Source organism: Schistocerca serialis, chromosome 9 (assembly GCF_023864345.2).
Source record: "Schistocerca serialis cubense isolate TAMUIC-IGC-003099 chromosome 9, iqSchSeri2.2, whole genome shotgun sequence".
NCBI lineage: Eukaryota > Metazoa > Arthropoda > Insecta > Orthoptera > Acrididae > Schistocerca > Schistocerca serialis.
In genome coordinates this window covers 223,358,169-223,502,347 of record NC_064646.1, presented here as the reverse complement: position 1 = coordinate 223,502,347, position 144,179 = coordinate 223,358,169, and the positions used below count along the sequence as shown (strand labels likewise).

General features: G+C 40.1%; 1 protein-coding gene across 1 annotated transcript; it reads right to left on the bottom strand.

The window, feature by feature from the left end:
- Positions 1 to 36,231: 36,231 nt before the first annotated feature.
- On the bottom strand, positions 36,232 to 113,540 carry LOC126418983 (DNA-directed RNA polymerases I, II, and III subunit RPABC2). The gene is made up of 4 exons (XM_050086031.1): positions 113,413 to 113,540; positions 94,940 to 95,003; positions 69,290 to 69,381; positions 36,232 to 36,512 (listed from the first exon to the last, which is right to left on the bottom strand). Exons 1-4 carry the CDS (start codon positions 113,439 to 113,441, stop codon positions 36,302 to 36,304), a joined length of 396 nt encoding a protein of 131 aa, XP_049941988.1. The 5' UTR covers positions 113,442 to 113,540; the 3' UTR covers positions 36,232 to 36,301.
- Between the last annotated feature and the right edge of the window lie 30,639 nt (positions 113,541 to 144,179).

Below are 144,179 nucleotides of genomic sequence, written 5' to 3'. Positions count from 1 at the left end.
CCCTTAGTTAGTTAATTTTCTTTCCTTCCAAATAAATATTCCTTATCTTAGTTCTCTTGTATTATATTAATTTTATTCTAATAGTGTAGACCTCAGTAATTATTTTAGCACTCAATTTATACTCACAGTTCTTTGGCTGCATTCTATTTGGTATACAAATACCCATGTCAGCTGAGCATCTGGCACATTAAGCAGCTTGTTGAGCTTGTTTTACTCTTGTGCATGTGGCGTGATCAATGTCCTGCAATGCAAATTTCTACTGTGTTTGCATGTTGTCTCTCGTCACATTGCTACATCATTTATTTCTTCCCACCATATTTATCTGCTTGTGGTTGGTAGGTGTTTGTATTTTAGTAGTGAATTCGCATAGTGGTGAATAAATTCAGATTATTGCTTATAATTTATTGCACAACATCCTTTGGTTAGTGAACAAAATCTTAAATAACTGATGACTTACTTTATTTCTGTTTACACACATATAAATAACAAGAAAAATAAGTGACCATCTTTCATAATTTATAGAGAAATATTTTCACTATACAGAAGCACAATAACTTCATTAGTTGATTTAGCCTTCTGTCAAACCCTTTTAGCAAACAAATTGCTTTACATCTTGTGCAGATAAAGGCCTTTGTCCTTTCCATTAATAGCATAAGCTAGTCGATATGACACTGGATGAGGGACTTGTGTAATTACAAATGGGCCGGTGTATAAGAGTTGCCATTTGCAGTTGAGTTTTCCATGTCTGGTGGGCTCTGAGTGCATTCACAACAAAACTTCTTGTCCTATATGGAATTGTACTGCACACCATAATCTTTTGTCATAAGACTTTTTCCTTTGCTTGGTCTGTTTTCCTAGATTAATCAAGGCTTGGCCTATTTTTTTTCTCCACATCACATAGCTCCCTTGGGTACTTTAGGCAGTGGTTTTTCCCACTCATCCATTTCTCATTTCTTAAACATTAATTCAGTTGGTGTAAATCCTGTTGAAGAATATGGCAAGTTATTAATAATTTGTTGAAATGGCGAGATGAATTCATCCCACTGTGTATAACAGTGTATAAATCTATTAAATTTTTTAAAACCCCTTCCTATGGGGCTTGCTTTGGGGTGGAATCATGATACCAGTACATTTCATTTTAATTGTGGTTGTGAATTCGTTCCATTTGTTACCTGTGAAGTATGATGCATTATCAGTTAACAGTATCTGTAGCTTCCCTATTTTCAGGAGATAGTTGTCTGTAATTCTTCTAATAATAGAACTGGCTGTCATTGATCTCACTGCATACAACTTAAAATACTTGGAAAAAACATCATATAAGGCAATTACGTACTTAACACTCCTTTTCCTTTTGGATAAGGACCAGCAGCATCCAATGATATTAATTCTAAGGGGTTTGTGGGAACTATTGGATGCAGTTCAATTAATTTTGATTTGTTGGAGTGTTTGGTCTTCTGATAAGTAATACATTTTCGAATTACTTGAAGAATCCGGCACCACATGCTGGGGAAGTAGCAATGCATGTTTATTGGTGCATTTAGAAACACCATAATGATCCCATATATTGTGAGTGTAAAGAATGGATTTATCTGCAAACCTTTCCGGTAAAAATACATGCCACCATTCTTGATTAGGTGTACATTGGTGAAACAGTACTCCTTTACAAATAACATAAAAATTTTGTAGTAAGTTATTGTCATCGTCTTCTTCACATAGTTTGAGTCTTACCTTTTTCCAGCATGGATCTTCTTGCAATTGCCTCAGGCTATTGCACATTTTTACATAATAAGGTTGGTGTGTTTTATCATTGTGTAAGTAGGATGCAGATTTCAGAATTCTGTTGGATGACTTCTAAAACATTCCTTAACTCTTGGGTTAGCCTCAATGAGATTTCAGCAATTATGTTTTGTTCACCTTTGATGTACACTACCTTGAAACTGAATCCCTGCAAGTAAAGACACCATCTGGCTGTTCTTCTGTGGAACAATTTGTGTGTCAAGAGAAAAGAAATCACTTGATGGTCTCAGTAGACTTTGGTGCGTTTCCTGGCAAATAATATTCAAATTTCTTACAAGTCCAAACTATAGAGAGAGCTTTGAGCTCCATTATTATTATGTTCGCTCGCATTCAGTAAGAGTTCTGCTTGCAAAACTAATTATCTTGTGTGTGTATTGCCCATCTACCTTGGTGATTTGGAATAGTCATGCCCTCAGACCCCACGAAGACACATCAGTACTAAAACAAAACTCTTGATTAGTCCGTATCTATGGAATATTCTTCCACAAGAAGTTTAACAGTGCATTGCCATTCAGCAAGTGGTCAGGAATAAATTTTTTGTAGAAAGACACTATGCTGTTTTTTGTTCTGTTGTGGAGGAAAATGTCTGTTTCATCTACTTTCCCCAGACTTGTTAGAACACCTTGTCATGATATGATGTGTCTTAGGAATTCCCAAATTCATACTTCCTTAAAGTTGTTGTAACACCGTATTCTGAGAATCGGTATAGAACTTCTCCCAAAAGTCACAAATGGTTTTGACAGGTAGGCACTACTATTAGTAAATCATCTGCATAGACAGTGTAATTCTGAACTTAAAACTTTGTCTAATGCAGAAACGAAGACACCTACACTCACATTTTAGCCAAAAGGTGAGACATAAAATTCATAGCTTCTGTCCCGACACATAATGGCGGTGTACTTTCTAGTGTCTTAATGGAGAGCTATCTGCCAGTATGACGTCTTTCAGTCAATTATGATATGTTATTTGACTTTATTGAACTTTAGTAACTGTTGTTCTAAGTTTTCAGGATGTGTCCTAAGAGGAACAATGATCTTGTTTATATTCCATGCATCAAGTACAAGCATGATGCTACCATCGGATTTGATGATAGCTAAAATAGGATGAAAATACTATGAATCTGAGCACTGTATGACACCCCAATTTATCATCCTCTCAATTTCCTTCCTCACTGCCTCCTTCTTGGACAGATGATGTGACTTACCAAATGAAAGTGCTGGCAGGTCCACAGACACACAAACAAACACAAACATACACACAAAATTCAAGCTTTCGCAACAAACTGTTGCCTCATCAGGAAAGAGGGAAGGAGAGGGAAAGACGAAAGGATGTGGGTTTTAAGGGAGAGGGTAAGGAGTCATTCCAATCCCGGGAGAGGAAAGACTTACCTTAGGGGGGAAAAGGGACGGGTATACACTCGCACACACACACATATCCATCCACACATATACAGACACAACCTGTCTGTGTGTGTGGATGGATATGTGTGTGTGTGTGTGCGCGAGTGTATACCCAATTGTGACCCAATATCTGATAAGATGGCTTCAGGTTAACCTACTGTAGGGATATTACTGCAATTGCATGGCTAGTGGCTTTCTTAAGAGGGTAGAGTTTAATAAATTTTGAGAAAATGTCTACCATCACCATAATGTAATTTTATCCTCCTTTTGATGTGGGAAGGGGTCCATAAAGATCAACAGGCATGAGACTTAATGGTTTTTCAGGTAAAATATTCTGCATTAAACCTTGACTAGTTTGGTTACTCACCTTTACTCTTTGGCATTTATCACAACTAGCAATAATTTCCTTAACATGTTTTGTCATACTACAAAAATAACCATAAAAACAAAGATGAGGTGACTTACCGAACGAAAGCGCTGGCAGGTAGATAGACACACAAACAAACACAAACATACACACAAAATTCAAGCTTTCGCAACAAACTGTTGCCTCATCAGGAAAGAGGGAAGGAGAGGGGAAGACGAAAGGAAGTGGGTTTTAAGGGAGAGGGTAAGGAGTCATTCCAATCCCGGGAGCGGAAAGACTTACCTTAGGGGGAAAAAAGGACAGGTATACACTCGCACACACGCACATATCCATCCACACATACAGACACAAGCAGACATATATATAATTTTTCCCACGTGGAATGTTTCCTTCTATTATACAAAAATAAACATTTTCATGTAATTTTTGTGGACATTTTTGTGCACCAAAATGTCCACAGCTCTCATGAGTATAAGTAACCAATTTTTCAATAAATTGTTCTGGCCAGGATAATTTCCAAACATCTGAGTCTTCTTGGGTTCTACAGAACAGTATACCTTTGTGTACTTTGTAAAATTTTGCAACTTTATCTTCACCTGGCTTTCCTAATAGGCTCTAATTATATTCCATTTATCATTATTTTGGTTCCTTCTGATGTCATCACAAATAGCTTTAATAGTTTTCTCACCTTTTACTCCTTTCATGTACATAAGTGTAAACTCTTTCTCTTCCTCTTGGTCATGAATTATTTGGTCATTACTTCAGGTAATCAGATAATGCATCTGCAATTTTGTTATCTGAACCTTTGATGTGGCTTATTTCATAATCAAATTGTTGGAGAAACATAGCCCATTTGGTTAACCACCTGTGGTACAACCTACATTCTTGCAAGTAACGCAGTGACTTATGATCAGAAAACACTATTACTTTGTGGCCTAGAAGGTAAGTCAGTTACTGTGTATTTACGCACATGTTTTAATAGGATTCTACTTGCAAATGCTATTGCAAAACACTTTCTTATTTCATTTTCTTCATGCATTTGAAATAAATGAGCTACTAAGCCATAGTCACTTGAGTCAGAATATAAACAAAATGGTAGAGAAGTCTGATCTAAATAGGATTCTATCGTTGCATTGGGTTGGTTTGATCTTTTCAAAAGCTACCTGACAATTTTGATCCCATTTCCAAATTACATTTTCTTAAGTAGGCTACTGAGACAGAGTGTGTTTAATACTTGGTTGTCTAACAATTTTCAGTAAAATCCTACTAAACCAAAAAAAGATTTCAACTGCTTCCTATTCCTTGGGGCTGGTAACTTAGCAATGGCTTCTATCTTTTCAGGATCAGCAGAATACCTTCTTCAGAAATGTAATGACCTAAAAATTTTATTCCTTTCATTCTAAAATTACATTTTTCTAGTATTAAAGCGATACACCCTTCCCTTAATTTTGAAAAAAAATTCTTTCAACAATCAGTAATGATCATTCCAATTTGAGTTACATACCAAAATGTTCTAGCGTTCTACGGATCAGAGGTAGGTTAGAAAATTTAAAAAGGGAAATGGATAGGTTAAAGTGAGATATAGTGGGAATTAGTGAAGTTCGGCGGCAGGAGGAACAAGACTTTTGGTCAGGTGAATACAGGGTTATAAACACAAAATAAAATAGGGGTAATGCAGGAGTAGGTTTAATAATGAATAAAATAATAGGAGTGCGGGTAAGCTACTACAAACAGCATAGTGAACGCATTATTGTGGCCAAGATAGACACGAAGCCCACACCTACTACAGTAGTACAAGTTTATATGCCAACTAGCTCTGCAGATGATGAATAAATTGAAGAAATGTATGATGAAATAAAAGAAATTATTCAGATAGTGAAGGGAGATGAAAATTTAATAGTCATGGGTGACTGGAATTCGGTAGTAGGAAAAGGGAGAGAAGGAAACGTAGTAGGTGAATATGGATTGGGGCTAAGAAATGAAAGAGAAAGCTGCCTGGTAGAATTTTGCAAAGAGCATAACTTAATCAAAGCTAAAACTTGGTTCAAGAATCATGAAAGACCGTTGTATACATGGAAGAATTCTGGAGATTCTAGAAGGTTTCAAATAGATTATATAATGGTAAGACGGAGATTTAGGAACCAGGTTTTAAATTATAAGACATTTCCAGGGGCAGATGTGGACTCTGACCACAATCTATTGGTTATAAACTGTAGATTAAAATTGAAGAAACTGCACAAAGGTGGGAATTTAAGGAGATGGGACCTGGATAAACTGAAAGAACCAGAGGTTGTACACAGTTTCAGGGAGAGCATAAGGGAACAATTGACAAGAATGAGGGAAAGAAATACAGTAGAAGAAGAATGGGTAGCTTTGAGGGATGAAATAGTGAAGGCAGCAGAGGATCAAATAGGTGAAGAGATGAGGGCTAGTGGAAATCCTTGGGTAACAGAAGAGATTCTCAATTTAATTGATTAAAGGAGAAAACATAAAAACGCAGAAAATGAAGCAGGTAAAAAGGAATACAAATGTCTCAACAATGAGATCGACAGAAAGTGCAAAATGGCTAAGCAGGGATGGCTAGAGGACATATGTAAGGATGTAGAGGCTTCTCTCACAGGGGGTAAGATAGATACTGCCTACAGGAAAATTAAAGAGACCTTTGGAGAAGAGAGAACCACTTGCATGAATATCAAGAGCTCAGATGGAAACACAGTTCTAAGCAAAAAGGGAAAGCAGAAAGGTGGAAGGAGTATACAGAAGGTCTATACAGGGGTGATGTACTTGAAGACAATATTATGGAAATGGAAGAGGATGTAGATGAAGATGAAATTGGAGATATGATACTGCGTGAAGAGATTGACAGAGCACTGAAAGACCTAAGTCGAAAGAAGGCCCCGGGAGTAGACAACATTCCATTAGAACTACAGATAGCCTTAGGAGAACCAGCCCTGACAAAACTCTACCATCCAGTGAGCAAGATGTATGAGACAGGCAAAATTCCCTCAGACTTCAAGAAGAATATAATAATTCCAATCTCAAAGAAAGCAGGTGTTGACAGATGTGAAAATTACTGAACAATCAGTTTAATAAGTCATGGATGCAAAATACTAATGCGAAATCTTTACAGACAAATGGAAAAACTTGCAGAAGCCGACCTCGGGAAAGATCAGTTTGAATTCCGTAGAATTGTTGGAACACGTGGGGCAATACTGACCATACAACTTATCTTAGAAGAAAGATTAAGGAAAGGCAAAACTACGTTTCTAGCATTTGTAGACTTAGAGAAAGCTTTTGACAATGTTGTCAGGTATACTTTCTTTCAAATTCTGAAAGTGGCAGGGGTAAAATACAGGGAGCGAAAGGCTATTTACAATTTGTACAGAAATCAGATTGCAGTTATAAGAGTCAAGGGACATGAAAGAGAAGCAGTGGTTGGGAAGGGAGTGAGACAGGGTTGTAGCCTCTCCCTGATGCTATTCAATCTGTATATTGAGCAAGCAGTAAAGGAAACAAAAGAAAAGTTCGGAGTAGGCATTAAAATCTATGGAGACGAAATAAAAACTTTGAGGTTCGCTGATGACATTGTAATTCTGTCAGAGACAGCAAAGGACTTGCAAGAGCAGTTGAACTGAATGGACAGTGTCTTGAAAGGAGGGTATAAGATGAACATCAACAAAAGCAAAAATGAGGATAATGGAATGTAGTCGAATTAAGTCAGGTGATGCTGAGGGAATTGGATTAGGAAATGAGACACTTAAAGTAGTAAAGTAGTTTTGCTATTTGGGGAGCAAAATAACTGATGATGGTTGAAGTACAGAGGATATGAAATGTAGACTGGCAATGGCAAGAAAAGCGTTTCTGAAGAAGAGAAATTTGTTAACATCAAGTATTGATTTAAGTGTCAGGGGGTCGTTTCTGAAAGTATTTGTAAGGAGTGTAGCCATGTATGGAAGTGAAACATGGACAATAAATAGTTTAGACAAGAAGAGAATAGAAGCTTTTGAAATGTGGTGCTACAGAAGAATGCTGAAGATTAGATGGGTAGATCACATAACTAATGAGGTGGTATTGAATAGAATTGGGGAGAAGAGGAGTTTGTGGCACAACTTGACTAGAAGAATGGATCAGTTGGTAGGACATGTTCTGAGGCATCAAGGGATCACCAATTTAGTACTGGAGGGCAGCGTGGAGGGTAAAAATCATAGAGGGAGACCAAGAGATGAATACACTAAGCAGATTCAGAAGGATGTAGGCTGCAGTAGGTACTGGGAGATGAAGAAGCTTGCACAGGATAGAGTAGCATGGAGAGCTGCATCAAACCAGTCTCAGGACTGAAGACCACCGCAGCAGCAACAACAACAACAACCAAAATGTCATCTCCATAGATTTAGATCTCAGTTCTTCATCCTGTACACTGTCCAATGCCCTAATGAATTCAGCCAATGACACAGTTAAACCAAATGGTACAACCTTTTACTGATAACACTTACCATTGTACAAGAAGGCAGTATATTTTCTAGATTCTGGTGACAGAGGTATTTGATGAAAACCTGATGTTAAATCTAGGGTACTCATCAGCTTTGCACACTTGAATTTATATAAGAGTTCATTCCTATTTTCACGGTGGCCATTTTCTCTTTGTATGTACTTATTCAACAGCCAAGAGTCCAGAACAATTCTAACACCCCCACTTCTTTTAGAAATAGTGACTATCAGGTTGCTGTATTCAGTTTTACTTGTTTCTATAATCCCAAATCTTTCAAGTTTTTGTAACCCTTTTTCTACTGCTTTTCTCTTAGAAATTGGATCATCATATGGTTTTTGAAAAAATGGGGTATGAGGTTTCATCGTAAGTTCACATTCAAAATTCTTAACTGTGCCTGGTACATCACTAAAACATCATAATACTCGTAAAGTAAGGATTTAGTTTCACTTTTCTGTCTGTCATCTAAATTGTTTGCATTTGTGACTTTTTCATTAATAGTCTGTCTGAAGTCATCACATATACCTCCTTCCTCCACATACACTGTTGTAAAAACTCTCTTTTCAATGCCAGTTAATCTATTTGCCTTACATTTTAATGTCGAGTCCCCTTCCTGCAAGAAAAGTACTTGTATAATTTTATCATTATGGCCTAAAATAAACAAAGATTTCTCCTTCCAGTTAATTACTGCATTTGTTTTATGTAACTAATCAACTCCTAAAATTCCATGCTCATTCAAATCCCGTATGAATAGAAACTCATGAATAAATGTAGTGTCTCTAATTTGGAAAGATAAGTAAGCCTGGACTTTAATTTGTTTACAGCGTCTGCCAATTGCTCCTCTAACCTTGACTCCCACAACAGGCGCTTCTAAACAGTTAGGATTTTGGCTGAGTTCTTTACTCAAAGTTACTATCCAAAAGGCACCTCCCTTCCCAGTTCCAAATTTTTAGATTAATGTAAGGAGTTTTGATCTGATGATGGGTATTATGCTCAACAGGTTCAGTAAGTAAGTCTTGTTCTGTTTCATCAAAGCTATTCATGTCAACCTCGTTATTTATTAGCTGTGTAGCTGTCCAATTGCTAAGTTTACTTACTTTTTTTACTGTTACTATCTACTTCACATAAATCTAGGATTCATGCTCTAGATTCCTTATCATAACAGTGTGTTTTGTTCTGTACTTTTGTTGCATTTTCCCTCAGCATCATTTAAGTCTTGAACATGGCTGAGCAATTCTAATACTTTAGTTTTTAAACAACTTAAATGTTCTAGAAAAACCCCTTTTTTACCATTAAGTTCAATTGATTCTGAAAATTCTCCATCATTATCATCACAACACAACTTCACTTCTTCCTTTAAACCAACAAAATATTTCACATCTCCAGCACTATCATCGTTAGCTTTTAACTCATTATAATCACTAAGATCACAATCAGCATCATCAACATCTGCATCGTTCAGAACATTATTGTCAATAACACCATCATTTTCAGAACTATAAGTTACACCATTACCCTTGGTAATTGTACCAATACTGGTATTTTATTTACCTGAAAAATATTCCTATTTTGAACCTGTCTTATTTTCACATTGGTTATATTTGGTCCTTAACTTGTCTTATTGGGTATCTCTCGGATTGTGCACTGCCAATTGAGAGGATTTCAGTTTAACCTGTCACCCCTACTATCATTAAATCTTACATGTGGGAAGGGAGGGGGGGGGGGGGGAGGAGACTGGTTATTATTTGTCTGCTGTCCACCTCTATTTTCAAAATTCCTATCACCATTTCTGTTTCCATAAACCTGTTGGTCCCCATGGTTTGGTCTTACATCCTGATAATTTCTAAAGTTATTTGGTTTCCTGTCATTCCTCCCCACGGTGTTGTTGTTATGTCATTGATTAAAATTGTCATTATTGTTTGTATTTCTATTATGATTGAGATTACTCCAGTTTGGCTTCCTGAAATCAGTACTATGTTGGCCAAACCTGTTATCACCCTGTCCAACTTTTCTACATATTTCAGGAACTGGTCTATGGAATCATCAGCCCAATAAACTAACCCCATTTGAATTCTTTCTACTAGCCTTCTCTTAAGTGCATCTATTTGAGTCAATTCATCAAAAGGTTGGTCTAAGTGAGCAAGTTTCATGATCTGGTCTTTGCAAACTTCTTTCATACCCCCTCTCTGTTCCCTGTACATCAGACCATTTAAAAACTTACTCTTTATCCTTGCCTGTTCAGTGTCAGACTAACACTTTTTCAAGAAGCACTTTTCAAATTCATTTATGGATAAATTGCTTCAGTCAAGTTGGTTGGCCCATGGCAAGGCTTCCCTTTCTAATAATCTTTTAATAAACTTAATTTTTAATTCATCACTCATACCAGGGAGAAAACTATCAAGGCAATGTTGTATAAAATCAACTTGATGAAAATGTTTGTCACCAGGGAAATGCTTCAGTGGCATAGTAGGATATCTTGGGTGTCCTACATTACAAAATGTTTTTAGATAAGCCCCTTCTTGTAAATGTTGTACTTTTTTTTTGATAATGGTGACATCAATATGTAAGTCTGACACATTTGAGTCTGTTATCTCAGCTATTTTCTGAACCTTTTCATCTACATCTGAGGCAACACTGTCTATTTTTTCATTTAGCTTATTTATAAAGGTTACAGCTTGTTTACTAGTGTTTCCAACAGCATCTTTACGTCTAACTTCAGCAGCACCTATATCAAATCTGAGATCCTTGTCCACTTCCCCTATTTTTGTCTCTAATGATTGTATTTTGGATTCGGTAGCCTCTACCTCCCCCCCTAGTTTTTTCACATGTTCATCTGTAGCTTCCACTTGAGAAAATGCACTAAGTAAGCCTTTTTTAATATCTAAAATTTTCGCATTAAGCTCTGCTCTAATGAGATTAGATTCTGAGACTACTGATTTTTCAAGTTTTTCACTATTTTTTTCTATTGATGACAGTTTTTCACTATTTTTTCCATTGATAACATTAATGCAGTAAACATGTCGCTCAGCATTGTTTCACTTATGTGCAACTGTACTCGTTTCTCATGGTCTGGACTTGAATTTAACGTGCTACTGTCTAAAAATCCTGAGTTTGCACTGATTTCATTTAACTATTTAGCTTGACTATTGTCTAATACGTCCTGAAATGTCTTTATCTGCTATGTCCTGTTTAAAGTAACTAGTTGAAGCTGGTAGGTTCGGCATATTTATTTCATTGTTCTGATCACGATACATTTTTTGTAAATTTGTTCATAAATTATCAGTGCAAGAAAAAACTGGTCGAAATGTTCACACAACACTGCACTGCACTGAACCTCCAGAAAACTTTACATTTCTCCTTCCTTCCTTCCCACCACACACACATGCAAACCAACCGCACCCAGTTAACACTGTTCCAAAGTTATCAGTAAAGATATAGTCAAACTAAGATCAAAATGTAGAACATAATTTACAAAAAATGAAATTCACTCAACAGTACAGCACAACAATTATGATAATATATATCGCATAAACAAAAAATACATATCTTTCTATAGTACAGTAATTTTATGAAATTTGTTTTTTTTATCACTGGGGTTGTGTTAGCATGAAATATACTACTATATAGTCAGAGTTTAAAACATTTCAGATAAGATTGAAAAAAGGATAAGATCATAAATTTGAGAATATATAAGGTCCGAACGGCTTATTGCACGTTACGATGAGCATACAGAAGTTTTAAATGCTGTAGCTCCTCTTTCTGGTCTTCTGACAAACACTCTGATTCACTTAACTTTGCTTGTACTAGTGGCAGCTCCATATTTCTTTCATGGAACTGTTCGTCTTTTTGTACATTGCAGAACAACATACCTGAATAAGGCAATTGTACTCTAATATCTGTACTTGGCAGAGGTCTGTTTTCTATTGTACTGGTTCTGATTAAATCTACTGATAACCTTGCTCATTAACTACAGAGAAACACTTTCCCTATCCTATGTCAATCTGAACCTCATACTGTCGGAAGATATCCATAACAATCAGACAATTAACTAAAAGTTTTTCCACCACTAGTAAAATGCATTTTAAAGAAAAATTTTTGATAATAAAAGCTTGATGTTTCAACCCTTTAGATTTGCCCCCTAGTGCAATCAAGATTCAACAGCTTTGCACAGGGAACATTTGTGTGTGTGTTCACTTTTGTAACTCCTTAAATAAATCTTGTGAGATAACGTTTGTCACTGCACCTGTGTCATCCTCGGTCTGTGAACGGGGCCCTATTGCAACCTGTTTTGGGTTTCCTGTTTAGTCAGAAGTTGGGGGGTGAAGGTGGGGAGTAATCTCTTCATTCTGGGTAACCTCTGTTATATGCACAGTCTGGTCTTGACTTCACCAATTTGTCTCTTTTGATGCCTGTGAACTGAATTCTCTTTGACCTTGACCTCCAACCTGCGCATAATTGTCATTCCACCAGTTGTAGCTACCAGGAGGGGACAGCCTGGCTGTCTACCACCAGTCAGACCTTTCCAGTTATTATATTGGTTACTACTGCCTCCCAGGGTTACATTTTGAATCTTTTGTCCAAAACACCTATGTTCGGTATATGCTACTCCATTGTAATTAGGGTTTTGCTTTCCTTTAAAACCTCGTTTGTGTCCTTGGCTTCCCCTATTACCATAGTTACCTCTTGTGTGATAATTATTACACAGGTGCTATGTGCGCCCACCATATTGGTTGCTTCCACTCTTATTACTTTGCAGATCACTATTTCACAGATGTTCACTTTGTACATTTTTGTTCTGGAGTTGTGATTGCCCTCTTTATATATCAGGCCAATCAAATCAAGAATGGATAAATCCTCATTCTCGGGTACTGTGTTTAATTTTTCCTTGATATGCACTGGTAAGCAAATTCTGAGTATTTTTAATACATCCTTGTGAGAGACTGGATCTGTCTAAGACCTTGTTTTGTTCAGTAATTTTTCCAAATACTTCTGTAGTCTCCCATAGTTACTACTGAATGGTGCTGGGCTACCTCTCACTATTGCCTCTCTTGGATTGCTATGGACCAGAATTTGTACAAGAAGGCATGCTCCAACTGTTCGTAAGTATGGCACCACTCAGCCATATCAGTTGCCCATAATAAAGCATCGTCTTGAGAGTACCTCACAATGAACTTGATCCTCTGTACCTCAGACCACTTGGTTAGTAATACATTACAGAAGGCTGTGATGAATACCACAGGAGTTCATTATTATTGATTTAATGTGAAAGGGGCTTCTGACATTTAGGGACTCTAGGTGGTGGGGTCCAAGACTCTACCATAGCACAAAAATTGGAACTATCTTTTACCTCAAGATCAGAGATCCCAGCCGAATCTGAGTCTTTTAGTACTTCATTAAGCCACAAGCTTCCAGTCTTGTAGCTTTTAACCAATGAGAAGATCTTCGTAAGCCTATTGTTGCTCATTCTTTGTAGGTGCCCATAGAACTTGAGCCGCCCATGTCACATACTGGTGTTGGCTGGTTCTAACTGTTGATACAGTTCAGAATTAGACTTCAATTGATGAGTTCCACCTGGGAGCAATCTCGGGCCATGAATTTTTCTGAGAATATGTCTTTCGGCTTTCTCCAGGTCATCTGTCGTGCCTTTTCTGTTCATCAAATGGGTCTCTGTGGCATACGGAAACTGTGGTTTGACAGTAGTTCTGTAATGACAGACCTTAGCATTCTTCGAAATGTATTTTTTGTTGTACAGATTGTGGGTCAGATGGTATGCTACACTGAGTTTGTTACACCTTTCTAAGACGGAGGCACCATCTCTACCATGGGGGTGGACCCATTCACCAAGGTAATGAAAGTGACTGACCCTCCCAATCGTTCCATGTATAGTCGTCAAAGGTGTGTTACTGGAGTGCCAGTTATCAAAGTATTTGGTCTTGTCATAAGATATTTGTAACCATGACTTCACCACTATCTCATGAAGGGCTTGGACAGCAAGCCTTCATGCCTAGTAAATCCCTTTACTAGTTCACACACAATGATAAACAATGATGCAGATGTCACAGGAGTTCGTTCTTTTACCCTCTGTAGTAAAAATCAGAAACTGACTATTCCGGAGTAACCCTACACCAACTAAAAGAGTAGACAGGCATGAGGTACTGTCTGCTACTGCCGTTGCATTGTTCAGCTGCATATCGGTATACTACATGTATGCTGGTGCAACTGGTATTGACATTGGCAGCGCCTGTTGTGTTTTATACTCCCCTTCCTCTCTGCCTAAAGGACTAGTGGTAAATAGCAGATAGGTATTGTAGCTCTCTACTCTGTCTTACTGCACCTGATTGCTAGCGATTTGTGGCTCCTTTGTGATATCAGTACCCCTAGTTAAACTGTTCCACAACTTTTCTTCAACTGCCTTTAAACCCGATTCAATCCTGGCAGTTAGTTCATTTCCCTTCTCCTTAATTAGCTCTTCGACCTCTTTTACATAGGTCTTATGCTCTTTTGCTACCTTCTGTGCTGGTGTTGTACCCTTATCTTTGAATTATTCAACTCTACGGGTAGTTTCTGTCCTTCCTCAGGCAGATCTTTACATATAGTTGGCTACACAGTAGTAGAATCTTGCATCTCCTTTACACTTATATTAAATTCTGAATTAGTTCTCTGCATTTTAATGTGTGTGTGTTGCTCGCATTTTTCATCTTATCTGCCATTTCCTCCTGTGCCTTGTCAACATCTAACACCTTTTTGTCTAGCTTATCTATTTTCAGAGACAGATCTTTGAATAACTGCACCTTTAATTTTTTTTTTCTCTTTTTGGACAACTTACATGTTAAATCATTTGACAAGTCGGTACGCAACTTTTTACTTAGCTCATCAAATTTTTGCATTCACTCATTTGTAATTCCTGAAAATTTTGTCACATGATTCCTAATATTAAATGTTTATGTTTGCTGTTTTGAAGACTCTTCAACTTTTTGTGTTAAACTATTAAATTTTTGTGTTAGATCATTAAAGTTTTGTGTCTGTTAACCCTTCAAGCCGGTAGTTTCCGGGCACTTGCCTAGCCTACTGGCAGTAGTTTATATGGCTGGCTGGCCCCAGAATGCAGTGTTTCAGTGAAATTGCTCTAGGATGGGAATTACTTGTTCAAATGTTACGAAAATTTTAGGAATTGGTATCAATACATATTTATTACGATAAAAACATACATTGTCACTTAAAATGAATTCTGAGTGTGGTATATTTTGAAACAATCTTCGAAACAAAGTCCTACACCACAGTCCTTGCACCTGAACGATGTTTCCTTACATTTCCCCGTCTTCTTGCAGCAGACTGCACAACTCTTTGTAGGCTTACTTTTCTTCTCTGTGGGTGGGATCTTCTCAATAAAATGCCTTGCTGTGAGCCATTCAGGCACAGGAATTTTTGAAGGTCGCCCACATCGAGGTGAAGTTACGTTCTTCCCGTGAATTTCCAGAAACTGTATTATGAGCAGAAGACTGAAATTTGTATGCGTTTCTTCCGTTGTTTTTTCGCTAGCATTGTAAACAATACAAGCATTGTGCACTGCAACATTCATCATCCTTCTAAACATTTTCTTATACCACTTTACACCTTTCTTCCTCTCCATGAGAAAAGGTTGTAGTTACTGATCCTTCAAATCTACACCACCCATAAAACTATTGTACTCTTTTATGCACAGAGGCTTTCTTACCTTGTTACCCCTTTTGGTTGCTGTAACAACTGCATCATTATGAAATGTAGAAATTAAGGCAACTAGCTTTTTATTCATCCATTTCAGTACCATTACACTGTGTGAATGATATGCTATGAGGTCTCAAGGCATTAGATACATTCTTCCTGTTCAGTCAAAGTGTGCCAGCTACATTCATACCTCTTTCCTTCAAAAAGTGGCACAAAAGGATGCTGTTATAATAACTGTCCATCCAGAGCATATGGCCTAAGTTGAAAAGAGGCTCAACAAGCTTCACTACAATCTGACTGGTTTTCAGGGTATCTGCAGAAATAAATTTAGTTTCTATTTCTGTGGAACTTCCTGCATAAATAATAAATTGCCATAAATAACCTGTAGAAGATTCACAGATCTCACAGGACTTTAAACCAAACTTTGCTGATTTTAGAGGTAGACAGGTTTTTATTGCCAGCCTTCCTTTCCATAACGTAAGAGATTCATCAACAGAAATGTTTTCTCCCATGTTGTATGTATTTCTAAATGTATCATTCAAGTGCTGAATGATGGAACCCAACTTGAACAAGCTCTTATTGCCTTCAAATGTATTCAGTTCTTCATTGTTTACAAAATGAAGGAATCTGCAAAGTAGCTCAAACCTGTCTTGTTGCATACTCTAGTAAAAAATCGGCGTGTTCAAAAGCGGATGCTTACTGAAATATGACTTTATGGATGGCTTCTGAATAATTCCCATCACCATCTGCAGTGCTTACGTAGCCTGGAATGAGGTTGTAGAACAGTCTGTTTTTGTGTGCAGTCTGCAGCATAACTGTTAGTTTCACACACGATTGTTTCTGCGATGGTTTCACCGAAATACAGCTTGAAAGCTTCAGCTGCAGAATTTACCTGTATCACAGGTCCATATTTCCCAATGAATGGTGTTTTCAAAGAGACATAAGAGCTGTCAACTTCTTGCCGTTTCCAGTCTTCTTCATTCCGTGCACGTTTCACTACTGCACCTTGTTTGATGTCATCATCACTGTTCGCCATTTCTTCTTCACTTCTTTAGGGTGTTTCTTCCAAACAGTCAAAATCATTTTCATCGTCAACATCTAGATCACTCCCACTGTCATTTATACAGTCTAAACCATTTGTCGGTTCATTGAGAATTGCGAGAATTTGCTCTGAAGTAAGACTGCGCGAAGTGTTTGGCTGCATCGTTTTGCGTTCAAGAGTGTCGCTAGTGACAAAGATCTTCGAAGCAGAGCAGCCCAGATATGTCTGTAGTTAGCTGATGAAGTAGTATCAGCTGTCATCAACAGATTGCAGAGCAATACAGTTTTACCTCTGAGACTGCAACTGGCGAGTACGTGGTCGGGATACCGCCAGTGCGGACATTCGCAGCACGCAAGTATGTACTCGGGCTCCCGGCTTGAGGGGTTAATTAAATTTTTGTGTTGGTTCATTCCTAAAACAATTAAGAGTTTTCATCATCCCTTGCAAATGCAATGTTGGGATATCATTTTGAACACATACTGAGTTGCATCGGATTACATTTGGGTCCATTTCACCTAATGCGATACTGCACCTTTCACTAGCCTCATGTGAAAAAATGCTTCCCAGTGATATTGATGAAAGTAGTCATATCATTCATCACAACATTGCTTTCTTCAGTTATAGTTGAGCTTAAGTAATACTCGCGGTTGCTGTCTGACTCACCATCATGTTGACACTCACTATCATTTGTCGTTGCGTTAGTTGTGATAACATTTTGTGCTTATACAATATTTACTGAATTGTCAACAATGGTTTTATCTGCTGTATCCATTTCTGTCCTTGTGATTTACTAATTGCAAAATTTTAAAATCAATGTCCTTTTCTAAAACACTCTGAGAAAATCTTCTAAATTATCTTGTGACATGTTGCGAACATATACTGCAACTCATTGTAGTTGCACTTACACTCACTCAAGATTCATAGCCAAAAAATTATTTTTAATAAATACACTATTTTACAACAATTTAAAATGCTCCAATTTTTACTACTACAACTACTACTAGTACAACTACAACTAAAACTACTACTACTATTAGATACGAGTGAGATGCTACCACGCACAGCCATGCAAGCTATAAGTTAGAATTTTCCTAACTTCTTGATGGGTTTCACAATTTTTTTTCTGGTAGTTTCCATACATTTTATTCTGTGTCCATGCATATCCTTCTTTTGTGATCCTTCCTCTCTTTCTCTTTGCAATATTATTTGTTCATGTAACAAAGAAAAAAGATAATTAATACAATGGAAAATTTTTTACAACAGGTATTATTAATTACTTCAGTTATCTATACCTGGCACCGTCCTGTCACAATCGCCAGTTATACTGGTATTTAAGTACTGGTTCCATAAGGAGGTGGGAATAACATGGATTATTTCGAGGTGTATGCCTGGTGGATACTTTCACTAGCAGGAATTAACATGTCCAAGTTCACACCTCCATTCTCCCCCTGCAATTACCATTGAAATATTCTAAATTGATTGCTATATTCACTCTTCTTTGAACAGAGTGATAGTTACCTCTTCTTTCCTGAAGAAAGGGAAGCACTGACCATCACTGTGACCACCAAGAATGCAATCTTGATATCAGCTTAAGGAAACATGAGAATATAGATATATGTTTGTCTTTCTTTTTGCACATATCTCTTTTGGCACAGGCATGTTTATATAATATCCACTCATTAATTCTCCCATGGTCAGTCTCTACTCCTTCAAAAGTTGTATGGTTTTCACTAGTGCTGGATCCCTCTGTTCAGTAGCTGTGTGACAAAGGCTGAAATTTTATCCGTGCTGTTGTGTTCTGCCAAAGGATTCCTTGAAAGACAGTTAGCATCCTTGGGTTGTGTGTCCACTTCTATATACCACTGTGATGATATACTCCTGAAACCTCAATCCCCATCTTGCCAGTTAACCCAGTGGACCCTTCAGCCAGCACAGAGAATGGTGATCCATCACAACAGTGAATTGTTTGCCAAATATGTACGACTGGAACTTGCTGATGGCAGAAATAACTGCAAGACACTCTTTCTCAGTTGTAGAGTAGTTCATCTTGAACTTGGACAGTATACTGTAAACATAAGTTACCACATTTACAGCACCATACTGAGTTTGCACTAGAACTGTAACTATCCCATAACCACTAGCATCGGTGTGAAGTTCTGTGTTGGCATGAGTTTTATTTCATAACAGTGTTAATTTCTAATAAATTTCTTGAATGTACATAATTTCCATAAAACAGAGTTTAAAAAATGCTGCTATAGAGCATTTTTACATGGTACATGTTTCTGCTTACAGTCACTCTCTTCAGGCACTTGCTATGCCAACTGCAGCTTGGCATGAAGAATGTCATTCACTGCCTAGGGAACTCAGAGCTGGCATTTGGCTGCTGGCAATATCTCTTCATGTAAAAGTTACTTGTGTGACAGTGAACTGACACCCACTCTTTGTGTGCTCTCCATTTGAATAAATGTCCTGTCTGTCTGCAACTGGTCTTCATATTATGTTTATGATATACTGCATGTTATAAACTAATGTCAAATTCAATGTTACAATTATTTTTGTGACTCTTTCTTAATTTACAGAAACCAGTGTGTTACAGCCATTTTATTGAAGGGTTACACATAAATTGTGATGACTGCAGGATTTTAGAAAACATTATTATATGAAAAACTACAAAGGTTAATTTTCCTAGGTATCTGATACCAGACACACACATCAATATGTTGTGCAGTGTTTAGCACTGTATGTCATGCAGACAGTCACACAATAATAAAAAATTCATTCAGTGTTGCATTACACAAAATCATCAAATAGATGCATTTGACGCTTTTTATAAAAAGTGCTTTCAATCACCTACTATTGACTCATCTGTTAAAAGATAAGCACAGAAGCTTTCAGTGTTGGTTATTCTACTCAATACACCTGCAGATTTTCTTGGAGCAAATGACCGAATGCACTGTCTCAAGACTGACATCCTCTTCTTACAAAGTACTTGCAGAACTGCTCTAGTTCTGCCACTATAAGACACTTATCTTCATAATTAATTAGATAAATCTACTATTTGAACATATGTTTTATTTATGTGCATGTATCATGAAATGGATAGATGCAGCATATCTGCAAGCTAAGATGACAATAAACATCATAACATGTTCACAGTACCTGCTGGTTGAGCGGTTTATTCCATGATGTCAGTTCCTGTCTCGTAGACATAGTGCTTGGCATCGAGGAATAGTGGCTGTATCAGTGCCTACGATGTCACGGGGACAAGGGAAAACTTTGTTATATACTCACAAAGATGGAATCTGTTAATAAGACAGACCATTTCTGAACTGGTAATTCATATCAACGTATTGTGATGTTCCGCATGACAAAGCAGTTTTGTATCACACACTCATTTAAACAAGAGTACAACATATGATACGATGTTCGTCAGAAGCATCACATTTATTTTTAGAATTTGATGTTTGATTTGTATACTTCACTTCTAACAGTAGTGTGCAAACAGAATATGGTGGCCAGTGGGTGTGCATTCAATGGGGCACACTTAGGGAGAGTGGTAGTGATGGGGAATGCGGGCAGGTACTGTAGGAGAAATGCCAAGTGCTGGAGGGAAAGTGCTGTTCAAAATTGAAGCCTACAAACATATTTTTTGTAAATATTAAGTGGAGCCCCTCCAGGTCCACATTTGGATCGTGACCATTCAAAAAGATCTACTGTCACCTCTGCTTTGGTTAGTATCTAAAAAGAACTCCATTGAAAATGTAACACAAGCAGCAATTGATTTTTGCCTGGATTGTTAACCATTTGTAACTTTCAGACAAACATCATGAAAGCTGAATTTTCAGTGAAAGCTACATTTCTCTTGATGCTATGTTAAAATTTTTGTTTCTTTTGCCAAAACACAGTGGAGTTTACACAATGTCGCCTCACTATCACATTGTGCAGATGCAATTGCGAGAGAATTCTGAAACAGCAGTTTATTACACAAGGAACTGAGGAAAAGTAAGATCAATAGCTTATAAAGAGGTAGATCCATTTCTTCACTTACACTGTTCCAAAATCCACAGCACTTCTTGTTTCACCAGCTATCGGTAGCCTTTAAAAATTAAATAATTTCATCAAAAAAGTTTGTAGTTAGTGAATAACACAGTAAATAATGAAGCTGTGCCTAATAACCATACATCAAAATACTCTCCTCGTTGTTTGCTATCATTTGTCAAAGTCTCATTTCAAATCTGAAACTGTTCATGAAATATGAGGAGTGTTGTGGATATTTTATCCTTGCTTTATAGTTGGTGCATGCAATTGCATTTGAGTATGTTCCATTTTCTCGAGACTGGTGACAGGCAGAGACCTCCAACCAAGTCTAAAGAAAAATTTAATATGTTAGCTAAATTTCATAAGCAGCAACATAATAAATATAATATCCATCAGACTCAAAATTATAGCGACCCATATTTTTCATTGCAAACGTTTTTTAATTTTGCGTTGTTGTTGTTGTTGTTGTGGTCTTCAGTCCTGAGACTGGTTTGATGCAGCTCTCCATGCTACTCTATCCTGTGCAAGGTTCTTCATCTCCCAGTACCTACTGCAACTTACATCCTTCTGTATCCGTTTAGTGTATTTATCTTTTGGTCTCCCTCTCCGATTTTTACCCTCCACGCTGCCCTCCAATGCTAAATTTGGGATCCCTTGATGCCTCAGAACATGTCCTACCAACCGGTCCCTTCTTTATGCCAAGTTGTGCCACAAACTCCTCTTCTCCCCAATTCTATTCAATACTTCTTCATTAATTATGTGATCTACCCATCTAATCTTCAGCATTCTTCTGTAGCATCATATTTTGAAAGGTTCTATTCTCTTCTTGTCCAAACTATTTATCGCCCATGTTTCACTTCCATACATGGCTACACTCCTTACAAATACTTCCAGAAACAACTTCCTGAGACTTAAATCTATACTCGATGATAACAAATTTCTGTTCTTCAAAACCGCTTTCCTTGCCATTGCCAGTCTACATTTTATACATTCTCTACTTCGACCATCATCAGTATTTTGCTCCCCAAATAGCAAAACTCCTTTACTACTTTAAGTATCTCATTTCCTAATCTAATTCCCTCAGCATCACCCAACTTCATTCGCCTACATTCCATTATCCTCGTTTTGCCTTTGTTGATGTTTATCTTATATCCTCCTTTCAAGACTCTGTTCTTTCCGTTCAACTGCTCTTCAGAGTCCTTTGCTGTCTCTGACAGAATTACAATGTCATCGGCAAACCTCAAAGTTTTTCTTTCTTCTCCATGGATTTTAATACCAATTCCAAATTTTTCTTTTGTTTCCTTTACTGCTTGCTCAATATAGAGATTGAATAACATTGGGGAGAGGCTACAACCCTGTCTCACTCCCTTCTCAACCGCTGCTTCCCTTTCATGCCCCTCGACTCTTATAACTGCCATCTGGTTGCTATACAAATTGTAAATAGCCTTTCGCTCCCTGTATTTTACCCCTGCCACCTTTAGAATTTGAAAGAGAGTATTCCAGTCAACATTGTCAAAAGCTTTCTCTAAGTCTACAAATGCTAGAAATATAGGTTTGCCTTCCCTTAATCTTTCTTCTAAGGTGAGTCGTAAGGTCAGTATTGCCTCACGTGTTCCAATATTTCTACGGAATCCAAACTGATCTTCCCCGAGGTCGGCTTCTACCAGTTTTTCCATTCGTCTGTAAAGAATTCGTGTTAGTATTTTGCAGCTGTGACTTATTAAACTGATAGTTCGATAATTTTCACATCTGTCAACACCTGCTTTCTTTGGGATTTGAATTATTATATTCTTCTTGAAGTCTGAAGGTATTTCGCCTGTCTAATACATTTTGCTCACAAGATGGTAGAGTTTTGTCAGGACTGGCTCTCCCAAGGCCGTCAGTAGTTCTAATGGAATGTTGTCTACTCCCGGGGCGTTGTTTCGGCTCATTTCTTTCAGCGCTCTGTCAAACTCTTCACGCAGTATCATATCTCCCATTTCATCTTCATCTACATCCTCTTCCATTTCCATAATATTGTCCTCAAATACATCGCCCTTGTATAGACCCTCTATATACTTCTTCCACCTTTCTGCTTTCCCTTCTATGCTTAGAACTGGGTTTCCATCTGAGCTCTTGATATTCATACAAGTGGTTCTCTTTTCTCCAAAGATCTCTTTAATTTTCCTGTAGGCAGTATCTATCTTACCCCTAGTGAGATAAGCCTCTACATCCTTACATTTGTCCTCTAGTGATGCCTGCTTAGCCATTTTGCACTTCCTGTTGGACTCATTTTGGAGACCTTTGTATTCCTTTTTGCCTGCTTCATTTACTGCACTTTTATATTTTCTCCTTTCATCAATTAAATTCAATATCTCTTCTGTTACCTAAGGATTTCTACTAGCCCTCGTCTTTTTACCTACTTGATCCTCTGCTGCCTTCACTACTTCATTCCTCACAGCTACCCATTCTTCTTCTACTGTACTTCTTTCCCCCATTCCTGTCAATTGTTCCCTTATGCTCTCCCTGAAATTCTGTACAACCTCTGGTTTAGTCAGTTTATCCAGATCCCATTTCCTTAAATTCTCACCTTTGTGCAGTTTCTTCAGTTTTAATCTGCAGTTCATAACCAATAGATTGTGGTCAGAGTCCACATCTGCCCCTGGAAATGTCTTACAATTTAAAACCTGGTTCCTAAATCTCTGTCTTACCATTATAATCTATCTTGTACCTTCTAGAATCTCCAGGCTTCTTCCATGTATACCGTCTTTCATGATTCTTGAACCAAGTGTTAGTTATGATTAAGTTATGCTCCGAGCAAATCTCTACCAGGCGGCTTCCTCTTTCATTTCTTAGCCCCAATCCATATTCACCTACTATGTTTCCTTCTCTTTCTTTTCCTACTCTCGAATTCCAGTCATCCATGGCTATTAAATTTTCGTCTCCCTTCAGTACCTGAATAATTTCTTTTATCTCATCATCAAACATTTCATCAATTTCATCATCATCTGCAGAGCTAGTTGACATATAAACTTGTACTACTGTAATAGGTGTGGGCTTCGTGTCTATCTTGGCCACAATAATGCGTTCACTATGCTGTTTGTAGTAGCTTACCCGCATTCCTATTTTTTTATTCATTATTAAACCTACTCCTGCATTACCCCTATTTGGTTTTGTATTTATAACCCTGTATTCACCTGACCAAAAGTCTTGTTCCTCCTGCCACTGAACTTCACTAATCCCCACTATATCTAACTTTAACCTACCCATTTCCCTTTTCAAATTTTCTAACCTACCTGCCCGATTAAGGGATCTGACATTCCACGCTCCAATCTGTAGAACACCAGTTTTCTTTCTCTTGATAATGATGTCCTGTTGAGTAGTCCCCGCCCGGAGATCCGAATGGGGGACTATTTTGCCTCCGGAATATTTTACCCAAGAGGACGCCATCATCATTTAACCATACAGTAAAGCTGCATGCCCTCGGGAAAAATTACATCTGTAGTTTCCTCTTGCTTTCAGCCGTTCGCAGTACCAGCACAGCAAGGCCGTTTTGGTTAGTGTTACAAGGCCAGATCAGTCAATCATCCAGACTGTTGTCCCTGCAACTACTGAAAAGGCTGCTGACCCTCTTCAGGAATTTTGCGTAGTGCTCTTAAATACATATATCACAATAACTAAGACCGTTAATGAAAATGAATTTTTTTTACAGAACAGTTTTTGTAGAATTGTTTTAGGAAGATTGCAGGGTATGGACCTCAATTCTGTCATCGCAGTACATAACCAACCTACCGAAAGTGGGCAAACATTGTCGGCCTCCCCCTCTAAAAAAATGAACGAACCCGCCCAGCGCTTTAGACGAAAACTGGTCACAGAGTGTTGGCCACTGTATCCTGCACAGACTCTAACTGCAAAACTTTGAGAAAAGAAGTTTGCTCAGGACCAAGATTAAATAACAGGAAGTCCTAGTTGCCAGTCAGATTTTATTTCACCAACTGGTAGCATGGTAAAAAAACACTGAAAATCACAGCCTCAAGCCAATCTGATATTTACAAAATACACCACATGGCTAATCTTGCTCAGTGGACAATGTGATGAGTGTCAAACAACTTCTGTAAATCTCAAAAGACAGGATCTGACTTGTCACCTTCATTCATTATTTGCAAAATGTTGTGAATGAATAAAGCAGCCTGTATCTCACATGATTACTATTCCCGAATCTGTGGCAGTTCTTTGAGAGAAGCTTTGTTTCCTCACGAGAAATCAAAATGTTTTTAGCTTAGAACATTCTCTAGGATTCAACAATTGACCAACATCAATATATTGGGCTGAAATTCTGCGTGTGCACTCTTTTAACCATTTTGTAGATAATAGAGACCTACAGTCTTTTCTAGTCAAGCAGGACTATTTGGTGCACAGGAGTTTCTCGATACATATGAGCTAAAAGGGGAGTTATTTCTGCACTGTATTCAGTCACAATTTTAACTTTTTCATCGACAATATCAATGTGGAAGTATGAGGATGGGGGAAGAAACTATCCATATTATTTTCAAAGAAATCATTCCAGCATTTACCACAAAAAATTTAGAGAAACTATGGAAAACCAAAACTTAGATGACCAAACACAGATTAAACCTCGATCCTCTCGACAGAGTCCAGTTGTTTATCCAGTATGCTACCTGACCTCACTCGATATATTGTTAGACCAACATGGGCATCTCCAGTTGAATGATATGGACATCACTACGTGCTTCAAAACAACAAACTTTACACTTTTATGAAAAGGAAAGTTGCTACTCACCAAATAGCGGAGATGCTGAGTTGCAGATAATCACAATAAAAAGACTGTCACAAATAAAGCTTTCGGCCAGTAAGGCCTTCGTCAACAATAGATGACAGACGCACGCGCACACACGCGCACACACACACACACACACACACACACACACACACACGACTGCAGGCTCAGGCAACTGAAACCACACTGCGAGCAACAGCACCAGTGCAGTGAATGACGGGAGTGGCGACTGAGTGGGGGATGCCACAAGCAAACTGTGGCTGAGAAACAGGTGGACCACTCAGTTACTAAGCACACTGCGAAACATGATATCCTTCATTCCAATGACTGCTTCACAGTCTGTGCTATATTAATCCTTCCCACCAACACCAGCTTTTCTGAACTGTGCAGGTGGGAACTTTCCCTGCAATACATCCTATGTTCCCGTAACCCCCTGGCCTCAACCTTTGTTAGTCACTGTCCTCACCCATCCAGCCCCTTCCCTGTTCCCACTCCAGCACTACAGCACTACACAGCCATCATTCCACCATCACACCCAGTCTTTTTACTTCTCTCCTTTTCCATTACATCTCCCCCCCCCCCCCCCCCCCCCCCCCAGCCCCCTGCAAGCTAGCCTATAGTGGCGGTAGTTCTTCATCAATCAAATGACTAAAGAGTCGTAACCACCATACCCAAGAGGTACCACAGGTTACATAAACAGTGTGAGAGAGATTCTGAGACAATATTTTCCAGTGCAAAGTATTTCCACAGGCAGATACGGTAAAGAACTAAATCTAAGCAATGCCACTGGAGTAGACAGCATTGTCCCAAAATTGAGACTCATAGGAGAGCTAGCCACAACAAAACTATTCTGATTGGTGTGTATGACATATGAGGAAGGCAAAATGTCATCAGCCTCCAAGAAGAATGTAGTAACCCCAGCACCCAATAAGGTAGGTTCTGATAGGTGTGAATATTAGCAAGCCACCAAATTGAGAGGCGTTCGATAAGAAATGCAACACAGCTTCTTTTTCAGCCAGTTTCAGTCAAAAAAATGTGGAATTTGTTGTGGGACATTGTGGAATATTCTCACTCCAGTCCCTTTAGTTTCATGAAGTTGCAATAGGTGGCAGCCCTATATGTCACCTTCAAATCGGCAACTGTAATGGAGGTGCCTTCCAAGCAAAGATCTGTCACTGAATTTCTTTCAGCATAAAACCAAAGCATCATAGATATCCATAGGCACTTGCAGAATGTCTATGGAGAGTTGGCAGTGAACAAAGCAGTGCGAGTCGCTGGGTGAGGTGTCTGTCTTTGCAAAGAAGCCGCATAAACCTGTCTGACCTCCTGCACGCAGCTGTGAATCCTGTGATGTTGGAATGTGTGGACATTCTCATTCAAGATGGTTGATGGATCACAATGAGACACTTCACTGCCCAACTGGACATCTCTGTTGGTAGTGTCAACACACACGTCCACCAATTTGGGTACTCAAAGGTGCATTCCAAGCGGAGAACTATCACCGTCTTTCTTTTATCATAAACTCAGAGCATCATAGATATGCATAGGCACGGAGACCTGGCAATGAACAAAAGCACACTGAATCATTGGGCGAGGCATCTGCATTATCACAGCACTGTCGTGCAAACATCCCCGATCTCCCACATGGCAGTAGGCCACACACAGCTGTAACTATTGCAGTGCTGGAACACGCTGACACTCTCATTTGAGGCTATCGACAAATCACAATCAAACACCTCGTTGCACAACTGAATATCTGTTTTGGTAGTGCTTACACACTCATCCACCGGTTGGGGTTCTCAAAGATGTGTGCCCACTGGGTTACTTGCCGCCCAACAGAAAATCATAAGAACAACAAAGGACCATCTGTGCACAGTTGCTTGCGCCTTACAAGGTTGACTGTGACTTTTTTTGTAGGACACTGTCACAGGTGATGAAACATGGGTTCATCACTTCAAAATGGAAACAAATTTGCAATCTATGGAGTGGCTCCACACCACCTCTCCTCTGAAGAAGAAGTTCAAGGCCACACCCTCAGCTGGTAAAGTCATGGCAATGGTCTCCTGGGACTCTGAAAGGGGTTATTCTGTTTGATGCCCTCCCTCATGGTGCAACCATCACCTCTTTAGCGTATTGTGCTACACTCAGGAGAAGCAACTTGACCACATTCATCACCACAATAATACAAACAAACTTCTCCCTCTCCATCATTCTCCCTCTCCATGACAATGCAAGGCCTCACACAATTCTGTGGACCTGAGAGCAGCTCACAAAACTTCATTGCGCTGTTCTTTCTACAGCCCGGATCTCGCAACTTCCCACTTCCTCCTGTTTGGCCCAATGAAGGATGTACTCTGTGGGAAGCAGTATATGGATGATGGGGAAGTTTTTAATGCAGCAAGACATTGGCTCTGATGTCATCCAGTAGACTGGTACTCCATAGGTATAAAGGCCCTCCAAATAAGCTGACGTAAGGCCCTCACACTGAATTGAGATTGTGCTGAAAAACAGGGTTTTGTAGCCAAAAGATTGGGGATAATATGGTATATTGGAATCCTAAATAAAACCAAACTGCTTTCAAAAAAAGGATGTGTTGTATTACTTGTTGCAAAATATCCTGGTTGCAAAATACTAACACACATTATTTATAGATGAACAGAAAGACAGGTACAAACCAACTTCGAGGAAGAACAGTTTGGATTCTGAAGAACTACAGGAATCAGTGCAGCACTACTGACGCTATAAATCTCAGAAGACAGGATGAAAGAAGGCAAACCAATATTTATAGATTTGTGCATTTAAAGAAAACTTTTAATACTGTTGACTGTAATAACTGCTTGAAATTCGGAAGGTAGCAGTGATAAAATACTGGGAGCTAAAGGTTATCCATAACTTTTACAGAGAACAGACTGCAGTTATGACGTGAAGGACACAAGTAAAGAAGGAAAATGAAATTATAAGTAGTCTGAGAACTTTCAGGCCATGTCAAAAGTATTACTTTTGATCAGTTGAATAGTGAACCAAATGATAGCACTAATCTGTGGATGGATAGCAAGAGAAACTTATAAAATACATTGCATTAAATAAGTTACAAATTTTTTATGTGAATAAAATTAACTATGTATTGTATTTCCTACTTGATTCAATTTGTGAAAGATGATAAATGTTACAGCAAATATTTCCTGAGTGCACTTTTTCTGTATATCTTCTTTAGTCAGTTTTTGAATTCTTTGACACTATTCTGCAACTGTTTCCATCTCATGCCTTTTTTTTCTCATACCTACTCCATTCAGTATCCCCAATAGATGGTTTACTAAATGTACTACAAACCTGCTCCTTCATCTGATAAGAATCTTGTAGAGACTTTTCCCTCCTTAGTTCTCTTCAATTCATTCTTTAGCTTTGAACTTAATATTTAACACAATTCTGCAGCAATGCATTTAAAATTATTCCACTTGTTCTTCCTCCAGTTTTTTAGAATGTACATATTTCTGAACTAGCTATCCAGAGGGCAACATTCTTGTCAAGCTACTGATACCAGTAGATTTCATCTCCTCCTATCTGCTTCGTGTCTCATTGTTCCATCTTTCTTGTATAGATTAGTTTCTTAGACAGCAAAAGTCTTCTGCCTTTTTACTGTTGTCTCTCACCCAACTTTGCCACAGTAAAGCTTGTGTTCTATTATAGATAATAATTTTAACCTTTATTTTGCAACAATAATGGAAAATCTAGGCTCTATTAAGAAAACCTGTAGCCTACTGATGTTTGAAACATTTAAACACAACAGGATAACAACATAATAAGCTATTTAACTGCCACATATTTTTGTGTGTAATTCACTTTCTCACTCACACAGCCAACGAAATGCATCCACCCGCAGCAATACTGATTGGGTAAAAGTTCGGAGATAATGAAAGGCACAACAAAGGGAGAAAGTTGATTCTCAAAGGAAATATTAATATGAGGACTGCTGGTTAGTTGTCACTTCCATACAGAATGCTAAATATAAATTGCAGTATAGCTAAAACATAATGTTGTTGCTTACACAAGTGACCCCACTTTTAATATGACAGGAAATTTCTGTAAATGGACTGTTCTAGGTGGGGTGGGTGGGAGTCTAGTACAGGTCTCACATCTGTGTCATCCACCTGTATGGTGCAGGGGAGGGAGTAAGGTTGGCATTAGAATGGAAGTGGAATATTCTATGGGTTTGGTAGGAGATGGAATACTATATTGGGTGAAGAGTGTTCTGGCTTTGATGAAATACTCCCCTTCTCAGGGCACAAGGAGAATTAATCACAGCCTTGGCAAAGACTGACCATTTTCTTCACGTCCTGGGTGATGATGGGTGCAATGATCAATGTTTGGTTCATAGTGGCTCCTTTGGCAGCATAAAAGCTACTCCTAATTATCCAGTACAAGTGTGTTGTTACACATGACTGTGTCCACACCAGTTAGCTCTATGTGTGATTTCCCTTCCCTAAGTTTTGCTTATACTTAAGCTTTCTTCTATTTTCCTTGACTCAAATTCTACCTTCTTACTGTTGAAGAGCAGGTCCATGTTCTGGGGGATTCTAACGTTGATATCCGTTTCCACTGCATTTTCATTCCTCGTACAAAAGTTTCCTTCACTTCTGTCATTCCTTCTTCAGCAGCCAGAAACACCCTCTTTAACACAAATTTGTCTCCATTTCCAAATTTTCTCTCTCCCACTTTCTTGCTGTAGATTTTTGGTAGCTGCACCATCTCTATACCAATTCATCACAGAATTCAAACATCTTAAGACATACTGTAAGTCCACCCATGCTGTGAAAGTGGGTTTTCTTTTTATTACTTCCTAATTGCATTATCAGATCTGTTTCTCTGGTACCTTTCATTTTTGTGGAACAAAATTGATCAACAGCAGTCTCTCTTTATATTCTCTAACCCCTATCATGCTGCAGTATATCATTCCCATCAAAGATTATCAATGTGCTCCTATGATACACCTGTCTTTTCTCAAGTATATAACAAAGGCTTCCTATTTGCAATTTGAACAGATAAAGTAACAGGATGGTACATGAAAAGCAAATTCACATTTGAAATCCTGTATTACATTGTGTATAGTGAAACTTTGGCATTTCTCTTCCAACACATCACTTCCTGCAGTATTCAACCTCCTCGAGTCCTGACCTTAGACTTTGTAAAGGGAGGGTCTACATTGATGGCCAATTAATTTTTGTAGGGCAAAATAAATCTAAAATTTAAAAACATTTTAAAAATTGTTGTAATTCACCAAACTATTAGGCCATGTAGCATGTATACTCAAATATATTTTTATCCTAATAATTTTCAGGTGTTGTTCTGATTAGTCTCATATAAAAAGGAAATGTTCTCACTGACTCATTGACTGACTCATCATTGCCAAGCCCAAACCACTACGGAGAGAGACTTGGAATTTGCAGAGGGTGTTGATCTTATACTGTAGGTATCGTTTGGGAAGAGATTTTTCAAAATTGCACCCCTAAGGGGATGAAACATTTTTTGAAAATATGTTGCTGTTTATGTAAGGACTATGGTATGAAGATTAGCATCTCCAAAACGAAAGTAATGTCAGTGGGAAAGAAATATAAACAGATTGAGTGCCAAATAGGAGGAACAAAGTTAGAACAGGTGGACGGTTTCAAGTACTTAGGATGCATATTCTCACAGGATGGCAACATAGTGAAAGAACTGGAAGCGAGGTGTAGCAAGGCTAATGCAGTGAGTGCTCAGCTACGATCTACTCTCTTCTGCAAGAAGGAAGTCAGTACCAAGACTAAGTTATCTGCGCACCGTTCAATCTTTCGACCAACTTTGTTGTATGGGAGCGAAAGCTGGGTGGATTCAGGTTACCTTATCAATAAGGTTGAGGTTACGGATAGGAAAGTAGCTAGGATGATTGCAGGTACTAGTAGATGGGAACAATGGCAGGAGGGTGTCCACAATGAGGAAATCAAAGAAAAACTGGGAATGAACTCTATAGATGTAGCAGTCAGGGCGAACAGGCTTAGATGGTGGGGTCATGTTACACGCATGGGAGAAGCAAGGTTACCCAAGAGACTCATGGGTTCAGCAGTAGAGGGTAGGAGGAGTCGGGGCAGACCAAGGAGAAGGTACCTGGATTCGGTTAAGAATGATTTTGAAGTAATAGGTTTAACATCAGAAGAGGCACCAATGTTAGCACTGAATAGGGGATCATGGAGGAATTTTATCTACATCTACATCTACATTGATACTCCGCAAGCCACTCAACGGTGTGTGGCGGAGGGCACTTTACGTGCCACTGTCATTACCTCCCTTTCCTGTTCCAGTCGCGTATGGTTCGCGGGAAGAACGACTGTCTGAAAGCCTCCGTGCGCGCTCTAATCTCTCTAATTTTACATTCGTGATCTCCTCGGGAAGTATAAGTAGGGGGAAGCAATATATTCGATACCTCATCCAGAAACGCACCCTCTCGAAACCTGGCGAGCAAGCTACACCGCGATGCAGAGCGCCTCTCTTGCAGAGTCTGCCACTTGAGTTTATTAAACATCTCCGTAACGCTATCACGGTTACCAAATAACCCAGTGACGAAACGCGCCGCTCTTCTTTGGATCTTCTCTATCTCCTCCGTCAACCCGACCTGGTACGGATCCCACACTGATGAGCAATACTCAAGTATAGGTCGAACGAGTGTTTTGTAAGCCACCTCCTTTGTTGATGGACTACATTTTCTAAGCACTCTCCCAATGAATCTCAACCTGGTACCCGCCTTACCAACAATTAGTTTTATATGATCATTCCACTTCAAATCGTTCCGTACGCATACTCCCAGATATTTTACAGAAGTAACTGCTACCAGTGTTTGTTCCGCTATCATATAATCATACAATAAAGGATCCTTCTTTCTATGTATTCGCAATACATTACATTTGTCTATGTTAAGGGTCAGTTGCCACTCCCTGCACCAAGTGCCTATCCGCTGCAGATCTTCCTGTATTTCGCTACAATTTTCTAATGCAGCAACTTCTCTGTATACTACAGCATCATCCGCGAAAAGCCGCATGGAACTTCCGACACTATCTACTAAGTCATTTATATATATTGTGAAAAGCAATGGTCCCATAACACTCCCCTGTGGCACGCCAGAGGTTACTTTAACGTCTGTAGACGTCTCTCCATTGATAACAACATGCTGTGTTCTGTTTGCTAAAAACTCTTCAATCCAGCCACACAGCTGGTCTGATATTCCGTAGGCTCTTACTTTGTTTATCAGGCGACAGTGCGGAACTGTATCGAACGCCTTCCGGAAGTCAAGAAAAATAGCATCTACCTGGGAGCCTGTATCTAATATTTTCTGGGTCTCATGAACAAATAAATTGAGTTGGGTCTCACACGATCGCTGTTTCCGGAATCCATGTTGATTCCTACATAGTAGATTCTGGGTTTCCAGAAATGACATGATACGCGAGCAAAAAACATGTTCTAAAATTCTACAAGAGATCGACGTCAGAGATATAGGTCTATAGTTTTGCGCATCTGCTCGACGACCCTTCTTGAAGACTGGGACTATCTGTGCTCTTTTCCAATCATTTGGAACCCTCCGTTCCTCTAGAGACTTGCGGTACACGGCTGTTAGGGGGGCTATGCTCCAGACTGAATGCTGAAAGGCATAATCAGTCTTAAATGATGATGATGATGATGATGATGATGATGATGATGATGATGATGTTGCTGTTAAGGCAATTTTGGAGCTGGACCTAAGGAAACTGGCATTTGGTTTCTCAACCTGAAATAAAGTCTCAGCATTTTTAGAAATATAGCCCCTATGGGGGTGAAACTTTTTTGAAAATAAATTATTATTAAAGAACTACTAAAGCATTTTTAAGACCACATCTATGAAAATTGGTATGCGACTTTTCAGTTAGAAATTACAAAATATGTGTTTCAGTGGTTTTTTAAATTCATCCCCCAAGAGGGTTTTAAGCGCCTTCTTGCTTTCCACTGTTGAAGAGTAATTCAGGGATGGCGATTGCATCTTTCAACATGATGAAGCACCTGTTCATAATGCCTGTGGTGGAGTGGATACACAACAATAACATCCCTGTAATGGACTGGTCTGCATAGAGTCCTGACCTGAATCCTACAAAACACCTTTGGGATGTTTTGGAATGCCGACTTCATGCCAGGCCTCGCCGACTAACATCGATACCTCCCCTCAGTGCAGCACTCCATGAAGAATGGGCTCCCACTCCCCAAGAAACCTTCCAGCAGCTGATGGAATGTATGCCTCTGAGAATGGAAGCTACGGGTGGGCCAACACCATACTGAATTCCAGCATTACCGAGGAGAGGGCCACGAACTTGAGACACTTTAAATTTGGAGAGGGTGTGAATTTTATACTGTGGGCACTGTATACGAAGGGATTATTCAAAATTCCACTCCTAAGGGGGTGAAATAGGGGATGACACGACTTTTGAAAATATGTCGCTATAAAGGCAAGTTTGAAGCTGGACCCCTACAAAAATTGGTATTTGGTTTCTCAGTCAGATAAAAAAACTTATTTCAGCATTTTTGGAAATTCAACCACTAAGGGGGTAAAATCTGGGTGAAAGCTTTTTTGAAAATAAATTGTTATTAAAGAACTACTAAAGCCTTTTTAAAGATATGTATATGAAAACTGACATTTCACTTCCTGGTTAGAAATAAAAAATGTGTTTCACTGTTTTTGGCAATTCAACCACAGGAGCGTGAAATTAGCAATGAAAATTTTTAAGAAAATATTTCATAATTTTAAGAAAGTTTTAAACCTAATCCATGAAAATTGGTATTTCACTTCTCGGGTAGCTAAAAAGAAAGGGGATGGAAGTTTCAATGGAATATCACCACAAGAATGCAAAAGACATGATTAACAAAACCTTGGACTCCAGCTACCACAACTGCTTTTTGGTCAGTAGTTCACTCAAAAAAAGACCATGCTTATGTGGCTTTAATTAGCATAAAAAGTTTAGAAGCTTGTGCAGTTTTTACATAAAAATTTGTTAAAAGAAAAAAAATAATCTGTGCAGACCATACAGACCATGTAAGCGATGCAGCAGGCAATAAGCTAGTTTCATTTAAAAACTAACAACTGAAACACACAAATATATTTATCTAAGTACCACAAAAGTTATTTCCTTACTATTGCTGAAAATGGTATCAGAAATTTCATCATTCTACTATTTTTTGTAATTGTAAACATGTTCTTTTTCTCTGAAACCAATCTATTTTGCATTTTGCGCAATTCACAAATGTGAAGCCCTTAGATCAACGCAAACTGTCTTTGAAACAACTTTTATAAATTTCATTCAATGTCTCAGGAAGCTGTGCGGCACGGAACATCCTTGCTGTTGGTGACAGCATGAGCTTTGGTGTTAAAGTTCATTTCCTCATTGGAACTGCATCGTTTTCGTCTTCATTCCTTTTCTTCTTCACTCTCTTCTTTCTCTTGCATTCTCTCTTGTGAATGTGAAACTATAGGTCATTGTAGAATGTAGACCCAGTGCCACAATGAAAAAGAACGCATTGCCATATTGTTGAGAGGAAATAATCATTTATTTGATAATATAGGGTATATTAGCATATTTCAGTATATGCTAAACCTGTTCTAGTTCAATATCATTAAAAACACACAGAAATTGCTTTTATTTCTTGAAGAATTCCTGACACTGCAGTAAACAGATTTATTCAATCAGCTGCTGAAACCTACTGAGATCTTTCGGAAACAAAGTGCCGTAAAGTACTCACTATTATCAGGAACAAGTTTATTCAATTGCCTCAGCAAGGAAAAAAAAATGGATGTAGCATATATAATACTAGGACAGAGGAGATTAATGTGTTTTCCAACTTTACATACTTTTACAATACACTTGCATTACTAATGCAAATTGTAAAACATCAAAAGTGTATCAAATTTGTGAATCCCTAAGAGTACTGAATGCAATCAATTTCAAGTGTAATTCCTCACCAATGAAATGTGAAGAAGGAAATAACAATGGAATATCTGAATTTATGGGGGTCGTGACACTGGTTTTAGGAGAGACTCAATTTATTTTGACGAAGATATTACTATGGTTTAAAAATATAGCAAAGATGTTCCTGTGTTTAATGAGGAAATTTAGTATGAAGGAGGGAGCTGGGTGTTCACGGCAAAATACATGTTTGAACTACAGTTTCCTTAAATTTCTGTTCTTTTTCAGCATCGTTAGTGATTCCAATGCAGCAATACCCACAGAAACACATTTGGTATGTCAGAATCCTTGGCTGTTGTCGTATAAAAGTAACTACCTGCAGCAAGATATTGAAGGAATGGTCCCCTTTTTTTCAAAATTTTTACGTAGTATTTTTCTCTTTTCTGATAATTTAAGTTAATTAAGCTTAATTTTTTGGTTTTGCTGATTTTTTTCTGTAATAACTTTTATCATTTACCAATTATATCATTAAACACTTCTGAAAGGCAATTTGATAGCCAAAGCCACAAACAAAATTGTACTAGTTAAAAAATTACAATGGATTCAAGCAGTATTACTTTAAACAGGTTTTCATGTGTATAAATTATAATAAAAACAGACTAAAAACCACTTCTATTAAAAACTTTTAATTAAACATTTTATACAATAAAAGTAAAGGAATGAATACAAAGAATTATGTACTAGTGGTCAATTATAATCAGTTCATCTATTCCCCAATCTTCATAACTGTTATCTGGAAGATAGCGTCTAATAATAATAGGTATTTTCCGCTGCTTCAATTCTTTCATTGCAATTTGCAATGGATCTGTTTCACCATCCAACTCCACCATCACGGGAGCACACATGGCTATTTGTAGTGCTCGCGTCCCCAATACTCTTGCTCTCTCATACCTGTTGAAAGAAAGGAACAATACATAGAGGTTACTGCTAATGAACATAATTATTTCATGTAACTGTGCTGAGAGACTGGTGAAATATGAAATTACATCCTTTATTATTATTAATAATAATAATAATAATAATAACTAGTTTGGACAAGAAGGGAATAGAAGCTTTCGAAATGTGGTGCTACAGAAGAATGCTGAAGATAAGGTGGGTAGATCACGTAACTAATGAGGAGGTCTGAATAGGATTGGGGAGAAGAGAAGTTTGTGGCACAACTTGACTAGAAGAAGGGATCGGTTGGTAGGACATGTTCTGAGGCATCAAGGGATCACCAATTTAGTATTGGAGGGCAGCGTGGAGGGTAAAAATCGTAGAGGGAGACCAAGAGATGAATACACTAAGCAGATTCAGAAGGATGTAGGTTGCAGTAGGTACTGGGAGATGAAGAAGCTTGCACATGACAGAGTAGCATGGAGAGCAGCATCAAACCAGTCTCAGGACTGAAGACCACTGTCATGGTCGGGGATGACGCTTGAACCCTATGCCCATCCACAATGGTAATGACACTGCTAAGCAAACGGAAAATGATTTAAAGCCAAATAGAGGTGTTTTGCAGGATATGCTTCCTGTAACCACTCTAGAAGGAAAACAAGGGCAGAGGATGAGATGGTCAGATGAAGTTAACCGACACCTCATGTTCTGTTATTGCCAAGCAACAAACTTAGGAACAAACACAACTGAATACAGATCACAAGTATACACAACATTCATTACCAGATACCCAGAATTAAAATTTTTAACAGAACAACAACTAGCGGATCAGATCCGTGTAATAATAAAAAATAACAGGATACCCCAGTCAGAATTAGAAAACATCAAACAACAAGTACAACAAATACTAGAACAAAATAATGTGCAATCAGAAGAAGAAGAAAATACAGTAATGGACTCAAACATCCCAGAGCAAACAAACCAAGAACAACACGCATCAATTAAACAATCAGAGGAAAACGAAATCTTAAGACAGCCACCAGAACAAGCACAAATAGAACACGAAGTGACACACATGTTAGATACAGAAGAAAAATTTCAGCTGACATATATAGAATACAAAGACACAAATACAGACATTAGACCATTCTTGCATAGACCACCAAATAACCCACAAGTCGAAACAACAATAACAACTATCAACACAATCATACACAACAAAATAAATGAAAATACAACTATGGAAGAGTTACAACTACTGATTTATATAGGAGCACTCGCTACACTAAATATACACACTAAGCAGAGATCAGAACCAACCAACACACAGAAGAAACCCACAAAACCAGCATGGCAACACAGGCTACAGATCAGAATAGAAAAACTGAGAAAAGACATCGGACAGCTAACACAATTTATAAGAAATGAAATATCAGACAAAAAACGAAAAAGGTTAGGTAAAATATCACAACAAGAAGCGATAGAGCAATTAGATGAAAAGAAGCCGAAATTACAAGCACTGGCCAAACGACTTAGAAGGTACTAAAAAAGTGAAAATAGAAGGAAGCAAAACCAAACATTCAACACAAACCAAAAAAAATTTTACCAGACAATAGATAACACAGACATTAAAATAGACAATCCACCAAACATAACAGACATGGAACACCTCTGGAGCAACATATGGTCAAACCTGGTACAACATAACAGGCATGCACGGTGGATAAAAGCAGAAACAGACACATACAAGATGATACCACAAATGCCTGAAGTGATAATTTTGCAACATGAAGTCACCCAAGCAATTAATTCTACTCACAATTCGAAAGCCCCTGGAAAAGATAAAATAGCAAATTTCTGGCTAAAGAAGTTCACCTCAACACATTCACATCTAACTAAATTATTTAACATATATCCAAAAACAAAGATGATGTGACTTACCAAACGAAAGTGCTGGCAGGTCAATAGACACACAAACACAAACATACACACAAAATTCAAGCTTTCGCAGCAAACGGTTGCTTCATCAGGAAAGAGGGAAGGAGAGGGAAAGACGAAAGGATGTGGGTTTTAAGGGAGAGGGTAAGGAGTCATTCCAATCCCGGGAGTGGAAAGACTTACCTTAGGGGGGAAAAAGGACAGGTATACACACACACACACACACACACACACACACACACACACACACACACATCCATCCGTACATACACAGACACAAGCAGACATTTTTAACAGTTACATTGCAGTTATTTAACAGTTACATTGCAGACCCATACACATTCCCTGATACACTTACACATGGAATATCTTATCTGAAACCTAAAGATCAAGCAGACACTGCAAACCCAGCTAAATATCACCCCATAACATGCCTACCAACAATATACAAAATATTAACTTCAGTCATTACACAGAAATTAATGACACATACAACACAGAACAAAATTATAAATGAAGAACACAAACGCTTGTGCAAAGGAGCACGAGGATGTAAAGAGCAACTGATAATAGATGCAGAGGTGACATACCAAGCTAAAACTAAACAAAGGTCGCTACACTATGCATACATTGATTACCGAAAAGCTTTTGATAGTGTACCCCACTCATGGTTACTACAAATATTGGAAATATACCAAGTAGATTCTAAATTGATACAGTTCCTAAACATAGAAATGAAAAATTGGAAAACCACACTTAATATCCAAACAAGTTCAAATACTATCACATCACAGCCAATAAAGATTAAATGTGGAATATACCAAGGAGACTCATTAAGTCCTTTCTGGTTCTGCCTTGCCCTGAACCCACTAACCAACATGCTAAATAATACAAATTATGGATATAATATTACTGGAACATACCCACACAAAACAACACATTTGCTATACATGGATGATCTAAAACTACTGGCAGCAACAAATCAACAACTCAACCAATTACTAAAGATAACAGAAGTATTCAGCAATGATATAAATATGGCTTTTGGAACAGACAAATTTAAGAAAAATAGCATAGTCAAGGGAAAACACACTAAACAAGAAGATTACATATTGGATAACCACAGCGACTGCATAGAAGCGATGGAAAAAACAGATGCCTATAAATATCTAGGATAGAGACAAAAATATGAATAGATAATACAAATATTAAAGAAGAACTAAAAGAAAAATATAGACAAAGACTAACAAAAATACTGAAAAGCAAGAAACAAGACAAAAGCTATAAATACTTATGCTATACCAATATTGACCTACTCATTTGGAGTAGTGAAATGGAGTAACACAGACCTAGAAGCACTCAATACACTTACACAATCACAATGCCACAAATATCGAATACATCACATACATTCAGCAACAGAAAGATTCACATTAAGCAGAAAGGAAGGAGGTAGGGGATTTATCGACATAAAAAACCTACATTATGGACAGGTAGACAATTTAAGAAAATTCTTTCTAGAACGAGCAGAAACTAGCAAAATACACAAATCAATCACTCATATAAATACATCGGCTACACCACTACAATTTCATAACCACCTCTACAACCCTTTAGATCACATAACATCAACAGATACGAAGAAAGTAAATTGGAAAAAGAAAACACTACATGGCAAGCACCCATATCATCTAACACAGCCACACATCGATCAAGACGCATCCAACACATGGCTAAGAAAAGGCAATATATACAGTGAGACAGAAGGATTCATGATTGCAATACAGGATCAAACAATAAATGCCAGATATTACAGCAAGCATATTATTAAAGATCCCAATACCACAACAGATAAATGCAGACTTTGCAAACAACAAATAGAAACAGTAGATCACATCACATATGGATGTACAATACTAGCAAATACAGAATACCCCAGAAGACATGACACTGTAGCAAAAATAATACATCAACAACTTGCCATACAACATAAACTAATAAAACAACACCTTCCCACATACAAGTATGCACCACAAAATGTACTGGAGAATGATGAATACAAATTACACTGGAACAGAACCATTATAACAGATAAAACAACACCACATAACAAACCTGACATCATACTCACCAATAAAAAGAAGAAATTAACACAACTAATCGAAATATACATACCCAATACAACAAATACACAGAAGAAAACAGGTGAAAAAATTGAAAAATTCATCCAACTGGCTGAGGAAGTCAAGGACATGTGGCATCAGGATAAAGTTGACATCATACCAATTATACTATCAACTACAGGAGTCATACCACACAATATCCACCAGTACATCAACGCAATACAGCTACATCCAAACGTATATATACAATTACAGAAATCTGTAATTATTGATACATGTTCAATTACACGAAAGTCCTAAATGCAATGTAACATATACCATACAGTTAAAAGGAAGTCACGCTTGATCAAGGTCCGCGTCACTTTCCATTTCTAAACAGACATAACGTCTGAGAAAGGGTAAAAATAATAATAATATACTATTGTCATCGTACCTCTTCTGCAAACCACATCTCTGAAGTCATTCATTAATTCATTCATTCACGACCAGACATTAAAAAAAATGTTCAGAGATAAGAAAAAGATTGTACAGAGTTTCAGGGAGTGCATTAGGGAACGACTGACAAGAATGGGGGGAAAGAAATACAGTAGAAGAAGAATGGGTAGCTTTGAGAGATAAAATAGTGAAGGCAGCAGAGGATCAAGTAGGTAAAAAGACGAGAGGTAATAGGAATCCTTGGGTAACAGAAGAGATACTGAATTTAATTGATGAAAGGAGAAAATACAAAAATGCAGTAAATGAAGCAGGCAAAAAGGAATACAAACGCCTCAAAAATGAGATCAACAGGAAGTGCAAAATGGCTAAGCAGGGATGGCTAGAGGACAAATGTAAGGATGTAGAGGCGTATATCACTAGGGGTAAGATAGATACTGCCTACAGGTAAATTAAAAAGAGACCTTTGGAGAAAAGAGAACTACTTGCACGAATATCAAGAGCTCAGATGGAAATTCAGTCCTAAGCAAAGAAGGGAAAGCAGAAAGGTGGAAGGAGTATAAAGAGGGTTTATACAAGGGCGATGTTCTTGAGGAAAATATTATGGAAATGGAAGGGGATGTAGATGAAGATGAAATTGGAGATATGATACTGCGTGAAGAGACTGACAGAGCACTGAAAGACCTAAGTCGAAAGAAGGCCCCGGGAGTAGACAACATTCCATTAGAACTACAGATGGCCTTAGGAGAACCAGCCCTGACAAACCTCTACCATCTTGTGAGCAAGATGTATGAGACAGGTGACATACCCTCAGACTTCAAGAAGAATATCATAATTCCAATCCCAAAGAAATCAGGTGTTGACAGATGTGAAAATTACCGAACTATCAGTTTAATAAGCCATGGCTGCAAAATACTAACACGAATTCTTTACAGACGAATGGAAAAACTGGTAGAAGTCAATCTTGGGGAAGATCAGTTTGGATTTCGTAGAAATGTTGGAACACATGAGGCAATACTGACCTTACGACTTATCTTAGAAGAGAGATTAAAGAAAGGCAAACCTACGTTTCTAGCATTTGTAGACTTGGAGAAAGCTTTTGACATTGTTGACAGGAACACTCTCCTTCAAATTCTAAAGGTGGCAGGGGTAAAATACAGGGAGCGAAAGGCTATTTACTATTTATACAGAAACCAGACGGCAGTTGTAAGAGTCGAGGGACATGAAAGGGAAGCAGTGGTTGGGAAGGGAGTGAGACAGGATTGTAGCCTCTCCCCGATGTTATTCAATCTGTATATTGAGCAAGCAGTAAAGGAAACAAAAGAAAAATTTGGAATTGGTATTAAAATCCATGGAGAAGAAAGAAAAACTTTGAGGTTTGCCGATGACATTGTAATTCTGTCAGAGACAGCAAAGGACTCTGAAGAGCAGTTGAACGGAAAGAACAGAGTCTTGAAAGGAGGATATAAGATAAACATCAACAAAGGCAAAACGAGGATAATGGAATGTAGGCGAATTACGTTGGGTGATGCTGAGGGAATTAGGTTAGGAAATGAGGCACTTAAAGTAGTAAAGGAGTTTTGCTATTTGGGGAGCAAAATAACTGATGATGGTTGAAGTAGAGAGGATATAAAATGTAGACTGGCAATGGCAAGGAAAGAGTTTCTGAAGAAGAGAAATTTGTTAACATCGAGTATGCATTTAAGTGTAAGGAAGTCGTTTCTGGAAGTATTTGTAAGGAGTGTAGCCATGTATGGAAGTGAAACATTGATGATAAATAGTTTAGACAAGAAGAGAACAGAAGCTTTCGAAATGTGGTGCTACAGAAGAATGCTGAAGATTAGATGGGTAGATCACATAACTAATGAGGAGATATTGAATAGAATTGGGGAGAAGAGGAGTTTGTGGCACTACTTGACTAGAAGAAGGGATCGGTTGGCAGGGCATATTCTGAGGCATCAAGGGGTCACCAATTTAGTATTGGAGGGTAAAAATCGTAGAGGGAGGCCAAGAGATGAATACACTAAGCAGATTCAGAAGGATGTAGGTTGCAGTAGGTACTGGGAGATGAAGAAGCTTGCACAAGATAGAGTAGCATGGAGAGCTGCATCAAACCAGTTTCTGGACTAAAGATCACAACAACAACAACAACAAGAAAAAGGAGCTGGGAACAGCAGTAGTATTCAACACAATTACTTAAGCGAAGTTATTCTGTCAAAAACTGACATTCTGAACGTGTGGCTGGGTACAAAATATGGGTTAATGCTTATGTAGTAGATAACATATAACGCTATTTATTTATTTATTTGAATAGTGCCGTTACCAGTTTTGAACCGAAAGGTTCATCTTCAGATGGCTAATTCATGTTAAGATACATTTTACATTAGCTTTCACTTTTTGTTTTCTCAACTGACAAAATTGCCTTGGGGCTGGTAGTGCCCTATAACCAAAACAAAATGTGATACAATATTATTTTAACTGTAAACTGTGCCTCACAAGGATTTTAAGTGATGTAAACACATTATTAAAGGGACGAAATTTCACTTACGATGAGAAGCCCATGCCATTACGTTCCAGTGCAGACTGCTCATGATCTTGCAGCAGCAAAAACTGTGAAACTGTGTGATGCACTTTTTTATGTATATGTATGCACATAATCTATAGCACCATTCACACACTAAGAAGTTTCACCATGTGGAAGTATGTATACAAAGGTGGTGATATTACAAACGTAACAACGTCAAAGACTTCCACTCTCACAGGTATTTCGTCACATACATATATGTGACAGTAGGGATTTACAAATTACTAAGGTTACATTACTTGCTATTTACATTAAAAAAGAACTGATTAAAATTAAGATAAACAAGTAGAGCAGTTAGTCTGCTATGAAGTGTCAATGCAGTGATATTATGTAAATATTATGGTATACACTGTAACCAAAGTAAATCATAAGGGACAGACATACTTAAATAACTATTACAACTATGGACACTGCATTGATATTTTTTTCTTGTATAGAAACAGCTAGTTGAATGTGTATTGTTGTATATCTTTAAAAAAAATCAATGAAATAATCGCTGTTGTAATATTTATTTATGTACATCCATCCCAAATCATTTACTGTGCTTCCAATGTATACTATAATATTTACATAATATGCTCAAAGTTGTAATATTTACTTATGTACATCTGGACCTTATCATTTAGCTTGGTTACAATGTCTACCATAATATTTACAATATATCACTGCAGTAACACTTTATAACAACTGACTGCTCTATTTGTGTATCTTAATCAGTTCTCTTACAGTGTAAATAATAAGTAATGTAACATTTGTAATCTGTTAATTCCTACTGTCACATACATGTATATAATAAAATATATCTGAGAGTGGAAGTCTTTGACGTGCTTTGGATTATGTGCATACATATACATATAATGCTTTAGATTATGTACATACATATACATAAAAAAAGTGCATCATACAGTTTTCACTGCTGCAAGATCATCAGCAGTCAGCACTGGAATGTAATGGCGTGGATTTTTCATTGTAAGTAACTGAAACTTCTTCCCTTTAATAATTTACTTACATCAGTTAAAATCATTGTGAGGCACAATTTACAGTTAAAATGACATTGTTTTGGTTGTAGGGCACCACCATCCAAAGGAAATTTCATCAGTTGGGATGCAGACAGAAGAGAGGAATGGCACTCTGCTGCAAACCAACCTCAAGGGTTGAACACTAAAATAAGAAGAAGAAGAAGAAGAAGAAGAAGAAGACAATCTGCAGTTCTTTAAGATGTTTTGCTTTTTCTGAACATGAGTGTATTTTACAAGACACAATGGCACCGACATATGTGGACAGATGAATGAAGCTCCAAATAACATCACCAGCATGACCGGAAATGGTCTGATTTAACCTGAGTGTTCTCTTAATGACTTGAGATAATTGAGTAATGCGGCAGACATAAACACAACCATCTCAACAGCTTCGGCAGCATGTGTAAGACTGTTTACATCCAATTCGTTCAGTACTTTTGTAAAGCATGCCCAGAGAAGATAACCGAAAATTTATAACCAAATAATAACACTATTCATATAAAACTAACTTTTTGGTGGTATTATTAGTATCAGTCATTGTTATCTGGGCGAGAAACCTGCACCTTTCCTATTGTAATAGAACAAAGTGCTGTTGATGAACATCTAATCTGTCAAAGAAACATACTTCAAAATTATGCCAGTTTACTTTTGATGGAGCACGACCTAATTTTTTTCAGTAATAACTTCCTAGTCGGCCAGTTTGTTCTGTATAACAGAGTGAAAAATCATTTAAAATTTGAATTAAAGTGCTATTAAAGTAATAGTACAATAATTTAAATGCAAGAACAATGGCAACTTTTCCAAACTTTTCATTTCATGGTCGATTTTGTGTACGTGTTCCACTGCATGCTTAGTGTCATTTTAGTGTTGCTATCCCACTAGTGGACCTGGATAAACTGAAAGAACCAGAGGTTGTACAGATTTTCGGGGAGAGCATAAGGGAACAATTGACAGGAATGGGGGAAAGAAATACAGTAGAAGAAGAATGGGTAGCTCTGAGGGATGAAGTAGTGAAGGCAGCAGAGGATCATATAGGTAAAAAGACGAGGGTTAATAGAAATCCTTGGGTAACAGAAGAAATACTGAATTTAATTGACGAAAGGAGAAAATATAAAAATGCAGTAAATGAAGCAGGCAAAAAGGAATACAAACGTCTCAAAAATGAGATCGACAGGAAGTGCAAAATGGCTAAGCAGGGATGGCTAGAGGACAAATGTAAGGATGTAGAGGCTTGTCTCATTAGGGGTAAGATAGATACTGCCTACAGAAAAATTAAAGAGACCTTTGGAGAGAAGAGAACCACTTGTATGAATATCAAGAGCTCAGATGGCAACCCAGTTCTAAGCAAAGAAGGGAAGGCAGAAAGGTGGAAGGAGTATATAGAGGGTTCATACAAGGGCGATGTACTTGAGGACAATATTATCGAAATGGAAGAGGATGTAGATGAAGATGAAATGGGAGATAACATACTGCGTGAAGAGTTTGACAGAGCACTGAAAGACCTGAGTCGAAACAAGTCCCCGGGAGTAGACAACATTCCATTAGAACTACTGATGGCCTTCGGAGAGCCAGTCATGACAAAACTCTTCAAACTGGTGAGCAAGATGTATGAGACAGGCGAAATACCCACAGACTTCAAGAAGAATATAATAATTCCAATCCCAAAGAAAGCAGGTGTTGACAGATGTGAAAATTACCGAACTATCAGTTTAATAAGTCACAGCTGTAAGATACTAACGTGAATTCTTTACAGACGAATGGAAAAACTGGTAGAAGCGAACCTCGGGGAAGATCAGTTTGGGTTCCGTAGAAATGTTGGAACACGTGAGGCAATACTAACCTTACGACTTATCTTAGAAGAAAGATTAAGAAAAGGCAAACCTACGTTTCTAGCATTTGTAGACTTAGAGAAAGCTTTTGACAACGTTAACTGGAATACTCTATTTCAAATTCTGAAGGTGGCAGGGGTGAAATACAGGGAGCGAAAGGCTATTTACAATTTGTACAGAAACCAGATGGCAGTTATAAGAGTCGAGGGGCATGAAAGGGAAGCAGTGGTTAGGAAAGGAGTGAGACAGGGTTGTAGCCTCTCCCCGATGTTATTCAATCTGTATATTCAGCAAGCAGTAAAGGAAACAAAAGAAAAATTCGGAGTAGGTATTAAAATCCATGGAGAAGAAATAAAAACTTTGAGGTTCGCCGATGACATTGTAATTCTATCAGAGACAGCAAAGTCCTTGGAAGAGCAGTTGAACGGAATGGACAGTGTCTTGAAAGGAGGATATAAGATGAACATCAACAAAAGCAAAACGAGGATAATGGAATGTAGTCAAATTAAATCGGGTGATGCTGAGGGGATTAGATTAGGAAATGAGACACTTAAAGTAGTAAAGGAGTTTTGCTATTTGGGGAGCAAAATAACTGATTATGGTCGAAGTAGAGAGGACATAAAATGTGGACTGGCAATGGCAAGGAAAGCGTTTCTAAAGAAGAGAAATTTGTTAACATTGAGTATAGATTTAAGTGTCAGGAAGTCGTTTCTGAAAGTATTTGTATGGAGTGTAGCCATGTATGGAAGTGAAACATGGACGATAACCAGTTTGGACATGAAGAGAATAGAAGCTTTCGAAATGTGGTGCTACAGAAGAATGCTGAAGATAAGGTGGGTAGATCACGTAACTAATGAGGAGGTATTGAATAGGATTGGGGAGAAGAGAAGTTTGTGGCACAACTTGACTAGAAGAAGGGATCGGTTGGTAGGACATGTTTTGAGGCATGAAGGGATCACAAATTTAGCATTGGAGGGCAGCGTGGAGGGTAAAAATCGTAGAGGGAGACCAAGAGATGAATACACTAAGCAGATTCAGAAGGATGTAGGTTGCAATAGGTACTGGGAGATGAAGAAGCTTGCACAGGATAGAGTAGCATGGAGAGCTGCATCAAACCAGTCTCAGGACTGAAGACCACAACAAACAACAACAACATCCCACTAGCTGGAAGTGTACACCAGAATCTGTGTTGTTTTATGCTGTAGGATGAATTGTACCACGACAATGTTCTGAATAGCAGATTTGCTTGGTTGTTGTAAGCTAGTGTTTGCCTCTACCCTGTACAATGGTCCTCCACTGTCTGAAGAATGTATGGCTAGGGAAACAGAAGACACTCATTTTTATTTTTTAAAAGAGTAAACTTCTATCTGACTGTGTATTATATATCTAAAAACAAAGATGATGTGACTTACCAAACGAAAGTGCTGGCAGGTCGATAGACACACATACATACACACAAAATTCAAGCTTTCGCAACAAACGGTTGCTTCATCAGGAAAGAGGGAAGGAGAGGGAAAGACGAAAGGATGTGGGTTTTAAGGGAGAGGGTAAGGAGTCATTCCAATCCCAGAACCGAAAAGACATACCTTAGGGGGAAAAAAAGGACAGGTATACACTTGCACACGCACATATATCCAACCGCACATACACAGACAAAAGCAGACATTTGTCAAGGCAAAGAGTTTGGGCAGAGATGTCAGTCGAGGCGGAAGTACAGAGGCAAAGATGTTGTTGAAAGACAGGTGAGGTATGAGCGGCGGCAAATTGAAATTAGCGGAGATTGAGGCCTGGCGGATAACGAGAAGAGAGGATATACTGAAGGGCAAGTTCCCATCTCCGGAGTTCTGACAGGTTGGTGTTAGTGGGAAGTATCCAGATAACCCGGACAGTGTAACACTGTGCCAAGATGTGCTGGCCGTGTACCAAGGCATGTTCAGCCACAGGGTGATCCTCATTACCAACAAACACTGTCTGCCTGTGTCCACTATTTCGAATGGACAGTTTTTTGCTGGTCATTCCCACATAGAAAGCTTCACAGTGTAGGCAGGTCAGTTGGTAAATCACGCGGGTGCTTTCACACGTGGTTCTGCCTTTGATCGTGTACACCTTCCGGGTTACAGGACTGGAGTAGGTGGTGGTGGGAGGGTGCATGGGACAGGTTTTACACCGGGGGCGTTACAAGGGTAGGAGCCAGAGGGTAGGGAAGGTGGTTTGGGGATTTCATAGGGATGAACTAGGAGGTTACGAAGGTTAGGTGGATGGTGGAAAGACACTCTTGGTGGAGTGGGGAGGATTTCATGAAGGATGGATCTCATTTCAGGGCAGGATTTGAGGAAGTCGTATCCCTGCTGGAGAGCCACATTCAGAGTCTGATCCAGTCCCGGAAAGTATCCTGTCACAAGTGGGGCACTTTTGGGGTGGTTCTGTGGGAGGTTCTGGGTTTGAGGAGTTGAGGAAGTGGCTCTGGTTATTTGCTTCTGTACCAGGTCGGGAGGGTAGTTGCATGATGCGAAAGCTGTTGTCAGGTTGTTGGTGTAATGGTTCAGGGATTCCGGACTGGAGCAGATTCGTTTGCCACGAAGACCTAGGATGTAGGGAAGGGACCGTTTGATGTGGAATGGGTGGCAGCTGTCATAATGGAGGTACTGTTGCTTGTTGGTGGGTTTGATGTGGATGGACGTGTGAAGCTGGCCATTGGACAGGTGGAGGTCAACGTCAAGGAAAGTGGCATGGGATTTGGAGTAGGACCAGGTGAATCTGATGGAACCAAAGGAGTTGAGGTTGGAGAGGAAATTCTGGAGTTCTTCTTCACTGTGAGTCCAGATCATGAAGATGTCATCAATAAATCTGTACCAAACTTTGGGTTGGCAGGCCTAGGTAACCAAGAAGGCTTCCTCTACGTGACCCATGAATAGGTTGGTGTACGAGGGGGCCATCCTGGTATCCATGGCTGTTCCCTTTAATTGTTGGTATGTCTGGCCTTCGAAAGTGAAGAAGTTGTGGGTCAGGATGAAGCTGGCTAAGGTAATGAGGAAAGAGGTTTTAGGTAGGGTGGCAGGTGATCGGCATGAAAGGAAGTGCTCCATCGCAGCGAGGCCCTGGACGTGCGGAATTTTTGTGTATAAGGAAGTGGCATCAATGGTTACAAGGATGGTTTCCGGGGGTAACAGACTGGGTAAGGATTCCAGGCGTTCCAGAAAGTGGCTGGTGTCTTTGATGAAGGATGGGAGACTGCATGTAATGGGTTGAAGGTGTTGATCTACGTAGGCAGAGATACGTTCTGTGGGGGCTTGGTAACCAGCTACAATGAGATGGCCGGGATGATTGGGTTTGTGAATTTTAGGTAGAAGGTAGGGGTGCAGGTTGTTGGTGGGGTCAGGAGGTTGATGGAGTCAGGTGAAAGGTTTTGTAGGGAGCCTAAGGTTCTGAGGATTCCTTGAAGCTCCGCCTGGACATCAGGAATGGGATTACCTTGGCAAACTTTGTATGTAGTGTTGTCTGAAAGCTGACGCAGTCCCTTAGCCACATACTCCCGACAATCAAGCACCACGGTCGTGGAACCCTTGTCCACCGGAAGAATGACGATGGATCGGTCAGCCTTCAGATCACGGATAGCCCGGGCTTCAGCAGTGATGTTGGGAGTAGGATTACGGTTTTTTAAGAAGGATTGAGAGGCAAGGCTGGAAGTCAGAAATTCCTGGAAGGTTTGGAGAGGGTGATTTTGAGGAAGAGGAGGTGGGTCCCACTGTGACGGAGGACGGAGCTGTTCCAGGCAGGGTTCAATTTGGATAGTGTCTTGGGGAGTTGGATCATTAGGAGTAGGATTAGGATCATTTTTCTTCATGGCAAAGTGATATTTCCGGCAGAGAGTACAGGTGTAAAGGTTAACTACTGAATAAGGGTGTTGTGGTTCCAGATTGTGTTGATAGGAATTTTGAGGTTTTGGAGGGAGTGGAGCTGGAAGTGGGAGATTGAGTAGATCGGAGAGACTGGGTCTGTGTGCAATGAGAGGAGGTTGAGGTTTGCTGGAAAGGTTGTGAAGGGTGAGTGAGTTGCCTTTCCAGAGGTGGGAAACCAGGAGATTGGATAGTTTTTTGAGGTGGAGGGTGGCATGCTGTTCTAATTTGCAGTTGGCCTGTAGGAGGATGCTCTGAACAGCCGGTGTGGATGTGGGAGAGGAAAGATTAAGGACTTTTATTAAGGATAGGAGTTGACGGGTGTGTTCATTGGCTGGGTTGATGTGTAGGTAAAGGATTAGGTGGGTGAGGGCAATGGATTGCTCAGTTTGGAACTGGTATAGGGACTGATGGAAAGAAGGGTTGCAGCCAGAGATGGGAACTTTAAGTGTGAGGCCTTTGGGGGTAATGCCAAATGTCAGACAAGCCTGAGAAAATAAAATATGGGAGTGTAATCTGGCTAGGGCGAAGGCATGTTTGCGGAGGGAATGTAAATAAAACTTAATGGGGTCGCTGTGGGGATGTTGTGAGGGTGACATGGTATTAGAAGGTGGAAAGTGTAACATGAGGCTGAAATGAAAATGAAAATAAAAATATATGGGGAGAGATAAAGGTGAACTAGAAAGCAACTGGAGGTCTGGTGTGAAAAAAGGCGAAAAAGTGTTGGTTATAGCTGGGCTATGTTGATCCTGTGGTGAACTTGGGTTGGTAGACAACGATGTGCACAAAGGTTAGGTGGTTGTGTTGCTGCCAAAACACGTTAAAGGGTGGAGCAATTCGGGAAAATTTCGAAAAAACTGCGTGTAAATATATTAAAAGGAGTGGTTTTGTGGTAGCAGATTGTGAAAATGAGGCTAACAATTGTCTGATGAAGAAATAATGACGTAAAAACCTGTGGGAAGCGGCTAAAAAAGATCAGTGATGTGGGAAAAACGGAAATGGAAAAAAAGCGAAAGTTATTAGAACTAGCCGAAATGGCTGTTTAATAGCTGAAAGGAACTGTTTGTGAACTGGAAACGGTGGATTTTATAGCAGTGGTAGTGCTGAAAGCGGAAAAAAAATTTTTTGGTTATGATTTGGAAGTGGGTTACATATTATTGAGTATATATAGGTGGGATAAAATTGTATGGTAGATTCGGTAAAGAGGAGAAGGTGAATATACAAAGTGAAACTACTTGCAAAAACAGAAATAGAAAATAAGATGACAGGAAAGATTTCGAAATGCAACAGTGACAATAACAAACGTAACTGTTGGGTTCATTATATATTTATCTTTTGTATATTTATATATATCTGTATATTTTATATATTTATCTTTTGTAGTATCCAGATTTCACCTTTTATGTCATTACCAAGTACAATGCTCATGGCTGTTAGACCATTATTAAATCACTCATCTCATTAAGAAACGTTACATAAACCAAGATGATCCTTTACTGTAGAAGATGGTGGCACCCTGGAACTCTGGCATGTACAAGATGCTGGAAAACCATAGGGACGATAGAGACCTTTAGACCCTGGAATAGGTCAGTCCTAATCCAAGGACTAGGCACCATCTTAGGAGAGATGTGGGAGAAATATATGGGGCACATTCCATTACGCAGAGATAGAGATAACAGCAGATAGAAGTGAGAAGCAATCCAACCGGCAATCCCAACCATGGGTGTTTATCAGGAGGGAGACATTCCTCGTTTGCAAAGTTGCGATGGTCAGGGAATTGGTGATTGTGTAAGAAACCAGGAGTTGGCTCCATAATATTTGTATGGGGGAATCCCCACTTCTGTCAGGAGACTGTCAACAGGACTAGTACAAAAGGCACCAATAGCCAGACACACCCCATAATGGTGAACAGATTCTGAGTGGCAGGAGCTGCTGAGCCTGAAACCTGACTACCATAATCTAGTATGGACAAGACCGGAGCATGGTAAAGATGGATAAGAGTGGCACAGTCTGCACACAAAAGACGTATGGGCCAGGAGGTGGAGAACATTAAGCTTCTGCATGCACTTAGTCTTTACGTGGCAAATATGGGGTAGCCATGCCAGCTTTTTAACAAAAATAAGGCCCAAGAAATGGGACTGTGCTACCACATCACAGAGCTGGTTGTCTAAATACAGTTCTGGATCGGGGTGTACTGTGGGTTATGACAGAAATGCATAACCCGCATTTTGGAGGGAGAAAACAGGAAGCCACAGGCCCATCGGATGGAGCCTTGGAGCTGTCATCAGCAGTTTCTACCGATGTGGGAGACTGTTCTCCTGAATCTGAGAGACAGTGCAGGGTGTATACGTCAACAAGGAAAAAACAATTCCCAGATTTCCCAGTTAAAAATACTCTTTCTCCTGGATGAAAACACACTTTTTCCATGTTAAGTGACAGTATATTTTCCCTTCTGTAAAACTTATCAATCCTTTGAATGGTTATGGTATCATACAAGGGCGTAGAATTTCCCGGCACTTTAGAAAACGAAACTCAGGAGGAAAAAACATGTTTTGGATAGATCTTTGATGTGCAGCAACATGTACACTTCATATTTTCGTACTACGAAAGTATAAATTTGAATTCCACCAAACACCACATGTTACTTACAGAAGCATTGAAATCGAGATTGGGATGCGCTTTTGCAGGTCAGTCATAGATCATGTCACATGATCTCAACAGCCGATGACAGCGGATATTCAGAGCATATGTGATGTAGTCAACCAATAGCAGAATCACTGTTAAGTAGTGCGAACACACAGACAGAAAAAGTAAATGGTTTAAGTTAATATACATATTGTTGCTACATGAAAAGCAAAGCTTTCGCATATTATATTTGTCTTTAAGATTAATAAGCTACAAGAGAAGCTAAGGTTTCACATGTAATGTTGATCTTTTTTGTGCATGTTACACTTTCTAAGATGCTTTAAACAAATGTGGCAGTAAAATTTTTAATAATGACATAAATGTCTGATCACCTGAGTTTGAAATTCTTCTAATTGGCTCGTCGTCAAAGAGCTGGTTTTTAAATGAGAGTAAAACACTCTGTGATTTAAGAAATTCATCGTACATTCTCACACATAGTTCAACTCGCGTAAAAGGAAGTTTACTTTGAAAGTAACACTTTTAAAACCACCATTTGCAACATTTTCCTGTGATCTGTTAGAAAAGGGTCATTTCAGTAGTTGCCAGAGAACGGCAGATAACAGGTGCCACCGCGCTTGCACAACTATGACGACGTAGAAGGCCCGTATGTCCGTATGCGTAAACCATTAAAAGATCTTACGTTATGTCATAAAAGAAACAAGAGATCAGAGGATACTCGAAGGGCATTGGAATTTCGTGAACCATACTAAAATGTGCACATTTAAAGTGCATACTTAAAGTGCACATTCGTATGTCCAGATTCCCAATGAAGTAGGCCTCGAACTGATATTAAAGCTTTTCAGTGTGGTTTTTGGGATGTAAATTTTCTTGTAGTGCCAGTACTGTATTATCTCCATGTTTGGTTGTTTATTATGAAATAATGCCATGTGTACTAGAAGATGAAAACGTGCACTTGCAATGCAGCGAACAGTTGAAACTAGCCAATAGTGAGGAAGTAAACACTTCGTTTTAAATACATTGACTGCCTCAGCGGAAAAGATTAATGAAAGACAAATTTCTTTAGCAAACTGACAAAAGTAACTTTATTGTTCTGCAAGGTGATTAATGCTAGACTGTCAGAAAGATGGAAATAAAATAAAAAACTGAAACTAATACCATATTTTAGACTTCTGTAATTATGTGAATGTAGTTTAATTCACTTGATAGTTCCCAGCCACAGAAATCCGTTTTGTTTTCATTTGACGTGAGAGCAATAAACAAAGAGAAAACAGCAAAGTCACTAAATGTAAACAAGGATCACGTGGAGACTACCCACTTCCCCACTATAACACAGACTGCTCTGCAGATCAGCCTCGGATCTACAATATTTCCGAACCGAGGCAATACTAAGATAATGGCGCCCCCACCCCCCTTCCCCCTCCCACGACCCCCTCCCTCGAGTGTTTGAGATACGAGGTCAAAAATTCAAGAAAATCAAATTTTCGAAATTATGTTCATTTTGCAGCGCACATCTTTCTGAAGAGTCTGATACATATATGTTCGAGGAAATTTGACATGTTATTTGGGTCTTTAAGTGTGTCAGAGTGCAGTGCCACCCCTCTTCACACAGCATTCTTCTTTCGCACGTCATATATTTCGCTCCATGGAATTGAAACATGTATATTTTGTCCTGGGTGCCATCAAACTATATTCAGGACAGTGGAAATTAAAATGTCCTGTGGTGCCTCTCCCGCTCTTGGTCGGCCGGTCTGACATCCCGCCCCTTGGTTTTTGTGTGTGTCTCTCTCTCTCTCTCTCTCTCTCTCTCTCTCTCTCTCTCTCTATATATATATATATATATATATATATATATATATATATATATATATATATATAATAGAGGGAAACATTCCACGTGGGAAAAATATATCTAAAAAGAAAGATGATGAAACTTACCAAACAAAAGCGCTGGCAGGTCGATAGACACACAAACAAACACAAACATACACACAAAATTCTAGCTTTCGCAACCAATGGTTGCCTCGTCAGGAAAGAGGGAAGGAGAAGGAAAGACAAAAGGATATGGGTTTTAAGGGAGAGGGTAAGGAGTCATTCCAATCCCGGGAGCGGAAAGACTTACCTTAGGGGGAAAAAAGGACAGGTATACACTCGCACGCACACACACATATCCATCCACACATACACAGACACAAGCAGACATTTTGCATAATGTCTGCTTGTGTCTGTGTATGTGTGGATGGATATGTGTGTGTGTGTGTGCGAGTGTATACCTGTCCTTTTTTCCCCCTAAGGTAAGTCTTTCCGCTCCCGGGATTGGAATGACTCCTTACCCTCTCCCTTAAAACCCATATCCTTTTGTCTTTCCTTCTCCTTCCCTCTTTCCTGACGAGGCAACCATTGGTTGCGAAAGCTAGAATTTTGTGTGTATGTTTGTGTGTCTATCGACCTGCCAGCGCTTTTGTTTGGTAAGTTTCATCATCTTTCTTTTTATATATATATATATATATATATATATATATATATATATATATATATATATATATAACACAAAGATGAGGTGACTTACCGAACAAAAGCGCTGGCAGGTCGATAGACACACAAACAAACACAAACATAGCATGAATGGACACAGGCAGACAGTGTTTGTTGGTAATGAGGATCACCCTGTGGCTAAACATGCCTTGGTGCACGGCCAGCACATCTTGGCACAGTGTTACACCGTCCGGGTTATCTGGATACTTCCCACCAACACCAACCTATCCGAACTCCGGAGATGGGAACTTGCCCTTCAGTATATCCTCTCTTCACGTCATCCGCCAGGCCTCAATCTCCGCTAATTTCAAGTTGCCGCCACTCATACCTCACCTGTCTTTCAACAACTTCTTTGCCTCTACACTTCTGCCTCGACTGACATCTCTGCCCAAACTCTTTGTCTTTAAATATGTCTGCTTGTGTCTGTATGTGTGGATGGATATGTGCGTGTGTGCGAGTGTATACCTGTCCTTTTTTCCCCCCTAAGGTAAGTCTTTCCACTCCCGGGATTGGAATGACTCCTTACCCTCTCCTTTAAAACCCACTTCCTTTCGTCTTCCCCTCTCCTTCCCTCTTTCCTGATGAGGCAACAGTTTGTTGCGAAAGCTTGAATTTTGTGTGTATGTTTGTGTTTGTTTGTGTGTCTATCGACCTGCCAGTGCTTTTGTTCGGTAAGTCACCTCATCTTTGTTTTTATATATAATTTTTCCCACGTGGAATGTTTCCTTCCAATATATATATATATATATATATATATATATATATATATATAAAAAAGCAGACCTATTTAAAGACAGGTCTTTAAATATGTCTGCTTGAGTCTGTATATGTGTGTGTGTGTGTGTGTGTGTGTGTGTGTGTGAGTGTGCGCGCGCGCGAGTGTATCCCCGTCCTTTTTTCCCCCTAAGGTAAGTCCTTCCGCTCCCGGGATTGGAATGACTCCTTACCCTCTCCCTTAAAACCCACATCCTTTCGTCTTTCCCTCTCCTTCCCTCTTTCCTGATGAGGCAACAGTTTGTTGCGAAAGCTAGAATTTTGTGTGTACGTATGCGTTTGTTTGTGTTTCTATCCACCTCCCAGAGCTTTCGTATGGTAAGTCACATCATCTTTGTTTTTAAATATATTTTTTCCCGCGTGGAATGTTTCCCTATTATATTCATATCATTAATCAGACTCTATATATTTTAACCCACCTCACAATGAATACTGGATGAGGTTATTTGTAAGCAGGGGAACAAGAGTTCTTCAGAAAATCTGCACTCTTTATTGCTATTTACTGTGACATAAAATTAAATATGGGATACATAAAACCAGTAGAGGCAAGAGACAAGCAAGACAGTATACATTTCTTTAATCCTTAGCTCTTAGGATTATTTTCTCTCTAATCTTGCTTTACATGGAGTCTTTCCTTTGTGCAAAAGAATCTATTACCTCATCAAAGTTCGTCAAACGTTTTGCTACACGAAAAATCGAAATGTCATTGTCTAATACTGAAAAAGCTGTTAGTACACCAGTACCCAAGACAGGAATGGTTTCTTGAGCTAATTATGTCTATTTTGTCATTGTCTGCTAGATAAAACAAAATAGGCCTTTCTAATATTGCAGGAACTGTAACACCTTTATAATATTGCGGGAACTGTAACACACACCAAATAAACGAGACTGTTTTGGCACAAATGGTCATTTTTATAACGCGACAGAACATAATTCATGAATTGCCAATATCAAATGCCTATTAGGCTTGCTACAAGCAAAAGGCTTTATGCTAGGAAATAGTTTCACGTTTCATTCATACGTTCCAGTTTCTCAAGCATGAGATCGAAAAGTAGTAGCAGGAAATTTTTATATAAATTTGGAATTGTCATATTATTCAATAATTTGTGTGATGTCCCTGTTTCTTCTCCTTCCGGAATTTTACTGAATGGCGGCCATTTTTGGTCGTAAGCACGCGACAATGTTTCAGTTTAGAGACGTTAGCAAAAATGTGAATATGTCTGCACTGGATTAAGTTACAACATTACAATTGACATTATTGTTTTTAGGAAAGTGTTCTCTACAACATTGTCTATTACACAAAATACCCTAGATTCAAAAATAACCAGTCAAAATGACCTCCAATGTTCCATATCCAAATTTTCAAAAATCCACTTTTTAGGCCCAAAAATAACAAACAAGGAGTGATTTATGAGAGTGTATTTTTTTCCTATAATTAGATATCATACAATACTAGCCTCATAGAGGAAGAACACTTACAAATGTTTCCTTAACTTTTTATGAATTTTTGAAATTTGAAAATTTTCATTTTTTGTAAAGTTTGGGTTTAGTTATCTCAGGTGGGACTGAATATAAAAATATGATTTTTGCACAGTTAGTACACCTATATGATAGCAACGTACAGTAAAAATTTCAACATTGATATTTGACTTTGAACAAAGATATGAATTTTTGAAAATGAGGAGATTTTTTTTTCCTTCCTAAACCTAGTGGTGAATGTTAACAACACTTATTTCTTCAGACAGCTTCTGTGATGGAGAATAAGATCTCCCAGTTGCTGTGGTAAGTTCAAGCACTGAGAGTTTCCTTAAAACATTTTTCATTGGTATCCAAACTTTGTCACTAGTAAATTTCTTGAATGATGTTCTTGGGAAAGCAGGGTGGTAAAAATGCACAAAAACACCATTGTTTTCCAAACTTATTCTTTCAACCTCTGCAACCCACCACTGTCCATCATACACACAGGTCACTATATCACTCCACGTTAAAGACAGATGTAATTTTACTGACACAATGATCCTCATAAATTTCGGTTTCTGATGTTATATAGCATTGAACTAAGTTTTCTGCAATGCCAAGGAATTCGTGGAAATGCCTTGTTCCTTTTATTGCTATACAGTTTTCAAATCTGGTTTGATCTGGTTTGAAGTGTTGTTTTCATATGCAGAATCACTTCTTCTTTCCTGATCAGAAAATAGGTAATGCCTTTAATATTATCCTTGCAAAAGACAGACTTGTCCTGTACTGTGAAAATTTGGTCTGTGGTTGGTCTTTGTGGGCTGGCTTTACTTACTTCACATTTTGTTGTACCTTCTACACCATCACATCCATTTTTACCATGGCAAGATGCAAAAAAGTGCCATTCAGCCTCCAACTCAAAGTCTACTTTGTAGATGCACAGATTTGAAAAATTCTTTTTGTTCTTATACTGACTACCACTTCCATCAGAAAAGCATATCTGCTTCTCAACCTTGGGAAAATTTTCTTTTATGTAATTTATTACATACTTTTGAAACACATGTACAGCCAAAGTGTTGTGCTCCAAGTAGTCGCTTAGAATGCAAACTGAAGAACTGCAAACTTTATCTTTCTCATTTTTAAAGTAGAGAATAAATGGATACACTGTTGCCTGGTCATTGACCCAGTGGTACCCTTGTATTGTATCCTGAATCACAAATGTAAAATTTTCTGCAAAAATCAGCTAGCACTATGCATTCAGTTTCATGAAGTTGTGCTTTTTTGTCCTTCAAAAACTTACTTTGGATTTTAGAAACATAGTGGTGACTTTCAAGTTTTTGTAAGTTATCAATTAAAGATTCCAAGTACTCTTCCTGAGATTTAACCACTGTTATCATTTCTGCCCTGTCAGTTGTGACCCACTGTTTGAAGGTAATACTGTCTGGCATTTCCTCATCATATTCCTGAAACAATTCAATAACGGTTTCCTTACAAGGTCATTTATTACACAAACTCATCATGCAGTCATAACTGTTAGTGTCTCAGACATTTGTTGTTAATATCACCGAGTTTTGCACCCGCAATCATCAGTTTGACATTTTGATGATACAAACAAACACATATGGAGTGTGTCCCTTAGGATCCAGCCAAAATACACCACTTAGTGCGGAGGTCACAAAATTTTGGCCTTCCAGTTTTGCATTCAGGATGACAATTTTTGAAAGATACGTAAAGTTCTTATAAATTTGACAGCACTAATCATTTCTGTTTTGTTGCTTTAACTCCATTTATAACAACTCTTTTGCTATTTTTGCAACCTGGGCACATTCTACTGTTTTCATCATCTTCAAAAAACTGCTGGATCTTTTTAATTGTTTCTTCACTTATACATACTCCTTTCTTCTTTCCTAAAACCGGAAGAATGCCTTGCTCCTTCACTAATTTTCGGGTTAGTTTAACCAAATGATGAGAAACGTTGAATTCATGAACTATTTTTTTTTTCTCTTGGCCATGAATCACGGAGCAAACTTAAAATTTTAACTTTTTCCTCTTTAGATGTCACTGAACATTTAATTTTTAATTTCTCTATTAAACTCAAATATTGAGTGTTAGATGATGCTAGTGGTAGGTTTTCTTCTTCTTTGGAAATAATGTTGGTACTGTATTATTAAAGCATGATTCCAAGTCTTTTCTAATTTTGTCTGAAATTTGTTGTACCTTATTTTCAATAACTTCTTTTCTTTTTCTGCTGGTTAGTTTTATTTTTTTCCAAGCAGGAGATAAGTCTAACTTAGAACAAGCAAAATCCAATATGCTAACAGCTTCCTCATTAGATATATGGATGTCATTAACAAGGATTCATGATTCTGGTTCTGGATTCACAACAAATATTTTTAGGTAACAATTTGGGCACAGGGAATTTCCAGGAATCACATTACGTTTCACTTGGGAAGCTGTTTCACTCTCACATAACAAGAACAAATGTTGAAGTTTTATTTCTCTCAAACATTTAGTAATAGGCTTTTTATGAAAGTTAAGTGGATCACAGCACTTTCTTTCAAAAATGCGATTGTACTTCAAAATATATTTCTTCTCATGATACTCACACACTGATGTTACAGAAGAACTTACTCGAAATTTAAAGAAAGTTTGTCTAACTTCATCAAGGTCATTGACATTTTTCAATTTTTTTGAAACTGAACCGTAAACTGTTTTGTGACACACTTCACTTGCTATCTGTCCAACATCTATGTTATTGCATACCAGTTAATCTCTCAAAATTAATTACAAATTACACACAGAACAAAGCAAGTAACACATTCTACGAGGGTAATCCCAAAAGTAAGGTCTCCTATTTTTTTTTTTTAAGTTCATAGACCAGTTTATTTCTACAATGGTTTACATCACTTTACAGCTTGAACATTTAGCAATTTTTCGACATACTCACCATTCCTGTTGATGCATTTTTGTAGACGCTGTGGTAGTTTTTGTATGCCCATGTCATACCAGCTCTCCGCCATGCTGTTCAGAAAGTTATGAACCTCTTATTTCACCTCGTCGTCAGAGCTGAATGGCCAAATGTTGTTTTAACTTAGGGCACAGGTTATAGTCACTGGGCGCCAAGTCAGGACTATAGGATAGGTGGGTGATTATGTTCCACTGAAACTGTTGCAGGAGAGCAACAGTTTGCCGAGGGATGTGTGGGTGAGCGTTGTCATGGAGAATGTGTACGTCCTTGCTCAACATTCCTCTTCTCCGTTTTTGAATTGCCCATTTGAGTTTTTTCAGAGTCTCACAGTACCTGTCAGCGTTAATTGTGACCCCAGTGGACATAAAGTCGACCAACAATACTCCTTTCTGATCCCAAAAAAATGGTTGTCATGACTTTACCAGCAGACTGTGTTTGTTTGAATTTCCACGGCTTTGGCGAAGAACGATGCCATCACTGATCGCTGCTTGGTCTCAGGTGTAAAGTGGTATGCCCATGTTTCGTCACCCGTGACAAGTGAGTCCAGAAAGTTGTCCTGTTCGGCTGAAGGTGGTGAAGAAATGCGTGGGAAGTATCAACTCGTTGCCGCAGGTGGTTCTCAGTCAGGTTGCGCGGCACCCATCTTGCGCACACCTTCTGATAGTTCAATGTTTCTGTTAAAATACTGTGAGTGGTGCTTCAGGAAACCTGAGGAACAAACATGCAGAGAACATCCAGGGTGATCCACCGATCTTCATGCACGCTTTGCTCAACCTTCAACCCTGTCTCTTCAGAAATTGATGGTCTCCCACTGCTTTGTTGGTCGTGAATTTCGGCCCGACCAGTTGCAAACTCTCTACACTACTTACAAACATTTTAGACATCCATGCACGACTCACCATACACTTCCGTCAATTGGCAATGGATTTCAATTGGCGCAGTGCCGCAATTCGCACTTGGTGGTAACATCCAACAGGAGCTCCATTCTCAATGGCTGCCAAGCCAAGACTGAGTGCCTCAGTGCGGCATGCACATGTTTCACACAGCACTTCACTTCATAACAGTGTGATGAATTGCAATACAAAGAGAGTTCTGTACTTATAAAAAATAGGAGACCTTACTTTTGGGATAACCCTCTAACACTCTCAATGAAGTATGTACATCCACTCTAACAGAGGTTTCAGAACAGACTGACTATAACGATTCCCACCCAGAAATAATGTGCTTCTACAATGACACACTCAGCAATAATGTACTTCTTTATTGACAATAAAACTAAACGTAAATGGGCATTTTTATTACCATAGAACAAAAGCAAAAGCTCCTAGTGTTTAATATGGCATTATTAAAAATAAATAATTGGGTGATAGTATTAACTAAATATATATCACAGTTATATTTTATTACAATGAAACAATAAACCATTCAAACAGGCAACAGCCATAAGATCAGTTGTAATGTGAATTATTTCCTCATTTTCAAAAATTCGTATCTTTGTTCACAGTCAGATATCAATGTTGAAATTTTTACAGTACATTGCTATCTTATAGGTATACAAATTGTACAAAAATCATATTTTTATATTCAGTCCCACCTGAGATAACTAACCCCAAACTTTACAAAAAATGAATATTTTCAAATTTAAAAAATTCATAAAAAATTAAGGAAACATTTGTAACTGTTCTTGCTCTATATGAGGCTAGTAGTCTCTGATATCTAACTATAGGAAAAAAAATAGACTGTCATAAATCATTCCTTGTTTATTATTTTTGGGCCTAAAAAGTGGAGTTTCGTACATTTGGATACCAAACTTTGGAAGTCATTTTGACTGGAGGGGGGAGGGGTCCTTGTCTGCAGCAGGGCAACAATAGCTTCACTGAAGGAGGAGGAGGAGGTTAGTTTTTAATGTCCCGTCGACAACAAGGTCATTAGAGACGGAGCGCAAGCTCAGGTTGGGAAAGGATGGGGAAGGAAATCGGCCGTGCCCTTCCAAAGGAACCATTCCGGCATTTGTCTGGAACGATTTAGGGAAATCACGGAAAACCTAAATCAGGATGGCCGGAGATGGGATTGAACCGTCGTCCTCCCGAATGCGAATCCAGTGTGCTAACCACTGTGCCACCTCGCTCGGTAGCTTCACTGAAGAGTGCTCACTGTCACAAAGATCATCAAGGAGTGCCCAGTGTAGAGAAGTTATGAGAGCAGGGGAAGAGATCGTTAGATTGATAGCAGCAAAGGTGCCATGAGCAGCACTGAAGTGGGTAGGGGAACCGTCACTGAGGAGAGAGAAATCGAAGTATTTAATAAGTTGGTCAATTAGGAGACCTCTATTCATTGAAGTGGCACTCCCCACAGTGGGTGTTGGGCACTGAAGTCCCTGAGGAGGAGAAATGGGGGCAGGATTTGCTATATTAAGGTAGACAGTTCAACATAAGAAAGTGGCCTACCTGGAGTGAGGTACACACTGCAAGTGGTTATTGCCAGAGTCATTTGCACTCTAACCACTACTGCTTCCAGGTTGGTATGAAGAGGGATCCAGTCACTAATGACATCGGAGTGAACCAAAGTGCAGACCCCACCAGGTGCTACCCCAGCACTGGCATGGTTCCGTCAGAATGCCCGATAACCACGAAACATTGGAGTATGGTCATCACGGAACTGCGTTTCTTGAAGAACAAGACAGAACACAGAATAGGAGGAAACAAGATGATGTATTCCCGGTTGGTGATGATAGTATCTGTTGCAGTTCCACTGGATGATTGTGGGGCGAGAGTCCTGGTTAGATATAAAGAAGGCAAGAAGAGGTCATGGCACTCTGTCAGTGGCTGTCGGGATTCCCCATCACCGGCAGGTGCAAAGAAGGGGGGGCACTTCTTCGGCCGAGGAGGGGAAACAGCTCCTGGAGGAGTGGTCATGGGAACTGGGGGGGGGGGGGGGGGGGGGGATGGAGAGGGTGACAGGGCTGGGGTAACGAAGAGATAAGGGAAGACAAGAATGTAAAAGAGGCAAAAGTTGAAGAAAGTGACTCTGGGTGGAGTCAGTCATGTTTTTGGCAAGCCTCAGCATAAGACAGATGATCCCGGGACTTGTACTCTTGGATAATCCTTTCTCTCTTGCAACCTGGGCAAGATGGTGAGTGAGTGGAGTGGTGGTCATGACAACTGACACACACACACACACACACACACACACACACACACACACAGGTGGCGGAACACAGGTGCTTCGCTCATGGAGTGGGTGTCCACAGTCACACAAAGAGGGTCCGCTGCACAGCAGAAAGTCATATGTCCAAAACACAAGCACCCAAAGCACAAAGCATACATGGCATATATGGTTTCATGTCACATCTGTAGCCCCTAATGTTGACCTTCTCTGGGAGGGTATCCCCATCAAAAGCCGGAATGAAGGCGCCACTATCGTTGGATCGTATTCAGAGATTGGTGAGGGGCAATAGAACTGGGATACTGCCAAGACGTACACAAGCAAGATGAGCTGCAGATTGGGCGGCAGAAGTAGCTTTGATCAACAGAGAGCCCAATCACACCTTACTGAGAGACTCCACTTTACCAAACTTTTATTCAATATTCTCCACAAAAAAACCAACCATGGCTTTGTAGAGGTGAATGTGTTCCCATCCGTTCTACTATAGATGAAATAGTGGGGAAAGCATTCCATCCCAAGACTGTGGGCCTAGCTCTCCTGCCATGGTGTACCCACGGATGGGAAGGCTGCAGGGTCATACGAAGCAGCATTCAATGATCCTTCACCATTCGAAGAGACAGCCATTTTAGAATGGCTAGATTTTCACAGCATGATATGCTTCATGCAACAAGCATCCACTCTGAAAGCATCCACTCTGATACCACCCACTCCAACCAAGGGCTCTCCCCATGGGCGCAACCCAGCCACAGCAAGGTCCGCCTGGCATGGCAACTGTTGCCGGGAGTTCCGATGCTCCAGGAAGACAAGCAATCATTCCTTGACATACATGGGGAGAGAATAGGTCATGTATCAGTAGTGTGAACCATGTGTTGTCAAGCGGCGCAGCCTGATGGGTACATAACAGGTCCAACACATGGACTGACTACACATGCTGGCGACCTAGCAGGGCTGGAGAGGGCCTACAGCGGGGAAGGAAGAGAGGAAGGAGGGGGGAGAGGAATCCACGCTGTAGACACTAGGGAGGGAGTTCTTCCTCAAATAGCTCACACTAAAAATGAAAAATTTAGAAGTGATAGACCTGAATGCCAAATAGGATGAAAGAACAGGCAGAAGGAACAAAATTGCAAGCAATACAGGGAACCAGGTGGATAGCCAGGTCACCACGAATCAGAATACCGAGAGAGGGGAAGGAGGGGGCAAACAGGGAAGGAGAGAGGATAGGGAGAGAGGGGCAGGGTGAAGGAAATTCAGACAGGGAAGGAAGAATGAGCTGCAATAGCTCGGGGCCCTGTGTACACCATGCACATACTCACATGGAGAGGGGATCCTTTTGGAAATGCTACCCACAAATGCAAAAAAGGCACGAATGCCACCTCATTATTTTTGTCATTGCCCAATTCATTGGTTGTCAATAGTAGACTGCACATCTCATCTGTCTTCCACAATAACCACTCTGCCCCAAAAGGTGACTTCAATCTGGGCTAACTCAGAAGACTACCCCCCCCCCCCCCCCCCACCCGCATCACACCCTCTCTTTCCCCTCATTATCATCCACTGTCTCCATTGAGATCCGTACTTTTAGCATTTTTAGTATATCTGGCAGTTACAAGTAACATTAAAAGTATCAGAAGCAGAAGTATAACCTAATCTAGATTCTTCCCCCTTTGCAGTGTTTCTTCTGTTTGTGAATTTAATTTGAAACTCTTTCTCGCTTGTATGAAAACTATCCGAATCAGCAAATAAGGATGTGTGCTTCAGACTATTGTCTGGCACAATATAATCAATCATGTTTGATTCCATTAAATCTTATCCATCTCTATTTTCTGATCGGATTTTTTCTCGAACAATGCATCTGAGAAGAATCTTCAATGCTTATTAGAAAATTCCAATAATTTACTGACAAATGGGGTATTTAACTGAAAATTACTGGTACAAAAGTTGTTTTTCTAACTCTGTCCTTACTTTGGGATTAAAAAAATACCCTTTACTATCACGTAATGGGATTTACTTTGTTCAATGATTTTCTGAACTAGCATATCCACCACCCCCAAACTTTGAGGCTTTTGGAACTTACGAACTATAATTCCTCCAAAAACAGCTTTCAGAGGCCCTGTTGTGAACAGAGTGTTCTTGGAGTGTAGCTCCTTAAAGGGAAATAAATAATGTTTAAAATAGTGGCGTAGGAACTTCGGCAGCTTTTTTTAAAAATAATGGGTTCATGCTGATGACATTGCAGTTCTGTCAGAGATAGAAAAGCAGTTGACTAGAACTTTTAGGGTCTTGGGAAAGAGGCTATAAGATGAGCATTAGAAATAAAGCAAATATAATGGAATGTAGCTGAATTGAATCGTAATGCTGAGGGAATCAGAATATGATACACTAAAGCCGAGCTTCACTACTTTGGCAGTAAAACAACTAATGATAACAGAAGTGATGACAGAAGTAGAGAGGATACGAAATGCAGGCTGGTGATAACGACAAAAGCATTTCTGAAAAAGAAGCATTTGTTAACACCTAATATAAATTTAACAATATTAGGTAAAGGTAGTTGCTACTCACAATATAGCGGAGATGCTGATTCAGAGATAAGCACAACAAAAAGACTGTCAGAAAGTGAGCTTTTGGCCAACAAGGCCTTCGTCAGAAAGAGACTACATATACAAACGAACGCACGGGCCCGCCCACCTGTGTGCGCCCACACACACACACACACACACACACACACACACACACACACACACACACACAACTTGTGTTTGCGTTTGTGTGTGTGTGTGTGTGGGGGGGGGGGGGGGGGGGGAGTTGTCTATTTCTGACAAAAGCTATGTTAACCAAAAGCTCACTTTCGACAATCTTTTTGTTGTGCTACTCTACTATATGGTGAGTAGCAACTACCCTTTTCATACCATTGTTACATTATATATGGGTTTTCCATTGTTTAATATAAATTTAAGTCCCAGTAAGTCTTTTCTGAAGGTATCTGTATGGAACGTACCGGTTTACAGAAATGAAACATGGACAGTAAGCAGTTTGGACACAAAGAGAATAAAAGCTTCTGAAATTGGTGCACCAGAAGAATGCTGAAGATTAAATGGTAGACTGAATAACTAATGAGGAGATCCTGCACTGATTTGCAAAAAAAATTATGGCATAGTTTGACTAAAAGGAGGAATCTCTCGGGGAGGGGGGCGGGGGGTGGTGGTTCTCTCTCTCTCTCTCTCTCTCTCTCTCTCTCTCTCTCACACACACACACACACACACACACACACACACACACACACACACCCACGGGGATGCATCTACAAATGAGTTTTTTAAATTAAAGTTTGCACATTTTACATAATACATAATTGGATTTTTAATTTTATACAAATGATATTAAGTGGAAATACAAATATGTTTTTTATTGGCACAGTGCACCCCAACCGCATAAAACCATCCTGACAGCACAAATATAAACTCTACTAGCTGACAATGGCTCGTCTGCAAAGCTGGGGAGCTGAATCCCAGAAGAGGGAGTGAAACTTGACATTCAATTCAATTTACAAGAGAGTCCGACCACCATGTGAAGATGTGCATGGAGATAAACACAAAATAAGACTAGTGCAAATGACTTAACACTAGCATGCGGAAACAGAGAATGGCATGAGGCAAAGGTCAGGTCCACGGTAGTTACAACCCGTGTTAAGAACTTATGGGCTCTGGCCTATCACTGCCAACAGGTTAACTTCTGTGTCAATGGTTCTGTCTATACAATGTTCTGTGCACGCCATCTGTGACAGCTTACCGCACTACTCTGCCTCAAGACCCACGGCAACTCGTCTACATCCATATCGACATAAACCCATCATCCATATTGACATCCACTGCCTGGGATACTACAATTTGTTTTGCATTGTTTTATTGTTTGAGGTACTCTATAGGTGGCAGTTGGAGTTTGCCAGCAGACACCTTTACTTCACAATAAGTTTGGCACGGAGCTTCCAACCCCGCACAGCCTGCTTAAGGAGAGCCTTTGAATAGACTATGTTAAGATTCGCCAATGAAGAAATCCAACAACAGAATTACGAAAAGATTTTGTAAAGTATAGGCAGATCATTTCAGAGGGTATTAAGAATATTTCCACTCCGAAATGATATTTGTACATGACTGTATAATAATTGTTCATAGTTGTACAATCCAATGGAAAGTTATTTAAAGAGTACAGAAGAATACTAATGACAGATATGGAAATGAAGTGCCATGCTTCTTTACAGAGAGGAGGGGAACGATGCAAGAGACCTGCACCGCCATACTACGCAAGGTTCTAATGGAGGTGGTTTGCCTTTGCCTTCCTCCGACCGTAATGGGGATGGATGATGATGATGATGATGATGATGAAGACGACACAACAACACCCAGTCATCTCAGGGCAGGTGAAAATCCCTGACCCCACCGGGAATTGAACCCGGGACCCCATGCTCCGGAAGAGAGAACGTTACCGCGAGACCACGAGCTGCGGACAATGACCAATATATTGAAACTAAATCTACATCGAGACTTTTGTGACCCAGAACTGGGGTAAAAATTGTAGAGGGAGATCAACAGAGAAATATAGTAAGCAGGTTCAAATGGATGTAGGTTGCAGTAGTTTCTTGGAGACGAAGAGGTTTTCACAGGACAGACTAACATCGAAAGCTGCATCAAATCAATCTCTGTGCTCAAGACCCCATGATAAGAAATGAGGATACACTTCATTACTGCCAAAATATAAATAAAAAGTAAAAACCAAGTTACTGACAGCACAGGGGCCTCAGATTGAATAGCTAAAAAATGTAGTCTGGAAATTCCTGTGATGCAAAGTTGTGGGAAAAATACAGCTGCATATATCTCATAATATTGGAATGACTCTTTACCCTCTCCCTTAAAACCCACATCCTTTCATCTTTCCCTCTCCTTCCCTCTTTCCTGATGAAGCAACCTTGAGTTGCGAAAGCTTGAAATTTGTGTGTGTGTTTGTGTTTTTTATTGTGCCTATCAACTTACCAGCACTTTCTTGTTTGGTAAGTTACTGCATTTTTGTTTTATATATATAAATAAATAAAACACTGAATTGCTAAAGAAGATATTGAACCAAGTAAAGACTTAAATTTTCTCCAGGGACCTAAAAGTACACTAATTACTAGCAAAAAGCATTATAGTGAAGATACAGAGTTCTCTTTTCTCTTATTTACTATCCAGTATGTACATACCTATTCAAAACTTTACTTAAAGAACAACACTTTTCTGCTATGTTTCAATCAGGTTCTCTTTTATTTTAAAGCTGTAAAATGTAACACATAAATGATACATGAAAATTATAAATGGCAGCTTCTGTCAACCTTATATGCATGCACTACTATTAATTTTCATATTTGTGTAGTAGACAAAACACAGATCAATGACTTACTTTGTCATGTATCTTGTAGTTATTCTCTTTGATTTTTGCACACCACCTTTTGCATCTCCAGGTGCCAAAATATCTATGTTCTCTCCTTCATCCTAAGAGATAGAATTGAGACAGTCAAATGGGAATCAGAATATTCTCAATTACACAACATATTATTTATGACAATACTACTGTTCTTCCCAACAATTAAACATTAGGGGACAGGAAAGCATTCTACTACCTCTGAAAAATTAACATAAGCAACACTGTGAATTTACGATGTTGCTTTAAGCATTCACGTATTTTCCTTGTACTACTTTTGCTGGTGACAATGGCTGTTTCACAACTCATTTATGATATATCTGCAAATATTTGAAAGAGTGACTTTATACCTTGACACACTCACTGCATTAAACCGAAACTTCATGCACGAGCCCTTGACAGTATGATTAGTTAAAAGAGGAGGAAGTCCTAAAATAATCAGCAGTCAAAGTAAAGTGACAAACTTATTCTTTTGCATGATGGCAAGCATTCATCCACCCAGTAAAGAGAAAGGAGATTTGAATTTACTATGTCGGGTGACAAAGGGACATTACAGACATACTAAACTTAAACTTATGAAAATTGTATTTGAAATACTCTTTCATTAACAACAGATTATTGCCATTTTTTTGGTAAAATGAAAGCTACAAGATATGCTGACACCATAACGTGAAACTTTCAATGGTTTATGAACACATGAATGTGATAGTAGATACTTGCAACTATGGGATTTGTCCATAAAGTGGATGGAAACCATAAGAAATATTTATGAAGCAATACATAATTTAAGGGGACTCAATTACAGGGTTACCAATATGTCCATCCCCATTTATCTAGCGAAGAGAAATAAAATGAGAGAATGTTTATAAGTTTTCACAAATCGGGAGCTACACTGTTGTTGAGGATTAATACCAGGAGAGTATATATCTACTAATAGTGATAAAATTATTACAGCCAGTTGGAGGTCTTCCTGGCGCTAGCACCGGTACCAAGAGACCCATCACTCACCTCGCCCAACATCATGCATACAGTACCTTGGGGAGGTTAAACCAAGAAGTTCTGCAGTATGTCAAAATGATAAAAGATAAATAGTATATGGCACACAGAGACTGACAGCAGTAAAAGTTGTTGTATGTGTCAGTTCAGGGATGGAGTATCTGGAGCCTCAACAAGCCAGAACTGGAACAAAAATCACTCCTTCCATGCCCACTCCCTGCAGTGCCCCACAAAGTGAAACCATTAAATTTTGTTAAACATGTCCACTTTCTTGCAAAAAATGTAAAACATGGCTCCCAGATGTTTTATTATTGGCTAGTATCTGAGGGACCAACACATTCAACTTCAGTTAATGTTGCACTTTTGTCCAAGTGGCTGGTGCGAACGCACAAACACATGCACTCTTTAAGAATAAGCTTGTTGCAGGATGGATTCTGTGTAAGTTGTTGTGGCTGATGTGCAAGTGACAAAAGGCGATGGCTTTCTTTTAAGAGGCTTGTGAGTGAAGTTGGCCACTCCTTAGTAGTTTCTTTCATTTCTCACAATTTGTTGGACTGTGTGGTACTTTGCTATTCCTTTCCTAAGCCTTCATAATACAGTGTCATACGTGTGTCCTTAGGTCAAAGCTTGAGGTTCCTAGGTCTAATACAGCCATTGTGTTTGTCTTCCTAGTCAGTTATTGTTTAGCATGTTCAGAGGGCTCAATGTCAAAATGAAAATTATGGATATTCCAGCTTCGTGTAGATGGTACTGTACCAATAGGTTCCACGAATTTTCTTGTTCTGTTGCTTGCAATTCACTCACAGAACAAGTGCACAAAAGGAAGTTTTACACTGTATGAGTTCTGATATGACCACAGAGAGGGTCTCTCCATACTACCAGGCAGCAGACACTCATGAGGGAGCCACAGATTTGGTTTTCCTTAAACAAATGAAGGGAATTTGTGGTCACTAAGTAGGGCCTCAAGTTACACCTCAGAGAATCTGCCTGATCGGAGATCATTTCTAAGTAGCTGAATACTTGTTATTGTAACAGAATGTGGTAACCAATGTATTTGGGCTTCTGGCTGATCATGAATGCATAACTGACCAGCAGTTGCTGGCATCAGACTCGCAACATTGAGATCCCCGCTTCTGCAAGAAGATTGTCATCTGGACTTGTACGAATCTTACTGCAATATGGTGTAAGGATGGTGTTGTTGAACCATGGGAGACACATCCATATTCTAGACAAGATAAAATTAAGGTGTTGTAAAATCTTAGTAAGACTTGTTGCTCTATTGCCCTGGAGGTATTGCCACAGAAACAGGGAGCATTACATTTCTTCAGACAGTTCATTTTTTTTTTTTTTTTTTTTTTTTTTTTTTTGGGTGGGGGTTTAAGGGCGCTCAACTACTGAGGTCATTAGCGCCCAGTCACTGTTGTTAGAGCACATGGAATCTAGTAAAACTCAAGGGGATGGGGGGGACACCAGAAGGACCTGACAAAGACCTTTGGACAAGCCAGTCAAAGTTATAAAACGCAGAATACGAGCAGCCGCTCGAGCGTCATCAGCTAAAACATCTGGTAATGTAGATGGCAGGGACAGACAACACGAAATTGACTAAAACGGGGACACGACAATAAAACATGGCGCACTGTTAATGCCTGACCACAAGGGCACTGCGGGGCTGGGTCACCGGAGAGCAGGTAGCGGTGGCTAAACCGGCAATGCCCAATCCGCAACCTGGTCAGAAGGACCTCCTCTCGCCGAGATGGTCGGGAGGAGGTTGTCCAAGCAGTTGGGAGCGATTTTACTGCCCGGAGCTTGTTTCCTTGGAGGGATGACCAAGCATCCCACCACAACGACACAAGCCTCTTATATACATCCCCACGAACGTCTGATGACGGGACACAATGGGAGGCTGGCCGAGGCGGGAGGACTGCAGCCTTGGCTGCAGCATCCGCAGCCTCATTCCCAGGCACTCCTACATGTCCGGGAACCCACAGAAAGCTGACAGGAGAACCATTATTAGCGAAAGAATGGAGGGACTGCTGTATCCGTTGAATCAAGGGATGGACCGGATAGGGAGCTCCAAGGCTCTGAAGAGCACTGAGTGAGTCAGAGCAGAGTACATACGATGAATGGCGTTGGCGGCGGGCATACTGAACGGCCTGATGGAGAGCAAAAAGCTCGGCCGTAAAGCTCGAACATTGGTTGAGGAGCCGGTATTTAAAGGTGGCGGCCCCGACGACAAAGGCACAGCCGACACCATCGTCAGTTTTGGAGCCATCGGTGTAAATAAAGGTGTGACCGGCAAGTCGAGCACGAAGTTCGACAAATCGTGAGCAATACACTGCAGCCGGAGTACCCTCCTTCGGGAGTGAGCTGAGGTCGAGATAAATACAAACCCGAGCCTGGAGCCAAGGTGGTGTCGGGCTCTCACCCTCTCTGAAGGTGGTAGGGAGGGCAAAATCCAATTGTCGAAGCAGGCGACGGAAGCGGACTCCGGGGGGCAGCAGGGCAGACACATACAACCCGTACTGACGGTCGAGAGAATCGGCGAAGAAGGACTGGTAAGAGGGGTGGTCGGGCATAGACAACAGCCGGCAGGCATACCGACACAGCAGTACGTCGCGCCGGTAGGTCAATGGTAATTCGGCAGCTTCAGCATAAAGACTCTCGACAGGACTAGTGTAGAAGGCTCCGGTCGCAAGACGTATCCCCCAATGGTGGATGGAGTTGAGCCGGCGTAAGAGGGATGGCCGAGCGGACGAGTAGACGAAGCTCCCATAATCCAGCTTCGATCGGACAATGGACCGATACAAGCGAAGCAGGACAGTGCGATCCGCTCCCCAAGATGAACCGCTAAGAACTCTGAGGACATTAAGGGAACGTGTACAACGGGCCGCCAAATAGGAGACATGTGGAGACCAACACAGTTTCCTGTCCAACGTGAGCCCTAGAAACTTAGTTGTTTCCACGAATGGGAGAACAACGGGACCGAGATGTAAGGATGGCGGAAGGAACGCTTTATATCGCCAGAAGTTGATACAAACCGTCTTCTCTTCAGGGAACCGGAAGCCATTTGCCACGCTCCATGAGTAGAGGCTGTCTAGACAACGCTGAAGGCAGTGCTCCAGGAGGCATGTTCTCTGGGCACTGCAGTAGATCGCGAAGTCATCGACAAAGAGAGAGCCTGAGACATTAGGTGGAATACAATCCATAATTGGATTGATCGGGATGGCAAAAAGGGCTACGCTCAAGACTGAGCCCTGAGGCACTCCGTTCTCCTGGAGGAAGACGTCGGACAATACGGAACCCACACGTACCCTAAACTTTCGATCCGTTAAAAAGGAATCAATAAGAAGGGGCAGGCAACCGCATAGGCCCCACCTGTGCATAGTGCGGAGGATACCTCCTCTCCAACAGGTAACATAAGCCTTCTCCAAGTCGAAGAATACGGCTACCGTTTGGCGCCTTCGCAAAAAGTTGTTCATGATGAATGTCGACAAGGTCACAAGGTGGTCAACAGCGGAGCGGCGGTGACAAAAGCCGCATTGGACATTAGTAAGTAGCCGTCGAGATTCAAGAATCCAGACTAACCGAGCATTAACCATGTGCTCCATCACCTTACAGACACAGCTTGTAAGAGAAATGGGGCAGTAACTAGAAGGAAGGTGTCTATCCTTCCCGGGTTTGGGTATAGGAACAACGACGGCGTCACGCCAACGCATGGGGACCTGACCTTCGGTCCAGAAGCGATTGTAGGTACGAAGAAGGAAGCTTTTGCCCGCCGGAGAAAGGTGTGCCAGCATCTGAACGTGAATGGCATCTGGCCCCGGAGCAGAGGACCGGGACAGTGCAAGCGCACGTTCGAGTTCCCGCATAGTAAAGGGGGCATTATAAGTTTCCAGATTCAGCGAGTGGAAGGAAGGTCGCCGAGCCTCTTCTGCCTCTTTCCTGGGAAGGAAGGCAGGGTGGTACTGGGCGGAGCTTGAAACCTCCACGAAAAAGCGGCCAAAGGCGTTGGAGACAGCCACAGGATCAACAAGGACCTCATTACCTGAGGTCAGGCCAGGTACCGAGGAGTGGGCCTTAATGCCCGACAGCCAGCGTAGGCCACCCCAAACGACAGAAGAGGGAGTAAAACTGTTAAAAGAGCTGGTGAAAGAGGCCCAACAAGCTTTTTTGCTGTCTTTGATGACTCTAAGGCATTGCGCTCGGAGTCGTTTGTATTCAATACAATTTGCCAACATAGGATGGCGGCGAAAGGTGCGTAAAGCACGTCGTCGAGCGCGGATAGCGTCCCTACAAGCCTCGTTCCACCAGGGGACAGAAACGCGACGTGAAGAAGAGGTAGTACGAGGAATAGAACGTTCGGCAGCATTGATGATAACAGCCGTGAGGTATTCGACCTGACTGTCACAACTGAGAAAATCGTGGTCCGGAAAGGTCGCCAGGGAGGAGTAAAGTCCCCAGTCAGCTTTCGGTATGTTCCAGCGCGAAGGACGTGGGGATGGGGTGTGGTGCAGGAGACGAACGACACAGGGGAAGTGGTCGCTCGAATAGGTGTCAGAAAGGACATACCACTCGAACCGACGGGCAAGAGTGGTAGAACAGATCGAGAGGTCCAAGTGGGAGTAGGTATGAGTAGAGTCCGAGAGGAAAGTCGGGGTGCCGGTATTGAGGCAGACAAGATTGAGATGGTTGAAGACATCCGCCAAGAGTGAGCCTCTTTGACAGGATGCAGGAGAGCCCCAAAGGGGATGATGGGCATTGAAGTCGTCAAACAATAAAAACGGCGGGGGAAGCTGAACGATCAGGTGCATCATGTCAGCCCGACTAACAGCAGATGACGGTGGAGTGTAGATGGTACAAACTGAAAAAGTAAAAGCAGAAAGAGTAATACGGACAGCTATTGCTTGGAGTGGGGTGGTCAATGGGATGGGATGGTAATAGACATCGTCCCGAATGAGCAACATGACCCCACCATGAGCTGGGATACCGTCCACAGGGGTGAGGTCATACCGCTCCAAGGTATAGTGGGTAAAGGCAATACGGTCAGTCGGGCGCAACTTGGTTTCCTGGAGACCAAGGACGAGCGGACAGTGCAGGCGGAGGAGCAGTTGTAATTCTTCCCGATTAGATCGAATACCTCTTATGTTCCAATGTAACAAGGCCATCGATAGTCAAAAAGTTGGGGGAACGAGACGGGGGAAGAGCTGGTCACCTCGACGGCCGCGGAGGGCCAGGTTGCGAGGGAACAACGCTACAACCGGCGGGAGGCGGATCCGGTTCCATCGAGTCGTTGCCAGCTGCGGCCGCTGTCCCTGGTTGTGTAGGAGGGGCAGCATCACTTGCCGACGAGAGGCCAGCTGAGCGCCTGGCAGCAGAGCGTCCCGGCGAAACTGAGGACGGCCGGGAGCGGCAACTCACGGATGGAGCGTCAGACGAAACGCGCCGAGGTGGAGAGGGGGATACAGACTTCTTCTTGGAGGCCTTCTTGGAAGGCCGAGGAGGCACAGGGATGGTGGGCTGGACCCGAAGAAGGTCCTCACGCGCGGGGTCCGTTTTGGAACGCTGGACCTCGGAAGCTGGGGTCCGGAACGTTTCCCCGATGGACGCCTGAGAAGAGGATCGTTTCTCAGGTTGCAGGGGGGAGAGGAGGAGGAGGAAAGGTGGCCCCTGGGGCAGAGGGGGCGGGGGCCACGGGGGAGGAGGATTTGGAAGGGAGGGATTTGGGAGGCGGAGGCAGAGCCCCCTGAGGGGCGGAGGAGGCGGAGGGGGGACAGGATAGGGGTGAGGATACCGCGGAAGGAGTGGACACAACTGAGGCAAACGAAGTGGTCAACGGCACGGGATGGAGGCGGTCATACTTCTTCCTGGCCTCAGAATAAGAGAGCCGATCCAAAGTTTTGAGTTCTTGTATCTGCTTCTCCTTCTGATATGCGGGGCAGTCTGAGGATCTAGGCGAGTGGATGCCAGGACAATTAATGCACCGAGGTGGTGGGGTGCATGTATGTTCCTCACGAAGAGGACGTCCACAATCGCCACAAAGGGGCTCAGCCTCACACCGTGACGACATGTGCCCAAAGCGCAAACACCGAAAACAGCGCATAGGAGGCGGGACGTAAGGCCGCACGTCGCACCGCTAGCACGTCACCTTTACCTTCTCCGGGAGAACGTCCCCCTCGAAGGCGAGGATAAAGGCCAGGGTGTCGATGCGACGGTCTTTGGGGCCGCGCTGGACTCGCCGGACGAAATGCACGCCTCAGGTTGGCCCTGAGCTCCTCTTCAGATTGTAGCAGGAGGTCACGATGAAAAATAACCCCCTGCGTCCTATTTAGTGCCAGATGCGGGACAATGGACACTGGGATGTCCCCTAGGCGGTCGCACGCCTGGAGCCCCGCCGACTCTGTGGCGGAGGTGGTCTTGATAAGAACGGATCCTCAACGCATCTTGCTGAGAGCCTCGATTTTCCCGAAGATGTCCTGAATGTGCTGAACAAAGAACATGGGCTTGGAGGTGGCGAACGTCTCCCCATCGGTTCGAGAACAGACCAAATAGCGGGGGAAGTACTTCGCCCCAAGCCAGCAGGCCTGTCCCTCCTCCCAGGGAGTGGCCAAGGGGGAAAGGGCAGGAGAACCAGAACTAGAAACGGTACCTTTTCTTTTGAAAGACTCGGCCGCAGAGCGACCTGATACGTGTTGACGTTTCATCTGCGAAACGTCCGCCCCGATACCACCCACTCCGACCAGGGGCTCTCCCCACGGGCGCCACCCAGCCTCAGCAAGGGCCACCTGGCAGGATGACCGTTGCCGGGAGTCCTGATGCCCCAAGGAGACGGGCATCTACTCCTTGGCCGACGTGGGGAGGGTGCAGCTCAGGTATCGGCAGTACGATCCCTGTGTTGTCAGGGGGCTACAACCTAGAGGGTACATGACGACCCCACCACAACGGGCTGGCTACCGTGCTGGATTTCTGGTGCCATGGAAAGTCCATCATGATCCCTGGTGCAGATGGGGACGCACTATGGGCATAACTTGTACAACCCATCAGGCGTTTAGGCCCAATTTGAGGAATAGTGGGTATGGTTACAATGCCGGTACAATGCTGAGTGCCAAGGTCTTAGTGCACTTAGGACCAGTGGTACACCACGTAAGGTGTCCTTCCCCAAAAGGCTCGTACTTCTGTAGAATTTTGAAAAATGGAGGTCAAACCCCAAGGGGGACCATCACATGGAAGGCCGAAACGGTTGAAACTCCTTTTAGTCGCCTCCTACGACAGGCAGGAATACCTCGGGCCTATTCTTACCCCGGACCCGAAGGGGGGCTCAGACAGTTCACCTTGCATGGTAACCATGACAGTCTGTTGTCAAATAGTACACCTAAAATGTGGAAGTGTTCAACTACCTGTTATCAGCTGATCTAACAAGGGAATGGTCCAATAAGACCTGTAGAAACCTACCCTGAAATTTTTTTTACACAGGAAGAAGACAATGAAACAAATGCACTATCAAAATTTTTTAGCTGCTAAGAGGCACTGCAAGTATTCAAAAACAATAGCTAAAAATTGCCAAATTCGTAGCCTACCACACGCAGCCAAGGTCGGCAGTACATTTCTAAATAGGAACACGACACAATCCGGTCATAATTTGTAAAGGACATTTCAGGTTACCTTTCACTGATAGTTCCTCTGACACTACAGTACACAGTTAGTATTCACTTGAATTAGCCACTCACATAACATCTATTACAAATTATCAGCTGCTTTTTGCAATATTGGTAAGTACTAACAATACAGATAAAGCTGAATTAATATTTATTGTGCTTTCATAAGGCATGTCTGCTAGTAGTAGTACTTTTTTTTCCTCCTTCCCATTTCACAGTAATGTGGAATCCAATTAACATTCTCAATTTAGCAATGATGAAATATGAATAATGTGGTTTCCAGTCAAAATCACTTACTTCTCCTGAGGACGTATATATGTGTAATTTGTAGTTGATTTCCTTGACATTCATTCGAATATAGACATTTTTGTTTGAAATTGTGGATATGTTATAAAAAAAATAGGAAATGACTGTGATAATTCCATGAATTGTGGTTCGGATGATGTCAGTTGTGCCAGTAACAGTTCTGAAGGAGAAAACCTTCCAAGCCCTTTTTTTTATTTTTTATTTATTTATTTTTATTAAAAAAGAAACACTTACTGAAACAGCTTTCAATGACAAAGAAAAGGCAGTGAAATATTGGTTAAATGAAGGAGAGAAAACATTCAAGTTACGCAGTGTGCAAAGGCATTCTCATTCCATAAAATCGGAGTGTGAGCTGTACAAATAAAAGAATGAATTACATGAAGCAAGAAACATGCACCAAATGGAAACCTGAAACCATCTGAATGAAAAACAGTCATTAGAGGCTATGCACCATTACCAATAGAGATCTACAAGACTGCGCCCTCCGAATTGCTTCTGAAATAAACATTGATAATTTCCAGGCTTCGTGCACCTGGTTACGCAGGTTCCAGAAATTGTAAACGTATGGAGCAGTCGCCAGTGATACACAAGGCTGTAGAAAGTAGAAAAATTCATAGCTGACATAAAGATGAAATTTGCTGTTATCCCCGCAACTGATGTTTATGACACTGATGTGTCAGGTTTCGTGAAAGAACTGCGTGCACACCACACTTTATAATTTCAGGGTGAAAAAATAATGGAGTTGGCTGCCCAATCAATGATGCAATGACACATTCACATATGATAATGCCAGCGATAAGTATGAATGGTTTACTGTTTTCACAGCTGTATATCTGTATTCAAGAACCGCAAGGCAAACTAGGACCAAAAATAAAAAATGGACTGTTTAGTTGCAAAAATCTTGTAATCGACGTATCAAAATCTGGAAAAATAGGAAACAATAATTTTCAACATTTCATTCAAAATGTATTCCAACCAGCTCCAGAAACTAATTCATTGATTTTGTTGGATTCATGGTCTGGACATAACGCCTCAGTTTTTGTGGAGGACAACCAAACATTTGTAGATGTAATGTGGTTTCCGCCTGGAACTACTAATGGGATTCAACTCCTTGATAAAGAATTTTTTCGGCAGTCGAAAGCATTTTTCAGAAAATTATCAGACAACATAATTTCCGATACCCCTCTCTCATTTCAAGCTTATCAGTGGAACAGTATTCTTAAGATCTAGTCATTTGTGCAGTTTTTTTCGCCATGTTTTACGAATTTGATGAAGTATGCCTGGAACGCAACACAATATGTGTACTTGACTGCATCATTTTTCCCATGTCCAGTGTACCTGGTGTAAGAAAACTGTTTGTTTTGTCATTCAATAGACACTTCGCATTTTTGTGACGACTACAGTGAATAAACAAACAACTGTTTCACTGATTGTCAAATGTATAACATTCAAACATTATTATAAGGAATGGCCTACATGAATTGTTATAAAATGTGGTACTGCAAGACACATTTCATTGCAACAAATTACAAGTCCTCATTGATGGAAATATTCTGTGCCATCAAACACTGCCATGACAGGGTGTATACGCGGAAGAGGGGGGAGGGGGAATCCCAGATTTTTCGCGGATTTCCCAGTTAAAAATACACTTTTTCCCCAGTGAAAATACACTTTTTCCATGTTAAGTGATAGTATATTTTCCCTCCGGACTGTAAAACTTATCAATCCTGTGAATGGTTAAAGTTTAATACACTGGGGTAGAGCTTTCCGGCACTTTAGAGAGAGAGAGAGAGAGAGAGAGAGAGAGAGAGAGAGACACTGCATATTTTCGTCATATATTCGTATTACGAAAGTATTAATTCGAATTCCACCAACCACAGCACATTTGTTTCCAAAGCATTGAAATCGAGATTGTGACGTGCCGTTGTAGGCCAATCATAGCTCATGTCACGTGATCTCGCCAACTGATGACAGCAGATATTCAGAGCTTAGGCCACATGATGTAGTCAACATAAATGTTAAGTAGCACAAACACAAATTGGAAACGTTTATGGTGTGAACTAATATAGATAGTGTACATATAGTATACACATAATATTGGTCATTTTTTTGTGTGTCACACTTTAAGATACATCACACAAATGTGCCAACAAAATTTTAAATAATGAATAAATGTCTGGTCTTCTTGGCTCAAAATTCTTCTGAGCAGCTGGTCCTCAAAGTATTAAGTTTTAAATGAGAATCAAATGCTCTGAGACTTAAGAAATTCATCCAACATTCTCGCATGTAACATAATTAATCCTGTATAAAAGGAAATTTACTTTGAAACTTTCATTTTCCTGTGATCTGTTAGAAACAGGTTCATTCCAAGAGTTGCCAAACAGTGTCAGAAAACAGGCATTACTGTGCGTGTGCACCTACAATGACATAGCAAGCCCATATGTTCGTACGAACTTACATTATGTCATAAAAGAAACAGGACATCAGAGGCTACTCCAAGAGCATTGGAATTTGGTAAACGATACTAAAATGCTTAACTCGGCTTAAAGTGCACATTTGTATGTCCAGATACACAATGAAGTAGGCCCCAAACTGATATTAAGCTTGACCGTGTGGTTTTTGGGACATAAATTTTCTTGGAGTACCATTATTGTATTATCTCATGTTAGGTTCTTTATTATGGCTTAATTCCATACGTGCCAGAAGATGAAAAAGTGCAATTGAAATTCAACGAACAACTGAAACTAGCTAACAGTTTGGACTGAAACACTTCATTACAAATAAATGGACTCCCTCTGCAGAAAAGATTAATAAAAGCTAAATTTCTCTAGCAAACCAACAAAAATAGCTTCACTGTTCTGCAAGGTGCTTAATGCTTGACAGTCAAAACTGTGGAAATAAAATAAAATCAGAAAACAAACTAATAACAATTTTAGCCTTCCATAATTATGTGAATGTGTTTTAATTCACTTGATAGCTCCCAGCCACAGAAATCCGTTCTGTTTTCATTTGACGCAAGAGCTTGAAACAAAGAGGAAAGAGCAAAATCACTAACAGCCACACTTGAAGTAGCCAGAAGCTGGAGAAGGAACTGCTTGTACGCGACCCAACTACACATACGGCTGAGCCCTCTGGTAAGTGCTCAAACAATTGTGACGTCACGCTCATCGTAAGCAGTTTGTTGTTATGAAGTATTGCACAGTCTTCGTCCTAAAGCCTTTGGCACATTTTGCTGTTGACAAACATTAGAGTATCAGTTCTTATCAGCCAAAATTACAAACAGTTAACTGAAAACTAGAACACTGAAAAATTCCTGGGTTTTTCCAGTTTTTCTCCCGGATGAAAAAATTCCCGGGTTTTCCCCAGATTTCCCGGGGTGTAGACACCCTGCATGACTATTTTCTCTACTAGCCTCTTTTCTCAGAATTACACGTGCAAGAATTGAACTGTCGATATGAAGTTATTCAAAAAAATGTTTGTATGGTTTAAGCCAAGTTTTCGCCAAAGCTAACAAGCATGAACCAAACAGAATTATGTCTGGTGTACCCGATAGGCCTCTTCCGGGTCTTTCAACTGGATGCCACTGCAGCTACTTACGTGTCCCTAACCTTCCCCAGATACCCAATCAGAAAATGTAGACCTGCAGTTAATGCAGAAACTGAACTACATGCCTTTTTGCCTTTTGTGGCCACTACATCTGTGAGAAGTGAGTGCTCGGTTAAAAATCTTAGTGAAAAAAGTTGTGGTCTGAATGGGATTTGATCCCACACACTCTGCATCACGAAGCACGTCCTTTGCCACTAGACCATTTTTGTTTTAGGAAAAAAAGAATATGACCATTAGAGCTTACACGCATAGTGGAAACACTAGCTGTGTCACCTCTTGAGATAAGGCTCGACATCGGTAATTAGTCTTCCGTTTATAAATTTCCCCTCAATGGTAATGAGAAGCCAGGGAAAAATGGCAACCAACATACAAGGAAAATTCTGAATCAGAGAGATGGAGATGCAATTCCGTGTAGAGTGCACGATCCCCACGCATGTCACACTTCCATACAGATTGAGACACTTAAGTTCTTCCTTTCCTGTGCCATTTTGCATACTGTCAAGAACAGTGCACTCCCCATGCAAAATAATCCTCACTGAATAGCAAAGTTTCGCATTGTGGTTCGTAGAATTGTATCCTGTATGCTGAATATTAGCTCCAAAAACTAAAAACTGATAACACAGCGTTCATACGCAATGTTCGCTACCTCGCATTCTCTTCCATACCCTCTAGTATAAATGATTCTACCCATATACAAGCGAATGGTAGTGAATTTTCTGCAAATGCTGACTCGCACATGTTTGCTTCCATTCACTCCATTGTAAACCAGACTTTAGGTGCTTAAAATTGGTGTCTGTGAACTTGAGATAATTCCGCTACATGGCACTGCGTGAGTGATTCGCTGAGTCACACACTAGGCACACAGGGCTGTACAAACCGCTGTTAAAAGCTGTTCTTCGAACGGTAAAAAAGTGTAACTTCAACATTTTTTACAAAATACTTGCAGTGCCTCTTTAGCAGCTAAAATTTTGGCAGTGCATTTTTTTCATTGTCTTCTACCTGTGTAAATAATTTCAGTGCAGGTTTCGACATGTCTTATTGGACCATTACCTTGCAAGTTAGATGCTTCACAAACAGTGCTCCACAGGCGCGAACACTTCAGCCACACTCCTGCTTTGTGCTACATCAGTGCAGCTGAGGGTAAGGGAAGGAAGGCTTCAGCTGGACACCGCTAGAGCAAGACCGTCATCTTGAGACCAACCAAGCACTTTGCTAGAAATACTACTTGTGTTAAATTGGATTTACATTCTGCATTAGCAATACTAGGGTGTCTACGCACTTGTCAAAAAGAATGTCGAGGAGCCATATTATTCAATGTGGAATGGGAATTGCTTATTTTTGACAAAATTTGAAGGCCATACAAAGTGCTTAACATGTCATCACACTATTATGAGTTGGGAAAATACTCACTGAAATGTCATTACAAAACCAGCCACAAAGATATGATGCACTTAACTTCTGACAAACAAGACTGAATGGTGGCTAAACTGAAGGCAGCCACTAGGGAAAAACTGAATTAAAGCTAAGTAGAGTAGTGACAAAATCTTTTATGGCTGATATCACAAATTATCTGAATTCATTACGTTTCTTAATGCATGGGAGAATCACTTGGTAACACATGGGGAACAAAATTGATGCTATCAAACAAAAATAAATACTACGGAAAAACTATCAAATTCATGACATGGAACATTTTCCGAAACTCTAGGTGATCATTTGTGAATCAAGTATAAGTGACAATGTTTCAGTATTAGAAATATTTCATTAAGACCTTGCACAGAGATTCCAAAACAATGCTTGACTGAAAATTAATTTAGGCTATTTGTCACGCTGTTCTTGGTTTTGACTGCTGATTCATTTCATTACTTCCAACTTGAGCTGATCTACATGCAGTGTAGCACCTGGCTCAAGACCTTTTCATCCAATCCAGGGCCGATATAAAATGTTGCCCCCAAGAGCAATATCTTCGACTGCACAGACAAGCCGATGAAGTTATTTCAACGTCTGGTGCAATATAGGTGTGCCAACTTTTTTTGTCTATTATGAAACTGATAAAAGTCCCATTAACTTCCAGGTTTAACTGATTTTAACCTGCATAGCTCCATGTGTGACTGTATCACAAACCACAGTTCTGCATGCATTAATATTTTAAAATCTAAATGCATATAAATTTGATGATGATGATGATGATATGATGATGATGATGAGTCCCATACATCTTTACAGAGCGTAGGGGAGCGACGCGGGAGAACCGCGCCGCCTTACTAGGCAAGGTCCTAGTGGAGGTGGTTTGCCATTGCCTTCCTCCGACCGTAATGGGGATGAATGATAATGATGAAGACGACACAATAACACCCAGACATCTCGAGGCAGGAAAAATTCCTGACCCCGCCGGGAATCAAACCCGGGACCCCTTGCTCGGGAAGCGAGAACGCTACCGCGAGACCACGAGGGGCGGACCATATAAATTTATGAACAACAAAATTTAATTAACTGCTTTTATGTGAAAGATTTGTAGTTCTACTCAATGTATTAGCACTATCTAGCTCACTGCATTAGCGCTATCTAATGTACTCAATTAAGTGACAAAGTCACTGCTAAGGTAGAAAATAAAAAACTGAAAATAAACACTAGTGATAAACCATGTTATTTTAAATTGCTAGCAACCACGGTCAAATTTCCACATTTTGGAAGAAATAATCCACACTGGCTGTAGAATACTTTAAGCAGAAAGTCACAAGCAGTTTTGCATCACTCAAAGACATAACCTCAGGTGATCTGTACAAATCATAAGGAAAAATTCTTTTATAAAGAATCCTTAACAATGGGGGAAGGAATAGAGGGACACTGAAAAGTAGTATTATAGATCTGTGCTTGAACAGGACTCACAAAGATTCTTTCTAACACGTCATTGTCGGAGAGTAACTGCCATAGACACACTTCCCATCATTCTGTCAAGTGGCAAACAAATAGCAGGTTAAAAGCAGTAGTCCATAATTAAAATGAAGAGGATAGCAGGACCTATAAAAATAAAATCTGGATAAAAACTAAATGGGTCACACTAGGCTGTAGACTATGCTTTTTAGTTAAGAACTGTGCTTTCACACATAGTTGTTTGAATAAATCGTGTTTATGGCATTTGAGCACTCATCTATGTTCTCCAATGGCCTCCGCTATTTATGTTTCCATTAGGGTAGGCCCAAAGAGAAGCATCATATTATGGTAGCAGCAGCAGTAGCATCTTAAGCCACAATGATTGCTTCCTCCATGTCAATGTTAAGTAAAGACTTGTTAGCAGACTAGTCTAAGATACAAATTAGTTTTCGCTTTGGTCAGGTAAGCGTAGAATAACTGGAATGCAATTTTTGTCACAGAGGTCTCCATGAATGTTCCACTGAAAGGCTTGGGATGCATAATGTGTGATCTGCAAGAGTGTAGGTACTGTTGGCAGCATTAACCCTTCTATGCATGACCTATATCTTTCGTACATTTACATATCCCCAGGTCTATTGGACCCATTATGTGTAATACGAGATTTTAAACAAAAACAAGTATTTTGTGGATATTATCATGCATTAATATTTTGTTTTAAGGTTTATTAAGACAGCTGAGATCATTTTTAATAGTTTTATTAAGTTAAAGAGAGTTCATTTTTAATCCTGAATAGTTTTCTTAGAATAAACAACATTATGAACCCTTCATCTGGTTATGAAATTTTACAATCTCGGGCTTCTGTTTTGGATGTTGTTCATCTAGAATCATTGTGATGCATGGTACGTAGCAGGATTACACACTTGTTTTTCTTTGGCGAAAAACTAACCACAGAATTTCTTTTGTTCATCCTCTTTGTTTCCACAAGAGTTATGGTTTTACTCAAGATATGTTCTATAAATAGTGCACTTGGGAAATAATTATCTACAGTAACATTACTGGGTATACCAGCAATATTGCCTGCAAGGGATGGCTCAGCTGATTTTCTTACTGTATTTGCAATCACATCGATGACGTATCCAGTTTCAGCTTCATACATCCTAAATATTTTTCATTCCAGACTTTCTAAGTTTATTTGGCATATATTGCACAAATCCACAATGGCCCTAAATGGAATTAGTTGTTCCTCCACTGTAACATTAATTTTTGGTACCATTACTTTCCTGGACTGTCCTATAAATATTTTCCCTACATAAGATACAGCAGCAAGATTATCATTTTGTAACCTGGCCTCTCTTGTCCTTTTGTCATCAAATCTATTGAATCTTGTTATTGTTTCAAGCTGACTCACATACATTAGAGATCTATGTTATGGAGTGGAAACTTGTCCCAGAAATAGTTCCTGGATTGGAACATCCCAGCCTTTATCTGTTACAATCTGTAGCAAAATTCCCCAGAAGGCAAACATTTCATCTCTAGTTATATCATGCCAGTTTCTTTTTCTCGGTACAGAAACATTTCACGCCTCTAGGTTTGTACATTTCATGATTTCATCTCCAGTGGGTAGAGCAATAAATAAATCCCAAGCATCTTTGGTGGTGCAGGTGATTACGCCACCTGCTGGTAGTAGTATAAATTGTGTGCATGTATTTCATTTTGCACTGCAGGCCTTTTACATCAAAGCATACTATTTGGAGGAATATGAATGTTATTAGTTTCACTGCTTATTTGTCCAGAGACATTAATACCACCACCACCACTACTACTACTACTACTACTACTTCTTTGTCAGCTACCCATTGAGTAACAACTGATTCAAAATTTGGCTTGAAAAACATCTGTTATCTTCTTTCCTGTACCCTTTTTAGAAGTAGATTTTGACATTCTATTAGAAAAAGAACGATGTACTGCAATATTTCACTCTCTTACTTAACACAGGAAATGCTATCTGACAGCAGAACAGAGTTTCAAGGTGTAACAATGTATTTTCTGCTATCACAATAATGCATAAGTGTGCCAACAGCATATTCCCTGAATTCCAATAAAATATAATTGATTGCAAAGCTTTCTAATTTAATAACAATACAACATAAACCAAGGGATCCATCGAACACAGTTTAAAATGTGGTGTAAAGAAGAAAGTATATGTGTCACTTAAAACTAACGACAAAGATTTCTGATAGCTTTAATGTGTTACTGAATATTGCATGACAGTATACCTGATGAGTGGGGCTGTTTTAAGTTCTTCATATGGTAATTAAAACTCTCTTTGGGGTCCATTGGACCCAGGGTAAGCATAATACAGTTAAAACGCGTTCAAATGCATGTGTTTAGCTAGTAGAGCTCAAGATGCTCATATCTGTCCCTGACAGAACATTGGGACCAGCTCAGATGGCTACTCTGTTCCAGTGCTAGTATCTAAAATGTCAAAGACCAGCTAAGTTGTGGGCCATTTTGCCTCAGAAGAAGATACAACCAAATTGGTGCATGCATGCTGGGTGGGGTGCAACATCATACCGATAAATGGACTCATACTGTTAAATTTTGTAAATCACTGAAATAACATAAAATACCTTCTCCACCCATGAAGTTTCATTCTGTTTCCTCCTTTCCTCCTGGGAGCTTCGATTTTTTTTGTCAGGCAGCAGGGCCCATATATATTCTTTTTATACTCACCGTCGTCATCGAGTACGTATTGCTAGCTGGGTAGAGCTATTTCAAATCATTTGCCTCCGCCTGTTTCTGTCTTGGCAGATTTCCTCCCTCACCACTGCATCCCATGTCTCTTTTCTTTCAATGTCGTCTTTGATTTGGTCCTACAATCTCTTTGTTGGGCATCCAACAACCTCTTTGTTCTGGCATATTTCTTTTCTGGTACCTCCAGAAAATTAGGTTAGCCTTTCCTACATGGGCACTACCACTTGCAGGTTTTTCCTTATGTAAACATCTCTGATCCTACCTCTCCTTGTCTTTTGTAAACCAGACACAGGAATTTCATTTCACAAGCTTGCTAGCAACTTACCTGTATTCTGATTATAACTCAACTCTTCAGACTAAGACATAATGGGCAGAAGAAAAGTTTTGAACATGGCCTGTTTAGCCCTTATGGGAAAATCTTTATCCCACACTAGTCTTGGTATTAAATTGAATCATTGGGCCACCAATTTCAGAACCTCATGATTTGCACTCCATCACTTGCCAGATAAGCACAATTATTCATATTCTAGAATCCATGGAATGAGTGCTCTACTCATTCACATTGCCACTTTTTGCATACACTTAACCAACACTCTTTGAATTTTGTGTTACACAGATACAATTTCCTCTATTCCTCCATGTTGGTTTTACCACAAATGGTGATATCTGCAAATACAAGAACATTATGTCTTTTTTTAATTTCCTTGATGTCCTTCATTGCAGTAGTCCTTAATGCGATTACAATTAATGAGGAAAGGAAACAGCCCAGTTGCACACCTCTCTGTTCTAAACCATTTTGACTTTCCATTTTTTATTTGTACACTGCCGTCACAATATCATGCGGCATCTGAATTTTTGTAATTAGTGAGTTGGGGACATACCATTTTTTCAATGAAGTACAATATTTTATAAGTCTGCACACCTTCCCCAATTCTTGGAACACTTTTATTGGATCTTTTCCTTTCTCCAAACATTTTTCTATTAATAAATGGAAAGTGCTAATTTGCTGTTGTTCTACAGTGTTACTTTTATTGTGCTGACCAGTTTTCGGCTTAGAAGGCCACCTTCAAACATTTACTGGCAATTGTTGCCAAAGAACTTACAATGTTTGTAAATAATATTGGAAAGGAAGTTACACATCTAGATTGAAGCGGAAACATACAGTAAATAACATCTCTGGCAGTGTGGTGGTAATGCAATGAAAAAAGTAAAAAGCTGAACACTTAATAAATATAAATGGAGTAAACATGACAAAACTTGAACACAAAACTGGAACAGCATGCCTACATTAACCATTTACATTAATAAACAAAACCAATAAAATAAAACAAAATTAATACTTGACAAGGTTATTTTAGGAGGCATAAAAGATGGAGAGTGATAGACAAATCAATTAAAAGAAGAAAGACTTATCAATGTAACTACAGAATATACAAGCAATTTAAGCAATATCAATAAGATAAACAGAAATGAATAAATGCAGGAAAATTGAGGAGTATGAGAGAACATACAAAAAATGCCATCTTTGAGAGCGTGATGGTACTGCATTTCAAAAAATAAAAAGTTAAATAAATGCAAATACAAAAGAAGCAAATAAGAAGAAACATTAGCACTAAGTAGAATAAAAACAGTATTGTACAACTACAAGTTGTATTAAACATGCAAAGTAATAAAAGTACCAGTTAAAAGAAGGACTTAACAACTGTAACTACAGTCTATATGGATTATACAGATAATTTCGAAGAAATAAAGGAACTCAATGAATATAGGAAAATGGGGGAATATGTAGGAGCAGACAGTGTGGGAAGTAATGAAAAACAGAGAGAATTATGTGAAGTTTAGGAAAAGGGAAGAGTTAAGCTGTGTCTGGCAATTTAAGATTAGATCTGGACTGTGGGCTCAATGTTTGTTAGTTTACAGAGCTTCCAGCAGGCTGAGTTTTTGGTCTTTGTTTGCCAAGTGAAGGACATGGGACTCTGGCTGGTAGTTGTGACTCTCACTTAGCACATGCTCAGCAAAAATCAGAGTTCTGCAACCTCCAGCTGTTTTCATGTTCAGCCAACCAACTTGCAATGTCTCTGCCTGACTGATCAACATAAAACCTGTCACAATCAGAATAGATAATTTTGTTTACCCCCTGTTAGCTAGTAACTGGGCCTTATCTTTGCTATTGAAAATACACTGGGCTGTGGTTTTCTTAATGTAGTAGGAAAGCCTACACTTGCAGGATATCAGCATTTTTGCTACAATCTGTCATACCTCTCCTACATATGGTAACATACACCACTTCTTGCAGACAGTGGTAGGGCCATTTTCAAACAACGTGTATGTGTACTGATATCAACGAAGAGACCTAAGAAGTTTATGGATTTGTTTCCAATCTCCATTGTGAACTAAATATGTTTATGTTGGCTGTTTAGGTTCTGCAAAAATGTGCTGACCTGTCTTGTACTGCCAGTTCACACACACAGCATCATCTACATATCTAAACCAGTATTTAGTATTTGCACTCAAGGGTTCTTTTTTCTGAAAACGTTGTTCCACATGATCCCTGAATGTTTCAGCCAAAGTGGTCTAAGAGAGGAACACATAGCTAAGCCATCTAATTGTTTATTATACTGTTGTTCTCCCCCCCATGAACCATGGACCTTGCCGTTGGTGGGGAGGCTTGCGTGCCTCAGCGATACAGATAGCCGTACCGTAGGTGCAACCACAACGGAGGGGTATCTGTTGAGAGGCCAGACAAACGTGTGGTTCCTGAAGAGGGGCAGCAGCCTTTTCAGTAGTTGCAAGGGCAACAGTCTGGATGATTGACTGATCTGGCCTTGTAACAATAACCAAAACGGCCTTGCTGTGCTGGTACTGCGAACGGCTGAAAGCAAGGGGAAACTACGGCCGTAATTTTTCCCGAGGGCATGCAGCTTTACTGTATGATTGCATGATGATGGCGTCCTCTTGGGTAAAATATTCCGGAGGTAAAATAGTCCCCCATTCGGATCTCCGGGCGGGGACTACTCAAGAGGATGTCGTTATCAGGAGAAAGAAAACTGGCGTTCTACGGATCGGAGCGTGGAATGTCAGATCCCTTAATCGGGCAGGTAGGTTAGAAAATTTGAAAAGGGAAATGGATAGGTTGAAGTTAGATATAGTGGGAATTAGTGAAGTTCGGTGGCAGGAGGAACAAGACTTCTGGTCAGGTGACTACAGGGTTATAAACACAAAATCAAATAGGGGTAATGCAGGAGTAGGTTTAATAATGAATAGGAAAATAGGAATGCGGGTAAGCTACTACAAACAGCATAGTGAACGCATTATTGTGGCCAAGATAGATACGAAGCCCACGCCTACTACAGTAGTACAAGTTTATATGCCAACTAGCTCTGCAGATGACGAAGAAATTGAAGAAATGTATGATGAAATAAAAGAAATTATTCAGATTGTGAAGGGAGACGAAAATTTAATAGTCATGGGTGACTGGAATTCGAGTGTAGGAAAAGGGAGAGAAGGAAACATAGTAGGTGAATATGGATTGGGGGACAGAAATGAAAAAGGAAGCCGCCTGGTCGAATTTTGCACAGAGCACAACATAATCATAACTAACACTTGGTTTAAGAATCATGAAAGAAGGTTGTATACATGGAAGAACCCTGGAGATACTAAAAGGTATCAGATAGATTATATAATGGTAAGACAGAGATTTAGGAACCAGGTTTTAAATTGTAAGACATTTCCAGGGGCGGATGTGGACTCTGACCACAACCTATTGGTTATGACCTGTAGATTAAAACTGAAGAAACTGCAAAAAGGTGGGAATTTAAGGAGATGGGACCTGGATAAACTAAAAGAACCAGAGGTTGTACAGAGATTCAGGGAGAGCATAAGGGAGCAATTGACAGGAATGGGGGAAATAAATACAGTAGAAGAAGAATGGGTAGGTTTGAGGGATGAAGTAGTGAAGGCAGCAGAGGATCAAGTAGGTAAAAAGATGAGGGCTAGTAGAAATCCTTGGGTAACAGAAGAAATATTGAATTTAATTGATGAGAGGAGAAAATACAAAAATGCAGTAAGTGAAACAGGCAAAAAGGAATACAAAAGTCTCAAAAATGAGATCGACAGGAAGTGCAAAATGGCTAAGCAGGGATGGCTAGAGGACAAATGTAAGGATGTAGAGGCCTATCTCACTAGGGGTAAGATAGATACCGCCTACAGGAAAATTAAAGAGACCTTTGGAGATAAGCGAACGACTTGTATGAATATCAAGAGCTCAGATGGAAACCCAGTTCTAAGCAAAGATGGGAAAGCAGAAAGGTGGAAGGAGTATATAGAGGGTCTATACAAGGGCGATGTACTTGAGGACAATATTATGGAAATGGAAGAGGATGTAGATGAAGATGAAATGGGAGATATGATACTGCGTGAAGAGTTTGACAGAGCACTGAAAGACCTGAGTCGAAACAAGGCCCCCGGAGTAGACAATATTCCATTGGAACTACTGACGGCCGTGGGAGAGCCAGTCCTGACAAAACTCTACCATCTGGTGAGCAAGATGTATGAAACAGGCGAAATACCCTCAGACTTCAAGAAGAATATAATAATTCCAATCCCAAAGAAAGCAGGTGTTGACAGATGTGAAAATTACCGAACTATCAGCTTAATAAGTCACAGCTGCAAAATACTAACACGAATTCTTTACAGACGAATGGAAAAACTAGTAGGAGCCAACCTCGGGGAAGATCAGTTTGGATTCCGTAGAAACACTGGAACACGTGAGGCAATACTGACCTTACGACTTATCTTAGAAGAAAGATTAAGGAAAGGCAAACCTACGTTTCTAGCATTTGTAGACTTAGAGAAAGCTTTTGACAATGTTGACTGGAATACTCTCTTTCAAATTCTAAAGGTGGCAGGGGTAAAATACAGGGAGCGAAAGGCTATTTACAATTTGTACAGAAACCAGATGGCAGTTATAAGAGTCGAGGGACATGAAAGGGAAGCAGTGGTTGGGAAGGGAGTAAGACAGGGTTGTAGCCTCTCCCCGATGTTGTTCAATCTGTATATTGAGCAAGCAGTAAAGGAAACAAAAGAAAAATTCGGAGTAGGTATTAAAATTCATGGAGAAGAAATAAAAACTTTGAGGTTCGCCGATGACATTGTAATTCTGTCAGAGACAGCAAAGGACTTGGAAGAGCAGTTGAATGGAATGGACAGTGTCTTGAAAGGAGGATATAAGATGAACATCAACAAAAGCAAAACAAGGATAATGGAATGTAGTCTAATTAAGTCAGGTGATGCTGAGGGAATTAGATTAGGAAATGAGGCACTTAAAGTAGTAAAGGAGTTTTGCTATTTGGGGAGCAAAATAACTGATGATGGTCGGAGTAGAGAGGATATAAAATGTAGGCTGGCAATGGCAAGGAAAGCGTTTCTGAAGAAGAGAAATTTGTTAACATCCAGTATTGATTTAAGTGTCAGGAAGTCATTTCTGAAAGTATTCGTATGGAGTGTAGCCATGTATGGAAGTGAAACATGGACGATAAATAGTTTGGACAAGAAGAGAATAGAAGCTTTCGAAATGTGGTGCTACAGAAGAATGCTGAAGATTAGATGGGTAGATCACATAACTAATGAGGAAGTATTGAATAGGGTTGGGGAGAAGAGAAGTTTGTGGCACAACTTGACCAGAAGAAGGGATCGGTTGGTAGGACATGTTCTGAGGCATCAAGGGATCACCAATTTAGTGTTGGAGGGCAGCGTGGAGGGTAAAAATCGTAGAGGGAGACCAAGAGATGAATACACTAAGCAGATTCAGAAGGATGTAGGTTGCAGTAGGTACTGGGAGATGAAGAAGCTTGCACAGGATAGAGTAGCATGGAGAGCTGCATCAAACCAGTCTCAGGACTGAAGACCACAACAACAACAACTGTTGTTCTATCACGAACTGACAGAAGATTCAGTTGACATTTTCTATTACCAGTCAGAACAGAAATAAGGTCAACTGTTTCTCTGCTGGTCTTAAATCCATGCCACAGTTCTCCAAACAGATTCTAGGATAACTCTCAACCTCTTTTCCATTATCTTTTTCAAGATATTCAGGTACTGTGCTAATAAGTTGATGCCTCTGTGGTTGGTACACAGCTCCCTAATCATCTTTGAATATTAGTATTATAATTTCCCATTTCCAGTCACTATGTATGCTATTTTCTCTACATATCATAGCCAGATATTTGGCGCAACCACCACATACCACTGATTCCTGCAACTTCTATCGCATTTGCCGTTAACCGATCATTATTGCTTATTTCACGTTTCTGGATGAGAATATCTAATCTTTTCACTTTTTCTTCCCTCATGAAACTTTTTACCCGAGTTTCTTACGTCTGAATTATCACTCAAGTCTGGCTATTTTTTGTTCATCCTGTGGCATAAGACCATTTATTTGATTTTCTTTTTCTGTAGCTTTTTTTCTTTTTCCACATTTTTGATCCTTCACAAAATTAATGCTTTCATTCCAACAGTTCATTTTTTCCCTTTACTTTGCTTTTTTTTGGCCATATACTTTGATAGCACAACTGACTACTGTTTTCAATAAATTCCATTCTTCAATATTTCCTGGCTCATTCTTTGGCTATTTTTGCCTAATCAAATTTTGGGAGACACTCTAAGTCCCATTTTGTTTCCCTAAATCACTTCTGGCAGATTCCAGAACAGTTTCTTTGGTATGGTTGTTGTCAATTACATGACTATTCTTCCCAAATTCAAGCTTTTGAACAGTTCATGATCATTCCTTTTTAGAGATATTTATTATGTTTCTGTAGATGATAATATTTCACAAAATATATCTTTATTTACTTATTTTGTCCTAATTAGCTTTGAGGTTTGAGCCTCATCACCAAATGCCCATGCTCATTAAAACCATCCTTAAACTGCCTCCATATAATCTGACATATGAAAGAGTTATGCTTTACGGCTATGATGTGGGGCCCTGTGGTTTAGTTGTAAATGGTGGGCCTTGAAGCAAATAATATGAGTGAATCTCTGTCAGACCATGGATCTTTCAAGTCTGCCTTTAACCAGCCATTCACCTCTTAATGATGTGAAGGTTCACCATAAGCAACACGTGGTTTGAATTCCACATTAAAGTACAAATCCCTTCCCTCATTTGCGCAACTGAGGAACCATCATTATCAATCATTATTACAACTGAGATCTCGTAATGAAACTTGTTATGATGATAAATGAATAAGTCATCTGTAAATATGAAAGATTTATTTCCTAAAATTTTGTTCTCAGTCCCTAGCAGGAAAAACAGCGTGTTACGCCCTAGATTTCATGTCTAACACCAATAACTTAAAAGCTAAAAGTACCTACAGAATTCTGCTACACTAATTTTCCCATCTACCATACCAAAAATTCATGATTTTACTTCCAATGTCACTGTTACCTCTTGCTGATCAATTTCCTCAAGATTCTCTTCTTCATCAACATCATCAAAGTCAGCTGCACCTCTGAAAATGAAACAAATATTATACACAATTATTCACATGACGTATGTTAGAACACACAAGGCTGCACATTTATTAAACAGCAGAATTGGTTCAAATGGCTCTGAGCACTATGGGACTTAACATCTGAGGTCATCAGTCCCCTAGAACTTAGAACTACTTAAACCTAACTAACCTACGGACATCACACACATCCATACCCGAGGCAGGATTCGAACCTGCGACCGTAGCGGTCGCGTGGTTCCAGACTGAAGCACCTAGAACCACTCGGCCACACCGGCCGGCAAACAGAAGAATTATTCGAGTTCAGTCATGTACATGATTTTAAAAATCATAAGGGCAATTGTAGTGGACCATATCACTTTTTTGAAGTGATGTGCTGTATAAGAATTTTTCGAACTTACAAATGATTATTTGTATTGTTTTGTTTTGTTTTAGGGCACAAAAGCAACTAGGGTCACTCATGCCCACATCAGAACGGTAGAACCCAACGACCAAGAGAGGAGTTAAAAATGATTACACATTAATCCCAGTCGATGGATCAGAAGACAGCTAAAAAACAAGGACATGGTAAAAGATCTATCAAATACGCCATACACATACAGATGTCATGAACTAAAAATAAAATGTGTTCGCCATATTGCTACAACAGATAAAAACTAAAACACGGTTGACAGCCCGGGCGTCATTCACAAACACAGCCAATAGCTCAGACGGCAAACACAAACAAGAACGTAAGTAGTTAAAAAAAAAAGGGCAATCGGACGGAAAATGGCAGACCATCAAGTGTTGAGTGCAATGAGTAAGGTGGTTGGGGAGCACCACTTAACAAATGGCAATGGCTAAAAAGACTGTGCCCGATACACAACCTAGCTAAAATAATCTCCTCACAGCGAGAGAGCCAAGAGGAGTTTGTCCAAGCTGCTGGGAGAGGCTTAATAACCCAGAGCTTGTTCCCACGAACGAAGAACTCATGGCAATGCCAAAGTGACATCACCTGCTGACAGAAGACAACATAGAGATCATCTGGGGGAATGGAAGAGCCAGCAGGCCGAGCTACCAGGACCGCAGACTTGGCAGCAGCATCAGCAGCCTCATTTCCCGTTATACCAACGTGATCAGGAACCCACAAACATCACAGTGGCTTTATCAAGAGCGAGCAAGTGACAGCTTTCCTGGAGCCGTTGCACAAAGGGATGGATGGTGCACAGCACACAGAGGCTTTGAAGGGCACTAAGAGAGTCGGAGCAGATAACACAATTGAAAAGCCTGTGTTGCCAGATGTACTGCATGGCCTGATACAGGACAAAGAGATCAGCTGTAATATTAAGCAGTGTTCCGAAAGCCAATACCAAAAGAAGTTGGTGCCAATGACGAAGGCACACCCGACACCACGCTTAGTCCGAGAACCATCAGTGTACACAAAGGTATTATTGCGAAGTTCCATGCAAAGGTAGTGAAACTTATGGCGATTGAGCGAGGCTGGAGTAGTGTCCTTGGGAAGCGAATGAAGGCCAAGGTGAACATGGGCCACTGCACGAAGCCAAGGTGGTGAAGGGTTTACACGCGCAGTGAAAGTTGCAGGTAGCATGAAGTTAACCTTCCGGAGCATGAGCCAAAAGCGAACACCAGGAGGTACCAGAAGAGGGACACACCCCTAACTGGTGATCAAAGGATTCATTGAGGGAGAAGGCATACGATAGGTGGCCACGCATGGCAAACAAACAGCATGCATATCTGCTGAGGAGAAAGTCACAGTGGTAGGACAGCGGTAATTCAGCAGCTTCTGCATACAGACTCTCAACCGTGCTAGTGTAAAATGCGCCAGTCGCTAAACGGGTGCCATGATGGTGGATAGTATTGAGACAATGTAAGAGGGACGGACCTGCAAATTCATAAATGAAACACCCATAGTTTAGTTTTGAACAGACAAGGGACCAGTACAAACAGAGGAGTGTTCCCCAGGAAGTACCACTGAGGACACGTAGGATATTGAGGGACCTTGTACAGTGGGCTGTCAGATAAGACGTTGAAGGACCAATAAAGTTTCCTATTGAGCATCAGCCCCAAGAATTTTGTAGTTTCAATGAACGGAAGAGCAACAGATCCAAGATGTAAAGACAGAGGAAGAAACCAACTGCACCACCCAAGATTCATGCAAACGGTTCTGTCAGTGGAAAAATGAAAGCCATTGTCAATGTTCCGCGAGTAATGACGCTTGAGACATTGCTGAAGACGCCGTTCAATGAGACAGGTTCACGGAGAACTGCAATAGATGGCTAAATCGTCAACGAAAATGGAGCCAGAGTGCATGGCAGGAGTCAGGTCATTATAGGATCAATGGCGACAGCAAAGACGATGACACTCAGGACAGGAAACTGAGGCACACCATTTTCTGGATAAATGTGTCCAACAAGGGAGAACACATACGTACCTTGAAAACTCTGTCTTTTAAAAATTTCTCAAGGAAATGATCGTCCAGTGGTTAATAAACGGCAAGTCTCGAGCCACCATACCAGCCAGGCATGAATCTTAACATTACACCACCTTCCAAACACAGTTGTTTAGAGAAATGGGGCAGTAGCTAGAAGGAAGGTGTTTGTCCTTACTGGGCTTAGGTATGAGTACGACAGTGGCTTCACACCAGAGTCTGCAAAACTTGCCCTCTGGCCAGATGCGTGGTACGTATGAAGCATAAAGTGTTTGAACACAAGAGAAAGGTGTTGTAACATCTGAATGTGAAAGCGTCTGGCCCTGGGGTGGAGGATCAGGATGAAGTGAGAGCACGATTTAGCTCCCTCATAGTATAGGCACCATGGTAGCACTCACGATACTGAGAAGAGAAGGGTATTGCCAGAGCCGCCTCACTTCGTTTCCGACAGAGGAAGGCAGCGGGAGAAGCTTGAAATGTCTGCAGAATGGCGGCTCAAGGTATTGGAGATAGCAATTGGGTCCACAACGACATTGTGTGCTACTACAGGGCGGAAATTGGGGAATGGATCTTGGTCCCAGAGAGCCGTCAGGGGATGGCTCACACAATGGAAGAGGGAGTGGAACTGTTAGAAAAACTAGCGAATGAAATCCAGATAGCCGTTTTTCTATCCCGAAGAATGTGACGTCACTGTGCACGCAACCTATTTATAATGACTGCAGTTTGCCATCATACGATGACGGTTAAAAACTTGGAGAGCATATCTCCGTGTGTGAATTGCATCATGGTAAGCCTCAGTCCACCAAGAGACCAGGACATGGCATGATAAAGTTGAAATGTGAAAAACTGAACGTTCAGCGGCAGTAAGGATAACATTTGTAAGATATTCCATCCAGTCATCACACTGGGGAAATGTTGTTCATTGAAGGTCGCCAGGGAGGAGTAAGGCCTCCAGTCGGCCTTAGTAAGCTGCTGTTTGGGTGTGCACGTAGGTGGGGTAGGAGTCAGCAAATAGATAGCATACGGGAAATGGTCGTTCAAGTATGTGTCAGAGAAAAAGGACCACTCGAGACAATGGGCAAGCTGGGCAGTGCAGAAGAACAGGTCCAAACAGGGTAGGTGTGTGTGGAGTCTGAAAGGAATATGGGTGCTCCTGTGAGAAGGTCAGCCAAGAGGGCACCTCTAGGACAGGTTCTGGGAGAACTCCAAAGGGCATGATGCACATTAAAGTCACCAAGCAGCAGGAAGGAGTGAGGCAGCTGCCCAACAAGCTGCAAGTAGTCTGGCCTGGTGACACTGAATGACACGAGGATGTAAATGGTACAAAGGGAAAGATCAAGTGCAGAAGGAAAAGGTGAACTGCAACAGTTTGAAGGTGGGTAGTCAGGGAGATCAGCTGACTATGAACATCGCCCTGTATGAGCATAATGACCCTCACGTCCTCAGGGGAGTGGGGGTGGGGGTGTGGGGGTGGGGGTGGGGGGAGGTCAACACTGACCAAGAAGAAATGTAAGAGCTCAAAGCGGTCATGATGATGCAATTTTGTTTCCTGAAGGCAGAAAACAAGTGGACCCTGTGATTCTAAGAGCAGCCGTAAATCCTCTTTGTTGGATTGAAGACTACAAATGTTCCACAGCCACAATGAGGAAAAAAAATGAAGGTGTATCACCTCACCAACTGCTGAGTGCCAGCCTTTGAAGACTCGCTGCTGCAGGTCACAGAGGCAGGAGGATCCTGCTCCATGAGGTCTACCGAAGTATGAGCACTCTCCTTCTGCCAGCCTGCAGAGTCCAGGGCAGAAAAACGGTTGGTGGTGTCTGGTGCACACTGGCAACACAGAAGTCAGCCAGGCGAGGTTATCACGGTGTGACACAGTCGAAGAGGATCTTCGAGCTGGCGGAGGAGAATACCTTTTGCCTTTGTTTGACTTCTTTGAGCCTTTCCAGTTGGCAGAGTAAGACTCAGATGTTAGTTGACTGGAAGGACATAGGAAGTCTTTGTGGGAGTACCTTCTGTCTTTCTGACTGCAGTTGTGCAACTGGTGACTTCGTCCTGCAATGAGAAAGTTTGGTGGTGTGTTGCAGAGGTGGAGGAGGAGACAGGGACGCTACTGCGACGCTGTGCCATTCCACAACCGCCATGCTAAATTTGAGGTCACATGTCTGTGTGGATATATCATCTCACAGTATTTCCGACTAGCCAACAACTTGCGAGCGACCGAGTAAGACACTTTTTCTTCACCCAGATCTCCTGGGCAGCTCACCCATCGAGATACACGAGACACTCGCAGGAGGGGGCGGCATGATCGCCATTGCAGTTGATGCAGCTTGAAGAAGCAGGCGAACGTTCTATCACTCTCGTGAGCATCCCTACCACAAGCCACACATTTGCGGAATGACGACACTGGTGGCAGTGCAACAGATTCAGAATATATAGTCTGACTGTGATAACTTCATAACCTGCTTTGATCTTTGATGGAAAAACCACTCTATCAAAAGTGAGAAAAATAGTATATGTGGGCATAAGGAGCATATGCTTTTTTCATTACCCGATGGACTACTATGACATCCTGATCAGAGGTACTTTTGGATTTCTGCCTCAGTCAGAACATCGAGCAGTCTAATGTAAATAACACCACAGGAAGAATTCAGCGTTCAATGGCCCTCGACACGAACAGGTCAGCCATGCAGAAGTGAAGCTGCAAGTAGCTGCTGTGCTTGAGAATCTGAAGTAGTCTCCAAAAGCAAAGTGGCACTGTGTAAACGAGAGCAGGATTTCACAGGGCCAGCAATTGAATCGCCATCTTTCTGAATAATAAACAGATTGACAGTAGCAAAGAACTGACTGTCTTCAGTATGTGAAACCACAAGGAACCATGGTGCAGCTGGTGGGATGGTCTTTGAATTGTTAGCCTTATGTTGTTTACACTTTGTAGCTGCTGACTGTGAAGATGATTGGCTGATTGTGAGAAAATCCCCCAAGACTGTAAGCGTCTCCGATCGCGCACTCCATCCACCTGGTGGCCCCCTTCAGAAGGTGTCGCACTCACCTTAGGTGATTGTTTACACGACATCCCGAACACCTGACAAGAGGGACCAATCAGGAATTTCAGAATGTAGCAGCTCAAGCAATCACCCCTCCTTGGGCCTGGCTTGGACCAGGGGGTACGTGCAGACCATTCCTGTCAATCCAGGGCTGGGAATTACACATTACCCTGTCACCTGTTATGCATCAGGTGTGTGGGGTGGCCTTCAGGAACACAGAGGGAGGAAGGAGAAAAAGAAGAACTCAAATGCCGAAGCAGAGTAATGATAGGATTACGTGAATGGAGAAAGAAAAAAAAAAGGAATGAAAAACAGTGGAGAGCATTCTGGTACTGACTAACAAAAATGCAGAATACATTTCCAAAAACAGTCCAGACATGTTCCCCAAGGGAGGGGAAAAAGAACAGCAAGAGGATAGACATGCAGCATGGAAGGGAAAAGAAGCTGCATAGGCTGGGACCCCGTGGTAGCCAAGCATGAACCCACCTAAGAGTGGCAAGCCCACTGGGGGTGGGATTCTAGATTAATGAGCAAGTAGTTTGTTAGCATTTCCTCCATGGATGAATTACATTTCCTTAAGATTCTTCCTATGAATCTAACACTGACATCTGCTTCAGTTAGTCTTGTTAGGATGGTTAGGATGTGTGCATGCTGTGTGCAGATGCAGAATCAGCTGGCTGCAGTTCGCAAAGAGCTGAATGTGATTTTGGCTTCAGCCAGTCATTTTCAGGCTGCTGCCTCAGGGTATAGTGGTGTCAGGGATTCTGATGCATCACATGGGACACCTCAGTTATTGCTTGTTTTGACCAGGGCTCTGCTTCGGAGGCACATCCTAGTGTACCTGACATGTTGTATCCACTCTCACAGAAGGTTGAGTGAAGGGTGGTAATTCGTTCGCGTAGCTCAAAGCAGAGGGCTGCCTGGCTCCAAACATTCATGCTCAGAGTGGAAATGTGGCTGCTCTTTCAGAAGGGTCTGAACAGGCACAGGGGGAGTAGAGGTCCACTAGTTATCAGGAGGTCCAATATTATGCACATTATGGAGCCCCTTATGTTCAGGGTTGGACAGAAAGCCAATGTGCACTCAGTAACAGCAGCCGGGGACTTCATCCGAGATGCGGAGGCAGGCTTGCCTGCCACTACTGAGTGTGCAGGGTGCCGTTGCCTGCAAGTTGTGACTTACGTCGGCACTAACGACGCCTGTCGAATGGGTTACAAGGACATCCTCAGTTCATAAAGGTGCTGCTGGAGATAGTGAAGACTGCTGGTCTCATGTCTGGAGTGCAAGCAGAGCTCGCAATTTGCAACGTTGTTCGCAGAGTTGATCAGGGTCCTTTGGCAAAAAGCCGAATGGTGGGTCTCTGTGACGGTCTTGGCTGCAGATTTCTAGACTTGTGTTATCATGTGGGGATTTGTAGGACTCCCCTTGATATATTAGGGGTGCACTACACAAACGAAGCAGCCACTCGGGCAGAAGGGTACTTGTGGAGTGCACATGAGGATTTTTTGGGGCAGGCCAGTAGTTTGAGGTGCTCTGAAGAACATTCACCAGTCGATATGTAGTACGGGAAGTCAGGTGGCATTCAGAGTAAAGACACTCCAACTGTCAAAATTTTATCAGTAAACTGTCGAAGTATTCGTAATAAAGGTCCTGAATTTACTGCCATCCAGGAAAGTTCTCGCGCTCAAATTATTCTTGGGACCCAAAGTGGAAAGCTCCAAGATATTTAGTGAATCTTGAAAAGTATATCATAAAGACATATTACAGGTCACTGGAGCACGGGACGTTTGTTGGAGATAACAAAAATATTGTCTCTATCAAAGTCACAGCCGAGTGTGACAGTGAAGTTATCTGGTCACGTATAACATGGGAAGGTGAAATCAAGATAATTGTTGGATATTTTTACTGGAAGTACGACTCTGCTGTGACAGTTCTAGATTCATTCAAAGAAAGTGTATAGTCAGTAGTGCAGAAATACCCAGATCATGCAATACAAGCTGGAGGTGACTTTAAGCTACTATGTGTAGACTGAGATGTCTATGGTTTCATTGGGGGATGGTGGGAGGTACAGACAGACAGTCATGCGAAATACTTTTGAACACATTTTCTGAGCAGCTCGCTTAGCAACAACTGAAAGATTTGAAAACAAATAAAATACCAGATCCAGATGGAATCCAAATTAAGTTTTACGAAGAGTACTCTACAACACTGGCCTCTTAGCTAACTTGCATTTATTGTGAATCTCTTACCCAGCACAAAAAACCCAAGCAACTGGGAAAAAGCACAAGTGGCTTCAGCATATAAGACAGGTAAGAGAATGGACCCCCAAAATTACAGCTCCATATCCCTAACTTTGGTTTGCTGCAGAATCCTTGAATATATTCTCAGTTTTAATAAAATACACTTTTTTGAGACTGACAAGATTATGTCCATGAATCAGCATGATTTTGGAAAGCACTGCTCATGTGAAACACAGGTTGCCTTTTACTCATATGTTAGACTGCGAACTACAGATGAAGGGCAACAGGCAGATTCCATATTTATAGATTTCCAGAAAGGATTTTACATGGTGCCCCACTGTAGGCTGTTAACGACGGTATGCGCATACGAAACAAGATAACAGTTATGTGAGTGGCTTTAAGACTTCTTAAGTAATAGAACCCGGTATGTTGTCCATGATGGTGAACGTTCATCAGAGACTCTGTCATAATTAGGAGTGTCCCAGGGAAGTGTGACAGGACCGCTGTTGTTCTCTATACACATAAATGACTCAGTAGACAGGGTGGGCAGCAACCTGCAGTTGTTTGCTGATGATGCTGCTGTGTGTGGAAAGGTATCGAAGTTAAGTGATTATAGGTAGTAGTAGTAGTAGTAGTAGTAGTAGTAGTAGGGAGTAGTAGTAGTAGTAGTAGTAGTAGTAGTCGTCGTCGTCGTCGTCGTCGTAGTAGTAGTAGTAGTAGTAGTAGTCGTCGTCGTCGTCGTCGTCGTCGTAGTAGTAGTAGTAGTAGTAGTCGTCGTCGTCGTCGTCGTCGTCGTCGTCATCATCATCGACACGGAAGTCGCTGAAGTGGCGTCACCTAAAAAGACTTGCAATACGGCGGTCGAACCCCGAAGGGGATATGCCGGCCAATAAATGCCATACAATCCTTTCATTTCAATAGTGCTAATATAAATATTACCGAAATCTTTTGTTCTACACATGCAACTACATTTAGAGGTACAATTTTTTTTACCATTTCTGAAACAGAAACTTGCCCATGGAGTAGAAAGAGTTGTCCAAAAGAAATGATTTTAAGCTAGATTTAAAATTTGATCTGTTACCTGTCAGACACTTTACGTTGTTGGGCAAATGATCAAAGATTTTTGTTGCTGAATAATGTACTCCTTTTTGAGCAACTGACAGCTTCAATAACAGATAGGAAAGGTCATTTTTCCCTCTAGTGTTGTACATATGAACATCACTGTTCTTCGCGAATTGAGATGGATTATTTGTAACAAATTTCTTTAGTGAATATATGTACTCTGATGGTGCAGTTAAAATAGCTAACTCCTTGAAAAGGTGCCAACATGGTGTCCTTGGGTGAACACAACTAATTATTGCCAGTGCCTTCTTTTGTGCAATCAACACTTTATGTCTAAGTGGTGAGTTACCCTAGAAAACTATTCCGTAAGACATTATTGAGTGGAAGGCTGATCTGTTTATTACCAAGACTAGCAATTATATGAAGAGCTAAAGAAGGTGAACTTAGTTGTTTGAGTAGCTCAGTAATATGCTCCTTCCAGTTCAAGTTGTCATCAATGTGAACACCCAAAAATTTGGAGAAATCTACCCTGTTAACTGAGCCCTGTTCATATGCTACATCAATTGTCGGTATGACTATTCGGTCTAGAGAACTGGACATAGCAAGTTTGTTTTTTTTTTTCAAAATTAAGGGAGAGTCCATTTTCTGCGAACCACTTAATAATTCTCTGAAAGTCATCCTTAACAATATCTTCAGCTGCTTTTGCTGGAATGGAATTTATTATAACACTCGTGTCATCTGCAGAATGTACTAGTTCCGCTTGCTGAACTTTAAGTGGGAGGTCATTCACATGAATAAGGATCAGCAGAGGACCTAAAATTGAACCCTGTGGGACTTCCTTTGTGGTAACTCCCCATTCATTAGAATTTACCACCCTCACAACATTATTTGTGCTACTCAGCACAACTTTTTGATTTCTGTTCATTAAGTATGATTCAAACCAGCTGTGTGTATAGCCTTCAATTCCATAAAACCTGAGTTTTTCTAAGTGTGTGACATGATCCACACAATCAAATGCCTGGGAGAGATCACAAAAAATACCAACTGGCGATAATTTGTTATTTTGAGCTTGTAATATTTGGTGGGTAAATGTGTTGATAGCATTCTCAGTAGAGTAACCCTTCTGGAATCCAAGCTGTGATATGCTGAGTAAATTATTTTCACTTAAATGTGAGACTACTCTTGAATACATGACTTTTCCAAATATTTTAGAAAATGAAGTCGGCAATGAGATTGGTCTACAATTATTTAAGTCACTCTTGTCCCCTTTCTTATGAAGAGGCTTGACAATTGCCTTATTTCTATCTGTCTGGAAAAATTTCCTGTGCCAGCGAAGCATTACATATATCGCTAAGGACTCCACTTATTAAACTAGAACAACACTTCAAAATTCCATTAGAGACTCCATCAACACCACATGAGCTCTGTTTTCAGTATATTTATAATTCCCTTAATTTCAGTGGGGGATGTTGGTGCTATTTCTAAAGGCCTAAAGTCCTGGGGAATGACATTTTTAACATATTTTTTTGCTTTTTCAACTGAGCCCTTTAACCCTATTTTTGCTGCTACATTCAGAAAGTTATTGTTAAAAATACTTGCAACTTGTGAATTATCACTCACAACATTATCATTTAGCTTTATTGCTATGGTATGCAGCGCACTGTCAGGCTGACCCGTCTCCCATTTGACAATAGTCCATATAGCTTTAATCTTATTATCCGCATTATTAATTTCTGTCAGAACATGCAAGCATCTCGACTTCTTAATGACTTTCCTTAAAATATTACAGCATCTTTTGTAGTGAGCAAGTAACATCAGATACTGACTTATTCTCGCCTGTCCATATATTTCCCTCTTCCTCTTACATGATATCTTAATTCCCTTAATAACCCATGGCTTACTTGACTTTGTAATGGCTTTTTTGGATATCATTTCAGGAAAGCAGCTCTCAAATACTGAGACAAATTTACACTGGAATAAATTGAATTTGGCATCAGCATCATTTTCTGTGTATACTTCATCCCATTCTGCCTCTTCTAGGCTGCACTTAAAGCTCTGTATCCTGTTCGCATTAATAGCCTCCCTGCCTTGTATGAACCTGCCTGAATCCTGTAAGGTGCTATATGTGTTATCCATTAACTGTGCATCATGATCAGATAGCCCATTAACAACTGTGTACACATTAATTATTTCTGTCTGAGCACTGTCTATGAAAATATTATCGATAAGTGACCTACTATCCTGGTGCACACAAGTTGGAAAATTTACAACAGATACTAGATTGGGAAATATGGAAGCGTCCGATCCCACCCGTCTGCTTTGACCCATGACGTCACAAATATGGCGGAAACAAAAACAAACACACACACTTTCCACAAGAAGCCTAATGACACTAACGGGACAATCGCGGGAAATGGGGTGTTTTGGGTGGGGGGCAAACTAAATATAAACAAATTTAGACGCCTTGCGTAGCTACAACGTGTAAGTGAAGACAGCCATGCATGAATACCCACCCACCTCCCCAGGGGTCGTAACCCCTGCAACCCATAGAAGATAAAGATGCTTCAGTAGCTGATTATTATTTTTGTCTTTTTAAAAAAAAAAAAAAAAATCTCACGGGATAGAACGAACAGATCAGAAAGATAAATATAATAAACTAAAACAGAAATTCGAGGATACAGATAATTAAAATAAGTAATAAATGTTTTTAAATTTAAAAAAAATATCTCACGAGATAGAACGAACAGATCAGAAAAGTAAATAAAATAAGATAAAACAGAACTGGAGACAGCCACACTCAAACCAAACTCCGCACCGTCATGACGTCAGACACGACAACACCCTTACGTCACGGGTCAAAGCCGACGCGTTGGATCGGACGCTTCTGTCGACCCCCAGATTGAAACAACCAAACAAAGATTCTAGCTCATTTTTCTTATCCGTATCTTTTATAAGAAATGTACATTAAAATCACCACAAACCACTAAGTGCATCTAGAATGAGATTGCAGAACTAGCACTCCTAAAAGAAAGGATATTGCGGAGACATGGCTTAGCCACAGCCTGGGGGATGTTTCTAGAACGAGATTTTCACTCTACAGCGGAGTGTGCGCTGATATGAAACTTCCTGGCAGATTAAAACTGTGTGCCGGACTGAGACTCGAACTCGGGACCTTTGCCTTTCACGGGCAAGTGCTTCTTTCTGTCTGACAGGTAGCTCAATATTGCCTCAAGATTTTTCATGAATAGCTGAAAGTTACCTTGAGGGGATCTGTAGATTGTTACAATTTCTATACAAGTATATTGCAGTAGCAACTCACAAGCACATGCTTCAAGGATCTGATCTACACAAAAACTATTTGTTTCAATATTTTTGACTTTGTGTCCAGTTTTTATATAAGTTGCAATGCCTTCTTTTTCAATAACACTCTACATGAATAAGATGCTAATCTGTAATCCCTTAAATTTAACTTCTCCATCCCTGTGGTTACGTGGTGTTCAGAGAGACAAAACATCAATACCTTCAGAATTAAAAGGGACTCTGCCGCACCTTTTCAAATGAACCATCCCAGCATTTGTCCAGAGCAATTTAGGGAAATTATCAAAAACCTAAATCTGGAACGAAGTCCAGCGTGATAAAACAAATGTGGCCCCTTGCTCGGTAATCTACTGCGGTCCCTTGGTCAGTAATCTCTGTAGAACCTACCAAATATCTCACCTGCTCCATATGCCTTTCCACAACTAAGAAAGTGTAGAACTGCTTTTCTATTCCACAATCCCTTATCTCAATACCTGGCATTTCAGCGTTCATGCGATGTTTGAAACACGGGATAATATTAAGATCATCCGTTGTGAAACCATTTCGGAAAACTGAATTTAGTATTTCAGCTTTCTTTTGGGATGCCCCAGGCTATGTTTCCCCATTCTGAAGTTAGTTGCCTGTGTCAGTCTATCAACGAGACACTACCAGCATTTTATGTTACAAAGCACTATTTCAGGAGCCAACACAGGCATTCACAAAGTCACAAAATTTACCAACAGGATAATTTCTCTTGTTTGGTTCTGCTTGTAATTCGTTTAAGATACTTTTTATTGGATTCTGTGTGGTGAATCCTTCTAAGAAGCCAAACTTTAATATAGTTGGGTCATTCCATGTCAAGTCACCCAGGCCATGACACCAACCATGTCAGATTTTGATGAAACTTGGTACAATTACTTCTTTTATCATCCTGAAAGCACTTGTAAAATTTTTTTGCTCTATCTCTTATAGTTTTTTTTATAAATTTTTAAAGTTTTTAGATTTGGCGTTGTTTCAGCAATCGGAAACCATAACTCAAACGTGTTCTCACAACTAAAAAAATTTTTATATTAAAGAATACTCAAGATATCAGTACGAAATTTAGGAATACGTTTGTGTATTATATCTAACTGTTAAAAAAAAATTACCATAAAGATATATTAAATTCTTCCGAATGAAAAAAAATCTAACGGATGTTTAGTTTTACAAAAACTGCAATATCTAGAGTCTCAGACCTGATAGAAAGCTCTAATTTGTTTTAGAATATTCTTAATTGTATAGGCTATTAGATAAAAGAAAAATTATGTTGGCTTTTTAACCTGTTTAATAGTTATCTAATTTTTAAAATAATATTAATTATATTTTAAAAATAAAAAATACCAAGTGACTTAGACACCGAAAATAAGTTTTTGTCTTCTTGGAGTAACAATGTACACTTGGATTTTGTATTGTTACTCCTGTGTTTTGAAGTAAAAAATTATTACAGTGTTAAATAGTGCTTGGATAGTATTTTATTAAGTTTATTCGAACTCTCATTAAGTACTGTTACTTAGTTTACAGAGATTCTTTTCCAATATCCTATAAAAGTAACCAGAACAGTAATCAGACCAAAAGTGAAATCAGTATGTCAGATATTCAAACCTGTAGTGTAGGGTTATTTAAAAAATCTGACTGTATCCAAACAACCTACACACCTTCAAAAAAGTTACAATCGGTATCAGAATTGAGTGAGGAAGAAAAAGATTTGATCCACTTACGATCTGGAATTAATCTGTGTGAATTTAAGAATATATGTTCACACCACAGCTACTACTTTTTAAATGTTTTTGAAAAGTATCAAACAACATGTGTATACCACTAAAAAAACACAAAAAGCCCATCAAAAAATCGTTGAGAAGTGTAGGCTTGGATCTTTCTAAACAATTACTGACAAAAAATATTAGCATAAAACCTGGACAAAAGCTTTGCTCAACATGCCGTAACTTTTGTGAGGAAAAATTAAGAGTTGAAGTCAATGAAAGTGAAACAGATGATGAAGTCATGGTTGAATTAGAATCACTGGAATCCAGAAATGAATCCCTCGTACAAACAAACATTGCTCTTGATTATTTAGGTTTAACACCGATAAAGCTTCATGGCTTGTCAGAACAAAGTAAAGGGTCTTATTTTAAAAGGAAGGTTAGCAGTATTGAAAAGACTGCAAAAAAGGCGGTTTCAAAAGCATTAAAATATGATGCACCAAGTTCTGATGATGACGAAGAAGATAAAAGTGTGGTTGAGAAAGCAAAGGATTTTGATGTAATGATTTCTCTTATGAAAGAGAAGATTTCATCTGTTGGGAGGTCTAGAAAAATCCAGATTCTGACCTTGGCTCCAGATTCTTGGACTCGAAATAAAGTGATGAAAGAATTTAATGTAAGTGAGTACATGGTGCGATAAGCTAGAAGGCTAAAATCTGAAAAGGGTATTTTGGAAACTCCTGGTCCAAAAAAAGGTAAAACTCTTTCTGAAAATACAGTAAGACTTGTAACAGATTTTTATGAAAAGGATGAAAGTTCCAGAGTGCTACCTGGAACAAAAGACAAAGTAAGTGTTCAAAAAATGTGTACATGCAAAAAAGACTCATTTTGTGTAACTTGAGAGAACTCTATTATTCTTTCAAATGGGAGAATCCCGAGGTAGAAGTAGGATTTTCAAAATTTCGTTTCTTGAGACCTAAATGGTGTATCCTCGCTGGTGCTGCAGGCACACACTCTGTATGTGTATGCAGTATCCACCAGAATGTTAAACTATTACTGGATGCTGTGAAAATTGAAGAATCTTATAAAGACCTAATTAAGATGCTTGTGTGCAACACGGAAAACCAAAACTGCATGCTACATCATTGCGACAGCTGTCCTGGAAATACTGCACTAACTGAGTACTTAACTGAAAAACTAAGTGAAGATTATGATTTAGAAGAAGAAATTGTAATCAGTCAGTGGGTTAACACAGACAGGGCAGAAATGATCAAACAGTCTATCAGTGTTGAAGACTACATTTCTTTATTGGTTAGGTCATTGGAAAAGCTCACCCCGCACTCGTTTATAGCAAAATCCCAATCAGCAGCCTTTAAAAGATTGAAAGAAGACCCACCACCCAAAACAGCAATTATTGTGATGGATTTCAGTGAAAATTATTCCTTTGTTATACAAAATGAGATCCAAAGTTACCACTGGAATAGAGGTGGTTGTATTCTACACCCAGTTGGAGTTTTACTAAGAAATGAGGAAAACAATGTTTTTGTTTCCAACCACTGTTTTATTAGTGACGACCAAGAACATGACACTGGTTTTGTTAACTTTGTACAAAAACAAATTACAAAGTGGCTGTCATTACATCATACTGACATTGATTCAGTTCACTACTTTACAGATGGTTGTGCTGGGCAGTACAAAAATAGAAACAGTTTTAAAAATTTGACTGAACACTTGAGAGACTTTAATTTGAAGGCCCAACACTCTTTTTTTTGCAACAAGTCATGGGAAGTCAATTTGTGATGGCCTAGGAGGAACTATTAAAAGAATTTTAAGGAAAGCCAGTCTACAGCTTTCAGATGAAGAACTAATAATGACAGCAATTGATGTGTACAAGTTTTGTGAAAAAAATATTGAAAACATTCATTTTCACTTTATTGACAAAAAAGAAGCTGATTTGCTACGGTTAAAACTAGAAAAACGGTTTTCAGCAACCCGAACCATTCCTGGAACATGAAGTTTTCATAACTTCAAACCACTTCCAACAAACAACCTTGAAATTAGAAAGACTACAGATAGTGTAAAACCCTCCTTAGTCTTTTCTTTCCATTCTTCTTCTGATTGGGTTCGTGTTGAACCATCCGTAAATAGCTATGTGGTTGCAAATTATGATGGTAACTGGTACTTTGGACTGGTAAAAACAATATTCAATGATGAAGAAGATGCAGAAATTCTATTTCTACATCCTTCAGGACCAGCTGCATCATTTTATTGGCCTGAAAGAGAAGATTCCTGCATAGTGCCTTTGGAGCACATAGTCTGTGTAGTAGGCGCACCTCAATCAAGCGGCACTGGGAGAATGTATTACTTCAAAAAAGACTGTATCAAAAGAACTGAAAGCTCTTGGATGAAGTGGAAAAACAGTTTGAATCAGCATTAATGTTTTATCAAAAGAACTGAAAGCTCTTGGATGAAGTGGAAAAACAGTTTGAATCAGCATTAATGTTTATTAAAAAGACAAAATTACTCAAAAAATTCAATGTTTCAAGCAATCAGTTGGGTTATACATAAGTGTCGTAAGTAAACTATCTTCGTACATAATTCTAATGTAATCTACTATAATTAATAAACATGTTAAAAAGCCATCATTATTTTTGTTTTATCAAGTAGCCTATATGTTTAAGAGTAAATTAAAACAAATTTGAGCATTCTATCAGGTCTGAGACTCTAGATATTGCAATTCTTATAAAACAAAACATCCGTTAAAAAAAAAAAGAAAAAAAATACATATATATATTTTTTTCATAGAAAATATTAATATATTTTAATAGCATCATTTTTATCTTCAAATACGTATAATAAATAAACTTGCTGCAAAAATTCAAGATGTTATCTAAAAGAGTTTTTAAGATAAGCAAATTTAAAGTTTTGAATACAAATTAAATTGACCATTTCCGAAGGTTCAGAAAACGCAAAACATAAAAACTTTAAAAATTTATAAAAAAAACTGTAAGAGATACAGCAAAAAAAAAATTGCAGGTGTTGTCAGGATGGTATTAGAACCATTTGAGCCAAATTTCATGAAAATCTAAGGAGGTGGGTGTAAAATTTATTTTTTATTGGGTGATTTGATATGGAATGACCCAGTTAAAAAGCTATGGCCAGTTAAAATAAGTTTGATAGAATTCCACCAGAGGCGACATTTTCAAAAACTTTTGAAACTACTGCATTCAGGGAAAGAGGAAGGTAGTTAAGAGATACTTTGTTAATCTTATTTAATAGACGAGTGTTATGACAGCGTATTTAGATCTGCCAGCAAATGCACCCTTCGACATGGACTGATTAAAATGGAAACTTGAATCTAATCCGATCAAGTCAGCACAACATTATAATACTCTACAACACCAGCATGGACATCAGAATTACTGACCATTTTTGTATATAATTAAGACATATGAAATTGTTGCCATGCAATTATAAGCATTCTGTGCACTGTACACAACTTAAGACCCAACTTATCTTTTATCACTGTAGAAAATGACCCAAAGATCGATAAATATTCTCATATAAAAGCTGACACCCCTCAGGTTTGCAGATTTTGCATATATCTCTTAAGAATGGTCTGCCACTTAGCATGGTGATAGTGTTTGAATACCAGAATGAAATTGGCCCATGGCCCCCACTTTGAGATGGAAACAAATGCATGTCTTTGCGTACTATCAATGTCTTGAGGAATTTAACTACAAAAGTCAGATGTAAGATTAAGTGCAAAATTTAACACAGTAACCAGAGTAGTTGAAGAACATCAAAATGAATAATACATATATCTCTTATAGTTCATTGGGCCTCCCTGCTCGTCCATAGATGCAGCACTCTGATTTACATCATATCAATGTGCAAACAGAGAGAGAGACCGACAAATCTTGTCAATGATCTGACAGACAACAATGATCCTGGAGATAACATGTGCGCTTCCAGGTGTGACTGATTCAACTCCAATTACTGTTACATTTGTTTACTTCATTGTACCTAAAAGTTTCTACACAATATAGTTCGTTTAGTAACAGGACTTCACAGCAGCTCGGCTTCTAATCTCGTCAGTTGCTCACTTTACACGCAAGACTGAAGAAGAAAATTAATGCAGACAAATTGATCTACTTAAACTTCCATTGTTAGCCCTCAAAAAGTATAATAATTCTATGTCTGAAACTACATGCCATAGGATTTATAGTGCGAATTATAGGTCAAGCAACATGCGAAGTTGTAAGGAACACGTATTTATCACACGATGTGTGCATAAATGAAAACACTCAAGCACTGTTTCAGAGGCAGTGTGTGGCTGCATAAAATGTTTAAAAAACGAACCATCGTATCGATGATTAAGAAAACATTCGCGTTATTTGTATAAAATCAATGAGCTAATCACAATTCATAATGACTGTTCGATGCTGAATCAACTTATAATTGATTCATGAATACCATTGACTACATGATTTCACGAAATGTTTTTAATCCGTTACGTTTCTCTCTCACTCGACCTGCGAGCAAAACTTCACAATCTTTCACGCAGATTCATTCAGAAATAATTTTGTTTTAACTTACTCATCTCCCTCATACTCCTCATCAGCCATGCTAGCAACTAGTTATACACCAACAAGCGTGAACAATCAACAAAGTTGAGAAAATAGAAACAACGCGAAGTTACAACTAAATGTATTCTTTGGGCATAGATAACTGAAGTCGGTAAATAATAGCAGTCTCGACAACGTATATATTTAAGGAAAATAATTACCGGCGAAACAGAAAGTTAACGGAAAAGCAGCATCATTATGATGGAGGAAAAAATTATTACGGTAAGTATTGCCGCATATTTCGTCCACTTGTTTAGTGAATGAATGAATTGTTCGAGTAATTTCTCTACTAGCCTCACTCAGCGATAATTCATTTTCTGTTTTAGAAAACTTAGTTGAACACGAATATAGTCTTGCACAAAATATATTGTACATAATCTCATGTCACAAGACATGTTAAACGCAACGAAATGTTTTAAGGTCATTCTTATCCTACATTTGAAATCCATTTTTTTCAAAATATTATATGCAATATTAATCCTTTGTTATCCGCGGAAATATTTTCTTCCAAGATGTTTCCGATTTCATTGAATTTTCACTTTCCTTGTCATTAATAGCCGTCTAATTGCATATTCTCGTGGGCAATACTGCCATACGATAATTTCATTTTTTCCGTCGAATAGACAATTTTGCATTTCCGTGAAGTACAAGTATAAGCCTAAACATTTGGGCATAAAAGATACATATAAAAAATCCTCTGGTTCACGGACTCGAGAAAACTTTTTTAAACAGCTGGTGGATTGTCCACGCAGTGAAGCAGCGTTTTTACTGCTATCATTAATAAGAGAGAATCGAGAATGAAACCATGTGCTGCCACGTAGCCGTCTCCTCTCGTGACCACCGAGCAAAAAGTCCATTTTTGATGGATGAATGACAAGCAACAGTATCACCTGTTCTCACACCAAGTGTTTCTGTGAAGCGGCTTTACTTTTGCGGAGAACAACGGTGATAAAATGTGGTGTAAAAGAAACAAAAATAAATCCTGTGCAAATTTCGAATCCATCTACTTTTGTATGCACTTAATTTCAGTCATTTGTGATGGAAAAAGATTACAATCCATTTTCGCATGAAGTTAGACTCAACATTTAAAAGGTGATGGGGAGCATGGCAGCAGAAAGACGTGTTTACAGGGCTATCATCCAGTCAACGGCGCAAATGTATACAGTGCAAGCCATATCGTCAAGGAGAGGAAGGAAATCGCTCGAAACAAATATTTAATGTACCGGTATTTCACTGTTTTGAAAGTAAATATACGATTTTCTAAAAGAGTAAAAACTGCAACTCTAGCAAATTGTATACAAAATGTTATGCAAATAATTATGAAATTGTGCAGGATTTCACTGATGAAGCGCCTGACAAGATCATAGGGCGGGAGGCGGGAGTATGTTATTGAGAACTTTTTTTTTTTTTTTTCATCTGGTCGTAGCCTTTTGCTGTCTCATATCTTACGCTCGAGTGCTTGATAAGCTCGCATAATCGAAGACATAAGGCTGACAGGGTACGATGACCACTTTCAGTGTAATAAAAGATGTGATGGCCACTTTCAGTGTAATAAAACGGCATCAAAACGTATATACGTAGTTACAGAATTTCACGGTAGTAAAGTATGTGAGAGGTAATCCTAACATAAACCCATACTGATCCAGAAAACACAGTTTTATTTTCCTTATAAAAACACCTTTTACAACGAACAGCTTACAACACATACAGAGAACGCGAAAAATAGTAAATGAAGAGAGAGAAACAAAATAACAATCACATGGATTAAGTTAACTTGTCCTTGTCTCGCAGATAGCCGATAACTTACCGTTGTGCCACCACTGATGGCTACAGCTGGAAGCGCAGGTGGTGGGGTAATGCCACGTTTGCAAAGAGGTCGCAGAGTCTTTCTGTTTCGCTGTTAACTCAGGTGTAGCCTGCATATGTGAAGTCACAAATGCTGTCGGGGTGGTCTGATGCTGTGGCGCCTGTTTCAATAATTCCATCAAGACTGTTTCCTGTTTTCCAGGCCAATCAATGGTGAACTTGTTATTGCACTAATCAAGTACCTTATACGGAACTGAATATGGCAGTCATTTTGCGGGCCTTATAATGTCAACATAGGCCCAGATGTGACAAGGCGCACACATACTTATGGATCAAACTAGGCTTCTCTCTATTTAGTTATGGCAATTTTGGCCGAAGCCAAAAATGTTTTGGCTTGGAAAATTGAAAATTTGAAGACGTCCACATCGAAACTGGTATCAGTGATATAATTGCTTAGGCTTCTGCAGGGAGAGTCAGCCAACATAAAAGTTTTCTGGGTATGGTACAACGTCATATTGGATAAAACTACTGTTCAAAAAAACCAACGTTTCGGCCACTGTTGCAGTGGCCTCCTTTTGGGTCTAGTGGTGCGTTCTAGCTATGTAATATCCCTTATATTTTGTTATTACTGTTCACTGTGCATGTTTCCTCTCTTTCTTCCGTAAGTGACCAATGAAATGAACTATCTTTTTAAAATTATGGCTTAATGCCATGCGCAGTGAACAGTAATTACAAAATATAAGAGACACTGCATAGTTACAACGCACCTGTAGACGTCCTAGAAGGTCGAAACGTTGGTTTTCTCCAACAGTTGTTTTATACAATATGATGCGGTATCATAGCCAGAAAACTTTTATGTCGACTGGTATCAGTGATCATGATGTGGTTGTGGCAACAAAGATTACCAAAGCACAACTGAAACAAGCACAAAGACATTTACGTTCAGTAAACGAGATAAAAAATCATTAGTGTCATTTCTCAAGGGCGAATTTGAAACTTTAAGCACAGGGCAGGGGAATGTGGACAAACTGTAGCTCAAGTTTAAATGAATAGTTGACCATACACTGGATAGATATGTACCTAGTAAAACAGTAGTGCAGAGTCACTGTACAGAAACTTCTAAGGAAACAGAGATCACTGCATAATAAGTTCAAAACAAAGAGTAGGGCTACAGAAAAAGAGAAGATGAATGAAATCATAAATGGCTGTCAAGAGAGCATTCAATGACTACCGTAGCAGCATATTATCAAATGATATTTCACAAAACCCAAAGATCTGGTTGCATGTAAGGGCTGTTAGTGGCACCAAAGTTAGTGTTCAGTCCTGAATGAATGAGACAGGAACTGAAATTGAGTGTAGCACAGCAAAAGCTGAAATGCTTAACTTCATTTTGAAACATTCCTTTATAAAGGAAAATGCAAGAGAATTGCCCCAATTTAATCTTTGTACCTCTGAAAAGATGAATGCAATAAGTATTAGTGTCAGTGGTGTTGAGAGATAGCTGAAACCGTTAAAACTGAACAAAGCTCCAGGCCTGAATGGAATACCTGTCAGATTTTATGATGAATTTGTGGCTGAGTTAGTCCCTCTTCTAACTATAATCTATCATAAATCCCTCTAACAAAAAACCATATCCAGTTCTTGGAAAACAGCAGCATGTCCCACCCTCTACAAGAGGGGTAGTATAAGTGAGCCACAAAACTACCGTCCATTATCCTTCAAGTCGACTTGTTGTAGAACATTAGAACATTTTCTGAGCTTAAACATGATGAGGTATCTTAAGGGGATACGGAATCACCTATCCCCGCAATGTTAATATATGCCTACTATAGGGAACATTTTCTCACAAACTACTGGAGACAGAGAGGTAAAAATTTTACTGTATGTGCATTCATATGTTACAACAATACTGAAACAACAGTTTATTGTCAAAGTATTTTCTTACAGAGATATTGTACATTTATTTTTAAGTAAATTTTTTCCATCGCTTTTTACTAGACTATCACCCCTAAGTCTTTTGTAAATCAAGTAATTAAAAAATCGTTGTTTCAGTATGTAATAGGGACCTATGTCACTACGACATAAAAATTTCAGACTTCTAGGTTGACCAGTACCTGAGATAATGTTCCTAGATGAAGTAAAAAGTAAACTTACGGGAAACGGAGAAAGAAGATTAAAACATTCCTGATCCGTAGCTAATACCCCCTTCACAGTCTTCATAATCATCTTCAAGTCTTCTTTTGGCACCCCTCTGCACCTGTCTTGCTTTTTTCACTAATGTCTTGATTATATTATCAGCATGCCTTAGTCTGTGCTGATCTAAAAAGAACATAGCACGTACCGTACGGGAACCAACACACACACCCAACTTTTGAAGGACCTGGCATTTAGTTATATTTCCAAGATTGAAGGTTGCCACAGCATCATACACACCAAAATGTAGTGTATTAATTCCGACAAACACTGTTTTTGGGAGACGATGCCATATCACACTATTCAAGCACTCGTTGGGGTTCTGCGTTTTTCCGTGAAGACATTTCATCAGAAGACTTCTGTCAGCCAGATCTCTGAAAATGGGCTTTATTTCTGCCATGATGGCTGATGGTAGACTGTGGTGGTGAATGTATTTCTCTCCTGTTGTTAGTCCCCTATTGTATTTACACCAGCTGCTTTCACCTTTGGGGCACAAACCATGTTGTGGATGCTCATCCGTGGATGCGGTGTGGAAATATAAAGCCCATATAGCTCTCCTCATTTCTTCAAGATTGCCTGTATTTTGCCTGATTGCAAGGCCATAGCAGTTCTGAATGTGGTCTATTATGGAATCAGTCAATCTTCCTCTGCCATCCAAGGTTTTCCCATCATCTAGTTTTTTCCCTTTCATAACTGATTTTAACCTTCTCAGCCTGGCACCCATTCTCTTCTGCACATGTCCTATACATTCAAGTTTGCTTATATTTACACTGTTCCCATATGGTTTGCTTTCCAAAACTTCTTTGAATGCTTTAGAGTCACCATCTCCCAGATATTTGACACAGCGAACATTATACCACTGTGAAGAGCGATGAAAAATTTTCTTCACCCCAGCAACCTCCATGCCACCACTACTACCATAATAATTAGCAATACAGTCATCACTGTGTTCATTTTTCAGCCTGCCTGTGCACCTACAGTATTTAGACATTATTGCAACATCAATAACCTTGCCAGTATCAACACTAGTTGCTGTTACAACACCATTGTTGGAGGTGTGGCCCCTTTTCTGCCACGTGCCATCAAACGCCACTGTGAGGTCACGACTGCCGTCATTTTCTTCCACTGCTTCTTCCACAGCAACCTGCATTGACTTCTGTGCTACATCTTCAACTGCAGATCCTAGTACATAATTGTAAGCTTCAAACTTTGAAGGTGCACTTGGAAGATTTAGAACACCACATAGCATATCACCAGCTGCTTTGCCCTTACCAATTGCTCGCAATCCATAAACTAACCTAATATTTACACTATAAAGTTCAGTTTTCTTGTATCCATTATTTACAGTTACTGAAACCGAACTTGGAAACTTACAGCTGTATGTACAAACACTGCATATTAAATTAAACTGGGCAGCCAGGCCAACATGGGATTCTACTTTCAGAGAAACGTTTCCATGACATTTTTTGCAGCACAAACTGTTTTCAAGAGCTTCACACAATATATTCGTATCAATGAGTTCAAAAACTTCATTCCCTCTATCAAGTAAATTATATTTCTCTTCCAAATCTCTTAGTTTTTTATGAGAAGCACTGTTTTCATTTGGTGTAAGTTCGTTCGGCAAATCAGTAATAAGTGGATTCACATTTTCCAACAGTGATGATGATGAACTGCTTTGCTTTGCTAATGAATCATTATTTTTTTTCTTTTGCCAGTTCACACGCTTTTTAAATACTTTTGCTTTAGCTCTAGGCATTTTCACTGCGAAAAATGAAGCACTAAATACGAAATAACTCAACAACAACTACTTTCTTATATCACACTGTTTACAAAACAGTCCCGCCACAAAGTCAAAGAGTAACTTGAGGAAACCAGAGAGAAACATTTTCGGGCAACTAGTGTATAAATAGTCGCTGGAAACCGGGATATTTGAATTCATGTCACTTTAAAGGTACTGCCAAAAAGTTCATGGTCAACCACGAGAGACGTGTATAACTAAAGCGCAATACCCGATCTCACAAATATATAAAAATAAAATAGTTATAATTGTAGTAGAGCTATGTATGATACGTCATTTTAAAGAGGAAACATGGCAGAATATAATACGCCAATAAAAAAAAATTCGATTTTTTAACCCAAAATCCGATTCCGTATCCCCTTAAACAAAATGATCCCACCCCCCCCCTTCCCCCCAGTGCCAACCAGCATGGATTCCAACAGCCTGAAAACCAACTCACACTTTTCTCATATGACATACTGAAAGCTTTGGATCAAGGCAGTCAAGTAGATGCAGTATTTTCCGATTTTCGAAAAGCATTTGACTCAGTAACACACCTACACTTATTGTGAAAATTACAATCATGTGGGGTATCAAGTGAATTTGGTGACTGCATTGGCTTTTGGTAGGGAGGACACAGCATGTTATCTTGGATGGAGAGCCATTGTCAGATGGTTTTCAAAAGCATCGATCATGCAAAGTCCAAACTGCACTTTTCTCACATGACATACTGAAAGCTTTGGATCAAGGCAACCAGGTAAATGCAGTGTTTTTTGATTTCCAAAAAGCATTTGACTCAGTACCGCACCTATGCTTACTGTCAAAAGTATGATCATATGGAGTATAAAGTGAAATTTGTGACTGGATTGAGGACTTCTTGGGAGGGAGGACAGAGCATGTTATCTTGGATGGAGAGTCATCATCAGGTGTATGTTGGGACCCTTGCTGTCCGTGTTGTTTATTGATGACCTTTCAGACAATGTTAACAGTAAAATCAGGCTTTTTGCAGATGATGCAGTTATCTACGGGGTGTACATAAAGCCTGGGAACACTTTCAATTATTTAATGCACAACGAGCAAACATTGTTTCATGTATAGCGTCACAGCGTAGTTCTGTAATTTGCCAATAGTCAGTGCTGGCCACAAACATGGCGAGTTCAGTTGTGGAGCGAGCTTTCTGTGTGTTGGAGTTTGACAAAGACAAGTGTGCTATATCTGTTCAATGGATGTTTAGAACCAAGTACGGTAAGAAGCCACCAACAAGAAAAGCCATTTACCACTGGCACAACAAATTCGTTACGACGGGTTGCCTGTGCCCGGCAAAGAGAAGCGGACGTTGCAGTGTGATTGAAGTGAATGTGTAGCGCGTATGAGAGACATTCATAAGGAGTCCAAAGAAATCAGTGCGTCATGCATCCCGTGAACTCAAAATGTCTCCAATGACAGCATGGAAAGTCCTATGTCAGAAGCTGTCTATGAAACCATTCAACTTGGAGCTAGTGCAGAAGCTCAATGATGATAACAAAGACAAGTGTTTTGAGTTTTGTTCGCAGTTGCAACAATTGAATGAGGTTGTGGATGGCATTGTTGATCACTTAATTTTTAGCAACGAAGCCACTTTTCACATTAATGGGAAAGTGAACAGGCATAATTGTCGAATCTAGGGTACAAAGCATCCACACGAATGCATTGAATTTGAGTGTGATTCCCCAAAGGTAAATGTTTTTTGTGCCTTGTCACGTCGAAAACTGTACGGGCCATTCTTCTTCACTGAGAGCATTGTCACTGGATATTCCTACATGGACTTGTTGCAACAATGGCTGATCTATCAAATGCAATTGGACTCTCCATTCATTTTTCAATGGGATGGTGCTTCACCCCATTTTCATCGTGAAGTTTGTGGGTACCTGAACACGGAACTGCTGCATCGATAGATCAGCCGTGCTTACTAAAGGGGACAACTGTTTCATGAAATGGCCTCCCCAATCACCAGATCTCACTCTGTGTGACTTTTTTCTGTGGGGAAACATTAAAAATCTGGTGTATGTACCACCTCTACCAAGTGATGTTGCAGAGCTCCAGGAGAGAATACAGGAAGCGACTGCCACAGTCAATGATGCCATGCTGGGACAGGTATGACAAGAATTTGATTACCATATTGACGTTTGCCAGGTCACTCATGGTTCGCATATTGAATGTTTGCAAATAAAACTTTCAGAGTTTCTCTTCAAAATGCAATATGTATGACATCTGTACAGTGTTTAGTTCTTGTGCAATAAATAATTGAAACTGTTCCCGGACTTTATGTACACCCTGTATAATGAAGTACTATCTGAGAGAAGCTGTATAAATATTGTCAGATGTTGATAAAATTTCAACATGGCAACTTGCTCTAAATGTTCATTAATGTAAAATTGTGGACTTCACAAAATGAAAAACTGTAGTATCCTATGACTATAATATCAATGAGTCACTATTGGAATCGGCCAACTCATACAAGTACCTGGACGTAACACTTTGTAGGGATATGAAGTGGAATGATCACATAGGTTCAGTCATGGGTAAAGCAGGTGGCATACTTTGGTTTATTGGTAGAGTACTAGGGAAGTGAAGTCAATCTACAAAAGAAATTGCTTACAAATCACTTGTGCCACCCATCCTAGAATACTGCTCAAGTGTGTGCAACCCCTACCAGATAGGACTAACAGGAGATATTGAACATATACAGAGAAGGGCAGCACGAATGGTCACGGGATTGTTTAATCCATGGAAGAGTGTCACAGAGATGCTGAAGGAACTTAAATGGCAGACTCTTGAAGACAGATGTAAACTATCCTGAGAATGTCTGTTAACAAAGTTACAAGAAGCAGCTTTAAATGATTACTCTAGGGATGTACTACAACCCCCTTACATATCAGTCACACAGGAATCGTGAGGATAAGATTAGCTTAATTACTGCATGCACAGAGGCATTCAAACAATCATTCTTCCCATGCTACATACATGAATGGAACAGGAAGAAAAGTAACCTCAGACATTTTGCAGATGATGCAGCTTTCTATAATGAACTACTGTCTGAAAGAAGCTGCTTAAGTACTCAGTCAGATATTGATAAGATTTCAAAGTGGTTCAAAGATTGGCATTAGCCCCCTATGTATCACTCACATGGGCATTGTGAGGATAAAACTAGAATAATTACTGCATACACAGAGGCATTCAAACAGTCGTTCTTCCCACACTACATGCATGAATGGAACGGGAAGAAACCCTAATAACTGGAACAATGGGACATATCCTTTGTCATGCACTTCACCTTTATCATGCACTTCACAGTGGTTTGCAGTGTATAGATGTAGATGTAGATATAGAAGCTGAGCCATTCTGTGTTGTAGCTCTAATTGAAGGTCGCTGTCTTCTCATATGTTGGGAACTGCATCGGTTTTGCAGAAATACCAAGTGGTTGGCAGCCGTAATTTTTTGCTGTAAACCACTTGGACTGCTGAACACCCTTGTTCATCCTTAACCACAGTTCGTAGACCCAAGAGAACCAACAGTAGTGTGTTTGTCTAGTTCTCGACAAAGACTGCATTAAGGGTTCTTGAAACCTTTCTATCATCCCATTTTTGGGGGAGCATAGCTGATGGTTCTTAATTGTGTACAGCCACACAGATGTAAATGCTCATGAAAAAGCAGAGATTCAAACTGCCTTCCTCAGTCCTTGTGTCACACCAAATATTGCAGTTCAGCCTGTCACTAAGGACTGTGCAACTGTTTCTTTTGCCATGTTTGATATTTGGAAGGCTGCCAGCCAATGTTTGAATCTGTCAGCCACAGTCAGTATGTAGTTATGTGCAGGCAATGAACTGGGTATGCCAACAAAATGCATGAAGTGAGCCATCCACATATGAAAGGTTCCCAAAAGTGCTGACACATGTCAATCAGTATTGGATTAGCAAGATTGCACTCAACAGCAGCAATCTCTTTTCATTCCTGGCCACACACCTTTCTTCGCAATAAGCGTCATGGTAGCCTGCATGCTAGGATGTCTCACATTGTGAAAAGCATCAAAGACAATATACCAGTATTTCTTTGATATGGACACTGCTGTACGCTATGTGACGATTTGTCACACTAAAAAGAAGTTCTGAGCTCATGCACACAGGCTGGTGACAGATTGAGGCTGTGTGCACCATCTTAGTGCAGCCATTTGGAATTGCTATCAGTTTCTTGTTCCACTGCAAGTTGTTGCCAAGAGTTATGCTCATGCAGCAGCACAAAGGTTAATCCCCAACCACATTGCTGCTGCCACTGATACGCCATATGTCAGTTGTGAATTGTTATATATATACTCTGCTCGCCTACATTGCTGGGGCAACTGTGTTCTATTACCTTGATAAAAAAGATCCATCAAGGGCACACGGTCAGTAAACACTGTAAAATGTTTCCCTTCTATGGAGCCTTTGAAATGTTGAATGGCAGTGCAGATAGCATAAAGTTCCCAGCCAATGACAATCCATTTCTACTATGTCATTGTAACTACAAACAAAATGCCAAGGGCTGCCACTTGCCACTGACTAACTGTTGTAGCAGCACACTAATGGGCTAGCTTCCACCATTAACACCATATGTGCATCACACCTTGGAACGGGTGAGCTCAGTGGCATGAGCCAAATATACCTTCTTGAAAATTTTTGGTAGTTGTGGTGCCCATTTTTCATTTCTTCGACCTAATGTATAGTTCCCTTTCAATAGGTCCATCAGTGGAGCCCAGATTTCAGCTGACTTTGTGGAATGTCTGTGGTAGTAATTGATCATTCCCACAAATCTTCTCTGTTCTTTGAATGTTTGTTTCTGAAGTTGGTGCAGTGCCCAAAGCAGACATGCTGAAACCCAAAACATTCACACTGTATTTGCTTAATAAACACTTCTCTGGGTTTATGGTATTGCCAGAGTGCCAATGACATTGACACAGTAGTTGGAGATGTTTTTTGTGTTGGTTCTGGGACTCTTGAGAACACCAAAATATTGCCCACAGAGCAGAAGAAGAAATCTAAACCACAGAGAACTTGAGCCACAGGCATTTATAAATATGCCTTTTTACAATCAATGACACTAAAAGTCTGTGCCCGGGGAATAGCATTATTAAAGTCTGCTGTTTGAGGAATTTGATATTTATCTGTCACTGTACAAGCAAAAAGAACAGTATTGTCACCACATAGGCACCATGTAGTGTTCTTCTTTAATACCATGTGTATCAGTGAAGCTCTCTGGCTATCGGAGAGTGCTACTACACCTCCTTGTATTTACCTCTCAGTGTCTGCCTTTGCCATCAAACATTTTTCAGGTGTTGGTCTTCTTGACTAGCAGCAGCTGGTGAGCCTGATGAGGTCCAAAAATGATGCAGCTTGTCATCTCCAATGTGATCTCAAGAAATTCTTGAATGATGTGCTTGAAAGTGAGTCAATTCAATTTGCAGTGAGTCAGCTTCTGACAGAGATCTGCAGTCAACCGAAAATGGTGTAGGAAATCAGCTCCTATAAGAGACTCAGTGAAATTCACCATGATGAGATTCCATCAAATCAACAACTGGTTCAAACCAAGGTTCAATTCAATACTTTTTTGTCATATGTCTAAATGGTGGGGGTGGGGGGGGGGGGGGGTGTTGGAGGCTAGCAACGCTGTCTCCTTCAAAGCAATTCCATGGTAGCATTCTACAGTCAGATCCTGTGTCAACCAGAATTGCAATTCCATACAGTTTTTCAGTCACAAACAGATGTCTTGAAACTGTTCTGTACTCTCTACGTCAGTGAAGAATCACTCATTGCCTTCTCCATGTCAGCTAACCTTAATTTTTCAAAGCTGTAATCCACCATAAATGAGATGCGGTGCCATTTAATCTTTCTTGTTATAGATACTTGATCCTCTAACGTAACCTCAGAAACCATAACTGGTGTGAAATTGACATTGTAAGTTCTGGAACGGTTATAACTTCTCTGAATTGTGGACAATTGCCTGTGTCGACTTCCTTTGCAGTCAACAGAACATTAGTGTGATGAGACATGTTAAGGAACATTCTGCTTGATAAAGTTACTGTTGCCATTGTTGCAGTACCAAAAATTTGTCAATTTGGTACTGTAGTCAGTGAAGCAACAGCTGGTATGTTCATGAAAATCTTCTCTGTTGAACAGTGAAGGGATATATGTGACAAAAGTACTGTAGAAATCCTCTTACATAGTGCATCCCCATGCTCTTCATGGGTCATAATGGAAGCATATATGTATCCTTGATTACCGGCTGGTAGGGGGGCAGGGGAGGGGGGCAACTTAATCTTGGACAGCCACTTGCACCCTTTAGAGGCCATCAGATACATTTTGGTTACTGCATGGTGCAACCCATTTCGAGCTATGCTGCCAAACCATTGTTGATACCACAACCAGCCGCGAAAATCTCATCACTTCTCATCATCTTGCTCAGTAAAAGATAATGACCTGTTCCTAAAATGTTCCAAACTTACCTTGGTGCATTTTAAAGCCATTATTACGGTGTGTAGTGCCTTTGCACTGGCTGACAGTTGATTGGCTATTGCTTCTTGTACATTGTAAGAAATGCACGACTTGGAGCAGCTGGGTGGCCAATTGCCTTTGTTGGCTTCCTTTGCAGTCTGCAGAAAATTAATGTGATGAGAAATGTTCAGGAACACTCCGCTTGATTAAGTGGCTGTTGCCTTTGCTGCAGTACCAAAAATTTGTCTGTCTGGTACTGTAGTCAGTGAAGCAACAGCTGGTATGTGGATATTTCATCTGGGACCAGCTACCTTACTGCCATGCTCTACAGTTGGCAAACATTATACTGTAAGGTATTGGCAATGGCTTCTGCCTTATCAGCCAAAACATTGAGCTGTAAATCCATATGAGCCACTAAGACTGTCCTAATATTGGGCAGAAGGTGTTTTAGCCACAGCAAGTGTAAGTAATTTTCCAGCAATAAGTCACTTCCCACAAGGGACTTGAGTTCTAGTTAAAATCTGTTTCAGTAATTTGTCTCCCAATTGCTTGTCACATATAATTTTCTGAAGCCATAGCTCCAGCATGAGATAAGTGTTTGATTAGACTAGTTTTTAATTCCAAATAACGTTGAGTGTGAAATTCGGCCTCTGCCTCAACTATCTGCATTTTGTTGAGATGGGCCACCATACAGTGCAAATGTTCTGTAGGTTTGTGGATGCCACACTGCTCAGAAATGCGCTTGACTTACGTCAACCACAAATCTGACCTCGTCATCCAGAATGGCCATGACTTTATATGGATGATGTTGCAGGTAAATTCTAAGCAGTCATTACAAGTGAAGAACCTGCATCTGGATGCTGTGTAGTTGTGAGAGACTGATGTGGTTTCTCTCAATTGACTGTAAAGTCAGAGTTGAGGTTATTCATTGTAACAGCTCAGAAGGTGTTCAATATTTGCAGGGTCACCACTGTAGGATTTTATGTTACCTAGGAATGTGAGAGGTAATCCTAACTGAAATCCATGCTGATCCTGAAAACCATATTTATTTTCCATGTAAAAGCAGCCTTTACAACAACCAAGTTACTCAGGCAATGTGCACGAAAAACAGTAAACAGAGAATGAGGTACCAAAGATCAAACACATGGAATAAGTTATCTTGTCCTTGCCTCACAGACTGATAACTGTGGCGGCTAAATACATTCCAGAAAAAATGAGGTGCTCCAGCAAAAAGATTAAAAGATTTGAAATATAGCAAAAAATGACATGAAAAACAAATCAAGAAAATTAGATTTCTTTAATGGTAGATAATGAACTAATAAAAGATAGCCCAAAAATTGCATAAAAAATTGCATAAATTTATAACAACATTTTGGTGCCAGTAGCAGATAATTTAGTTTTGAACACTTCCTTAGCATTTAGTGTACAGTTCCTCAGAAAATCCTCGAAAAACAAGTTTGATAAAATTCAACTTTATCCTGCACCTCCCAAATAAGTTTTTATTGTTATCAACACTCTTAAAAATCTATAGTAACATAACAAAACGTTTTTCAGCTGAACTTAGTAATGTATTGTGTTAGGTAGTGAATCTTATGAGAATGGTACTTTCCCAGAGAGACTTAACTGTGCTCTTGTTGAGTCATGTCACAAAAAAAGAAGACAAAACACAAGTACAGAATTATTGACCCATCTCATTACTGCTAATATTAAAAAAAAAAAATTGTCAAAGAGAAGATAATGAACCTACGATGGACTTTATACTCTCTTAGTAGTGGAAAATCTGCTCAGCAACAAACAGCTTGGATTTTAAAAATGACTGAACAGGCCATATTTAACTTTACAGATGATTTACTACAATCAATAAATCGAGAAAACTATTACCCTCATACATATTTTTGTGAATTGGCTAAGACTTTTGACTGTGTGAATCATTATACCCAGATACCAAAGTTAAATAAAGTGTCATAGTGTGCTAGGCACAGCTAGTTCAAGGTTTTTATCTTACTGGACTTATCAAAAGAATTTTGTATCAGTTCCATGTCAGTCACATAACATTAAAAGCCTGCAGGATAAAATGATTTGCACTCTCTTCCAAGACACACATTTAGCTTGACTTGGCAAAACATCAGATAATACAACCAATGTTGAACAGGAATGGACTGCTCTTAAAAAACACTATCAAAAACCCTACAGAAAAGGCCATTGCTTATGATGAAAAGAAGAGAAATGATTGGTTTAATGACAGTAATGAAGTGATTAAGAATCTCATAAGTGTCAAGTGGGATGCTTACCCATCCCTTGCTCAAGATCCATCCACCATGGGAAAGAAATCATGTTTTCAAGCATAAATGTCAAACAATTAAGAACAACTGGTGGCACCAAAAAGCCAAGGAACTACAACATCTGTCAGATACAAGACACATGCAGAATTTTTACACTGGACCTGTTTACTCATCATCAGGAACCCTTAAAGCTACCAACAATATCACCATCCTTACCAACTGTTAGGACATTTTGAGTCACTGGAAAAAGCACTTCAGGTCACTCTTAAACCATAGTTCTACTGCTGCTGACAACTTACTCAAACATGTCCCACAACATCCAGCAAAACCATGAATGGAAGTTCCACTGATATTTCAAGAATTTAGGAAGGCTCTAGATAGCTTGAGCCATTGGCCTTGTTGCAATGGTAACACTGTTTCCTGTCAGATCACCAAAGGCAAGATCTGTCAGTTTGGTGAGCACTTGGATAGGTCACTGTTCAGGTTCACTGAGTGCTGCTGGCAAGTGGATTACACTCAGCCCTTGTGAGGCCAATTGAGGAGCTACTTGACTGAGAAGCAGCGGCTCCAGTCACAAAAACTGGCAATGGCTGGGAGAGCAGTGTGCTGACCACATGCTCCTCCATATCTGCTTCCTGTGACACCTGTTGGCTGAGGATGATACTGTGGCTGGTTAGTACCACTGCACCTTCTGTGGCCTGTTTGGATGGGGGAGAGAGAGATCTAGATAGCTTAAAACTGAGAAGGCACCCAGACCTGACCACATCCCTTTGGAGATCATTGAAAGTGATGATTTGCCTCCAAAAACCACTCTCTTCTCCCTGTTTCTTCTAATGTGGGAAGCTCATAGGATACCAGCTGATATGAAGAACTCCACAGTTGTCACCATCTTTTAAAAAGGCAACCAAAGCAACTGTGGTAATTACAGCAGCATATCTTTGCTCTTTTTGGCTGGTAAAATTTTTTCTAGAATTTTGTTTAATCACCTCCAGACTCTTGAAGAGACTATACTTCTGAACATCAGTGTGGATTCTGGCCTCCAGAGGCACTGCTGATATGGTCTTCTGTGCATGCCAACTGCAGGAGAAGTGCAGGGAACAAACAAGCCTTTACTGTTAGTGTTCTATATCATAGCAAAGGCATTTAATATTGTGCCCAGAGAATCTATGTGGAAGGTCTGAAAATGGTTTGGCTGCCCTGAATACTTTGTTGAACTGATTAAAGCTCTCCATGATGATATGTCTGGACAAGTGCTATTCCATAATGAAACACCTGATAATCCCTAATAGTAATGGGTGCAAAAAAGGATGTGTCCTTGCACCAACATTGTTTGCCCTGTACCTTGCAGCCATGCTTTATAAGACATCTGTAAGGAATGCACATATAGAAATTATATACAGATTTGATTGGGGACTATTTAATCAGCCAGACTCCATTCACTGTCACCCAGATAAATGAACTGCAATATGCAGATGACAATACTTCATCAACTTATACACCTGGAGAGCTGCTGTTGTCTGCAAATTGTTTCAGTAGTGCATATAAATGATTTGGCATGACCAGCAACATTCCAAAAACAAAAGCATTCACACAGCTAGCTCCTGGAACTGTTTTTCTGGATTTCAACATCTCTATTTCCAGAACACCCTTGGAACAAGTAGATCACTTCTTCTATCTGCAAAATATATTATCAACAAATTGCTCACTGAAAAAGGATGTGGAGAATAGAAAACATTCTACCCATGCTGCTTTTGAACATATCACGCATCGAATCTTTCTGAATAAAGATTTGACACTATGCACCAAACTGATGGTTTATTGAGCAGTTGTTGTTTCTACCCTGTTATGTGGCTGCAAAACCTCGACACTGTATCACCACAATCTTATGAAACTAGAACTTTAACCAACAGAAGCTAAGATACATTACAAACATCAAATGGTATGACCTCACATCAAACTCAAATGCTCTTGAGAAGGCGATGTGAAGTATAGAAGCCATCGCCACTGTTCAACAACTCAGATGGATTGGACATCTCTACAAGATGAGAAATGGCAGCCTCCATCAATAAATTTTGTATAGTGAAGTGAGCACAGGTAGAAGAACCCATGGTGCTCCTATGATTTGGTATAAGAATCAATTCAAGAAGAACCTAAAGAATCAGCACATTGACTGAAATAATTTGTGCTTCAAGCAGAAGATCATACTTGCTGACTCACAGCTACTTCAGCTGATGTTTTGTATTTTGAGCAGGAGCTCTGAAAACTGGAAAATGAGAAATGTCAGAGATGCAAGCTTTCCCAGCCATGCCCACCAGTCCCTCTGTTATGTGTGATCTATGTGGCTTCATCTTTCTTGCCAGGAATGATCTGCTAAGCCATCAAAGGCATCTCCATACCTGAATTGTGATGGAGTAAAGAAAATACAGTGGAAAATCAAAAATTAGCCAGTGACAATGTAATGATAGGCTCTCAGAATTAGAAGCAGTCACGTTGGTTTAGTTTTGGGTTCACTGTTGTTTCTGATATATAGAGGGTGGAGAAAAATTGTGTCACAATATTTTAACCCTGGATAGCTGATGCCAGTACGAACCAAAATTACTAATGTTGTGTAGGTCGACAATGCACCATTTTTAAACTATGGAAGCCTGGCGCCAAACACTCCGATTGGCTGTGGTTGCCATTCGTTGGTTGACGAACAGCGCTATGGCTGTCAGTTCACACCTACAAACATCCCTCGCACCATCACTGCTCCAACATGATATGCTTATGTGTCAAATAAGACTTGCTGTTTGTCTCCACATCACGTCAGGGACAGTCACACGTAAGCTTTGCTTCTGAGCACACACACATCACCTGTGATTTAGTCATACAGTAAGCATGGCGGCACACTATTCATCTGAAGAACAATGAGATATGGTTTTTGTTTATGGACTAGCCGACGGTAATGCACATGAAGCTCGACAGTTGTATGAGGAATGCTACCCAGCAAGACGCTACCCACACCTGCAAATGTTTACAGCAGTTTGCCGGTGACTTCGCAAAACAGGCTTGTTAGCATGACATCATGGTGTTGCTGGAAGAATGCGAACATGATAGATGCTGCATTTGAAAAGACTGTTCTCGAGCACTTCATGGAAGCACGTACAACAAGTACTTGAGCGGTTGGACATGATATGGGGATCACTCATTGGTTAGTCTGGGAGGTTTTAAGGGATGACGACCAGCATCGTTTTAGTTTTCACCCTGTCCAAGACTTAAATCCTGTGGCAGACTATGTACACAGGCTAGGGTTTTGTCGGCAGTTTCTGCAGTGTGTTGCATGAGATCCTGACTTCCCTTCCATTGTGTTGTTTACCGATGAGTGCGCCCTCCATCAGGGTGCCCTTTACAACACCAGAAATGTTCATTACTGGGCAAGGAGAAATTCTCAAGTCACATCCATGGACACCAGAAATGATTTTCGATCAACATTTGGGCAGGCATTGTGGATGACCATCTGATTGGGCTGGTCCATCTACCTCCTTGACTTACCAGTGCAAACTACCTTCACTTTTTACAAGAAACTCTACCTAGTCTGCTGGAAGATGTTCCCCTGGACATACGGCTATGTATTTGGTTGCAGTATGATGGGGTGCCCGCACGTAACATTCATGCTGTGTGCGGATATTGAAATGAGTTCTTCGACAGCCTGGTATTTGGCAGAGGTGCTCATAGGACACGCCCCCCCCCCCCCCTCTCGATCACCAGACCTCACAACACCAGAATTTTTCCTGTGGGTATTCTTTAAGGTTCTAGCCCACCCACCCGTATGCGAACCATCTAAAAATGAAGAGGAATTAATGGATTGCATTCAACATGCCACCAGTCACATCAGGGCAATGCCAGGAATCTTTGAAAGAGTTTGGCAAAACGCCGTTCGACATTACCAAGCTTGTGTCATGTCAGAGGGTCACCAGTTCGACTAACTGCTTTTAGTAAACAATGTCCTAGCTACAATAAATGCCCTTTTCAGGGCCAACACAATTTGTAAAAGACTTTCTGTATGTGAACTAACAGCTGTTTACAGGTTTGATCCCAGTTTGCCATCTCATGAAACTAGAATGGATGTGTTGCGACCCTGGTGGATTCACCCACACGCCCCCAGAGTGGAAGGCTGGCGCACTACCACCGAGTGTGTGGGCCGCCTAGGATACATTGCAGTTTCTGGCAGGCAAAGCATTCGTGGTCATGCACTGTCCAGAGCATCCAGCAACAGGGTAATTTTGCGGCCAATCGGATCATGTGGCACCAGGTTTCCGTAGTTTAAAAACTGTGCACTGTCGACCTACACAACATCAGTAATTTAGGTTCATACTGGCATCAGCTATCCAGGGTTAAAATTTCATGACACAATTTTCTCCACCCTGTATAGATGATCTCGCACTGGCAGTTTCATAGGATGCATATTTTGTACTTTTCGCATTTAATACTCGTATAGGAATTACAAAAATAGCACGAGTTACCATACTGAAAAGGCAGCTAATGAAATATTAAGAAAAAATCAACAGTCCATTCAGGGTAAAGGGATTATCATTAAACTTTGACAATACACAGTACATACAGTTCAGTACTTGTCACAGTGCTCTGCAAGCAATAAAAATAACTTTCTCAAACAATGAAACACAAAAAGCAGAAACTGTTAAGTTGTGTATGAAATCCCCAAACCACCTTCCCTACCCTCTGGCTCCTACCCTTGTAACTGTCCCCAGTGTAAAACCTGTCCCATGCACTTTCCCATCACCACCTACTCAAGTCCTGTAACTCGGAAGGTGTACACGATCAAAGGGGCAGAGTCACGTGTGAAAGCACCCACGTGATTTACCAACTGACATGCCTACACTGTGAAGCCTTCTATGTGGCAATGACCAGTAACAAACTGTCCATTCGCATGAATGGACACAGGCAGACAGCGTTTGTTGGTAATGAGGATCACCCTGTGGCTAAACATGCCTTGGTGCACGGCCAGCACATCTTGGCACAGTGTTAACACTGTCTGGGTTATCTGGATACTTCCCACTGACATCAGTCTATCAGAACTCCGGAGATGGGGACTTGCCCTTCAATATATTCTCTCTTCCCATTACCCACCAGGCCTCAACCTCCGCTAATTTCAAGTTGCTGCCCCTTGTACATCACCTGTCATTCAACAACATCTTTGCCCCTGTACTTCCGCCTCGAATGACATCTCTGCCCAACCTCTTTGCATTTACATATGTCTGCCTGTGTCTGTATGTGTGCGGATGGATATGTGTGTGTGCGCGCGAGTGTATACCTGTCTTTTTTCCCTCTAAGGTAAATCTTTCCGCTCCCGGGATTGGAATGACTCCTTACCCTCTCCCTTAAAACCCACATCCTTTCGTCTTTCCCTCTCCTTCCCTCTTTCCTGATGAAGCAACCTTGGGTTGCGAAAGCTTGAAATTTGTGTGTGTGTGTTTTGTGTTTTTTATTGTGTCTATCTACCAGCGCTTTCCCGTTTGGTAAGTCACAGCATCCTTGTTTTTATGTATATATTCTTTGTCCTTACCAATATTTCTCTTTTCACATAAAACAGTGAAAAGCATGAATATAACACAAGGACCAAAAACAACCTCTACAAAGACTTCCAAAGGTTAACATTTATCACATACATGGGTGCACATGTATTCAGAAACCTACCAGAGCACATTATGTGCCCAGTAGATATTTTATTTATTAGTCCAGTAAATCTTATACATGGTAATTTTTTCCACTGTGTACAAACTCTAGGGATTGATCGATGAGAGGATACAGAACAAAAAAGGATTAATGAACTTATGTTAGGAAATGCATGGTTTCTGTGCTAGAGACCATTTATTCAGTTTTAGTTTGTTACAGAGACTGCGGTCTAATATGCACTGCCCCATGCAGCCACAGTTACATTATGCATGGTTTCCTTCTAGAGGGTGGTACCGTTCCTCATATGCTGTGTCCTAGCACCCTCTCTTGCCATAGTAATTCGTAATGTTGTATCCGATTCATTTCTCATGCTGACTCACCTTGTAGCAAATATGATACAGTGTTGTACACAATGGTTCCGTATTCAAATCGAGAGCTTGCCAACATGGTGTTTACTTACTGAAAGGCAAATGGCAATGGGTGGTGGGGAGCAAGGATGTATCAGGAGCCCTATCCCCAATGACAACAAGCACGGCATTCAGTGTCTGCAACAGTGTTTTGCCATTTGTCTAAGACAAGTCGTTTCAGGAAATATAAAACCAGGAAGGATGTATCTGAAATGTTTGGACACCAGACTTGGAGGAAAATATGATTAACATTGTGGGAGGTGACTGCCATGTTAGTACCAGGTAGTTGGCCTGCCAGTACAGGGAAAGCCAGACAACTGTGTGGAACATTCTCCATGACAATTGTTACTTACCCTTATCACTTACAGCATGTGCAGGCCTTACTAGCGATGGAATCTCCACATCAGAAGTAGTTTTGTCACTGGTTTCTTCACACGGCAACCATGATTCCAGGATTTGTCTCTTCATTCTATTTACAGATGATGCCACCTTTACGTGGAATGGTATCTTCAAATTGGATAGTGTGCAGAACCTCCATGGTATGGCTAGCGGCATTTCTTGTGGGTGACTTTGCCTCCCCTGCTGGAAGAACTGCCATTGATGATTCGAAGGGTTATGTGGCTGCTACATGATGGTGCTCCAGCCCACTTTGCCGTTAACATCTGGACTCATCTCCATTGTGTCTTCCCTGGTCAATGGATCAGATGAGGGGTCCAGTTACTTGGTCTGCTCATTCACTGGATCTCAAACTGTGTGATTTCTAGTTGTGGGGCCATCTCAAAAGTATCATGTACGCAGAGCCCATTCTGGATTTGGAGACACTGGAGCACCATATTCATGCTGCCTTTGACCTGTTTGGGTGCAGCCTGGCTGTTTGGATGCAGCCTGGCCCATGTGAACATGTGAGATAGAACATGCTGTGACACGTTCACACATGCATTGAGGCACATGGAAACCTTTTTCAACACACACTGCAACTGTGACTGCATGGTCCAGTGCCTACTAGACCACAGTCCCTGCAACAATGTATGATTGACTACATGGTCTGTACTACTACTGCTACTACTACTACAAGCTTACAGGAATTTCTATTGTTTGCTTTTTTTATTATTTGGATTATTCTCTTTTGCTTCCTACATATTATTATAGTGGGAGGAGAGTTTCCTCAAAAGATAGTGAGTGTATCCAAGAAAAATACTCAGGTGTTGCAGTTTTGAGATTTGCGTTGCTGGATAGTACTTCGATTACATACATTAGTTTAGAGAGCAGGGACTGTAAGGATATTATGTGACAGTTCCATTTTAGATTTTGTTACTGGCAAAGGCCTAGAAACTTTGACATTCTGAATTTCATGATTGTTCATGTGAATTGCTGGTTTTTCAGTATGTGGGGCTGAAAGTGCAACCATTTTTTGTGCGTTTCAAACAAGCATTTCCCTATAGAGTCATTGTGAAACTTCTGGTATCATCTGCAGATAGTACTGCTTCTGCATTCTTTACATATGAGGGGAGATCATTAATACAAGAGAGCAGTTAATATATACCGGTACTAGAAAATGATCCTAAGACAGCCCTGTTGCATACCATATGTCAGTGAGGTTGGAACTGAAAGGTATTCTGTGTAATGTTAGCGTGTCTGTATTAGGCTTCTGGAAGCTGAGATTGATAACTTAAGTAAGATTTCAGCCACTCATTTGGCACTCCTTGCACACCATAATGATCAAGCTCTTTTCTTTTCTTTTCTTTTTTTTTAAAAAAAAAAGAGAATTGAATGACCTCTAACATCAGAAGCCTTTGTTAAATCTAAGAAAATACCCGAAATTTTGGAGTGATTGTCCGTTGCACTTAAGATGTTGTTGACAAGATGAAAGGTAGCAGTGTCAGTGGAATATTGTGCTCTGAAACTATGCTGGAATGCTGATAGTATATTATTCTGACTTGTTAGTCAAGCTAGGAAGAGCTGTTATATAATCTTTGAAATATCAGTGTTACAGGTCTATAATTTGACATTTTGTGGGAGTCACCTTTCTTATAAAGTGGCATGACTTTAGCAGTTTTGGCATATCTGGGAAAATGCCCTATGAAAGTGAAGAATTACAAATGTTTAACAATGGTGTGAGAATAATGTTTGTTGAAGGTTTTATTATATGATCAGGGATCTCATCAACATCTGCTGAATTGCTATTTTTTAATGAGCTTATGATTTTTCCTACCTCATCTTGACTAGAAGGTCTGAGGAACATGCTTTTTTTTATTGTTGTTATTGATATTGAAGTTTGCAAGTGTCTGGGTGTCCTTCACATCTAGTTTACCAAACTTTTGTTCACTAAATCATTTGCACTTGTAGCAAAGTATGAACTGAATAGATCTGCAACTAACTTTGAGTCGATAATAAGGCTATCATTACAGGATAAAGCAATATTATTATGTGTTTCCTTCTTCTCACTAAGTTTCTGCAGAGTTTCTCATAATGCCTTTGTCTTTTTGGTGATTCCCTGACATATTGGTAATTTTTTCTTAATTTAGCTTCTTTTATGCCCTGATTCAGAAATTATTTATATTTTTTGAAATAGCTCTCGAAGAGAGTCCTGTTACAGGAGAGACTAATTTCTGTTGTAACCCAGTTTTTTACTTTATTTGTATTTTAGCAATTCAGTTCCTTTTTTGGGAAAGGCCTTCTGAAAATATTCACTGAATTTTATTATGAAATGGTAGAAATTATCATTTGTATTAGATATACTAAGAACATTAACCCATTAAGTTTAAGATTAAGTTGAAGAACTTTTTGTTGGACAACTGATTCTGCTCAGCTGAAGAGTATCTTCACAGAAATTCTTACATTTAACTTTTTGGTTAGTTTATAATTTGAATTAGCACAAGTCCATTAGCACATGACTTGTGATTTCTTCCAACCACTGTGCATAATTTTCTGTTCAGGAGGTCTGCAGTATATTAAGGGTAAAATTGGAGCTAATTTGGTTTCAAATTCTGCAGAGTATCTCTGAAACCTTGTTTAATTTTAGAAATTCCAACTAGTTTCTGAACACCCATGAGACTAATATCTCTGTCACTCATATTTAGCACATTCATACATGACAACTCTCTCTCTCTCTCTCTCTCTCTCTCTCTCTCTCTCTCTCTCTCTCTCTCTCTCTCTCACACACACACACACACACACACACACACACGCGCGCACACACACACACACACACACACACACACACACACACACACACACACAGACTGTTGTCTCTTGGCACTGACGCACAACTGCAGTGAGTGACAAAATCTCAGATGGGGCGGGTAAGAGGACTACATAAGAACTGTGTGATGGAGAGAGAGAGAGAGAGAGAGAGAGAGAGAGAGAGAGAGGGATAGCAGGTTAGTGAATGTGGAAATATGCTGTAGTAGTGGCTGTGAGAGTGTCCAGCAAAGTGGCAAGGACTGGATGGCAGGCTGCTAGATGCTGCTCGGGATGATGTGCTGCAGGAATGGATGGGGTGGAATGGAAGCAGGAGGAGGGTAGGGATTAAGAAAGAGTGAGGACAGGGCAAAGGGTTATGGGAATGTAGGATACATTGCACAGTTCAGAAAAGTTGATGTTGGAGGGAACAGCTATGAAGCAACCACTGAAGTCAAGCTCACTATTTTGCTCAGCATTTTCAGCGACTGCGTGATCCAGGTGTTGCTTGATCACAGTGTGGCAGTGGCCAATTGTGCAGCCAGACAGCTTGTTGTGGCCCTGAAAGTTGAGTTCTTAATCTTATGTATATTTTGTATTGTGTGGCATGTTTTGTAACAAAAACCTGTTCCTAAACACATTTTATCCTTCGTAGATATTTTTTCCAAAATCTGATTTATGCAAGCTTGTGTTTCTGCAACTGGAATGTTTGTCCAACTGTACTTCATGAAGACAATGTTGTTTATTGCTGACAATGGAGTAATTATCCATTTATAGACTTGCGAGCAACCACCAGCAGCAAATTCACCTAGTTTATATATAGCATTTTGTTTAGTCGTTTGTAAAGTGTTTTTGTGAAAAAGCAGTCAATAATTATTTATCTGTTTGAATAACGTTTATGATTTTTTTCACGTGTATCCATACTTTTTGAGCACTAGTGTAATGTGAGTTGACTTTGAAGCATAGAACTTTAGTCCTTGGCATGGGTCAACACTTAGTTGCATCATTTGTGACTAGAGCAAGAAAGAGAAAGGTGAGATGTGTGACAGTGGTACATGAGTACCCTTGACCATACACTGTGAGGTGGTTTGCAGATTGTAGATGTAGAATTTAAAGTTTGCATCATTTGTGACTAGAGGAAGAAAGAGAGAGGGGAGAGGGGTGACAGTGGTACACAAGTACCCTCCACCATATGCTATGAGGTGGTTTGCAGTGTAGATGTAGATTTTAATGTAAAAATTCCCAATCTCTGTAACTACCATCAAACGATTGGCAGCTGCTGCAAATCAGCGTTGGAAGAGCTTCCGAGAATCATGTACCTGTGGTACTGGTACCAAAGGTACTTCAAGTACTAGTCTCTCCTGTGAATCCTGTCTTCTCTGTAGAAATATGTGACACGTCATTACTCATCCACTTGACTGTGAGTGGCTTGTCAATGGTAGGTCTAGGCATCCTGTACAGGGTGGATGGGGACCAGGGAGGACTCAGGGTGTTATACTGATCCACCTGACCAACAGGTTCGGGGTGCTGTCTTTCACTGAAACTGAAGCTGAACCAGTGGGACTCACTCTGCCTGTTCTGCGGAAAACTGATGAGTCTGGTGTCAAGAGGAGGAAAACGCAAAAGGGTAGGTCTGTTAATTATTGGCAGTTCAAACATATGCAAATGATCACACTCTTCAGAGAAATGGCAGCAGAGGGCACCAGGTGCATTCAGTGTGTGTGCCTTGGTGCCTCATTCAACATGTTGAAGAGGCTATTCCAGCAGCCTTTGAGGGAACAGTATGCAACCAACTGCAGATAGTGACACAAGTTGAAACAAGTGATGCCTGTTGTCTGTCTTCCAAGGTCATACTTGGATCATTCCAGTGACTGCCAGAGAAGGTTGAGAAGACCAGCCTTGCACACTGAGTTTCAATAAAGCTCACAGGCTGTGCCATTGTCTCCAGAACTGGTCGTGGCCCCTTGGCTTTGAGTCAAGTGAAAGGACTGAACCAGAGACTTTGTAGGTTCTGTGACAAGCTAGGCTGTATGATGTCCTAGTCTTGTGCCGTAGGGCTGAGAACTGTAAGCTCCACCTAAATGGTCCAGGTGCACATTACAAATCAGAGGCTGCCCTCCATGTAATTGACTGTATGTGGTGCACACAAGGATTTTTAAGATTAGGTGATTCTCCATCCAATCAAGATAGTGATAGCTGTGCAAAACCCAGAAGTATAAGAGTAAGATTGAAAGAAATGCCTCCAATAGGTGAGAGTGTTAAAATTCGAGTGGTTAACTGCCAAAGTATTTGCAACAAAGTGTCAGAGTTTAAAATGCTCCTGAAAAGTAGTAAACCTGAAATTGATAGCAGTGAGATTTTTTGGGGAAAAATTAAGTGTCTACCGAAAGGATAGTCTAATGGGAAATGGAGGTGGTGTGTTTCTCACAGTAGACAAGAAACTGAAATCCACCGAGATAGAAACTGAAGCTGCATATAAGACTGTTTGGGCAAGACTCAGTATCAGGAGTGGGCATAAAATGGTAATTTGATCCTTCCATCACCCATCAGACTCATCTCTGGTGTAACCGAAAACTTTAGAGAAAACCTCAGTTCAGTTGTACATAAGTTCCCCAATCCTGTATCATGGAGCCTTCAATCTGTTCTGACGTAACAATAAGCGCTGGCATGAAGGTGAAGAATGCAAGAGCAGTTTTCTGCTGTGAGACAATGTCAGCCAATAGCTTGCTGACTAGGAGTGCGCCACAACTGGAGTAGCCTCTAACGGAACAGAATTTAAGCGCCACTTCTGCCAGCCTCAGCCGGACAGTAGTAGACTGGTACTAGCAGACCTGGACAGTAGAAGACTGACACTAGCAGAGGCAGTAGCAGAGAGGACTAGAAGAGCAGTGATTTTAACGATAGCAGTGACTTACGAGCGAGAGTGAATAACTTGCATGGACTTTGTAATTAGCAGAGTAGTAGTAGTATGGTATTCCACCTTACGACAGGTCTTGTCATGGGTTAAGCCTCTTCACTTTTGTGTGTCCATTACCAGTCTTTTCATTTCTGAATATATGTCTCCTTTGATATTTTCCAGCATTTGATATCTTCTTTTTCCTCTTCCCCTTTTTCGTTCCACCATTCCTTCTATTCCTTCCTTCAATAAACAGTCCCTCCTCAAACAATGTCCAATCCAGGTCCATTTTCTCTTTCTGATGACTTTCAGCGTGTTTCTTTCTTCTCCAACTCTTCTTAATACTTCTTCATTCCTTACTCGGTCTTCCCATTTCACTTTTTCCATTCTTCTCCATATCCACATCTCTAGTGCCTCCGATCTTCTTTCATCTTCCTTCCTCAATGTCCAGGTCTCCGCACCATGCAATGCAATGCTCTAGGTGTTACACTTGGCAAGTCTTTTCCTCAGATTTTTGTTTAGTGGTCCAAAAAGTAATTTCTGTTTCCTGTTGAATCCTTCTTTTGCCATTGCAATTCTTTTCTGAATTTCTGTTGCACAATACATATCATCCATTATTCCCAAGTAATTGAAGTTATTCATTTGCTCTGTTTCCTCTCCCCCTATTTTCAAACAGGATTTTCTCTCCTTTCCTCCAATTACCATGCTTTTTGTTTTCTTCTTGCTAATCTCCATTCCATATACTTCTAATTTTGTGTTTAGATCATTTATCATTTGTTCCATCTCTCTTGACTCTCTGCCATCACAACCATGTCATCTGCAAATCTTATACACTCCACTCTCCGACCCCCTACACAAACTCCTCTCCTTCCATCAAAACTTTCATTAATAATTTCCTCCAGATAGATTTTGAACAGTGTTGGTGATAAACAACAACCTTGTCTTACACCTCTTCCCAGTTCAATTTCCTTACTGGCTCTGAGCACTATGGGACTTAACATCTGTGGTCATCAGTCCCCTAAAACTTAGAACTACTTAAACCTAACTAACCTAAGGACATCACAAACACTCATGCCCGAGGCAGGATTTGAACCTGCAACCGTAGCGGTCACGGGGTTCCAGACTGAAGCGCCTAGAACCGCACGGCCACACCGGCCGGCCAATTTCCTTACTCATCACACCTCTTATTCTTACTCTTGCTCTCTGGTTCAAATATAAATTTCTAATTAGCCATCTATCCCTCCAGTCAACTCCACGTTTCCTTAGGATTTCCATCAGTTTGTCCCATCTGATACAGTCAAAAGCCTTCTCATGATCAATGAACACAACATACACCTTCCTTTTCTTCTACATGTGCCTCTCCCCTATAACTTTCAGTAGCGCAATGGCATCCCTAGTTCACGCTCCTTGCTTGAAACCAAATTGTCCATCTGCTATTAAGCAATTCAGCTTTCCATATAGCCTTCTGTTGAGCATCCTCAGCAAGACTTTGGCTCTATGCGATATCAGGCTCACTGTTCTATGTTCCTCACACTTTTTGCTTTTCTTTTTCTTTTCTATAGGTATTAAGATACTTCCTGTAAAGTCTTTTGGCCATTTTCCTGTCATGTATATATGATTACACAATTCAATTAACTCCCTTTTCCCTTCTTTCTACAATGAGTTTAACAGTTCCGCAGGAATCTCATCAATTCCCATTGCCTTTCCATTTTTCATCTCCTCCATAGATTCTTCAATCTCACTAGTTAGTATTGCATTTCCTTTGTCATCATCTGCAACTTTATCTTCTTCTTCTATCCCCAGGTCTTCTACACTTGGTTGGCTGTCTGTAGCGTATAACCATTCTGTATATTCTTCCCATCTTCTCATTATTTATTGGGGTTCACTCACCATTAGCGGAAGACATTGATTATATGCATGCCGCCCATCGCTTGCGAAAAATCGTAAACCAAAGTTAAGTATTGTCAATCTACTATATTGTAATAAAAACTATTAATGTGATTCGCTTGAATTGTTGTATAGCTATCTGAGAAAGCAGCATCCTTTAGGCACTTTATAAGAGATGGGTGGCAGGACCCCACACAATCATCCAATCGTCAGTTGAGAAAATACAGTTTTGTTAGAGGTGAATGAGAAATGACATCCTTTAAAACATTATTAAATGCTTTCTCTGAAAACTACTTAGAACAAGTAGTTTGGAACCCTACTTATGATGGAAATATATTGGATCTCGAGCTGATCTCTTTGAGGACATCCACTTCGAAACTGCTATTAGTGCCATGATGGGGTTGTGGCACCTCAGTAGAACAATTCTTAATGGAAGGAACCCTCCATGGCATATGGTCACTGTAAAGAACTTCTACAGAAACAGAAACTACTGTGTAATAGGTGTAAAACAAAGCATAGGACTACAGACAGAGAGATGCTGAATAAAACGCATTTGGCTGTCTAGAGGGCAATATGTGAAGCCTTCAATAACTGCAACAGCAGAGAGTAGCCAAATGATCTCTCCTAAAACCCAAAGAAACTCTGGTCATATGTAAATGTTGTTAGTGACACCAAAGTTAGTGTCCACTCCCCAGAAAAACAGATGGGAAATAAAATTGAGGGTAGCAAAGCAAAAGCCTCAATTCTGTTTTGAAATGTTCCATTACAAAGGAAATTTCACGAGAATTGCCTAAATTTAATCCTCGTGCCACTGAAAAGATGAGCAAAATAAGTATTAGTTATCTATAACGAAGTACTGCCTGAAAGAAGCTGCATAAATATTCAGTCAATTCTTGATAAGATTTCAAGGAGGTGCAAAGATTGACAACTTGTTTTAAATGTTCAGAAATGTAAAATTGTGCACTTCACAAAACAGAAAAATGTAGTATCCTATGACTACAATATAAATGAGTCACAGTAACACTTTGTAAGGATATGAAATGGAATGACCACATAGGCTCAGTTGTGGTAAAGCAGGTGGTAAACTTTGGTTTATTGGTAGAATACAGGAGAAGTGCAGTCAGTGTACAAAGGAGATTGCTTAAAAATCACCCGTGCCATCCATTCTGTAATATTGCTCAATTGGACTAACAGGGGATACTGAACATTTAAGAGTAGGTTTGTTTGACCCGTGGGAGAGTGTTACAGTTATGCTGAAGAAACGGAACTGGCAGGCTCTTGAAGAAGATAGATGCAAACTATCCTGAGAAAGTCTGCTAACAATGTTTCGAGGACTGACTTCAAATGGTGACTTTAGGAACATACTACAACCTCCTACAAATTGCTCATATACGGACTGTGAGGACAAGATAATAATTAAAGCACACACAGAGGCATTCAAACTGTCATTCTTTTCATGTTCGATATGTGAATGTAATGGAAAGAAACCCTAATAATTGGGACAGTGGGATGTACCCTATTGTCATGAACTTCATGGTGGGTTGCAGAGTATGGTTGTAGATATAGATAAAGTACTCATCTAGTAAATAAAATGGATTTTCAATTACAATTAATCTTATCTGGCCTTCTGATTTGCTAGTAGGAAGGGCTGTGAGTCTTTTTAGTAGGTCATATGTAGCTTCAGCCCAGCATAAAGTGCTATGTGTGGCTATTCACATGGTACCTGAATTTTTGGCTGTGAAATCTCAACGGCACCGACCCACCACCATGTCGTCCTCTGAAAACAGGCCTCACTGGATGCAGATATCGAGGGGCATGTGGGCACCATACACTGAGCTCCTGGCCATATCAGTTTATGAGACTGGAGCCGCCACTTCAATTAGATTAGATTAGATTCAGTTTTAGTTCCATAGACACAAAAAATGAGATGATTCTTGTGGGTGTGGAACATGTCAGTCACGTAGTCGCGTAGCTCCTCAGTTTGCCTCACAATGGCTGATTGCACCCTGTTTACCAACAGCACTCAGCAGACTGGATGGTCACCCATCCAAGTGCTAGCCCAGCCCAATAGTGCTTAACTTAGGTGATCTGACGGGACCATGATTCTACCACATAGTTTAAATTTGACAACAAT

What these genes read in the sequence shown, in the direction of transcription:
- LOC126418983 (XM_050086031.1), bottom strand. Translation starts at nt 113,441, where the DNA reads ATGGCTGATGAGGAGTATGAGGGAGATGA. An exon ending in AGGAAATTGATCAGCAAGAG is followed by an intron (nt 69,382 to 94,939) that starts GTAACAGTGACA and finishes TCTATCTCTTAG; the next exon opens with GATGAAGGAGAGAACATAGA. An exon ending in ACTACAAGATACATGACAAA is followed by an intron (nt 36,513 to 69,289) that starts GTAAGTCATTGA and finishes TTCTTTCAACAG; the next exon opens with GTATGAGAGAGCAAGAGTAT.